This window comes from Telopea speciosissima, chromosome 9 (assembly GCF_018873765.1).
Source record: "Telopea speciosissima isolate NSW1024214 ecotype Mountain lineage chromosome 9, Tspe_v1, whole genome shotgun sequence".
Taxonomy (NCBI): Eukaryota; Viridiplantae; Streptophyta; class Magnoliopsida; order Proteales; family Proteaceae; genus Telopea; species Telopea speciosissima.
The window spans coordinates 15,312,734-15,438,707 of NC_057924.1; the positions used below are offsets into that span (position 1 = coordinate 15,312,734).

At 39.0% G+C, this 125,974-nt stretch overlaps 5 protein-coding genes across 10 annotated transcripts; all 5 read left to right on the top strand.

Annotated features, from left to right (window-relative positions):
- The first annotated feature begins 953 nt into the window (after nucleotides 1–953).
- On the top strand, nucleotides 954–11,757 carry LOC122640208 (protein SMG7L). 4 transcript variants are annotated; one of them, XM_043833360.1, is made up of 6 exons: nucleotides 954–1,031; nucleotides 2,867–2,936; nucleotides 3,055–3,657; nucleotides 3,809–3,931; nucleotides 4,030–4,241; nucleotides 9,406–11,757. In XM_043833360.1, the coding sequence occupies exons 2-6, from the start codon at nucleotides 2,871–2,873 to the stop codon at nucleotides 11,495–11,497; spliced, it is 3,096 nt and encodes a 1,031-aa protein (XP_043689295.1). In that variant the 5' UTR covers nucleotides 954–1,031; nucleotides 2,867–2,870; the 3' UTR covers nucleotides 11,498–11,757. The 4 variants fall into 4 exon arrangements, with proteins under 4 accessions (XP_043689295.1, XP_043689296.1, XP_043689297.1 ...); XM_043833361.1 differs by having other exon boundaries at nucleotides 979–1,036; XM_043833362.1 differs by lacking the exon at nucleotides 954–1,031 and adding an exon at nucleotides 1,195–1,540.
- Nucleotides 11,758–20,943: 9,186 nt separating this feature from the next.
- LOC122640146 lies at nucleotides 20,944–26,304 on the top strand. The gene is made up of 2 exons (XM_043833299.1): nucleotides 20,944–21,248; nucleotides 26,155–26,304. Exons 1-2 carry the CDS (start codon nucleotides 21,010–21,012, stop codon nucleotides 26,252–26,254), a joined length of 339 nt encoding a protein of 112 aa, XP_043689234.1. The 5' UTR covers nucleotides 20,944–21,009; the 3' UTR covers nucleotides 26,255–26,304.
- Nucleotides 26,305–38,381: 12,077 nt separating this feature from the next.
- LOC122640145 (transmembrane E3 ubiquitin-protein ligase FLY2-like) lies at nucleotides 38,382–76,989 on the top strand. 3 transcript variants are annotated; one of them, XM_043833295.1, is made up of 15 exons: nucleotides 38,383–38,857; nucleotides 41,436–41,508; nucleotides 43,255–43,382; nucleotides 45,950–46,065; nucleotides 57,723–57,783; nucleotides 58,862–58,928; nucleotides 59,026–59,103; nucleotides 62,364–62,521; nucleotides 62,618–62,677; nucleotides 62,994–63,087; nucleotides 67,508–67,675; nucleotides 74,589–74,917; nucleotides 76,123–76,239; nucleotides 76,379–76,545; nucleotides 76,723–76,989. In XM_043833295.1, the coding sequence occupies exons 1-14, from the start codon at nucleotides 38,654–38,656 to the stop codon at nucleotides 76,478–76,480; spliced, it is 1,755 nt and encodes a 584-aa protein (XP_043689230.1). In that variant the 5' UTR covers nucleotides 38,383–38,653; the 3' UTR covers nucleotides 76,481–76,545; nucleotides 76,723–76,989. The 3 variants fall into 3 exon arrangements, with proteins under 3 accessions (XP_043689232.1, XP_043689230.1, XP_043689231.1); XM_043833296.1 differs by having other exon boundaries at nucleotides 58,883–58,928; XM_043833297.1 differs by lacking the exons at nucleotides 76,123–76,239; nucleotides 76,379–76,545; nucleotides 76,723–76,989 and adding an exon at nucleotides 75,128–75,492 and having other exon boundaries at nucleotides 38,382–38,857; nucleotides 74,589–74,953.
- A 7,766-nt stretch (nucleotides 76,990–84,755) lies between these two features.
- Nucleotides 84,756–118,463, top strand: LOC122638670 (transcriptional corepressor LEUNIG_HOMOLOG-like). The gene is made up of 17 exons (XM_043831521.1): nucleotides 84,756–84,851; nucleotides 84,959–85,056; nucleotides 85,407–85,516; nucleotides 85,620–85,873; nucleotides 85,983–86,031; nucleotides 86,116–86,218; nucleotides 87,194–87,243; nucleotides 87,378–87,698; nucleotides 88,120–88,341; nucleotides 88,539–88,757; nucleotides 88,875–89,022; nucleotides 106,791–106,900; nucleotides 107,009–107,158; nucleotides 115,747–115,902; nucleotides 117,228–117,344; nucleotides 117,465–117,665; nucleotides 118,113–118,463. Exons 1-17 carry the CDS (start codon nucleotides 84,820–84,822, stop codon nucleotides 118,257–118,259), a joined length of 2,487 nt encoding a protein of 828 aa, XP_043687456.1. The 5' UTR covers nucleotides 84,756–84,819; the 3' UTR covers nucleotides 118,260–118,463.
- Nucleotides 118,464–124,290: 5,827 nt separating this feature from the next.
- LOC122641004 (leucine-rich repeat extensin-like protein 4) lies at nucleotides 124,291–125,723 on the top strand. The gene has a single exon (XM_043834316.1). It carries the CDS (start codon nucleotides 124,504–124,506, stop codon nucleotides 125,701–125,703), a length of 1,200 nt encoding a protein of 399 aa, XP_043690251.1. The 5' UTR covers nucleotides 124,291–124,503; the 3' UTR covers nucleotides 125,704–125,723.
- Nucleotides 125,724–125,974: the final 251 nt, after the last annotated feature.

Genomic DNA, 125,974 nt, shown 5'->3' on the forward strand with positions numbered 1-125,974 from the left:
AGATGAAGTGTTATACTTCACTATGTATAGTGACGCCTAGAATGAACTTTTCTTCGCCTAGGCACATGGCGGAGCAAAATGACTACACTGCCCCCTTGCACATTCTTCCATTGGATCCTATGAATGCAAGAGCCATCCTCATGGACAAAGAACATTTCCCCTTTAATTATTTAGAAAGAAGGTTGTTAAGCTATGTGGCACCAATGTAGACACATGATGGCCTAAACTAGTAGACTCTTATAGTCCCAGTCCCGTGAAATGAAAAATCCATCCCTTTTCAATCCCCACACAATGCAAAGGGCTACGCAGCCTGGCAGCGATCCTCCAACCATTTCCGGTGAGTTATAAAGATGAAAATGACAAGATCAGGCTAACCACTACGAGAACAACTTGTCAAAGACGCGAGCCCCCAATTTTGATACAACAAAGTCCGCTTTGACACGTATGTTTAAAATGGTAGACGTCGATAGCTGAATTAATTAAACACACTCCATTAACCTGTTCATACGCGGCAAACCTTGGCGAGTAATGGTCCCACAAATGGGCCTTTCCGATTACTACAGCTGGAATGGAATTAATACTAAGGGGCCCACAGCTCGATTAGTCAATACCAACCTCAACCTCAACGATCTCTATCGGTATATCTATCTCATTCTTAGAACTGCCACTAACCTGTCGTCCATAGAGTGGACCGTCAGATATCAAGTCAGCAACTTAAAACGGTAGATTAAGAAAGTATTAGATCAAAATGGGATTATAGCTTGGAATACAAGCGAAAGGAACCGTTCACGTCAGAGTCCAACGTGTCACTTATAACAGTCGTCAGAATCGTCTTCAGTCTTTCTCCTTATCTTCCATCACTTTACTTTGTCTGTTTCACAACAAAAGCCACTGAGGTGGCCATGGCCCCCAATCTGTATTTATTACCGCTGCCTTCCTTCTTTCCTCTTTTCTCTTTCACTACTCTGAATCGTTTCCACATGGTTGTTGACAATTGACTACTAACGAGGAGGAGGCTTCGTTTGCCTTGTGTAAGGTCTTCTTAGTCTTCTTTGTTCTTGACCAAACGTGGTTTTGTATAATTTTTTGGGTAGTTTTCTTTGATTTGAATTATCCTGAATTTTTTTCTTCAATGGCTGCTCCTGCTTTTCTCTTATCTTTTTTTTTCTCTGTGTCTATCTATGCTACTTAATTTTGCTGGGTTCTTTGATTAACGATCATTTTCGTTTCCTTGCTTATTGGGTTCTCTGAATTTTAGTCCTGCACTGGGGAAGATTATGGCTCTTTGCTGAATCCGGAAATTGATGTTCCCTGTTTTTGGCATTCTGGTTTCTAAGTCCTTGGCGGGTTTTGATGGTGATTACATTTTAGAATTTTGCTATTCTGCTCCTGTGTTAGAATTTTACTTTGCATCAGAGGGGAACTATATGCGGATTTTTGCTTGAAGGGTTTGTCGAGTTGAGTGCTTCTGGATCTCTTGTCAAAGTATTTTATGGTTGTTTGCTCACTGTTGCACCGATTTAAGACTTCTTACTTTCAGGTTAGTTTAGTGAAATTGCTGACATGGATTGAACTCTCAACACTCTCTTCTTAATTGCCAAAGCTGCTCAAATTTCAACCTTTGCAACTCAAGCTGATCTGCTTAATAATCAAGTAGCATTGATATAAGATAATCCTGCATCCCCTGCATCGCTTCAATAAGTCATTTAATAATAATCAGATAGAAAAGCTTGTAGGAAAAAATTGTTTGAAAAAGAAGAGGAAATTGGAAGAGTAAGAATTAATGTATTGATAGAAGGTCAATGGCTGGGGCAAAGTACAGAGTTGTGGCCTCTGTTAACCCAATGCAGTAATATAACTTAAAAAAGGTTGTCCGTGAGAGTGATTTGGAAGTCAATCACACGCAATAGGCTACAATTTCCATTTTAAACCTCATTTCTGCTTTAGAAGTGTTTACTAAATCATTCACTGATAAACAACGGTTGCCAATAAGGAAATTCTGCTCTACTCCTTGTTTTGGAATGGGTAAGGTAGGTATGCATTTGTTGTGGGCAAACTCTATGGCTGTGTTGAGCATGGGCATGGGGCAGATAATTGAAATACAGTCAAGGAAATCCATCTTTGTACTTTCTTTAATGGTTTACTGTAGTTTTTTTTTTTTTTTTGATGAGATGGTTTACTGTAGTTGTTCCCTGTCCATTGTTTCCTATCATGTATCTTATGTAATTTGGAGAATATGCAATGTAAACACTATGTGACTATGTCCCCATGAGAAGGGTGCGTTTTTTGTTCTCAAATTGTATTTTTCCAAACCAAAATGTTATGTCCAGGAATTAATCTATTTTGCAGTTGCAATTCATTATCATTTCTTTAACTCATGGTAGAAAAGTGCAAGAGGTTGCATAATTTTTTATTGACGACTTGGTTATGGTTTGTAGAGTTTTTAACTTGTGGCGGAAATCACAAAGTCATGCAAACTTGTCAAGTTTTTAGTTCCTATATTTTTTGTGGAAAAGAAAGTACCCACTGTCAGTGTGTACTTCCCTCTCACAGTCTCTTTCCTCATTAAATATGCGGCCTTTTTTTTTTTTTTCCTCTCTCTCCTCATTAAATATATTGCTTTGCAACCAACTATTGGCTTGGTGTGTATGATGCCAATATAAGTGGGCAGCGTGTAGATCCCTGTCCCATTTTTCTTTTTCTGTTGAATGACATCAACTAACATTTGGTGTTTCCAATAGGTTGCTACCTTGTGCCATGGATGAACTGGTTCTCTTTGGGGCTTAACATTCTTTTCCCTTGAAGAGTGGGTGGTTTTCTTGATCTTTGGGTTCAAAGCTACTAGCTGTATGTCTGGTTTACGCAGTCCAATGATGCTCAGTGATGCTACGAGTCCTATCAGTGGCCATAGCCACACAAGAAGTTTTCTTGTTGAGGTGATTCCAGAAGTTGAATTTGTGCTTCATTTTTTGTCCTGTTGTACAAAAGAGCTGTGCGCTGTTCTGTATAAAAATATTATGGTAATTTATCTGATCTTGAAATTGTTTATTGCAGGCTATTAATGCAGAAAAGAAACTGTGGACCCAAATCCTTTCAAAGGGTATGCTGCAAACGTATGTTCAAGAATTATACCGTAAAATCCGTTCTAACTATGAGAAGATCATCTTGAGTGACCATGAACTGGCAGAGCTTCAAGACATAGAATATTCTCTGTGGAGGCTTCACTATAAATGTATTGATGAATTTCGTAACAGAATACAACAAACTTCTGCTAATCCAGAAAATAAAAATCTGGTGATGCCACAAACTTTGACTATTGTGCAGCACAATACTGATAATCTTGTAGAAGGATTTAGATCATTCCTTTCGGAAGCTAGTGAATTTTACCAAGAGTTAATCACAAAAATCAGAAGAAGTTATGGGCTTCCAGAAGAACTATTCTTCAAGGATGAATTCTTTTCAAGTTCTATTGAGTCAACAATAATGCACAGATGCGAATTTTCATGCCACCGTTGTCTAATTTATCTAGGAGATCTTGCTCGCTACGGAGAAATTTATGCGAAGCCTACCAGTGAGAAGTGTAACTGGTCTGTTGCAGCTACTCACTACCTAAATGCATCAATGATTTGGCCAGACAGTGGAAATCCCCACAATCAGGTGCTCATATGTGAATTATTTTTTCATCTAAATCACAAGTTGATGAACATTTTTGGCCTTCACTGCACTTTGAATCTCTATTTACTTGTTTTTTTTCCTCCAATTTACTTCTATGGCGGGGCGTCATATGTATGCAACATGTCATTCACAGTTGGCTGTGTTGGCAATATACATTGGTGATGAATTCCTTGCTTTGTACCATTGTATAAGAAGTCTGGCTGTTAAAAATCCTTTTCCTGATGCCTGGGATAACCTTAATCTACTGTTTGAGAAGGTAATTTCTTCTTGATTGCCATTAAGAGCTGCCTTGTTCATTGAAAGTTATTCTTTTATTGATATTTAAAGTTTCAATTATCCTTTAAAATCTTACAGAATAGGTCATCTAATTTGCCCTCTCTATCTACGGAGGCCACTTTTGATTTCAACGCACCATCTGAGAGAACCATTGCACAAACCAAAACACAATCTAATGATAGTTTTTCAACTAGAAACATGTGCAAAATCACTGAAGATGTTGGTTCTGTGGAGACTAGTTTATGGCCTCTCATTGTTTGGACGATAAGCAACTTCTATACAAAATCAAGGTAATTGTTGCGGAAGAATGTCTATTTGACTTTTGGGTTAAATCTTCTGAAATTTTGATGCATATAGTGATGTCTTGTTCTACTTTTACATTTGTATTATGCTTTGCATATTTGGTATGGGTAATAAAATTTTCTTTATTTTCATCTTTTGATTAACTATAACTCTTTGTGCCTATCAGGGGAAAAAAATCTTTGTTGTTTGTTTGTTAGTTGATCTGATCTTTCATGTTCTTGTCAAAACCTTGCCATGTATGCCTCTTAATATTTTGCCCTTGTTCTTCTCCAACATAATTGATACAATTCATGTAGTGTACACAAACATTGAAATTTAAGATTAGAAATGCCATAGCCCTAACAAATACCCTTAGAAATGCCATTGTGACCAAGTGGTCATGGGTTTGAGTCTGGAAACAGCCTCTCTGCGAAAGCAGGGGTAAGGCTGCGTACATTATGACCCTCCATATGCTCAATACTGTGGATATAGACCCAACACGAATATAACTCTACCCAAGGCTTATTTCCACTAAAAGATGCTCAATGCTGTGTTTTATCTGCATCACAGAGCTTTATCCAATTCTTTAGGTTCAGCTAGTGGCTCTTATTCAGCCATTAAACTCTATAGGGTAATGACTATTGTTTCACAATTCAGCAGCTTGTTGATGCTATATGGATCCATGTTCTTTTTGGCCTTGCCTATTCTTTTGTAGCCTTTTTGAAGTTCATAACAACGATCCTTCTCAATAGTGCAGTAATTTGGCTTTCATTGCACATGACCAAAACCACTCAGTCAACTTTCCCTTGTTCTTGTTACTTATGCTGCTATCCCTTCGCTTCCTTCATTTCCAATTTATTCCCTACTCATCCATCTTGACTTCCTCATCTCAGCCATGCTACTTATAAGGATATATTTTTTTATTGATTTCCCCACATTTTATTATTCCATATGACTATAGATTGCGTTATGTTCATTTTAACAAATAACTTGTTGAAATTATTTATCCACTCGTGTCCCCCTTTGGATAGTCCGCCGTGCTAGAGCTCCTGTTTGATATACATATTGTTTCCTCCCTTTCTTACAAGGTCGGCCTTTTAGAGGAAGCGGTTCCAACATGGTATCAGAGCAGGCAGGGGTCACGGTATCGTGTCCCCCTGAGAGCGGGCAGGTGTTGAAATTATTTATCCACCTGTGTCCCCCTTTGGATAGTCCGTCGTGCTAGAGCTTCTGTTTGATATACATATTGTTTCCTCCCTTTCCTACAAGGTCGGCCTTATAGAGGAAGCGGTTCCAACATAACCCCTTCAATTTAATGGTATTCATTGGTCAAGCAACTACAGAAGTAGCTATTCATTTTATCCTACTACAACAACAAACTCAGCCTTATCCCAACTTAATGGGGTCGGCTACATGGATCCAAACAAAACAAAGTAGGGGAAACTGAGTTTTAACCAAAAAGGGGAAGAAGAGGTGGGAAAGGAGAGATGGGGACACAGATGAAAAATGGAAAAATGACAAATGGAAGATGGAAAATTAATAAAAGAAAAAAGAATGAAAGGTGAAAGATGAAATATAGTAAGAGGAAAGAGGCACAACCCATCACGTCAGAAGAATCTCAGCTAAATGGGGTCTGCTACATGGATCCTTCCCCTCCAATAGGCTCTATCCGAGGTCATACTTGGTACAAGACCTAGGCTAAGCATGTCCTTCCTCACAACTTCTCCTATGGTCATTTTAGGCCTGCCCCTAGCTCTTTTAGCTCCTTCAATCGGAATCATATCACTCCTTATTGGGGCACCCATAGGCCTCCGTTGAATATGACCACACCACCTTAAACGACTCCCTCTGATCTTGTCATTAATCGGGGCAACCCCCAAGTCCGCTCTAATATGTTCATTCCGTAAATTATCCTTTCTTGTTTTTCCACACATCCATCTTAACATCCTCATCTCTGCTACGCATAGCTTACCAATATAACACTTCTTAACTGCCCAACATTCTGCCCCATACATCATAGCTGGTCGTACAACAGTCCTATAGAGCTTTTCTTTAAGCTTTACAGGAATATGTCGGTCACACTGCACTTTGGATGCACCTCTCCACTTCATCCATCCCACTTTAATTCTTTGTGAAACATCATCCTCTATGTCACCTTCTTTATATATGATTGACCCCTGATATCTAAAATAGTCACTTTGCAGTATCAATCTTTCCCCAATTCGCACCTTATCATTATCCATCATAGTGTGACTAAAATTACACATCATATACTCCGTCTTCGTTCTACTGATATTAAAGCCTCTTGTTTCCAAGTTTGACCTCCAAAGCTCTAACTTAGAGTTAATCCCTTCTTTTGTCTTATCTACCAAAACACTATCATCGGCAAAGAGCATACACCACGAGACCTCGTCTTGAATGCTCTTGGTTAGATCGTCTATGATAAGCGCAAATAGATAAGGGCTTAAGGCTGATCCCTAATGTAACCCAATCATAATTGGGAATTCCTTGCCCTAACCTCCCACAGATCTCACACTAGTCACCACGCCCTCATACATATCTTTAATTACATCCACATACTTACTTAATACCCCTGTCCTCACTAGAACATGTCGGATTAAATCTTTAGGGACTTGTTCATAGGCTTTTTCCAAGTCAATAAAGTCCATATGGAGATCCTTCTTACTGTCTCTATATCTTTCCATGAGCCTCCTCAATAAGTAGATAGCTTCTGTCGTGGATCTACCTGACATAAAGCCAAATTGGTTCACCGAGATATGATTCTCTCTTTTCAAATGAGCTTTAATAACCTTCTCCCAAAGTTTTATAGTATGACTCATTAGCTTTATGCTTCTATAATTATTGCAGCTTTGGATATCACCCTTATTTTTGTAGATCGGGACTACAATGCTTCTCCTCCATTCATCTGGCATCTTCCTTATGTTCATAATCGTGTTAAACAGATTGGTTAACCAATAAGCCCCACAATCTCCAAGGGTTTTCGACACTATTGGAATCTCATCCGGGCCTGGAGTCTTGCCTGTTTTTATCTTTCTTAAGACTACTTTAACTTTTGCCACGCCAACCTTTCTTACATATCTATGACGTGGTATCATGTTGAATAATTTAATCGTCCGGGTCATGTCCACTCGACCTATCTACATTTAGTAGGTCACAAATATACTCATCCCATCTGTTCACAATGTCCTCCCTCATCCATTACCAACACCCTTCCATCATCACCCTTAATACATCTCACCTCATCGAAATCTCTACTCTAGCTTTCTGTCATCTTAGCTATCTTATATGGGAGATAGTTCTCTGTCTGAGAGTGTGGCCTACGCCCTACGCCAGCACTCCCATGAGTCTATCTCTCTCCTCCCCATATGAAAAGACACCTCTGCCCCCTTGTTTTGAGGAGAGATAGACACATGGGAGTGCTAGCGTAGGCCATACTCCCGGACAGAAAACTACTTCCCATCTTATTTTTAGTTTTTTTCCCCTTCTTTAGTGTTTAGGTTGATATAAAGATCCTCATACTTCTTCACCCTAGCCATCACCACAATCCTCCTAACTTCATTTCTGGCATCATTATATCTCTTTTTATCCTCTGTTTCTTTAGTCCTTTGCCATGTCTTAAAACAATCTTTCTTGGTCTTAATGGCTGCTTGGACCTCATCGTTCCACTACCAAGTCTCCCTAGGGGCCTGACGACTACCCTTCCCTTCCCCTAGCACCTCTTTGGCAGTCCTCTTAATACAAGTCATCATCTCGTTCCACATCGCATTGGTGTCTCCCTCAAAGTTCCACTTTCCTTGTTTGACCACATTATCAGAAAATGTCCTATATATTCATTTTATCCTCCAAGCTTTAATTCTATAGACTATAGTTAACATCTTTAAATTCTGGCTCCTTATGTATGATGAACCTATATAATTAAATTGGTTTTTTCGAAGGAGGTTGTTGGGTTTTTTATTTTTTATTTTAAGGTGGAGTGGTTCCCTGGGCTGTGTTCACAAATGGTTTTGGCAAATGGATTGCCTTTTAGCTCGTTTTTCATATGATCAAACTCTCAGTGCAGCTTTTGCCTCTTTTATATCTTCCCTTCTGTTGTTAGGTCTAGTTGCTTGGGTGGGTTTTTGTTCAATATCTCTTCTTGGGTGCTTTATGTACCTGGTTGTGAGGTTAGGTGGGATGTCCCCTCTGTATCTTTCCATTTTCCTTTTGCTTATAAAATTTAATGGGCTGCCCAGTGTCCTGGAATTATGGGGTTTAAAAGGAAAATGAAATTGATTTTCCTATTATATCTCCTTTTAATTTTTGGTGGTCTTTTCTTTTCTGTTAATTGTTCATCAATTTTAACTAATCCTCATTTCTGCTCCTATTTTTTACTAAAAAAAATGCACTTCAGAAGTTCAGATATTTAGTCTGGGACATACATCCAAAAGACCTACTAGACATTTCTGGGTTCTTTTGTCATTATGCCAGCTAGTTTCAATCTCCGACCAACAACAAAACTAGCAAGTAGATCATAGAATGCAGTTTTTTTGGGTGGGGGAGAGTAAGTAATGCTACATTTGTTTATTTATGCAAGGACAAAGATAAAGCGCAAGAATGGCAGCCTTTTTATGTTTAAGTATGTTCTTTTGAGCAACATAGTTTTGTAGCTGGCCAGAAATGCACAATGTCTCTTACCAAGCATCAATATGGAGATTGTGATGCCTACATGGGCTAGAGGACTAGAACCTGTTAGCACCATGCCTCAGTGAAAATATGACTTTAGTCTTGCTGTGGTCTTTAGAGCAATCAATAATTTTGTTGGCATTGCAATATTAGGAATAAATTCAGGGTTTTCAGTAATCCTTAAAAATTATATTTTACCAACTTATAGCCATATGCCGGAACTAATTTATGAAGATATAAGTATAATTGCGAACTGGGGAGATATAATCTTTCACCCATCATATACTTGGTTCTTCAACTCAAGACAGGGTTGCTGAAAAAGATGAGGTGCATGTGAGTTTCATAAGATTTTTCTTGCAGCTTAGGCATAGATTGGTGATGTCTGGCCAATTCCAAATTTTATTGATTACAAGAGGGCTATTTCATTCATGTTCAATGTATATGTCTATTGGAGTTCTAATTTTTCATCCATATTTTCTTGATGTACAGTGTGGATGAATTTTCTTGCACTTTTGGCTCTACCATAAGAGAACTGGATATTTTGTTGTCACTCAATGACTTGAGGTTAATGACTGCATTGGAGTCCTACCAGCATATGGATGCATCTAGGACAGGTCCTTTCCGAGCACTACAACTTGTGTCTATTCTCATCTTCACCATCCATACCCTACATGAAAGCCCAAATACACAGATGCTAAAACATGTGGAGGATACACAGCAGCCTGTCTTGTTGCAGCTGGCATTGGTTTCTACATTCATATGCATGGGTCGTATTGCAGATAGATGTGTAATGAGTGATCATGTTAGTCATAGTCCTCTCCTGTCAGCTTTATTAGTATTTGCAGAGTGGTTGCCGAACATGGTAGAATTAGCGGAAATGTACGAGGCTGATGAAAAATATGCAAATGCAATAATTTATTTTTTTAGTGCTTTTGTAGACCTCCTGAACAAGTTTGATGATAAAGGGGGTGAAAATGAGACTCTAGTTTCTACTGCCCTGTGGGAAGATCATGAGTTACAGGGTTTTGCACCGATAGGCCAGGCCCATACACTGTTAAAATTTTCAACTCAAGAAAGATGCAGTTTTGATGATGGTTATGAATGTCAAAATCGTATTCATCGTATATGTCTTGCTGCTATGAAGCTTGTAAATAGATCAAATGGCTCTCGGAAGTGGATCTTTTATGAGAAAGAAGGAAGAAGATTTTGTACAACCGAGTCAGAGAAACTCCCAGAGGTGAGACAATCAGAAGAAGTGGAGCCCAGGTCTGATCCCAATGTAGAAGAGTTGCAGCAGCAGCAACAGCTTAAGCATGGTACGCTTCTTCATGGAGTCACTAATGAAAGTGAAGCGCAGATTAGTGAGGGTGATGGAAGTAACCTTGATGTGCATGGAGATATTCCTCCTGTGGAAGACGAAGAAGTTATTCTCTTCAAGCCAATCACAAGATATAATTCAGCTCCACTCTACGTTCTTGAGGCTCCAAGCTGTGACACCGTATCATCTAGTCAATGCTTGCGTCGTGGCTCATCATCAGTTGCACAAAACCATTATGGTAGTGAAGCATCCGGTTCCCTACCAAATATTGCTAGTTCAAGCTGCGATATGACATACAGGCAAAAGGAGACTCTTACAGAGGATTTATTGAAGTGTACATTTCCGGAAACCTGCATAGCTGCTGGGCCTCCCTCCCTCAGTGCATGGGTCCTTAACAGAGAAAATTTAGGCATTGCAGGAAAAAAAGGAACAAATGATATGGGTAATTGTGCCTCAGGTTGCAGTGATGATGTTGCTTCTGCACACTTCTCCCGTCTCTCCATCAGTGGGACTAGAGTAACTCAGCAAGATATACGAGCAACTTCTCCCACTTCAGTGTCTCAAAATATGTATGCTCACATTTCTGAAGGCAATTCTGTCATTGCTCCTGGGTATGCCTCTGCAACTACTTGTTACTCTCCATTTTCCTACTCAGCTCCCGTGCCTTCTGCGCCACTTTTACCAGAAGATGCCACCTGGTTTCACGATGATTCGTCCAACTATGCTGAAATTAAGGACTCAGAGAGCATGAAAATGCCAAACCTTCTCAATGCACCACAAGTAAATAGCCACTCAAATTGGACTGGAACTCAGGGTCCATCTATTATAGGCCCTGGTGTTGCTGACTACACTTTTGGATATAAACCAGTCGCAAGCAGAACGGATTCCACTCTACAACTTCATCAGTACAGAGGCAACATTAATCTTGATCTCACCGGTGACAATACTGAGCCAAATCAGTTTTATACACCAACTGCCCTTGGAAAGTTTCATGATCATGATATTTCCAGGTTAGGCAACTATGATCAATGGAGAAACCCTCTGGCTGATAGTTCCAGGAAATACTTGGGGGGTTCACCGTTGTACCCAGGATTGTCTCCAGTGCACGGTGGTGAAGAACAAGTGAGGGACAAACTTTCTCATGGCTACCGAAGACCAAGTCCATTTGTATATGGTACTGCTGTGGACCTAAGATCTGAGCCACATCTGCTGCTTCAATATCTCAAAGAGAGAGAGTGGCGCATGGAAGGAAGCCCCAACTGAAGGGCCTATTTAAGCCTTGAAGCCATACTTGACCTGTTGATGCAACAGAATAAACAACTGGATGTTTTTCTTGCATCCTTGCCCATCTTGTAAAGCATTGTAAATGACTAATGAAATGTTCAAACACTACGGATGGCTGAGTTCATGTATTGACAAAAGATGGAGAAAAGTATTTTTCTTTTCTGGGGAAGGTGAGGGTGGGAAGTGGAATGCTGTAGTCTTATTCCTTTATTATACATTAATGACTCAGTGGTTCCAGAGAAAGCCATGGAAAGCAATTGGATGCCTGGATTGACTGGACCCATTTCGTTTGACAGAATTTGCTCTTCCAATTTTGAACATTATTGCCTCACTTATGTTATATTTTAAGTTATTGACTTTCTTGCAAGGATCATCTGTATCACTCAACCCTTTATCATCCTATCAAGCTTCATTTTACCTATAAGGGGGTTGATTTGTTCCATCCCAACCATTTGGATGTATGAAAGATCTTTAGATTGGTCACATGTCAAATTTTAGGGTTCTAAAATGTCATAAATCCAACTTCTTTATATTTCTAGTAGGATAAAATTGTTTTTGGTTTGGATTGAAACTTGAAACCAAAATTTGGGCCCCACCTGAATTGCTTACTAAGTATTGCTTATAGAGGGTGGATACAGGTTTATATAGGGTGAATGTGATATAGAGGATCTGAACATGTTGGAATCATGGAATGTTGGATTGTTGTACATGAAGCATCAATTACTGGGCCTTACGATGAACAATTAGAAGAGAGGGAACGTAGGAAACAGTAACTTTGAGGAAAATTTTCTATTGGGTGTATCTTGTTGTAACCGAAGTGGTGAATTGAGAAGTTGTAACCATCTTTTGGTTGTCCATTATCTTACACTTATAAATTCTTTTCAAAATTGTTTGAAAGTGATTTACCATTATGCATATCTTAAGAGCTGTCATTGTCTTGTACCCTTTTCGAATGCACAGATGAAATAGCAAGAATTTCCCCTCATTGAAAGAAAATTGTATTCTATTAAAATGGCAAAAATTAACAACTTTTTTTTTCACCTACCTTGTTCTTAACAAGATTTTCCATTTCTATAAGCCACATATACTTGGCATATGTTATCTGAATTCCCCTTTGAGGACTTTCTCTTCTATCATCTCCAATAAAGCAAACTCTTACCTGTCCTCCCCTCTTCTTGTTAGCATACTCACTTATTTTTTTTAATGAACCTTTAGCATACCCACTTTATTCTTGGTAGCTGGTGAAAAGAAATAGAAATCTACTATTTCTTCTTAAATGGATGGCAATCTAATGTACCTTATGGCCTAATATGTATTGGATTTACCCTCTTTTTTAGTCCTTCGAGTTTGAATCCTTTAAAACACATGCTGATAACCAAAATAGCCTTTGTTCTTTTCCCTTACACTTGAGGCTTTGATTGATTTGCTAAGAATGCAAAGAATATGAGGATTTCAAGTGCAAAACTGTCGTCTAAATTTTTTTTCATGATGTTAATTAACGGACTGTTGTCTAAAAACGCCTATTTTCGGTGATGGTAAGTAAAAAACTGTCATCTAAAATAGATTATTTGCGACAGGAAGAAACAGACCGTTTTGTGTACGATACACATTTAAAGTGGATTAGAAATCATTGTCAAAAAAAAACCAAGACTACGGAAGTATTACTATCATCACAAATAGATTTTGCTTGACAGAAGCATTTTTTCCGTCGCTTTAGATGACGGAATGGCGACGGGTGAAACTACCATCGCCTTTATATTTAACGACAGAAATGTATTTTCGGCAAAGGTATAACTATCGCCGAGAATTGGATTTCTTGGAGTGTAAGGATGTTTCGAATCCTCATACTTGAAACCTATAACGGGAAGAAGAATGTTGCCCAGTAATTTGTGGGTCCTAGACCCTAATCTATGTGGTGATTCTTTTTTTCCCCCAGTCTACCCTCTTGCGATGTGAGAGATTACTACCATAAGGCACTAGATTGAGCAGTCCCGAGCTTCTCAACACAGAGGGTGCAATTCGAATTTTTCGATCCATTGTGCCTACAACAAGATTGGTATTAAAAGAAAAATGACACGACTAGGGAGGGGAAAACAAGTTTTGACCTGAAACCAGACATAAATATACAATCGCATAACCACAATAAAAGAGGATACACTTTATTATGACGATACTCAAATCTCATTTATTCCGATGCTTAACATTGATTTATTTCCCTTTGCGGGAAAGAGAGAAGAGAAAAAGGAGTAAAAGAAGGAAACGTGAGGGATTGAGAGATAGAGATATGTGCTAATTATGATTGACTAGAAGGTTAAGCTAAAAAGCAAAAAGTTGATAGTACCATAAGAGGCTAAAGCATCTTCATATCTTTCTTAGTTGTTAATAAAAGAAAGAAGAGAGGACATGGTCTCTTTATCATCTGTTGTTCCCTAGGGTTTTGATACTGAGAGAAGACCAGCGTCGTCGCAATGAGTTTCATTGATTGCTGATCCAATAGCGTGGTGACGAAACCCTTGCTCGCTCTCTCTTAGATTCTCTCCAATGATGCATTCCAGTGCGGGAACAGCCGCCGTTTACTAGTTTTGTCTCACGAAAATCGAAGCATTTCTTGGGGTTTTGTTGATTCTATCATCGGACGGGTTCCTGGTTTCTCGAACGAAACCCCTTCTCCGTCGCTTGTGCATGTTTTTCTCCACCGTTTTTGGTGTGCCATTTCTCCGCCATTTGTGCGTGTCTTTTCTCTGCCGTTTGTGTGTGTAATTCTTCTCTTCTTTGTCCACCATGATCCTTGGAACCGTCAGCGACGATGCCGACAATGCCGACAATGATGACGATGCATCCACCGTTCTGTTCAAGAATCATCACCGCCCCGTCTTTTCCATTTTCCTTGTTTGTCTGTTTGCAGGTGATGCTGTCCCTGATGTTGGTGGCACTGAGTTTATAATTAACTCAAAAGCTCCAGCCACCGCTCAACTTTCACCATACCTCTCCAATCACTGGACGAATCTCCACTCACCGATCCAGTGCATCCTTGCAGATTTGTTCGAAAGTAGGTTGGGGCAGTGTTTCAGATGGTTTTTTTGCTATCTATCGAAGCTCCACTCGTCGATCCAGCAGACCTTTGCCGATCTAGCAAGTCTGTTTGAAAGTAGACTATGACAGCGTGTCGGTACGCTTGGGAAGTTTGGTGTTGGTCTGTTTGGCATGTATGGGCCCTCCTCTATTGGCACGTATGTGCATGCACTTATCTTTAGTTGTATCTGGAGCTTTCTCTCTAGGGATATGGTTGTAGTCCATCCCTTACTCTGGATGACCCAGTCAATGGCATGTGAGACCGGGTCAATCTCCACTCCTTGGTTTTAGATATCGTATATCCATACCTTATGTGTATCATGCTCTCTATCTGTCTTATGTATTTTGTTTTCCTTTGTTTGGCGTTGGGCACCCATTAATGAATAGCCTTCTTTTCTATCAAAAAAAAAAAAAAAAAAAAACATTTATTTCCCTTTGCTGCAGTGTTTCCTCTTTAACCATTTTCTCTGCTTGGATCCTCTGATTCTCCAACTAAATGTGATGCATCGATTGTTTCTCCAAAACAATTGTTGTCCTATTACCACTCCAATTATTAACCAGAGCAATATCCAACTATGACAAATTTCCAATCAAGCAAACAAGATGAATCTTCTTCTTGTTGTAATGTCAAGATTGGAGGTAATCTGCATCTGTGATTCCACACTTCCCTGACAATGGAAAACCACATAATATTGTGTCACCTTCATACGAGGTTTTCAAAAATGTGTCAAATTGATTGTCTCGCGGTATATTCCTTGTGAAGTTATTATGAGATAGATTCAAGGTTGAAAGGAATGTCAAACTTGTCAGTTGGTTCGGGTTCGTCCTAAGAGATTGTTTCTTGAAAGATCCAATGCCTCAAGTTGTCTTAGATTTCCCAACGAAGATGGAATTTGACCCGTGAGGCTATTTCCTGACAAGTTGAGCAACATAAGTGATTTTAGGTCACCCATTGCATCTGGAATCCCTCCATTGAATTTGTTGTTGGATAAATCTACAGTGGTGAAAGTGGTGACGATACTTTCCATCTCCAAGTATATTCCCTTGTGCACAATAGCAATTGTGTCTCGATATTAATAGCCTAAAGAAATTCGAAAACTGAGATAATTCAATTGGGAATTGTCTTCATCATTCATCGTCGCTTTGCAATGAAGAATATATTGCAATGGCAAGTTCCCTATACTAGCATTGCCAAAGATATAAAAAATATGTAGGTTTGGAAAGGGAGAATCAACATGGGAGAATTGTCCAATGGGACCCCCAAAGTGGTTAGTTCTCATGGTAAGAACATGCAATTCAAAGAAATTTCCCAACCAATATGGGAGGGTATCAGTCACCATGTTGTCCCCAATATCTAACACCTCCAATTTCTCGTAGTTAGCCAATGATCTTGGAACTTGTCATTGAAGCATGTTTTTATTGAGTTTAAGTGAATACAGGCGACATCCACTTCTGAATGTAGGAGGAATAGGACCATGTAATTTGTCGCTCTCTAAATCTAGTACCCCCAAATTGCTACTACCAAGGCATGTTGGGATGGTGGCACTCAATTGGTTATTGGACAATTTCAAATATTCCAGATTACTTGCATTGCAGATTGAGAAAAGGATTTTCCCAATCAAATTATTGTCTGGAATTAAAAAGAATGTGGCTTGATTGGAGAGAAGGGACGTGAGATTTCCTCAGATAGTAGATTCAAACTCATTGTTAGATTTATTGAATGTTGGCAGAAAGCATGGTGGGGTTGTTGTTGAGAGATCACACTCTTATATTTTGTTTGAGTGAAGATCAAGAATTTGAATGAAAAAGGAGGAGTGATTAGGTAATGGCAATTCTAGATCTGTCAACAAATTGTTAGAAAGGTTTAGTTGGAACCAATATTCCTTTTGCCATATCCATTTGGGTATTGCACCTTCAATTCTATTTTTGAAAAGGTCTAGGTCAAACAATTGGTTTAGGTTCCTAAGGAAATCTGGGAATTTACTAATATTGCAAGATCTCATCTCCAATCCCTCAATTCGATTGTTGACAAAGTTATCACCACTACGATTGATGGACAAACAACTATCATACGAAATGTCATATGTGACTCCACTGAATTTGTTATCTGACAAGAGTAGCCAATGCAATGATGGGAGAAAAAACAAAAGAATGTATTGACCCTCGGAGAAAATTGTTGTCCAAAAATAGATCTTAAGATTGGAAAAGTTGTGCCTAAATGGATCGGCACTCATGTATGCACCTAGGCCATTCTGGCGCGTTTCGAAGGTGAAACAGCCGAAGAATCACCATAGCACTTTCTAGACTAAGATCAGGCTTCACCAATAACACCGATAACATGGGTATGTAGAATGTGAGAGTAGCTTTCCATCTTCCTTCTTTGACACCATTGATGCTCTCCACGCACTGAGAGACTTCTGCAAGAATTTGATAGCTCACAATCGTTCTTGGATTAGAGGGTAGAGGCAGGGATAGGGGGTGGGACCGACGACAAGGGTGGGGGCGGAGTTGCAAGAAAGGGGTTGTAGGAGGAGGAGGAAGAAGAAAGAAGCGGCAAAGTTGCCTTTTGCATTTTAAAACTAATATCTCACTAACACTGTCAGCCTTCATGGTGTGGATGTAGTTGTTCAAATAACGGGGGGTTTCTTGTAATTGGACCAAACTACAAAGGAGGTGTTACTCTTATATTTTTTTTTATGACTATGGGCTCATAGCCTCATATTTAATCCAAGATTCTCTTGTTATTACCATATTGTCCCACAATGAAAAACGTAAAAGGTTGGGCATTGGGCTACTCATTGAATAAGTTATACTTGAAAATAGGTTTGACAACATCGAAAACCCATGTTAGAAAAAATATTGGGCTAATAAATAAGGAAAGAACCTATGTATATTGTTTTGAATTCTAAGACTTCTTTTTACATAATGGGTGAAGTTGTTTGTAACCAAGTTGGTTACAACAGACTTTGTAACCTCTCTTTATTAACCCTTGTCCATAAGAGAGTATAGTGTTTTAGGATGGGATTTTTTTTTGTAATTGGACTTAAAAGTTTGGTGCCACTCCCAAGAATTAGATTCCATCTTAAAAATGGAAACATGGGTTAGTTATTTAACTTCCCACTATTAATTGCTAAAGACCAACTTTTTTTCTTTTTCCTTCCACCTAATCTCTTGAGCAGCTGAACCAAGTGATTTTGAGATGAATCTGCAATAAGCATAATGGAACTCCAAACGCAGTCATCGTTAACCTTAGCGTCTCAGATAAACCCCAAAAACACTCAAATTTGCCATTGTTTTTCTTCTGCAAATTTCACGGATAAAATCCTACAAAGCAAGGGAACTTTTTATTTCTTCTCATTGTTTAATCCGATATGCTCTGTTCTAAATAACTAGTCGATTTTTCTATACTTCTATAAGAGTCAATTAGGAAGATTTTTCCAATAGTTTTTTGTCTGGCATTGTTGAATTTCAACGCCAATTACCCCCCCCAAAGTGTCATCCAAATCAAAAGGAAGGAACTCTACTGCACAATAGATTTGAAGAGGATGAGGGAGCCTAGCCCCGTTGGGTCGTTGTGGAGGGCTAGATCCTAATTAGAACAAAAAAAACCAAAAAAGCAATTCGGACTCAATTTTCAATCACACAAAACTCTTGTGGTCAAATCCATAAATATGTGAATTCCTGTTAAAATTCTAGAACTCACCAATCAAAAAAATTAAAAGGAAGATATTTATCTTTCAGTGGAAACCATTGGTGGAAAATCACTTCTTGACTTGAAGTCAAGTAAAGAAGAAAACAAAAACTTGGTCAATAGTCTTGAGACCTGCCACAAGTTTTAAAAGTAACAAGATTCCATCAAGTTTTTGTTTTCTTGTGAAATATCTTTCTTATAAATATATAAAGCTCAGTACAAATTGCAATACGATTGCATAATTCTTCAATCATCTCTCTTTTGTGGTATCAGAGCCAGTCCTTTTATCACTACTTAATCACCCTCTTTTTTTTTTTTTTTTTTTCCATGGCTTCCACCGCACACAGCTCTCCCTTCCCCATTACTAATCTTTCAAATTTGGTTGTCGTCAAACTCGACGACATGAACTATCTACTTTGCGGGAGCAACTTGAATCCATCTTCATCAGCTGCGACCTCATGGGTCATGTTTACAGCCCCACCGAAACACCTTCTCCTCTTATTTCTATTACTTCCAAACCACCTGCAACTACTACCGCTACTACCACACCAAACCCAGAATATCATACTTGGAGAAAGACTGATCATTTCGTCCGAGCTTGCATCAATGCAACCCTTCAGGAATCTCTTTCCTCCCACATTCTTGGTCTCAAATCTGCCAAGGAGGTTTGGGATGTTCTTGTGGAGCTCTTTCAACAACAATTAATGGCTCGAAAGACATACACGCGTAATGAACTTCACACCATCACCAAGGGCTCCTACACTATCACTGACTACCTGAACAAAATCACATCATTGGTTGACTCCCTTGCTGCAATCAACGAACGTGTCAAAGACTCTGACTTGGTGAATGGTTACATGAAACCGTGTAGTGTCTTAACCCATTACCTACAAATAAGCCATTAAACACTCTCATTGGGTCACTGCCATGACTGAAGAGTACAATGCTCTTCTCGCAAACAAAACCTGGATTTTGGTTCCCTCTACGTCGACAATGAACATCGTAGGGTGCAAATAGGTTTATCGAATTAAAACCAAGAGAACCAAGAGTGATGGTTCCATCCAACGATACAAAGCACGCCTTGTTGCTAAAGGTTTTCACCAACAACTGGTCATTGACTTTATTGATACTTTCAGTCCAATTATAAAGCAGGCAACAATCTGTGTCATTCTTACTATTGCCATCTCAAACTCTTGGCGGGTGCATCAACTTGATGTGAAAACACATTCCTACATGGCACGTTGCACGAAGAGGTATATATGCAACAATCACTAGGTTTTGAGTATTTTCAAAAACCAGGGGGTGATTTGAGTTTCGTTTGAAAACCAGGGGGTGACGTGTAATTTACCCTTCTTTTTATTATATCCTTTCTTTAAGAGGATATGGGCAGTAGGGGTATTGGGTTTAAGAACTGAATTCCTCCAAGGTAAAAACATCTTAGACCTTCTACATACTTTGTTAGTGAACCAGACACACTTAATCTCAAATACCTCTACTTTCATGACTGTATTCCCCATGTTACTCACCTTTGATACTATTAGACATTCTTGAGTATACACCATGATCATCCAACCGTAATTTGTGATGGCAGCTTCTTGAAAATTGCTTCATAGGTTGGTTGGGTTTTTGTTTTAGTTCACAACAAGAATCTGATTGTGCTTTTATGGATTTTGGTTATGCACGGACTGCATAAGAGGCAGAAGCTCCGGGAATCCTCAGGAGATGCACAAAGCATAATCTTTAGGGATCGAAAAGTTATATATCTGGACTGATTGTGAAGACATGGTGACTTGGGCAGCTTAGATTACTTCTCAATGGCTATGGGAAATGTATAGTTTTTTGTTTGACATCGAAATTATATTTAAGACTCTTAAGGATGTACGTATTATTAAAAATGATAGGTGTTGTATTGATCCAGCTCATCGGTTAGCGGTTAGAGCTCGAATCACTAGAGTTAATTCTAACCACTTGGACATTGTAGTTTTCTTGCTTTACTAATATAACTTTTCTTCATTTAAAAAGGGAAAAGGAGCATCGTTTTTTGGGTGGGATGCATGGGCCTTGCCGCGCGTGCCAACCAATGAGAGCACATTTAGTGGCACAAAAGGGGGGCGGAATTTCTGCCATACATGGGGGAATGACAGTCATTTCGGCTCTTGTTGTGCGAGGGCGTGGCCCCTACATTCTCCCTAAAAAAAGGGGGGGGAGAGATAAATATGCTAGCGGTATACGGTATGCTAGCACAATATGTGTTTATCTCTCTCTTCTCTCCTTTGAATTACTCCCTCACCCCTCAAAGAAGGAACAAGAGATATATACATATAGGATGTTGGCATACGATATACCATTAGCATACCCAGCTTTTTACTAAAAAGAAAATCTTTCCCCTTACTTTTTTTGTTTGGTAACAATCTTTCCCCTTACTTACAAGTTACAACTACTGAACTACATGGAGTGTTTCATCAAAAAAACAAAATAAAACTACATGGAGTGGTCTGTTTGCCTTGAGATTATATTTCTTATGGGAAAGTGTTTTCTGTCCGGCAGCGTGGCCCCTGTGTATGTGTGCAGGAAGCATATGCAGAAACATCAAAGTCAAGCAGTAAACCCTAACACCCAAAACGACCAACCTTGAAGCGAAGTATCTCCCCTTTCCTCTCTGCTTTGTTTGTGATTCGAATTCGAGATTGCACCGTAGCACTATCCAGATCTCGGGTGGTAAACGGAAATGGACAAGTCACAGAACCAGAGAGAAGATATATCATCTGGACAAGCAGTTCTACTTGGGGCTTTGGCTTCTGGTGTTAATGTTCAAACATGGGCTGTGCTTAAATTCACGTTTCTGATCCTTGGAGTTTGCCTTGTTGCCATGTTAGGTTTAGCCTTTTCGTCCAGTGATTCCACCATGATCTTTCATGTTCTTTTACTCGTGCTTCTAGCTGGGGTGCTATTCTTTCTCCTTAGCGGGTACTTATTTCTCAGCTCCACTGTTGATTATATGTTGCAATATATCGATTTCCTGAATTACTTTTGTTCCGTGTTGAATTGAGTTTCGGCTCAAGCTATAAAATAATTATTCGGAATGATGTACTGTTGCTATTTGAATTAATCATTGCAATTTATTTGGTGTTTCCATTTAGGAGGAGGGTCTTTCCTTCTGTCTATGATTAATTTTTTAAGATTCTAGACAATGGCTTCAAAAAATTGCATGAGTAGTGATCGAACATAAAATTTTCAAAGTCCATATAAATCAAGAACACATGCTACAAGCATAAACTAGTTATAGACTGCCAGACTGGAACTTGAATATTTATGCGCCACAAAGTTCTATCTACCAGATCAAAACAAAAATGATCAATTTCTACATTATGTTATTACAATCCTATTGGGTACCAGAACAATAAATGGATTTGGGATTGGATCTGTTTTCCATGAATGAAACAAAGATAGAATAATCAGGAAAATGAATAGAAAGAGAACTCAATTTCTCTGTAAGTTGTTTTTCAACCTCCAAGCATTCAACAACTCGGGGACCTTTACCTTGCTCAGTTTCATAGCCCCTTACTTGGCCGTCATGTATTTGTACTCTCTTCCAATTTTTATTCAGACCTCTTTATTTTCTTATGTATTCAGAATTTCATAGAAGATGGTGCTCTTAATCCAAGATAATAGCTGGAATAGGACACTTTTGGATTATTGATGGTGGTGCTCTTAATCCTAGATAATAGCTTGAATAGGATACTTTTGGATTACTGATGGTTTATCCAACTCAGTAAAACTGCAGCATTCATCTGTAAGGATGTAATATGAACACAATGATTGAAAACAATTTGTTCTCAAGGTCCATCAGTTTCACGAAAGAGTAAACCAATAATGTGGGTTTCATAAAATGTTCTCATCTGCAAAATTGAATCTCAAATGAGGGAACAATTTCCTTGGTTGAAGTAACAAATAAAAAAAAACCCCACAAATTTGTAACCTGTTGAAGCAGCAATGATCTTAATGTGCTAATCTTCAAGAAATCATGTGACAATCAATTGAAAGAAACCTCAGCAGCTTATAGCACTTTTAAACTCAATTAGGATTTGGAATCAAGAACCGATGGAGGGGGGTGGGGGAAAGGGATGGCTATCTCAGCTTGAGCAGCTCACCCAACCTATCTCAAGATTTTCTCAAAGGCTAAAGCCAATATTTCATTAATCAAATTCGTGTAAAATGCTGGCCTCCCTTGCAAACTTATATAAAAATAGACTTAGAAACTAAAAGAGAAAGGCCTAATCGTATCATTAACTAATAAGATAACCTAAATTGACTAAGAAAGTGAAATAATAAAGAAAACAGACTCAAAATAGGACTCTAACTAAACTAATGAAGTAAATCCCGTTTTCCTACTTTCTACCCCTATTTTAGGTTCATTAAATTGGCCAATTACAACATAAACCCGTGGGATCAAAGTCCCAATACATATATGACCCAACCCAAAGCTTATTTCCACTAAAATAAGCCCTAAGTGACTTATTACATCAAGTTCTTTAAGGTGCACTTTATCTCTAAGGATTTCATAAATAGGAGAATGAAGGCTATATACATGTGAGCCATTAAAGTTCCTATTTGAGAAAGTTTTTGCTGGTGGTTAAGTTGTCTCTTATTTTGGTGCATCTGTTTGTGGTTTTTGCTTCTACCTCAAATTCAGATGCTTAGAGCTTAGTCTCTGCCTTGCAGTGCATGGAGTGCTTTTACTTTATATGGTGTGGAGAGCCATACGTTTTAATTGAAAAAGATAGAATGAATCATATTTTACTTATCTAAAAGAAAAAAGTGTCGTCAAAATCTTGGTTAGTCTAAGCATCAGAGAATCATGAATGGGTAATACTTAAAAGTATGGCTGGAGGGAAAATGGGAAAGTAAGAGAATCTGCTCTGTTTCACCACCCTGGGGGACTCTTAAGGGGGATTACTGAAAGATAGACTGTCCATTCATAAGAAGAGGTATGGAGCTTTATCGGACTCAACTTTCAAGAATCAAACAAGCGAAGCAATCAAATGATTAAGCCTTGTGAGGTTTTGGGGGTCCTCCCTCAGCCAATCGAAGATTAGGCAAGATTCTATCCTCCGTCCGGGCCCCACAGGGACAGGCATATTCTGGAGCATCTAGTGAACTTGACTTCATAATTCATTTTGTTGGGGTTCAGATAGAGGTATATAATGTTTGTCTGAATTCTGTCCCAAATTGTACAAGATATAAATGGTCATGTGCCCTTGCCTTGTAGCACGAGGCATCTATTTCTACATTTTCATTAGATGTATAACTCATTCACATAAATGTTAACTGAGTGTTGATTCTGAGTTCTGATTGGTGACATTAATCCCAGAGTATGGGCGTGGGTGATGTAGACACTAGACAAGCACCACAGACAGTACTCTTAGGCTTAAAAAGAACCAGGCCCATGGTTCTTCAACTAGACCTTTTGGTTCAGGCCAGACCAAACCCATGGTCTGGGTGTTACTGGTTCACTAAAATCTAGGTCGTGGGGCTCTTTTTTGTAGTATTACTACTAGCTACTAGCTAGCCTAGTTACTAATTTGGTTATTTAGTAGTAATAGTTATTTTCTAATAAGTTGTTTCTATTTGTTTGTTACTTGATGTACAATGATCCACTGCTTCTTAAGTGGACCTTCTTTATTAGTTTCTATTTTTGGTTTCCTTTTGAAGGAAGTAGACCTCTATATATTGTAAGGGCCTCAGAGCTCTTCCCCATGATTTGAATGCTTGGCTTTTGTACCTTAGTTGCTGTGAGAACAGTTGAGTAGTGAGATGCCCTTGTGCTTAATGAGATACTGACTAAGGCCATAGGTGAGAGGCCTTGGTCATATCCCTTTCTTATTCCCCTTGTTTCTATTGTATTTTTATGCAACCCTAGGTCTGTTTGAAGCTGTCCGAGATCAAACTGAAGTTTGGCAATTCCCTGCTGTTCCATGGAGTTGCAGTACTGTTGCAGTGAGCTAAGACCAAGTGAAGACCATGCTACCTCCTTCCATATCTTTTCATGCCTATGATCCTATCTTCCAATCCAACCATCAGTTTGATGTGATATTTGGAGGGATGTATCTAGCCATCAATCCCTACCTATGGTTCAATTTGGGGTTGATCTGACCCAGCAGTTAGTTAGATGTTGGTTGTTGCTAAATCTGTATCCTCATTTTCTATTTTTATTCCTCCTATTACAGACTTTGATCCAACCCTTGGTGCAACAGTAAGGTTGCTCCATTGTGAACAAGTGGTCATGGGTTTGAGTCTGGAAACAGCTTCCTTGCGAAAGCAGGGGTAAGGCTGCGTACATTATGACCCTCCCCAAACCCCGCAGTGGCGGGGGCCTCTTGCACTGGGTACGCCCCCTTTTTTTAAAAAAAACTTTGGGGTACTATTTGTCTACCCTAACTGTCTATTCGATCAGGATTTGGGCTTGAGCTGAGCCCTGGTTCATTAGCCATCGGTTCCCTTTTTGTGCTGGAATTTATATACTACAGTCCTACTTGTGGGTTGGGTTGAATACTTGCTATTTTAGTAAGTCTAGCCCCATTAGTGCATGTTTATTGGTTTGATATGAACATGAATAAACTACATCTGCCGCAGCTTTCTTTCTCTGGATTACATCAATAGTTCTTGGTTACATGATTTTGATGCTTAATTGAATTCTTCTGGTACTACCATAGTGCCAGTTGGAAGTATATGTTGACATAGGTTATCATGCCTGCACATGTTGTCATGTTTGCGTTATTCCTTCAAACTGCATTGACACATATTTTAAGATATTATGAGTAAACATTCTTTTGCATTTTCATATCGTTATTCGTTAATTGTTAACTCTTCTTCATACCTTCTCGCCCCTTTCGAATTTACATTTCCTGGCTATTAGAACTGAGCAAGGCACAATTTCCATCATAAGTTTTACATTTAAGTATTTGAAAATTGAAATGGTAATCTTGGATAAGTGGAGAGTCCAAGACAAGTCAAGCTCTATGGGCATGTGTTGGATTGTTTTAGGGAGTCGCTCAGTTAATGACAATGTACAGTGAGATTGTATCATTTTGATCATTGATCAGAATTACATTTGTGAATGAAGAGTTGTTGCATGATTCTACAATAAGAAACATTTGAAACTGTCAACATAGCCCAACAATTAGTAAAACATGTTACTCTTGAACAGTTGAACGGTAATTATTATTCTGCTATCCGTAGTTGGAACTACAAATGTACGCTGAACTTGTAGATTATTTTGTGTGCTCAAATAAAACAAAATTTCAGCTTCTAGCATTTCCAAGTGTATCGACAATGAGATTCTTGCAAATCTGACTTCAAATACGAATAACCAGTGGCTGATTACTACTTTCTAGTGCCCAACAATTTGATGTATCTTCTGTTAGCCTAACTTGATGCATGACTTCTGCTAAATTTTATTATGTAATTATCGCAAGAGCTGTTGTAGGACTACAGATCAGACTAAGAGGTCTATTTTCATCCTCTCATTGTATTTCAAGGGTGACCTAATTTATGGCAAGATGATTTTTGTGATGCTCACCTTTTGCACCCTAGGTACTAAGATATGTTGTTAAGCTATTAAAAGTGATTGCACGTATCTTTTCTGTGGTGCTTGTAAGTTTCAAAACGTGATGATGTTTTTTTGAGATGTTGACATACTTGCAGTTCCATGGCGCCCTTTCAGATGTTTCTGTAATGTGGTACATTTGGGAGTGGTCTTGTTTTGCTTTAAAAACCTTATATTTACCTGATTGAACCAGAACTGTCACTTTAATTGCATGGGTATTTTCATTGTGGAAGCTTCCTTGCACATCGTTGATATGTGCCTTTGCAGTTTTCTTGCAGAGACAGGTCTTGTAACTATTGAACAACAAATACAGGAGATGGGTATGGATCCAAAAGATCAAAATGAACAAAACAAGAAGAGAAGTTGATGCTGATGTTCTGCAGTTGCATAAATAGTATTTAAAACTAGAAGCATCAACGAAGTATCCGAAAAGGCCTCGAGGGGCTATTTTACCAAGGCAAAGAAGAGGTAGACGAAGAAGAAGAAGAAAAAGGAAGAAATAATGCTAAAAAACAGTCAAACAAGAACAATCATTTCTACATGGTTGAAGTAATCTTCAGAAAACTGGCTGCGTTCTTCATCCAACCTTCCCTTCCTTCTCCTTTGGTTTTCCCTTCTTGGGCTTCACGAAGCAAAAGCAAGAGCAGCACGGTAACTGGACCAAGAACTTCATTGCCTTGGTTTTGGTTATGCTGATTGCTAAATGTTCAGAAAGCAAGCATGTATAGACTAGTGTAGCCTTGATTTTTTCCTTTTTTTAAATTTTATCACTCACCCATTGGATTCTGTTCTTATCACTTTCAGAAAAGAAGAGGCCTAATCTCTCCAGCTGTATGAGGTAGGGGTGGTTGGATTCTTAATTGTATTCATTGTTATGTATGCTTTTTCTTTTGTGGGTCACCTTGATCACTAATGTAAAAAGACAGTTCCTCTTCATTTAATTTTCCAACAATTATGTGAGTTGGCAAGCAATTAGGGTACAGAGATGTAAAATTCCACTGTTGGTTGTTTGCTAATCTTATCCTCGGCCCAATCAAATTGAAATCAGTGGAGGAAACTTATCATGAACCTGGAATGTCCAATTGAAAGAGACAATCTTAGGCTGCGTTTGGTATGCATTCTAAGTTGATTTTGCATTAGAATGCATTCTCTGAGAATGCAAAATCGACCTAGAATGCTTTCCAAGAATGCATACCAAACACAGCATAATTAGATTATCTAAAATTCCTGGTTGAGATACTTGGTAACTGGATGTAATAAAGTTGAAAAATTAATGACTATCTGAGGAGGAAAATATTGATTCTTTGATCTTTGATAATTAGCATTTAGTTATAGCATCTCTGGATAATTCCTCGATGAACAACTATTCTAATAATTATTCTTCTACTTTATTGGTAGTGCGTTTTATCCTTTTATTCTGTTACTTGTGGTTTAAGGCGGAGAAAACCATGTATTTTTCAAAAATGCCTTGCACCTCAACCGTTGGAGGTGCTGGCTACTTTTGTCCCCTGAATTGACCTAGAGTTTCATCTCCATCTGGTTTTATTTATATTAGCTTATACTATCAAACAATTGATGGAGGTTTCATCATTTTTTTAATGGAGGTTCTAGATGACAGGAATTCAAATTTAAAATCATGGCAAAAGAAAATCTGAAATTATCAAAATAATTGTCGTTGAGAAAATGTTGAAAGAAAAAGGTTTTTGAGCTAACAGGGTAGAATTTATTTTTATTATTTTATTATTTTATTTTTATTTTATTTTATTTTTTGGTCTATCCTACTCAAGGGCCAAAAGGCCAACTATAAGCTAAGGGGAAGGCTAAGACAAGCCCACAATCTACAACTAAGCGGGGAGGGGGGGAGTGGGAGAAAGGTGCCTTTTTTTGGCATAATATGCAATCCAGGAGAATCGAACCCTTGACCTCCTGGGGGGCATGCACCAACTTGCAATGGCTCCAGCCAACCGAGCTAGAGGTTGTTTGCAACAGGGTAGAATGGAATCTCCTACACACCCCTCACGCCAACACCTTATTGTTCCATCCATCATGGAAAAAAAATCCTTTGTAGTGCCTTAATCCTGGGGTGCCTTGCCATTTGAGCTTGAGAGCTCGACACGTGAAAGATTTCATTCTACGCTCAAACAATTTTTTCCCTTAATTTAAATAAGGGAAAGGATTCTCTGAAGCAAAGATGTAGGGTACTTCAACACACATTTCCATTATTTATTTAAAAAGAGAAAAACAATAGAAAATACGAATATGCGTAGGCTTAGGGCATGCCTTAGAATGAAAGAGCCATTTCCTTTTAAATAATAGAAAAACTAAACATAACAATGATTTTGAATTTCATATGCTACTTTAGACACTATGATCCTTAGTTTCCTTTCAGCTATCACAAATTATGTATCTATCAATAAGCAGTTGTTGAGCTCACTGTTAGCAAAAATGCGTTTAAAACTCCATTTTAAACACGTTCCCGTTTTTTATCATTTTAAACACGTTTTGCCATATGCTTCCCAAACATATGATAAAAAATGGCAAACGACAAGCATTCCCGTTTTAAACGCGTTTAAAACACGTTCCCCTTTTTTTGGCGTTTTGTAAGACCTTTGACTTAATTGACCATATCTCTCTCTCCTGAACTCTAATTGGCTTGATTTTTTCACCGACGTAAAGATGACTCGAAGGGCTACATTTTTCATGATATCACCTTCAACTCAAAGTCAGTGCATAGATACTGGAAATAGAAGCATGGATTTCAAATAAAAATTCCTCAATTTATATGAGAATAGTGACGTTTTTTTGGTTCCCTTTTTTTGAAATATAAACGTTTAAAATCCGTACCGTCCGTTTTCCGCTTTTTACAGTTCTCTGTTCTTTTGACCGTTTTATTTGACCGTTTGTTTGCAATTTTTTACCGTTTAAAACCCGTACCGTAAAACTCCGTTTTATTACCGTTCCTATTTTTGCTAACTATGGTCGAGCTCTCAGACAATATTGTACAGAATTTACTCCTTTTGATCTGCTATATTTCTCTTTTCCCATAAAAAAAAAAAACAATGATTTCGAATTTCATATGCTACTATAACATGTAGTGTTATGAGGGTGGGCCTTGGTGCAACAGTAAAGGTTGCTCCATTGTGATCAAGTGTTCGAGTCGGTGAAAACAGAGATAAGGCTACGTATACTATGATCCCCCAAGACCCCTTAGTGACGGGAGCCTTATGCATTGAGTACACCCTTTTTACTATAACCACGTAATGCTATAACCAAAGGGGTGGGTTTGGCTTGATTGTCTGTGTAGATGGGTGGATGAACCTTGAACCCTACCATATTGGTAGGGGAAAATTTCTACTTTATTTTATAGCTGTCTTTTTTGGAATTTTTTGAGAAATAGGGAATCATGCGTGGGTCTGCATGGGCAATGAATGAGGTTTTGCTATATTCTAACGTTGATCATTATTATTTTATTTTATTTTTTTAAATTAAGAAACCTTAAATGCTAGAGTTTTTTTCTTTTCTTCGTTTATTATACTAAACCCCACATTGGGGTCTAGACCATAGTTGACAAAAATGGAAACGGTAATGGTACGGGTTTTAGACGGTAAAAAATTACAAATAGATGGTCAAATAAAACGGTAAAAAAAAAAATCAGAGAACGGTAAAAAATGGAAAACGAATGGTACAGGTTTTAAACCTTTATATTTAAAAAAAAAAGAGAACAAAAAAGGCGATACTATTCTCATATAAATTGAGGAATTTTATTTGAAACACATGCTTTTAATTTCGGTGTCCGTGCATTAACTTTGAGTTGAAGGTAAAATCATGAAAAATGTAGCCCTTTGAGTCATCTTTCCGTCGGTGAAAGAATTAGGCCGATCAGAATTATGTGTGTGAGAGAGAAAGAGAGAAAGAGAGAAAGAGAGAGATGGTCGGTTAAATAAGTCATTGTTCAACAATTCCAAGGTCTTAAAAAAATTTCAAAAAAACGAGAATGTGTTTTAAACGTGTTTAAAACGAAATGCTTGTTGTTTGCCATTTTTTCTTGTATATTTGAGAAACATACAACAAAACGTATTTAAAACGATAAAAAATGAGAACATATTTAAAACGGAATTTTAAATGCGTTTTTGCTAACATAGGTCCAGACTTCCACCGTGGCAGACAAGAACCCACAAGAGGCCAGCAAGGGGGTTCATTGGCCACACTTATTATTACAACTATTGCATTACTATTTTTTCTATTTAAAGTAAGGGTGGGGAAGGGGAATATTTTTATCTGCTGCTGTAACTGCAGCGCTGCTGTGCGCATCGTGTGACGTAGCAGTGGCCATGTGTGCACAATGGGCCCCACTGTGCACACATGGCCGCTGCTGCGCTGCATGATGCGCACAACAGCGCTCCAGTTACAACAGCGGATAAAGGTCCGGGGAAGAGAGTTGAACTTGCAATTTTCCATGGACTTACGCTAAACCCAACTGTCGAGCTGCTTGCTAGTGGGCTAGAAGCTCATCCCTTAAATGCTACAGGGGTTGTTGACAATAGATGGGCAAAATTTTGATGCAATTAATTAGGCTGTGTTGTTCAATGCGAAAATGACTGTGTGATGAACTACACTATAGCACTTATGCGGTGCTTCCAAGTCCGACTTTGAGATAAGTCCAGTTTCACATGGAATAGAGTTGTTGTTGAATTTTTATCACCTACGGTTCCTCTGCCCGGTACGATTCCCTAGTGCCTCTAATAAAAGGGGGGTGGACCCCACCCGAGCACCACCCGGGCAGTGTGTTCGGTTAGGGGGTGGAATGGTCATTTCAACCCCCTATGAGAGGAATCGCATAACCATACCGATCAGCGAACCTCAGGGGATAGGTGTGAATTGGTCGAATTGAGCCGTGCTAGTGTCGATTTCAATATGAATCGGCCTATTCTCGATCTGATTCATCGATTTTTCGAAACCCTGCTGACTGTGTACCCAACTATCAAGTTTCAGTTTCATGCTAGATGGGGATTGGATTAAATGAATCCCACGATTAAGATTGGAATCGGCCGTAGTCAATGCCGATTCTAGCTGATTCGATCCAGTGATATTAGGGTTTTTTGGTTGATTACTTTCAATTCTTTGCAGAATATGGCCGATTCTTCCCAATTCAAATTGAATCGGTGACAATCGATTCCGGTCTCAATTTCGAATGATGAGTCCATGACTGCCACGTTGCAAAATAAAGGTCAAAAAGTGGTTTTTTTTTTTTTTTAAATTCAAAACTAGAGCCAATGTTACCTTTTTCTTCATTGGTTCCTCCTAAACTTCACTATGCCTAGTGAAGTTTAATGGCGAAACCCCCCGGGTTAATGGTACTATGATAGGATACAGGCAACAAGACAGCGTATGTGAAGAGTAATTACTGAAAAAGAAAAAGAGAGATAGAGAATTTGAGTTTGAAGCTTTAATTTCGGCTAACAAATTAAATTTTAAAGATAATCTTGTTCTATTATCAGCCTTTGAAAATATAGGTCATGCTCTGTTTGGTTGGAACGGAAATAAAGGATAATATTTGCATTTCTTATAAAATATGTTTCACTTTTTAAAGAAATATGTGCATTTCTCTTGAAATCAATTGTAAAAAAATAAAATAAAATAATGATTTAACCTGCAAAATACATTTTTTACTTCCTATGAAAATTATTTCACTTAACAACTAAACGGAGTCTCAATGAATGGTTAAAAATGGAATGAAGAAATAAAAGAAGAAAGACAAAACAAGAATGGAAGGAATGATAGAATGAACATGGTGGAAATTCACGTACCTCACCCATATAAATGTGGGCCTTAATTAAATTTTGGATCGGTGCTCTCTATGGGGGAGAGTGGCCCTGCACACTGGCCGGGGGGGGGGGGGGGAATGAGAACACATGTGTTGACATCATGGGGGCAGGATTTTCGCCTTTCATGAGGAGTAGGATGGTCATTTTCCTCCTCTATGTGTCTTGGCATGGGTGGTATACTCCCATAGAGAACTTTCTTCCTTAAGTTTATATTATTTAGAATCCACATGAAAGTGGGATGGGTGATATGGAGAATTCGAAGCATTCCAACTTTCCAAGCCCCACAAGTTCATAGTGCTACCATATCTCTATGGCCATGTTTGTTTGGCAAGAAATAAATAACAAAGAAGAAAACAATGTGCTTCCAAGTTATATGTTTTCGTGTCTTGTCGTGTAAGCAATGTGCTTCCAAGTTGTTTATTTGTTAATGAAAGAAAAAAGAATAAATATTCTTCTTTTAAATTTAAAATCACCTAGAAAATAGTGAAATTTTCTTTCTTTCTTCTCACAAATTCTATTTTCAAAGCTATAAAATTTTACAAGAAATTCCTTTCTATTTATTTCTTGCCCAACAAACACAGCTTTAAAATGAAAAGAGTGATATCTCGCTTCATTGTTTCAGATAACTTAAGCTTTCGGGGCCATCCAATGAACTTGATCTTCGCTCTCATAGGTCAAGCTTTCTGGAATGTAAAGGCTCAAATCACTTCCCAAGTGGTTCAAGTTAATTTACTGAGTAATGCAAGGTCAAACAATATCTATCGATTTTTTTCTACATTCAAAGTAATTCGATAGTGACCAAGTTAAAATTTAACAAAAAATTTTAGAAACAATTAAAAGATCCTAACAAATGGAATCCAAGTCATGTTAGAACCTGTTGGGGTACGATGTCTTGTATGCTATCGCTTGCATATGTGCTTATGTAGGGTTTTCATTATATATTTGGTGCGAGATGATAGAGATTTAATGTGGTTTACACACCAATATGATGTGCTACGTCCACGGGCTGAAGATGATTACAATGGAAATCCAAGAATACACAAAAGTCGCACAAGAACTCTCACCCAAAAACCCTAATTCAAAAATCATCAAATCTCATTTGTTTTACTTGCTTACACGACAAGACACTAAACATACAAATACTCCTTTCAAGTCAGGTTGATCAATGTCGTACCCTATCCTAACCCTCCGCCACCATCATAGACTGTTATACAAGGCAAATACTGTAAGACTAATCTGTAACACAGTAAATAGAAAAATACCTGTTATCAATACCGAGACACGAACCAAAGAGGAGAACTCCAAACAGCAGAAACAGGAACAAGCACGAACAAGGTGAGTTGAGTCGTATTTAACAGATACTTTCCTTAAGGTTTTAGATGCCCCCACTTCTGCAACGAGGTTGACCGTGCACCTAACCCTCCAAAATGAAACAACTCCTAAACGTATAGATTGCAGAACCTGATACGAGTACTAAGGATACCAAACGATTGTATTATCACTCTGTTTATAGAAGATATAGTAAAGTAAAACTGTCTCTGGAATGAACAATTACAGAGACAGAAAACGAAATCTGTTGTATGTCTAATGACAAGTAAGATCTGGTATTTATAGTGTTGGAGTACCCTTTCATGAAGGAATATACCCATACGAATACAGGTGACCTACGTACAAGGGAGCAACTCTTGCAAGGGAGGTGTGATAGTATGTATTTCTCCCACGTATAGGGAGGGGGTGTATCTATTCATATACGTATACATCATATACGAATAGGCATGTATGGTTCAACCGTATAGATGAACCAGACCGAGTTTTAAAAATGAAAATTAAAACTCAAAAGTGCAAAACTTATACTATCTAAAAATAAGGTTTTGCCCACACCCACACTCCGACCTTGACCCCGACCTCGGCCACGGCCCGGCTCGACGCGATTCAAAAGCACCCCAAAGACCCCCCACACACCAGAGAGTAGGGTGACTACCTCTCCAAAGGGTTCACAACTTAAGGAACCAACCATATATATATATATATACCCCTCAAGCTACTCTCCCACAACCAATGTGGGACTATTCTTGAACTCAATATTGCCTCTTGCACACAAGAGTGCACAACAAATTCAAATTAAAAAATGAAAGGAAGTAAAAAAGGAAGGAATAAACAAAAGACACATTTTTGAAACTTTGACTCACATTTACTCTAAAAGTACTTTTTTTAAATAGTACATTGACTCAAAAAATGCATTTTGAAATAATAATACAACATAGACCTCAGAAAAAATCTCATTCGAGTCGCCACAAAAAATGTCAAAGTGAATCAATCTTCGAAATGGGTACAAGAATTTGGGACACACATAACACTATTGATAGTGAAGAAATCTCATCTTACTATGGACGTAGATAATCTTGTCAAATTAACCAAGTAAACTTTTATGTACATTGTATGATTGTTGTTTGCAATTTCTATTCTTTTCTGTATCATTTTAGGTTATCATTATTTCTCTATAAGAATCCACATTGACATTGATGCTTTTAGACTATAGTTCAATAGTTGATAACCTAAAAAACCCAACTGTTTTAGGTATGAGGAGAACCTAGAAAACCCTAAGAGCATCACACCATTATCCAACGTTTAATACACTGGTATGATTTATGGTTGAATACTATCAAATGCTTGGAAATTAAGTCACCTTTTTCCCCTTTCTGTCATGGGACATGAACAATCTCCTAAGTTGGACTTCCAAAGACATTGTAGATTAAAAAATTGAATCGGTTGGCATCCCATTTGGTTTGATTGAGACACTAGAACTGTATATCGATATAGATTTGTTGAGAAATTTCCAGTAAGAAATAGGCAAAAGACTAGAACATATGATTTATATTGCATTAATCATTCAAGTTGTTGATATTTGGTCTTGAGAAGATGGCTGAAATTATGGGAAAGATGAATAATAGAAATTTGAAAGCAGAAAGGGATTTCTCACCATAATGAAAAAAATAAAATAAATTGAAAATGCAGTTTTAGAAATTGATATTCATTATTTATTATAATTTTTAAGGAAAATTGTTTTGGGACAAAATGATCTCCTTGTCCCCCATGAAATGCCGAAATTCCGCTCCCTGAGATGTCAGTGACATGTTCTCTCATTGGTTGCCACACGCACATGGCTCTTGCGCTCCCCCACAGAGAACCTTCTCCCAATTATTAAATCATCTTAACTTACTTTTGCCAAACATTTATTTCTTTTATGGGAGAGGGTTGCGCATGCCGTCAGTTTTCGAAAAGTTAATGGCATAGACCAATCATAGGGCTGGACACAAGAGGACAAATGAGTCTTTTCAAAAAGGGGAGGAGAGAAGATGACACATGTTTGGCACCTTGGCGGCGTGCCCAGTCTTTTCCCTTCTTTTATGATTTCTTAAATGGTGTCGACTTGCTATTACATATTTCACAATAAAAATGAGAGATTGTGAGTAGTGCATGTGTCATCACCTTGGCGGCGTGCCCAACTTTTCCTTTCTTTTATAATTTCATATTTCACAATAAAAATGAGAGATTATTAGTAGTGCATGTGTCATCACCCTAGCGGTATGCCCAACCTTTTCCTTTCTTTTATAATGTCTTAAATGGTGTCAATTTGCTACTTCATATTTCACAATAGAAAAGAGAGATTGTTAGTGGTGTATGTATCATGAAGTAGATACTACCTCCATTGTAATAAAACATTAAATATAAAATAGTACATCTAATAATAATAATAATAATAGATAGATGGATAGATAAATTGTTAATTTCATATGAATAGTTTTAGTTAATAATGAGGAAAGTAATTTTATTCACAAAGTTATTAATTATCATATATTTTTATTACTAGGGAGTCTAAATTTGTGCTAATTTAACTTAAGGGCAAAAGATTGTTGTCTGGTCGCGTAGCCCCTGGATTAGCATGGGGGCCAATAAGAGTGCGCGCAAGGGCATCAACATGGATTAGATTTTTTATTTTAGGGGTAGGGGCGATAATGTCACATGCTCTTGTATCTCGGCGCAGGGGCCACACTACCAAACAATGTTTATTTCCCTTAATTATAAGATTATTAAGCTTCTACAAGGGAAAGAATTTTATATTCAAGAGCATGGCCCTCTGCGTTGGAGCACATACAGAAGCATCAATAGGGATGAGTTCCACCTTTCATAAGAGGGGGGGGGGGGGAAAGGTGATCATTCCATATCATTCCACCCCCATCTTGAGTCTGGGTGCAAGACCCACACTCCTAGATAGTGTCCTTCTTTCTCCCACTAACTAATTATATGTATTTTTATGGAGTTCACAAATTTCATGTAATTACTAATGTGGCCCTCCCAAACATTGAAAGACATGGAACCTATAGATATATGTCTAATTTAACATCTTAACTCAGTTGTATATCTTTCAACAAAAACTAAAATAGAAATTGATCTCCCTACTACATTCATCTTAATTTTTTATTGTATTTTTTTAGGCAAATATTGTTTACTATTCTACTATTTTTTAAACATGAGGTGAATTCCATTCAAGCTAAAGCTTAGGTTAAATGTCCTAATACATAAGTTCTCAAACTAACCATCATGGAACACTAGTCCCCTTTTTTTGTATTGTTAATTAGTTGCAAGTTTTATAATAATTGGTTTATAATATAATACAAAAGCTTGGAAGATGACTTCCATTTTTAAATGTTGATCTCTTAAAAATATTGTGGCATCTCAGTCTATAATATAATTGCTAGTCATGAAAGATGCTAATTCTATTATACGATTGAATTATTTATTTTTTCATACCAAATATGCCTAAATATGTTTTCTTGTCATGTATATTATAAAGAAAAGACAAACAACAAAGAATCCAAAATAAAATTTATAAATAATTGTTGCACTTTATTGATGATGATATAATTTGAACCTAACGATGCTTATCAAAATATATACCAATCCAACCTGAAACAAATGCTTAAAAGATTAGTACAATGCCAGCCTTGGTCACCAACTTAATTTTAAAATTGCATGCAAGCACTCCTCATAAGACTCAGATTACTTAAGCACCACTCATGTAAAATGTCTCATATACCATCCCTATTTTTAGTGTTTTTCCATAATGCCCCTCTAAGGCATGAAATTTTAAGAACTACATTTTTTTTTGTCAAATCATGAACTACATACATTCAGGTTGCTAGAGTGGAATAGGCCGATCCCGATCTTGGGTTTACCCAATTTGGGGGAGGTACTAGTGTATGGGACGATCTAGCCATTCGAATTGTACCGATTCATCGAATTTTTTGGCAACTTAACTCAGTACATGCACAACCCACAACCACTGTCATCTACTAAGAGGGGCAGGTGGGGTGCATGGGAAAGGGTGTGGAGGGGGAACACTGGGCTGTTGGGAGGGAATTCAAGAGCATAAGGGAAGGTATCACGGGTAACTTGGGAATTTAAAATAAGGAGAAAGAATGCTAAACGGTGATGTGCCTTAGTGTGTATCTACACCCAGACACAACCTAATGCAAAAAGACCGGTGCACCCCTGATCTTTTTTGCCTTTTCAGGGGGTGCCAACGATTGGTTAGCATTCCTTTTCCCTTTAAAATAATAGGGGAGAAGTAATTATGGAACTTGTATTTACCTTGGGAATCATAAAAGAAGTAATGGATAGGGACTTTGAGTAAATATAGTTTGAGTATAGGGGAGTGATAGTAATTTACTCATAGTAATTCAAAAGAAGATGCCAAAGATGAATTAAAAAGTCATAAATTACGGAAAATTATTCTCTCCAATTCCTTAAAGTGTGGTTGGCAGTGCTAGGTGGAGATGTCAACACCTGACAGTTGCTGCATCCAACAGTCCATATCAATGAGTTTGGATGGTTGGATGTGGTAGCTGTCAGGTGTTGACATCTCCACCTAACACTACCGTACTGCCACACCATAGGAATTGGAGAGGATAATAATCCATGAACTACTCCCATGGGGTACCTCAATTGACAAAGATCAACACCTCACAAGATATCCATGATGCTCTTATAGTCTTACATGTGTCTCGTTGCCCTCGTCGTGTGCCAGGATCTATGCAACCAGACAGGGATCTCTACCCCCCAACCCCCACCCCTCCAAACAAAAAAAAAAAAAAAAAAAAAAATAAAAAAAAAATTATCCAAACTGACCCACATTGCTATTCTCGGGTCAAAAGAAGCATGATTGGGTCTTGAAGCGGGCTCAAACCCTTCAGGCCTTGATCTTGCTATTTGAGTGCATGTCTTAGGGTCTCAGAGGCTCGACTGTTCAGTTTCAACTTTCAAGCGAGTTATTATACTAGACCGTTAGAGTGAATTTTTTTTTTCTTTGTTTTTTCAATTCTAATCTTTAAAGTTTAAATTACCTAACAATGTGGAACCCGGAGTAACCGTCACCCGAGAACCTCGCCCGTATTAGTATTACCCATTTTGCAGGGATATTCACTATTCATAAATGGTAGTCAAAAAAACAGATGGACTCATTTTACTATTGCCGCTGACCTTCATTTCTACCTTTCACCCAAAAATCCATGGCGACATCCATCCACCATTCCGACTTGCGAGAGAGAGAGAGATGAAAACCAGAGACTAGACCCCCATCAACCAAGAACATACCTGTATATCTAATCAATTTAACTGCCCCTTTGTCTTTTAATTTTTCTAAAGTTCTGCTCTGTGGTTCAGCTAATAGCTGGTGGGGGTGTTCCTTGTTCCGGCTTAGTTGTTTTGGTTTAATCGTTCGTTGAGCTCTCCCTTTCTGTTGTCGATCTTGTGTCGTTGGTTGCTACTTCCTATGGTTGACTCCACTTGAAGCAACCGCTTTCTTCTTCAATTCTTCTCTTTTTCATGGGTTTCATTCCGTTCTGTTCGATTCTTCCTGAAGATCAGCTAATTAAGCGGTTATGTTTGGCGGAAATACGGATTTGAATTTTGAAGGTGATACTAAAATGATCAGGAGAGAAAATTCAGATTATATGCAGCTCAAGAGAGAGAAAAGGGTTTCGTTCTTCGATGCCTTACTGGGGCTCTGGGTTGTTTTTGCTTTATTTAGGCCGGTCAATGCCCTGAGACCTCTAAGGGAGAAGTCCCGTTCTTGGGGTGACGAGGTTGGCTTTCCAGTCTTCTTATCCTTCTTTGTGCTTAATTTGGAAATGTTTTGATGCTTATGCTCTTACCAATTCTGGACATCCCCCATTTTTTTGAACTAAGATAAGATTTCATTTTGTATTATTGAATCCTGAAAAAGTGTTATCTTGGTTGTTTGACAACACAGAGCGGTTTCTCTTATATTTTTAGTTTTGGGTATGTAAGGTGTTAGTCTGTGCAAAAAGATGTTATCTTTTCCCGGTGATGTGGACCTAGAGTCAGTGCACTACCATGATTTGTTAAAAACAGAAAGCTGTACTTATTGTTCGAGATATGGAGCAGTTTGTTTCAAATTTGTTTGTTTCTCTTATGAGGAAGTAAGTGTATGAGAGTTGTTTGCTGTGATTAGTCATAGAAAGTTTTTTGGTTTACTGGTCCATTCGGAAAGTTTAGGATGAAAATACATAATCTAGGAAGAAAGAGAATTTTCAAAGGAAGCTGAGAAATAAATGGTGGATAATTTCATGAATTTTGTCTTATCAATGTCAGAGTGTGATGTTAGCTATTATTAGGGGTCTATAAATGAAAAGTCACACATTAGTAGTATTTGACCCTTTTGAAATCTCACTTACAAAGTTAAACAGCATAATGTAATGCCAGGTACCAAAAATTTTACTGACTGATGATTTACAATACAGTTTGTGGTATTGTAACTGGAACTTATAATATATAAGAGACAAAGAGCCAATTGCATGTGTTGTCCAAAAGGAGCTCCTTTCACCCACATAAGGTTTAGCATTAGGCTTGTTCTGAATATGAAAAAGATTTGCATCTTATAGCTATTTGTGACAGATAAGCTTAGATTGCAGACACCTATAGGAGTCCAGAGGCAACTTCAGACTGGTGAGAGTATTGAGACAGAATATGATATTTCAATCTATCTCTGAACTTGTCATTGACTGTCAACATGGTTACACCGTCACCTCCAGCTACAGTGTCAATTTTTTTCTTGTTGTAGAATTGATCCTGTGGAATTTTAAGGCCTTGACTTCCGCATTCAGGTACAAGTGGGATGAGATTATTTTTAGTTAGGACGATGTTTAAACCTTTCGTCTCTTTTTTTTAGTTTGTTTTTCCCCCTCTGATAAAATATTACCTCATCAAAAGAAGAAAGACAGCCTTTGAGGATACAAGTAGCTTAGGAACAGAAGAATAGCTGACAGAATGTCTAGTCCCCACCTTCCTGTACCTCTGGTCCTCTAATTGTATACTAAATGAAAATCCATTTCTAGACTTCAAAAAGGACAAAATGGTAAGACATTTCTTTTCTAGATGACTTCCTTGTTAAGCCCATTTGGCTGATTTTTTGGTATTCTGAATAGCTTTTTCTATTTTATCTTGAAGCGAATAGTTTTTCCACCTTCTTTAAAGAATTTATCTTATCCAGAAAGGGTGGGTTGTCTGCATTAGGATTGGTGTATATTCCATGTGTTCTTTAATGAACTTTACCCTATAAAAAGAGGGTGGATAATATGACTAATTATTAATTGGCAATTCTATTTTTTGAAAAGATGCCATAGTGTATGAAGGCAGTGGCAGGTTACTGAGCTTCTCTCTCAGATAAAGCTGATAACCCTGGTCCATCACTGATGTTTTTCGTTCTCATACGAAAGATCAGAAGTGAAATGGGTGCATTTTGATCAGACCTCTCACTACATGGTAGCACATGCTTCTAGCTTTGTAGTTCCATGGTTGGCAGCTAATCCTTTATCTCTATCTTTGCTGTACTTATAACAGTGTTGTGGGCTGCTAGGATTTTTGTTTCGTGGGCTACAAGATCTTCCCTATCTGTCTTGCTAAGTCCAGGTTTGGATTGTACAAATTATCCCCATGTGGGAGTTGTGTATAATCGCCCATTGGGTTCTTACTAAGGAAATGATCATATTTACTTTTGTCCCCCCCAAAAAAAAAGAAAAAGACTTCTCTATGCCGTGAACTCTTTTTTGTATTTGCCCTGGGGTAATATAGAGGGTGTGCTGATGGAGGTATATGCAGGTGCTCTGAAAGGATTTATTGACCAGCTCCATGAGCTTTCATAGTCCCTGTGTGGAATGCAAAATGGCATAGAGGCTGTAATGAGAAAGATAATGTATCAAAGCATTGGTCTTTGAGTCACCAAGAGGAAAATATTTCAAGAGTGAGAAAGGAAAGTTATGTATTATTATAAGTGTCTGATATTATAATATGTTTGTCATTCTATGCATACAAGGTTTCAAAGAACTACTGTCTAAGTAGTTCCATTTTAGTCTTTGTTTATGTTCTAATTATATCCTGAGTTATGATATTCATTTTTTCTTTTGCCTCCACTTGTCAAGGGAAAGTATACCAATTTTTGAAGTGTCTACTGTATTTTTCATTAATTTTTTTTTTATGGGGGGTGGTTATTATTATAACCAAGCATGGAACATATTTGTGAAATATTCAATCATAGAACATGCAAGTTGATCTAATAATATTTCATGGTTGGTTTTTTTATTGTTAAATTACTTGTCTGAAGCTGAAATTCATATATTTTGGCTCCATCCTTTGTGCTTGCAGTGGTTATTTATTAGAAGAGATGAAAATGATCTGGGCCCATATTCTAATTGGAATATCACAGGAACATACAAAGGTTTGCACATTTTCTTCTAGTTATGATTTTTATATTGCTTTTGTAGTCGATATTGGATAAGCTAGTATGCTGTCTTTTTAAGCAAAGGCTTTCAAATATGCATGCTTCTTTTCTTCCTGGGTTAGTCAAATGCCAGGCATTCATTTTAGAAAGGTGGCGTTGCTAATACATTTTTTAGTAATATGGTTTGTATTGTATGTTCATGTATGTAGATGCGAGACAGTTTTCATCATTCAGAGGAGGCATGTTTATAACTTCTTCATATTTTCTATGATTTTGGCCTTGATTGGTTCTCCCCCCCCCTCCCCCCAAAAAAAAAAAAAGAAAAAAAAAAGAAAAAAAAAGGGGGCATGGTAAATCACCAATTTGTGTGATCTACCTCATCATCCAAGACTCAATGTATGAATGTTGTGCAAATGCATTGTAGGCATGTTGGTATGATTCATTTATATTGTATTGGCTAAGTTTCACCTACTTCCACAATGAAACCAAAAATGAATGTGAACTTTCTACTTCATGGTTGAAAACCCACCAAAAGTTCCTTAGCATACTTTGAAAGTCTCTTAGCTGGGCTTGGCAAAGAAGGAAAAGACTGACCGTTGTCGAAGAGTTCTGAGAACGGATCCCGGAAGCCTATGGCTGAGAACTGTTACTGGAAGAGAGAAAACTTAATTGGGGCCTTGATTGGAGAGTCACCCCAGACATCCAATCCAACTCCACCTGGGTCAATATAGAATAAAGCAGGACCATCTATCTTTTTTTCTTTATACAAGAATATAATTGGCTTTCACTGCCTCCCTTAATACAGTACAACATGAATTTTGGGAGGTTTATTTTATATATAATTAGAGGATATGTATCGTACTACCTACCTGGCCTGGTAGTGTGCCTTCTGGTTTCGGTGAGTCTTATGTGAACTGGCTTCTTGAATCGATGGAATCTGCCCTCCTGCCCTTTCCTATTCTGCTAGCCCTTCCCAGTCAACTGCGGAAAACCTTCTCAACATTCCCGATTTTTAAGCCTATCTTGCTTGTTCAAGCCCTCTTATGTGTCTTTTAACTAGTTATGCTTTTGCATGCTCTTTAACTTGCCCTGATATGCCGTCCAATCCAACACATGCATTCATTCCACTTGGTAAATATTGCTTAGGTGGCTCTCTGCCCGCCTCTCTATTATTGATAGGTTCGCTAGGCTAAGTACTTCCATTGGCCAATACTTCTCTTGTTAGAGTAGCAAGTAAGTAACATAGTCGTAGTTGGCAAGGCTTGGGACCCTTTTAAATCTTTCTTTTGTTTACCAGTGACAAAATTCTGGAAATGGATGAGTGCCATAGATGTGCTATGCTAGGTTTGTTAACGTCCTTTTATCTGATTAACAGCTTTAATTCCTTAAAAGATGAAGCTAGATGCCCATAGAGGTCCTGTGACTCAATTGGTTCCTTGCTTTACACATTGGAATTTTTTCCTTTTCAAGTCAATCTCAACCCTGTTGTTTACCATGTATGAATGCTTTCCCTTTATATTTTCAGCTATTCCATCAGTGAACTGCTGATCTAATGATTGTTGGATAGACAGGAATGTGTCAAGCTTCAATCCCCTGTTACAGTTTTCATGCTGTGTTTTGATTTTTGATGTTTCCTGATCTTATGTGTGTGATTATTTCTAGGCAGGAAGGTTAAAGGTTTAGTCTCTAAAATTCATTAACATGGTATTTGTAATGTTTATCTGATTCCACTTGTTGGGGCAGGCACTTGGAGCTTCCTAGATTCCACCAAGAGCTCTTCCAGATTTCCAGATTTTGGAAAATCTAATGGAATTTCTATCTTTGAATTAGTCAGTACCCCAACAAAGATTGCTGGAGTCCATTATGTGCAGGTAAGGAGGATGTTTCATTTCATTGTTAAAGCATCATTCATATTCACCTATGTATAGATTAAAGTAGCTAAAGTTCATTTTCCATAGAATTGGTTGGATTGAGTAACTGTAGTTTCAATAGACTTCATCTTTTTCATCAATATATATATATATAAAATTGTATTGGTTGCTGTGAAGTAAACTTTCTAACGTACTTCTGGTAATGTTTGTTCATATAAGGGTTGGAGTAGTTCCCTCCAGTGCTTTGGTGTTTATAATGATAAATTTGTTCTTGTAGCATATCTTTGTTGCTTCTTTTTTTTTTTTTTTTTGTAAATTGAAGTGGCTTTGAATAGAGTGGAACAGTGACACTGGAATCGTGTAGCCAAACCCAAATTGAAGCATATCATTGTCTTGCTAAAAGCAAGTGGAGAAGATCATTTGTGGTGTATGGAACACTGAATAGTCTAAAGGACTTGCAATGACAATATCAAATACTTTTGATAAATTTGGTTTCCTGTTGACAATTAACACACCTGTTTGTTTTCCTGCTTTTCTTACTGGGTGAGATGATAGGTTATACATAAGAGAGCATTGTCTTGCTAAAAGCAAGTTGTTGCAGGAGCAATTCCTTGGACAGAGGTAAACCCGTTGGGGGACCCATATGAAGACGAACCGGGTTCGATCTGGTCTTTGGGCTAAAGTAGGATATTTTAATTTATTTATTTAGTAGGGTTTTATTAGTTGAGTTTATCAATTTTTTTTTTTTAAAGTTTTAATAGGCTATTTAGAGGTATAGTCTATTTAGGATTTTATTTCAGTTATGAGTCACATTAGAGTTGATATTAATTTCAGTTTTAGAGTTTAATTAGGAATCTTTAATTATTACCTTAAAATTAACCTTAACTCTAATGAGTCCCATTAGAGTTAAGGTTAATTTCAGTTTTAGAATTTAATTAGGAAGCTTTAATTATTACCTTTAAATACTCTTGTAATCGTCATTTAATTTCGGATTTTGAAGAATGAATTAATTCGTTTGGTTGAAACCCCTTGTGGTTTGACTGCTCGTGTGAGCCCTCTTCTTGGTTTTCTTCCCAGATCGATTAACGAAATAGACTACACCCAGAATTTAGGACTGTTTCACCCCCACTGTAAGATTCAGTTGCAGACTTTGAATCTTACCTGGTTCTTTGATCTATCGATTCGGTTGTTGCTAATCTCCATTGAATACGTAGTTGCGATACTCTCTCTAAATCCCCAACTCGATCCAACCTGTATTGGGGAGATTTCTTCTCCAAATCGTGTTTGGGTTTTCTGCCTCTGGTTAGTTCTAGAGGTTGAAGACAACAACTCCCAAAACCCTCTTCCATGATTCCCTTTCTTTTCTTTTTTACTGCTTAATTTCCAGTATTGCACTTCCTTTTCTTCACTATTCTAACTTGTCCTTAATTTAATTTAATTTAATTCCTGGTTTACGCCTTTCACTACTACATTGCATTCTATTCACTTGAGTTCCAGTTAATTACGATACTGCCATTCCATTATAACTTTCAGTTATTTACCATTTTGCCATTGCTCTTATAAAACTTCAAATATTTACTGTTCTGCCACTTGTGCTTATGATTTGAATTATCTAACACTTGGGGCCCGTAAGCAATCTGAGCCAGGTTTTCGAACCCCGGATCCGCATCACAAGTGGAGAAGATAATTTGCAGTGTATGGAACACTGAATAGTCTAAAGGACTTGCAATGACAATATCAGATACTTTTGATAAATTTGGTTTCCTGTTGACAATTAATGCATTGGTTTGTTTTCCTGTTTTCTTACTGGGTGAGATATCTTATCCAGGTTGTATGCTGTCCTATGTAATAAAAATTCATTTTAACTGTTCTTCTGATTGTTATCCATTTTCTGCTATGTAGAGGCCACTATCATGCTCATTAAGCTGCATTTGAAACTTCATAGTGATCAGTACTGATGGAGATCTTCAAATGAATGAGTGGTTAGACTTGAAAGGATAGAATCGGAAATGAATGGAAGTACCAATAGGTTACAAGATAAGGAAAAGTCGATTGTGATGGTGCTTTCATGTGTAATGAAGATGAACAAATGCACCAGTTAGAGGGTACAATGAAAGGGGGAAGGCTGTAGATGACTAGGGTTGACTTAGTGAGCAAAAAAAAACAGTAATACTTGTGAGATAACATCAGGTTTGATCTGAAATAGGGTGGAAATGGAGAATAAGATTTCTGTATCTCCATCCGATTGACAAGGCTTAGCGAGTTGGGTTGGGTTAACGGCCTGATCAATGTCGGATACTGCTAATGCGAACTGATACGACTGTGAAAAGATTCTCTAGTTTTCAGATTTTTCATGAATTGGAAGTTGGGATTTTATCAGCACCTGAAGGCCTACACAAAAATCAAGTATCAAAACATATGTGTTATCTTGCTCCACATAACTCATAATAAGTTTTAACTCTTTCCTAAATATAATGTGTCAACATGGATGCTTTTGCTAATCTTTCATGTTTATGGTCATTAATTGCTGGTTAAGATTCATTCGTTTTCCATGTTGTTTGCAACAGGGAGTGCTTATTTTCCAGGATGTGTTCGACGATGAGCGTGAAGGTGGAGCTGCTCAAATGAGGGTCGAAGGTGTATATATATGGCCTTTCAGACAACTTAGAATGGTAGTCAGTAGGTAAACTTCCTGTATACTACGCTTACATTTTGATCTTCTTGTACATGTCTATACTCCTACACATTCTTGTTGCATTTTCCAATCCTGTGCTATGCTTTCATGTTCTTATCTTTTAATTTGGCAGTGTTGCTGGTAGACACATGACATTAATTGTGTGTAAATGCGTAACTTTTTCTCAGCATTGTTGTTGGCACAAGGTGCCACATGAAAATAAAGTATAAATAACATTAGAAAATCAGATGTTTATCCCCATGAATGTCTTAACACTGAAGGTTTCTGGCCCTTCTCCCAGTACCTAAGTTAATGTTTTGCTGCCATATGAAATAAATAAATTGAGAAAAAACCCACCACACCGTAAGAATATAAAAGTATAACAAAATGGTGAAGACAATGCGATATTAATAATGATGCGAAATAATGATAACTTGTTGTCTGACATCTTTGCTAATGGACTTTCACCCTTGTGGTATCGAGGTCTTGATGCAGCATAAAAGGTAGGGTCCAATATTCAGCTACTAAGGTGTTTGTTTGATAAACAGATCAAACTTTGGGTTAGAGGTTTCAAATATGGAACAGATTGATATAATGGTCTATCGGAGTTGGATCCTCTGTTGATATCCTTCCTGTAATTGCTCTGGTGGGGCAAGGACAAGCATCTTAGGGTTCAATTTTTTAGTGCATTGGTTATTTTATTGGCACCAAATCCCCATGTTTTCATCATAAACCTACCCTTCTAGATGCTTTGAGGGCACTAGCAGGGATTTATAGGGAAGATCATCAATGGAGGATCAACAACTCAATACAAAAGAATGATTAATGATGCATTAGAAAGAGGATTGTTTTGGGTCTGTGACCTGTGCTGGGGAATAGTGATTCATGTCAAAGAACAAAAGATCGGAAGAAGTAGAAGGGTGAATTCATTCTTATGATGACTTGTTGCTTCTATAATTACTTGTGGGGTTTCGAAGAGAAAATTGTATGAATTTCTGACAAGAAGGGAGTATATAAATTTTATGTTATGTTGGATCACTACTTTTAGATTTGCTATTTGTGTCAAGGACTTCAAGGGGTGGATAGTTCTGAATTTGGTGATCAATGTTTTCGGACTATCATCCAAGAGAAATTCTGATGTTTTAAGTTTATGCTATTATGTTTTGGGTTTGGGTTATTTTTTTTTTCAAAAAGAAAAAGTTGAGAGCTACTACAGTTTTGAGAAATTCTTGTGGTAGTATTTTTTTGTTGGGTTTGGCCGAATGACAACTCCATGGGTAAAATTTGGCTATTCTAACCTGACTTTGTTTACCCTCCATTTACTCCCTGTAATACTTAAAGTCGGGGGGTAAAAGTTGTCATTTTTTTAAAGCTACAATGAACCAATCATCTTCTCCTTTCCTGATTCTTCTCCTCTGAACTGAAATATCAACTGTGAAATCGGTCATGTTCTCCATTTGCAACCTTTTTTTTCCAGCCACTTGAAGCCTTAAACCTCAAACTTGAACTTAAAATCTCCCCCCCTCTATGAATGGAGAACTTGGGGGGCAAAGTTGGGGTTGGAAATTGGAGGTTCTCCGCGGCATTGCTTAGGAGGGGGGGGGGGGGTGGGGGGATGTTGGAGAAGTAGAAGAAAGCAAGTGGAGGAGGTCGCTAATCGCAGGAAGGTAGTTGCAGAGGTAGTTGTTGATTTTCCCAGCTACCGTTGTTGTCGCCGTTGATATTTTCTGTCACCACTGACGCTCTTGTTGCTGTTGCTGAGAGATGAGTTAGGTGCAAACACACCATGGGGAATGGGTCACACTTCCCGTCACCATCCTGTCACCATCACTGTCACTTTTTCCATCACCGCTGTTCCTATCGTCATTGCCAAGACATTGGATGAGGGAAAAGATGAGAGGCAGTTGCAGATATGCTATAGGGAAAGGGGTCGTGTTCATGCATAGGGGGGATGAAGGGGATAAATGTGGAATTGCCTTCTTACCCTCTCACTTTTGAGATACTGTACAATGGGTAAGAGGGTAAAAAGGTCCAGTTAAGATCAATTTGACACCTTCTGAGGTGTCAACAAGAAAAAACCCTTTTTCTTATTAAGGGGAAAAAAAATAAGATATATGGGTGTGTTAAAGTGTGTATCGAGCACTAGGGTTGTAGGCTATCTCGATTAGAATAAAGGATTATTCTAATTGAGATACCTACCTCCTATGTGTCTCCCTTTATCTTTGTAATTAGTGTCAGTCCTAGTTGGTCTATGGTTAGTGGTTAGTCTAGTCCTAGTCCTAGTTATGTTTCCTATTGTAACTATGTTTCTAATTTGGTGATTCCTAGTAGGGTTAGGAATCTTGGTTGTATGCTGATTATATATATATAAAGGCTTGTGGGGGGGGGGGGGACTGCTAGTTCGGTCCATTATCTCTGGACAGTCCCCGTTTTTCTCCCTCTATCTCTTCTCTGCTCCATTCTCTCGGTTCTGTTATTTAGGGTTCTATTCTGCTACAGGGTGGATTGACCTGGGTACTTCCTACGTTTTTGTCAGCTGGTATCTTTAGCTCAAAAATGATTTCATTCATTCAAGTTCACTCTCGCTCTGGACTTGTACTTGAGGATGGTTACTCATGTAAGCATCTCAAACCCATACATTAATGATGTACGGTGGGTGAAATTTTTTATACCAAGTCATTGATTTACAATATATGGTTAAAGAATCTCCTCTTCTTAAAGAACTCAGGTACCCAAAAAATACTTGTTACAAAGATCCCAAAGGTGATGTATACATACTAATTTTATTACAAACCTAGAATGTATTTCATTGATATAGGGATTCACATATAGGTGCTTAATAAAAATACTGTACTTTATGTATGTGGCAGTTATATGTCCAGAATACCGTAGGGGTATTCTGGACCTTTCTTCTTTCTTAGTTATGTTTATTATTTTGGTTTTAGTCCCACATTGGTTTTGTAATCTTTTTTATTCATTCATTATGATTATAAATAGAAGTGCTTGGTGATCATATTGATTATCCAAGTATTAACCTAATTCAAATCTGCTTACATGGTATCAAAGCTTATTTCGAACTAGCGACACCACTTTTTCTCGTTTTTTTTAATTCTCCTTCTCTCTCGATCTTCTTCTCTTCTAGTTCTCTTCTTCTTCTTCTCCTTTGTTCTTCATTCCCATATAGGGCAGCACTGATGAGGGGATCATGCGATCCAGTTGCTGCCCCAATTACCTCATTAATGTTTCATAATTCTGTTCGATAGCCCTACATCAACACTGCTGCGATATTCTGCGATATTGGCTCTTCAGTTTTTTTTGGAGAATTGCTTCTACATCAGATACAAGGGCTCCTCTCCTCTCTTTGAAGACCACAAGCTGCTGCAGAATTGTTGTTTTACTGGTTCAGAACTTATCTCCCAAGATTGAAGGCCTCCTTGAGATCGATTCCTACATTATCAGGGTTTTTTTCAAAACCCTGACACCTATTGATCTTAGGGTTATTGCTGCCCACTGGACCTGATTTTTTGCAGGTGTTTTCCCCACTTATGAGGGCTCCTTCGACTGCTATTTGAGCTCCTGCAGATCTGTTTTGGTGGGTGAAGACCTTGAGATCGATTTCATAATTACAGGGTTTTCTCAAACCCTAATTCTATCGATATTGGGGCTGCTGCACCTGTTTTCTGGATCGAATTTTTTTCTACAGATGTGTTTATATTATTAAGGACTTCTCTACTTCAGTCTTTCAGCCACTTCAATACTGATTTTTTGCAGCCTAGGCTCCTCCATCGATTCCATCACTTTAGGGTTTTGTTCAAAACCCTAAAAAAACCTAATCGATCAAGGTTTCTTTTGGCTGCTGGTTCTTCCTTTTGGGGCTTTACTTGAAGTTGTTTGACCTTCTCTGCTGCCAGTATGGGTGACTCTACCAACTCTACGGCTACTTCTGTTCATGATGGCAATAACAAGACAGATTATCACAGCTGTCCACCTAACCCTATCCAACTGGATGGATCAAATTACCTTCTATGGTCCAGATCAGCCTCCTTTGCCATTGCTGGTCATGGCCTCACCGACCATATTGATGGCACTAGTGTTAAGCTCAGTGATAAAGGCCTTGCTCAGACTAAGTGGCTTGCCAATAATGGTGTTCTCATGTCCTACCTCATAGGCTCTATGACTTCAGCTTTACAGCATAATTTTCTTCTTTTGGATACTGCCGACCAGATTTGGGTTGCTTGCAAGGAGACCTACGGGCAGCTTGGCAATGATGCCCAGGTTTATGAAATTCGAAAGAAGGTCCTTCACACTGCTCAGGGAGACCTTTCTGTTTCGGACTACTATGCTACTCTCCGCAGCCTATGGCAACAGTTGGACCATTTCTCTGATTTTCACCCATCTACAGTTGATGACATTGCTTCTTATAAGAAACATATGGACAAGATCAGGGTCTATGATTTTCTGGTTGGTTTAAATATGGAGTATGACCCCATTCGTGTTCAAGTGTTGGGCCATCAACCTTTTCCCACACTTGAACACTCTTATGCATTGGTTTCTTCTGAGGAGAACCGAAGGCTGCCATGTTACATCCTCCCATTACTGACAGATCTACTCTCAAGGCTGCTGCCCCCATGATTCCTATACTTAGTAGCACTGCTTCTTTTGGTGATTCTACTACGGGGACTGTCGTTTGTGAGTACTATCACAAACCATATCACACCAAGGAGAAGTGCTGGAAACTTCATGGGAAACCAGTTGACTTTGAAGCAAAAAGAGCTGCCAAGACCAAGACCAAGACAAAGACCAAGGCCCATCAGACTGAGATTGTTACTACAGCCCCTACTATTGACACTGGTCTATCCCAGGATGATCTACAGCCATTCCTACGTATGCTGAGGTCTTCCGCTGCTGTTGCCTCTACTACATCAGCTCCTGCCAGTTCTTCCGCTCATTCAGGTTCACACTTTGCCCGGTCAGGTATTCCTTTTGGAGGTCATTGTGCTTCTGTAGCCTCCCATCCTTGGATCATAGATTCTGGGGTTACAGATCATATGACTGGTTCAGCTGATGGTTCCCTTTCATCTATTTCTAGAAAGGGAATCATGAACTGCACTTCCTCTCTTCCATTAACTTCTGTTTTGCACATTCCTAATTTTACTACTAACCTTCTTTCCATTAGTAGTATTACTCGTGATCTTAACTGCAAAGTTACTTTCTTTCCTTCTCATTGTGTGTTTCAGGATCTGGCCTCTGGGAAGACGATTGGATTGGGTAAAGTGCACGGTGGGTTGTACCTGCTTGATGATGGTCGCTTCTCTCCCCCACCATTACCTTCTCCACTACACCAGAACTCCATGGTCTCTTCTGAACTCTACTAGTGGCACTCTAGGTTAGGTCACCCCCTTTTAGGAATTTTAGCACATTTATTTCCCAGTTTGGTCACCCTACATATTAAGGATGACTTTTTTTATGAGGCGTGTGTTCTGGCCAAACAGACACGTTCAAATTATCCTATTTCAAATAAAAGAAGTTCTTCTTGTTTTGAGTTAGTGCATTCTGATGTTTGGGGCCCTAATCGTAAGCCCTCTATTTCTGGCCATCGGTGGTTTGTATCTTTCATTGATTGTCATTCTAGGAACACATGGGTCTATCTCTTGCACACCAAAAATCAAGTTTTTTCATGCTTTCAACACTTTCATAAAATGGTCCAAACTCAGTTCTAGGCTACTCTTAAAATATTGAGAAGTGATAATGGAACAGAGTATAAAGAATCACAATTTCAAAAATATTTGGCTGACCATGGAATCATTCATTAGACTAGTTGTGTTGATACCCCTGCCCAGAATGGTGTGGCAGAAAGGAAAAACCGCCACTTGTTAGAAATGGCCAGAGCATTAATGTTTGCGAGGAATGTCCCGTCTCAATATTGGGGGGATGCGGTTATCACGGCAGCCAATCTCAATAATAGGCTGCCATCTCGGGTACTTCACTCCCGTAGCCCCTCTGATGTTTTAATTGGTAATTCCTCCTTTATTGTGCCTCCCAAGGTGTTTGGTTGTGTGTGTTATGCTCGAGATACTAAATCTTCCAGCAAACTTGTTTGTATTTTCTTGGGTTATTCTCCAACCCAGAAAGGCTATAAATGTTACCATCCCCCTTCCCGCCGTACCATGGTTAGCATGGATGTTGTTTTCCATGAGTTCCTTTCTTATTATTCTTCGCCACTTCTTCAGGGGGAGAGTGCTGGTGAAGATGTGGCTTTCGAGATTCCTCTACCTGAGGAGCCTCTGGCTGCCTAGCCCTCTTTACCACCCACGGCTGCTGTCCAGCCCCTTTTGGATGCTTCCCATCCACCCTTAGATGCTGCCCATCCTACTTTGGAGACTTCCCAACAACCTTTGGCTGTTTCTCCCTCACCTAATGGGAATCCTTTACGGGAGACCATAGAAAATAGTGTTGTTAATATTCCTACTCGGGGAGCGAGACTCGATCCAGGAGAACTATTGGTGAATTTCGAAGAGAATTGACAACTCCAACATGATCACCTATACAAGGGGAAGATCCACAAGAGGGCAGTTGCATCCCACTATAGCACTAGTACCATCCAATCCGGCTCGGACACGATCCTACATCTCCTGGTAATCCATCTCCTTCCGACCTACATATTGCACTTCGCAAAGGTACTAGGACTTGCACTTTACATCCCATATCTCATTTAGTTTCATATAACTCTCTTTCTCCCTCTTTTCGTACATTTGTATCTTCTCTTTCCTCTGTTTCGGTTCCTAGAAATTGGCAGGAAGCATCTACAGATGGAAAGTGGAAGATAACAATGTTGGAAGAAATGAGAGCACTACACAAAAATAATACGTGGGATCTTGTGGCTCTTCCTCCAGGAAAAAAATCAGTGGGCTGTAGATGGGTCTTCGTAGTGAAACAGAAGGCTGATGGTTCGGTGGACCGGTATAAGACAGGTTTGGTTGCAAAGGGGTTTACTTAGACTTATGGAGTTGATTATCAGGAGACCTTTGCACTAGTGGCAAAGCTCAACACTGTCAGGGTGTTATTATCTTGTGTTGCAAATCTTGGGTGGGATCTTCAGCAGTTAGATGTCAAAAATGCCTTTCTCCATGGGGAGCTTGAGGAGGAGGTATATATGGACATTCCACTTGGTTTCTTTGATGACAAGACTAAGGGCAAGGTTTGTAAATTGAAGCGTGCCCTTTATGGCTTAGCGATCACCCAGGGCCTGGTTTGGTGATTTCATAAGGCTATGATTTCAGCAGTTACAAGCAAAGCAATGCTGATCACACTTTGTTTATTCGAAGACTTGATGACAAGGTTACTCTTCTCATAGTCTATGTGGATGATATTGTGATCTGGTAATGATGATCCGCAATCGGGATTTGAAAATTCTTCTTGGCCGTGAGTTTGAGGTCAAAGATCTTGGTCCGCTAAAATATTTTCTAGGGATAGAAGTTGCTCGATCTTCAAAGGGCATCTTTCTTTCTCAAAGAAAATATGTCCTTGATCTATTGACGAGACAGGGCTACTTGGCTGTCATCCTTCGGATACTCCTATGGAAGCTACTACAAAACTTAGGGAGAAAGAGGGTGAGCCGGTTGACAAGGGTGCCTATCGGTTAGTAGACAAACTAATCTACCTTTCCCACACACACCCCGACATTGCAGTTGCTGTGAGTTTGGTGAGTTAGTTCATGCATGATCCATATTCCTCTCATATGGATGCGGTCCGTCGAAGCCTATACTGATGCCGATTGGGCTGGTTCTTCTGACAGGAAATCTATCTCTGGCTACTGTTCCTTTGTGGGTGGAAACCTTGTCACATGGCGGAGCAAAAAGCGAATGTTGTGGCAAGGTCTAGTCTTGAAGCCGAGTTCTGCGCAATGGCACAAGGAATTTGTGAACTCGTGGCTTAGAGGATTATTGCAGGATATTGGTGTTGCTGTCCATCTTCCAATGATGCTTTATTGTGACAATAAAGCAGCCATTAGCATTGCTCATAACCCTGTCCAGCATGATCGTACTAAACATGTGAAGGTTGACCGACATTTCATCAAGGAGAAGCTTGAAGCTGGCCTCGTTTGTGTTCCCTTTGTGAAGTCTACTGATCAGCTAGCTGATGTGTTCACTAAGGGATTGAGTAGCAAGCTGTTTCATCCTATCTAGTCAAGTTGGGCATGCATGATATATATATGCTCCAACTTGAGGGGGAGTGTTAGTTATATGTCCAGAATACCGTAGGGGTATTCTGGATCTTTCTTCTTTCTTAGTTATGTTTATTATTTTGGTTTTAGTCCCACATTGGTTTTGTAATCTTTTTTATTCATTCATTATGATTATAAATAGAAGTGCTTGGTGATCACATTGATTATCCAAGTATTAACCTAATTCAAATCTGCTTACAGTATGCAATATAGAAAATGTTGACACTTTGACTTAACTGACTCTAAAAAGGCACTAGACTAGTTATTAATAACAACTCCAACTGTGGACACATTGATTTGCCAAACTGGGCAGTATTTACAGCATTGCCATTGATAATGAAGAAATCTGATTTTCTTATAAATCTGTTGTTATTTCGATAGGTCAATTTAGCTGCAGTGGTGCACCACTTGGATAAATCCCCTGGGCTGTCGCAACTCGAAGGAGACCACATGGGTGTAGGCGCAGTATACAAAAGAGGCCAAAATTTTCCTAGGTTGGAATTTACAATTCTCTCCCTGCCTGTCCTTGGCTGCATGCTTGATGAATGTCAAGATTGGAAAGGATATAATCAGAGGCAAATGGTTTTGTGGGAACTTAAAAGTAACACCTGAGGGTAATTAGAGGATGGAAAGTTGATTAAGATCGTTCAATTATCTGCAATCAGTACAAATGGTTGCAGCAGTAAGGAGTAATATGTTGCAAGTGGAAGGCTTTAAAAGAAGGGGCAGGGGAAGGGCTTGGGTTGAAATAATGGAAATGATGTGAGGGTTTATGAGGGAATCTGGGAATAAGCCTGTTTCTGAAGATTCTCCAGTCTCTACGCTCATTAAACTGGATGTGTTTGAATGTCTGTTGTTGCTTCATATACAGTCTGTATTTCTTGAGGGAGTTAAATACCATGAAAGATCATAGACACAGCATTATTGAATCTATGTTCTCTGAGAGTTGATATTCTGTAGTTCTTGAATTGCTCTGTACATGTTTTTCTGTTAGGGACCATGATGCAAATAAGTCACCTAAAGGGCTTATTTTATTGGAAACATGGTTCAAGAACTTGGTGGTTGAAACCAGTAATGATATGTCGGTTTCCCAAGAAACTGAGACGAAACTTGGTAGTTGGTACAAGTCAGGCTTCGATTGGTTTCAACCATATTTCGCACATTTCGATAGTAGTTTTGACCTAAAAATACCAAGTTTTGACCGGCCTAGTTTCGACCAGTTTTGACAGCACATGACATGTCGAGTTTTATCCAAAAATACCTGGTTTCAGTCAAAACCTGGGAAATCTTGGTTTCCTGGCTGGTCGAAACTAGCCTCGACGCCGAGATTTAGAACTTTGACTGGAAAGAAGCCTTGGATTGGGTTATGTAGGTGTTGTGCCTTTTATCCCATTGGTTTTCTTTGTAATGGGCCACTTTAATGGACTTAAAATATGGGTAGAAAGTAGGAAAACGGGATTTAGTTCATCAGTTTAGTTAGAGTCTTGTTTTGAGTCAGTCTCTTTCATTATTTTAGTATCCTAGTCAGTTTATGTTACCTTATTAGTTAAGGATTGGGTTAGACCTTTCCTTTTTAGTGTTTGAGTATGTTTTTGAGTCTTTTATATAAGTTTGTAAGGGGCTACAGCCTTATACACGAATTTGATTAATGAGATTGAGGGTAAAAAACATAGCTTTGTGTTTCACTCTGTGAGAGAATATGGTGAGAAGCCGTGGGTGAGAGACCCGAGTGTGTGAGAGACTACCCTATCTTCTTCTTCCCTTTTTTGATTTCTTGTCTTTTATTTTATTGTTCTGAAATTTCTTGCAAATCCGAGAACTGATTGAGGTATTTACTGTTGTTAGATGTGAAGTTTATGGTCCTCTTGTGGACTGGTTATCACTTGTGACTTGGCCTTACATAGCCTTACATAATTTGGTATTAGAGCCATGGAGGGATGGCAGATGGAGTCAAAGGTTGTTGAATTATACTTCCCATTGAAGGATGATCGTGCAAGTTTGATTCGACATCCCTACCAAACTCGTGGATGGTTTTTTTTTTTCAAGCAGGGGAGAATTGATGCAAATAAGTCACCTAAGGGCTTATTTTATTGGAAATAAGCCTTGGGTTGGATTATGTAGGTGTTGGGCCTTTGATCCCATTTGGTTCTTTTGTAATGGGCCACTTTAATGGACCTAAAATATGGGTAGAAAGTAGGAAAACGGGATTTATTTCATCAATTTTGTCAGAGTCCTGTTTTGAGTCAGTTTATGTTACCTTATTAATTAAGGATTGGGTTAGGTCTTTCCTTTTTAGTGTTTGAGTCTGTTTTTGAGTCTTTTATATAAGTTTGTAAGGGGCTACAGCCTTGTACACGAATTCAATTAATGAGATTGAGGAAAAAAACATAGCTTTGTGCTTTACTCTGTGAGAGAGTATGGTGAGATGCCATTGGTGAGAGGCCGTGGGTGAAAGACCCTAGTCTGAGAGAGACTACCCTATCTTCTTCTTCCCTTATTTGATTTCTTGTTTTATATTTTATTATTCTGAATTTCCTGCAAATCTGAGAACTGATAGATGTATTTACTGTTGTTGGACCTGAAGTTTGCGATCTTCTTGTTGACTGGTTATCACTTGTGACTGGTCTACATTAGACTCCCTGTCTCAATTTTTTTTCCTGGTGGTGATTAATCTTAACCTTAAAAACATCTTACTTTCATAAACCTAAAGAAATATGACCGTTCTCTGTTTGCGTTAATTTAATAGAAAAAAAAGGTAAAGGAAATAAGTAGAGGTATTGATTTAACTGAAGAAGTGTATGATCTATCTCACCATCCCAAGTAGTTAGGATAAGCTTTTGTGGAGTCGACCTTGTCCTCTGGTACATGCATGGCTTGTGCGTGCTTACCTATCTTGAGGAGAGAAGAAAATATAGATAAATTAGAGGATTTTTAGGGAATGAGATGGCATAATTAGGAGGTCTCCTAGCCTCTTTCTTAATAGAGAATTTTTAGGGGATTCAATACTTAATTTGTAATTGCTAATAAATAGAGCTGGTTGTATAGCCGTTACACAACCTACCACTCATAACTCCTTCCATATCTAAATAACTAACCCACTAACACTGATAGTTACCGTAACCAACTCACGCACAACACTACCTCTTAAAATGACCATATATATCACCATAATACATGTAAATAACCCATACAAAGCCATGCAAGCCATGACCTCTCATGTATACGTCATGCATACATAAGCATGTAACATCCTCCCTTGTGTTATGAAATTTTTGCTAATGGTAGATGCAGCTTAAATATGCTGATCTTGTTACATCATGAAAAGCATTTGATTGTCCAGGTTCTTGTGTTTGATATGTAACTTAGTTCACTTTACTGCTACTTATCTACTTCTTAATCTTGTTAAACTTAAGCTTTTTGGTTCCATTCTTTTCTTTTGTAGTGGAAAAGAAGGAGAGCTGGGGCAAGAAGAAGATTATTTTTTGGCTACTCCATATCACTTGGTAATCAGTCAATAGTTTCATTTCATGCATTTTTTTCCTGGCCTTATATTTTTCACGTTACATTTATAACTAAATATAAGTCTGTTAACTGGTCCTCATATCTAATAATGCATTATATATGCCTGTTGGGAGTCGGGTACATGTGAAATGAACTATGGTTATATTTGTTGTTTCAAAGGAGTCCATATTGTTTCACATCAATGGAAACAAAGGATCCAGGTAGTATAAAAAGTTCTTGAGTATTGATGAGTTTCTGTATTGCTTGCTACCTATTGTTCTTCATACAGGATAGCTGTTCTTATGGTTAACTTGCTTTGGTTCTACAGGCATCATCCTCTTTAATTATATGAAACCTTAAGATTCCGCTAATACATGTTGTGTAAGAGTTCGAAATTTTTAGAGTTTCAAACAAACAAAATCTTCTCTTTTCCTGTTTAGTAAAGTTCTATTAATAATTTTTTTGAAAATCTTTCATTTTATGAAAAATTATTAAAAGGAAAACTTTTAATGTTTTCAGTTAACATTGTAGTCGGAGATGGAGAAATAGCTAGAAAATTGTTGAATACAACATTTTGATACACAGTATTGTGGTTAGACTCAAGGATTTTATTAGAATGGGACTTGGTGAAGTTAGCAGTCCTTCAATTAGAAAAGTCAGTAAACAATAATTCACTCAAAAAAATTCATTCAACAATAGAAGTGTGAAATGAGTTTTAAAATAGTGGGTATTATATATATGTGGTATCAATATATATGACCTTAGTTATATATGTGGTATCAATATATATGACCCACAACTAAGGTCGGATATCCCTTGCCCGCCTAAACCACCTAATAATTCCTGACCTGCTTAATAAATGAGTAGGTTTCAGCTAGTAACTTCTCACCCTGCGATCAATCTGGTCCAACCTGACAGTTTATTTATAATCAAATAGCTTACCAGGAACTTACCTAAACAGGTTTGTTTCAGGTGGGGGGTGAACAAAAGAATGTTATTATCATCTTGCATCTGTAATTAATATTCTTTGCGTACATGGATTTGAGATTCACTTGTTATGTATCTTATTGCTTTGAACAGCTGGGAGTTTTCTCATCTCAGGTGTTTCAAAAGTCTCCTATTGATAAAACTTGGCGAAGGAAAAACTGTAATTTTTTTAACCTATTCCTTGATGAACAATTCTGAACGATACATTCTTCTTGGAATCATGTTTTAGTGATTTTTTTAATTCTTTCTTATTGCAGCAGCTATATACGATCTGGAGAAACGTTGTAATTTAGAAATTGCAGCTCAAATTACACGTGTATCGTCGGGCCAAAGTGGTATTTCAGTTCATTTAGCTATGGTTTATCTGTTCTGTTTCCATCAGTTGTCAATGAATTCTTTGCCTCCTCTTAACTGCATATAACAACAATTTCTCTGGCTGATGCATTGTTAGAAACACTCGCATAAGTTACATTTTGCAGTTTTATGCTTTTTTGGACACCCAGAAAGACATCTGCAAACTATATATCGCCGTAACTAAAATGATAACAATACAACAGCCAAGTCAAAATTTATACCTCGGTACTCGTTCTAATCTGATGAGACACTTAGTTCGAGCACTATGGATGCAATACGGACTTTAATGCAATCAATCTCTTGATGTTTTGTGTGCAAAATGCTTTTTTAAGTTAAGAGTGGACCTTGCAGAATTATGTAGGGGTGTCAACCGGTTGGTCTCGGTCGGGCTTTGATCGGTCCAATCAATTTGTGACCTCAGCCCGTGAATGCCCGATTAAGAAGTCGGGCTTCAAAACTCTGCACCATGGCCGACTGGTTGACAGTCGGTTGGTTACCGGGCTTAATCGGGCGTGGAAGAAAAAACAAAAAAGAAAAAGAGGCCGTAGCGATAGGGTATTGTTGAGATCGGTGTGAAACAGATGGGAAGGGAAGAGCCCACAGCTTTATTACCAAACTCGCCAATGACGAGAGAGAGAGAGAGAGAGATCGTCTGCAACTTAAGTTTCACAAAAACCGAACACGAGGAAGACCGAAGAGATGGAGTGTTTTCACATCTTTTTGTAGACTGGAATTCGATTGGAGGAAGGCCGACGCCTATTGTGTGAGGCAATGAGCCATGAGGGAGGGCGGCTCAGGGCAGTGTCAAATCCTCGCCTCGCAGAGTTGCAGCGGGAGGTTGGAACGGAGAGGAAGACGAAGGCAGAAAGTAGAATGTAAGTTAAAATAATGGGAGGGAAGAGTTAATGTTGTCAGTCACAATTGGGAAGAGAGCTGTCGGCCATGGGTTGGGATTTTTCAATTATAAAGCACACGAGTTGGGAACTAAATATAATAGAGAGAGAGAGAGATAAAAGAGATGGAGACGGCTTGGGAACTTGGGATTCAGGAATTAAGGGATGTAAACAGCCATACGTTATGAATAGTAAGGGTCGGGATTCGGAAATCAGAAGATGTAAGCGTTACTTTATAGATGGTAAGTTATAAAATAACGATATTTTATATAAACTTTATCTTTGCCATAGCTTTCGGTCGGTACAGTCGGGCTACCATCATGGACCGGGAACGACCGAATATTATTCGGTCGGTTTTGAGACCGGCATGTTTATTATTCGGTCCGGTTGGTTTCGGGATGTGATCAGTCGGGATGGGTCGGTTCTATCGTTGCGGGCCTGAAATTGACACCCCTAGAATTATGTATCTTATGCTTGCTCATTCTTGTTATGTGATTTGTCATTTGTTTGGGTTGGGTGTGGAACACTTAGTTGAAAGAAAATTGACATGGTCTTTGTTTTCCGTTTTCCTCTTAATGGAAGACCAGATCTGTAAAAATTAACTAGAACTAATCTCACAACAGGATCTCAAGAACACAGTCAAATCACTCAAAGTCAACCTTCTCAGATGAAGGACAAACTCTAGGATTCAATCACAAACAATTGGGTTAGACACCCTTCAGAAGATTAGAGAGAGATAATGGATAGTTCAGTGTAATTGAAGAATTTCAAATCTGAAATCAAATTTCCAGCGAATAGGAGAATTGAAATTAAATCAAATCAGTAGGTCAAAATCCTCCAAAACTCAGGACGAGTTTCACTCCTTGATTGCTTAACCTATGGTCAACAGAATCCAATGGTGGGATTGAGATTACTCAATCAAACTTCAGATCTGAAATCACAAAAGTAAGAACTTAGGAGATTTATAAGTAGAAACAAATCTGAGAATCAGATCAGCACAAAACCGGGGTCGAGTGGCTGTCTTGGATAACCTATAATATTCCAAAGTTTTGGATCAATCTGATTAGCAGAACAGGTTCAGGTGCATAAACATTATATTCTGGAAATTTAAAGTAAAACAGAGTAACCGCAGGCTACAAAATCACCCTATTCTGATGCAATGTGACAAGTACAGATCAATGGAATATATTATTAGATAGAAAAGTGATTGAACCTATTAAGAGCAGAAGGAAAACAGCCTAGCAGTAGTATAGCAATCGATTAAAGTTCAGAACAGAACCTGGTTGGCGGTAAAACAGAGGACAGAAGGAAGAAAAGAGAAGAATAACCTATCTCATGTCTTGGTATCTCACCCCCCACTGTGTCTCATAGATCCCATGCCAAAGGCAACTCTTTCTTATTCAATAATCAAATCGTGCTTAGCTAATGAGCCATACGATGTATTTATAGAAAATAAGAACTCCTATTCTGATTAGGAGTACTCTATGTAACTTAAACTGAAATAAAACAGAAATTAAATAAACTATTCCTAATTGAACTAGGAAAGAAAATAAAGCAACTACTAAGCTAATTACAGCCCCTATGAGCTGAATTGTCCAGTCTTTGGCTGCCTGCTTCAAACCCCATGGACCTGATCCTTTTTTCTTGCTTGCTGGTTCCTGCGGCTGTATTTAAATCCTGTGACTTATCTACATCACCTCTTTTCCTCTATTTTCACTTCAAATGTATTGTTGTATTTTGTTGACACAATCTCAGAATGCATATAAGTGTGAACTTCTTGTAAAATTAGGTCTATACAATGTGCTGAGCCAGCTTGAACCCACCCTGGACCAGCCCACAAGCTGACTGACCTGGGCCTAGGTTTCAGCAGGCTTACTTTAGTGAGGCCTCTAGTGAAGTTTTAGCAGGCTTCAGAGTTCAGACAATACCTTGTGCAGCTCAGCTTAATGGAATAATTTGAGCTTAACCTGTATTGACTGTTGACTGTGGGCTGACATTACATGCATCGATAAGTGTGATGACCAAAATGTCTTCATAACCTTAAGATTATTGTGTGATGGTTATGGTGCATCTCTTATGTACTTTGTTTCCTTTTTCCAGATGTTTCATCTCTTTCTTGTTTTCAGATACTTATATACTTTTCTATGAGATTTGTAATGTTTTTTAATCTAATGGATTTGAACAGCAATAAATCAAATACATGCACAATCTCTTCATTCCATATATCAGGCATATCCTTAATGAACATTGCAATGTTATGAATTATGGAGCATATGATTCTCATCTCATTGTTTTTTATGGCATATTCTTGTTCTAAAGATATACTGATTTGCTGTTCCTTATTGTAGATGGAGATCATGATCGTTATCAGTTGCAGGGATTAATAGAGAGCCAAACTTCTGATGATGAGGGAGAGTGCTTCTCATCCATAGTATTAAATGCTACTTCTGTCAACATTGAGGTCTACTACAACAAAGCAGTCAACTATACCTTGATGGTCACCTTCGTATCCTTTATAAGTCATTACTCTGATTTTTTCTTTGCCACCTTTATTTCTTTTTACCAATTTTTTTTGGGTGGAATCCTTAGCATTTCCCTTCAGGTCTCTTTCCTTCAAGTTCTTCTGTTAATTCGACAAATGGAACATAGCAACACCCAATCTGTAAGATTCTCTCACAATCGTTGAAGACTTTCTCAAAATATATATACATACATATGTTGATAAAAATTGTTATGTCCCCTTCCTAATAGCTTAAGCTTTTGGGATAAGCGGTTGTAACATGCTATTAGAGCTAGGAGGTCGGGTCTTCGATCCATGCACATAGCCCTATGTGTGTGGGCCTGCACGTGTGGGGGGTGTTGATATACATTGTTGTGTGCCCTTCTTAATTGCTTAAGCTTTTGGGATAACGGTTGTAACAACGTACATAAATCCCGGTTCACAGAAGAAGTCTAATGATGATGCCATTCTTTTTCAGGGAGCAGCTAAAGTTTCAATTTTAATGATTGGGCAACAGGCCATCATGGATGCTTATCTTTGTCTTTTACATCTAACTGCAGGAATATTAGTTGGTAAGTTGTGTAAATCATCATTACAAGTATATTAGCTAATGTAATAAAACTTTGACAGGAATCCAGGCCAAACAATTTTTTTTTTGACAGGAATCCAGGCAATTTGAACCTTGTGATCTAGGCGCTGTTTGATAACACTCCAGCGGAGTGTTTCCACTGTTCTTTCGTTTTTGTGTTCCTGTGGAATGAACTGGGCATTTGGAACAAGAATAAAACAGAAACAAGAAACAAAAATGAAATGGTTCTATTGTTTCGGTAACACTTTGAAAGAAACAAATAATGCAACCCCCGATTCAAACCTCATCTTCCTCTCTCTCCATCTCTCTCTTCACTCTCTTTGCTTCTCTCCCATCTCTCTATCTCTTTCCAATCTCTCTACATCTCTCTGCTATGTGCTTTTTATTGGAAAACAACGGTGACCTAAAATCTTTCTCTTCTATCTCTCTGCATCTCTTCCATCTCTCTCACACACAAAGGACTGCTCTGTGTAACAGTGTATCGAAAAATGGAGATGAACAGATAGGTTTGTGCCAGATTGGGTGGAAATTATCTTTGTTACCCCTCCCCCTCCCAAAAAAAAAAAAAACTTGGATCTTTTTCTGCCATTTGGTACGATCAACTGGTGAGTCAATCGTTACCCTTGCAATGCAGCTTGAATGCCCTTGTGAAGTACGATGATACACCGTGTCACTACTTTCCATTCTGTGTTTCCTCTTGGGATCGTAGTATCCTGGGGGACGGTGGTGGGGGGGGGGGGGGAGTTGGGGGAGGGGCTGGCCCGGTTGATATTTTGGTTTTGGCTGACCTTGGTTGAAAAGTGAAAAGTGAAAAACTACGATTTTCCTCTTTTTTATTTTTCAAGCCTACACTGAGATTCACAAGCATGAAGATTGTCAATTGGGTCTATTGAAAAAGTCCCTTACTGAAGTTTTGATGACAGCTTCGGTTCTTAATTTTCAACTACTTCCACCTTCCCAATGCGCAAGACTCGTATCACCAAATACAGTTTTGCTTTCCCAACTGCAACCCACAAGTTCTACTTGAAATCTAAGGCTCCTGAGATGTTTCGTGTGAAGCCCCTTGCTATTCCTGAACAAGGTCTTCAGGGAGCTTTTTCAGGAGTTATTGATCTAATCTGAGTCTCACCCTCCACATGGCAGTTTCCACTCTTCAGTAATATCCTCATAGTCATAGTGGGTTTTCTGATTCTCGTCTCTAGTATATCGCTTTCAGGAATTGGGGCTGCATTCTTGCTGGGTACTTTGACATGGCGGGCTTTTGCCGCCTAGTATTTTCTCATAGCAATGTATTTTGTCATTATAAGTGAATATTATATCTGGGTTTTTTTAGTTGGGTACAAAGAAGTAGCTACAAGGGGCATTCAAGCTGGCATTGCTATGTATTATTTTTCCTGGGCAACAATTGACTCAGCCTGAGATGCCTGTTTGCTATATCTGGTGCCCCCTCCCCAGGCGGGTCTTGAGCATGGATTTGATCATCCCTCTGTTTTGTACTATGTTATTTTTTTGTTTTGTTGACCTGGGTTGGCTATTAATTTTTTATGGAACGGGACTTTTTGTTATTATTTTTTTTAATCTTCTTTTCACCGTGCAGCTTGTCTTGTTTTCAGAATTCAATTCTTAATCTGGTTTTATCTTGTGTATCCCTTCTATTTGATTGATTAATGTCTTCCCTTCAACCAAAAAAAAAAAAAAAAAAGATTAATGTCTTCCCTATTTGATTCAGTTCTTAACAGAATTGTTTCAGTTATTGTGCATGTTAGAGTGTATAGCGTGAGGTGCTGGTCCATGGACATGCATGGACCAGTGTACCATGGGATATTTCTTGTCTAATAGCTTAGATGTCTTTATCTATTATTTCCTTTATTGTTTCCTTTTGTAATTATGCTTTAGGGTTAGTTAGTTGTTTGTTTTCATTGTAACTAAACTTCTATTCTTAGTAGGATTGATACTAAGAGTATGTAATCGGAATACTTTAAATATTTGACTGGTGCGATGGAAGGAATATCTCTCTCTCACTTCATCTTCTCCTTCGCTGGTTTGCTGGTTTACTCTCTCTCTCTCTTCTCACTTCATCTTCTCCTTCTCTGGTTTGCTAGTTTACTACGCTCTGTTATTAATCGAATGCCTTCCAAACGAGTTTTTTTGTTGGTTTCTTTTCTGCTTCAGAAACACTTCTTTCAACATGTTGCCAAATACGTTTTTATCCTCCAGAAGTGGTCCCCAAGAACAGAAATAAAAAAAAATCCAGCTCAGAAACATTCCCGCTGTTGTCTGACCGTATGGTACAAATGGTCTGGGACCTGATGTTGATGCAATTAACAATTATAAGAGAACAAAATGAAAAACGAGTCGTAAGTTGTTTTGACCAGATAATCTGGTCTGATCTTCTGCTTAACAGTTTATGAATTGGTCAAATGGTTCATCAATCATGGAGTTTTATGATCTAAGACCATGTTGTTTAGGCCCAAGTGTTGGCAACCCAAATAGTTTGACCACTATGTCTAACAGTCAATGTCATGATTTACTTGAGGAATGTCCTATGGTATCAGCAAAGTTTTACAATTTATGTATGAAATGTTTCTCTCCAATAAAAAGTTCATTTTTTTGCTTCATATTTGTTCAACCTTGCTACGGGGTCATTGTTCAGTTTTTGGACACAATGAGGTAGTGTTGGGTTGGATGCTGAAATCATCACTTTCTCCCTAATAAGTAATAACTATCTTTGTGACAATAATGACTGGATATTATTTAATATGTTTGATAAAGCGTCCGGAGTGTTGTATCACAAAACATAAGGTGGGCAGGTGGCAAAGATGATGTTTGGTAAAGATGTAAAGTTACTTGAATTAGAAAGGAATCACCTCTTTTGTATACAGAAAATATAATGAGTTAATAATTCAAGAAAGGCATGCCAACTAGTAGTTTTTATTTACTCTTTTTTTTTTTATAAGCTAGAACTTTGCCTCTCCCAGACGCTGCAGTAGGGGAGCCTCATGCACTGGGATGCTCTTTTTCATAAGCTAGAACTTTTAATGATGAAAAGGCCACTTTGCCTTGAGGGGCCCAAAAGCTAACCCTTGAAAAAAGCAGGAAACTACACCCAAAAGGGGAAAAATAAGTTTTTCCAGTCATGTGTGATGTAGGAGACAGACAGACCTGATGATACTTCACGAAATGATCCCAAAAAACATCATTTCCTTAGCTCTGGCAGTCACCTCTGATAGCTGGTTCAGCATAATTTTGAAAGCTTTGTTCTTTTCCATACATAGACTCCATAGTCCATCCGATTGGTGCATGCATCATAGACCATGTCTTCTTCCCTCTTCTTTACAGTCTTGACTCATCCAACTCCATAACATTTGGGTAAGGCTGTGTACATTTGCCCCTCCCAGATCCTGCAGTAGTGGGAGTCTCGTGCACTGGGACGCTCTTTCTTTTCATTGCTTCCATTGCAAGCATAATTTCAGCACTTATTTTGTCCTTTGGCAATTATTGTGAATAGGGTGTCTGGAAGTTTGGGTTTCCTTCATTACATTCACCAAGACAGGGGATGGTGAAAGGATGCGGGGTCTGAAGACTCCACTGAATACTCCCCATTCTCTGAGCCTTCCAAAGATCTAAGATGCATGGTAGGGTGAGTTTTGGCAATCTGATCACAATCTTCTTTCTTCTCAATCATTTATGGGGAAGTTTCTGCCATCCAAAGGGTGTAGTTAATTCCAGTGATTGAGATCATCATCTTCTTCTGATACTTGACTCTGTAGATCTATTATGTGGTATACATTGAATGTCGGTTTCATTCCTTACCACAGATATGTCTCCACACATATTTAGGTAGTCATACTTGAGGACTCCTTGAGTACCGAAGCCTGCATTAGGACCCAGGTTTTAAGCATCCTTCCGTATCTGCCAATACTAACCGATATGCATTGTATCTTTAAAGTACATATACGATATGGTGCTGAAACAATACCTAAAATAATTTGGTAATAGTACAAGTAAGAAACCTCATCCTTTATATATAATCTATAAAATGCATTTGTCTCATTGTACTTTGTTCTCCTTTTTATACATGATGTATTTTACTTATTACTTATTTATAGTGTTTTATGTTCAAAACTATATTTTGCATATATACTAAGCATTTCGGTATGCTTCTTGACCATTTCTATATGTATCTTTAGCATATCTTGCTTCTCTCCGATACGATACGATATGTCTCTTAAAATCACCCTTACGATACGATACCCGATACAGATACTCTACACCTTGAGTATGACCGTGTACTAATAATCTCCTGGTTTCTTGCCTCATATTTATGATTTGTTTGACTAGTCCTATTATCTGCATGATGGTCTACTTACATTAATTGAAAAAATTCCAATGGTTGCATGCAGAATCCCTGTTTAATGCTTTTGCCACAGCTGCCTTCTTCAAGTTTGTTGTCTTTTCTATTTTTGAGATGAGATATCTTCTTGCAATATGGAAGGCCAGTAGACCTTTGAGTAATGGAGAAGGTTGGGAGACAGTGAGACGAGAGCTTTCCGTTCTTTACAGTCGCTTCTGTAAGTAGTTTTTCTGAATGTAATTTATTCCATTCAATACTGAGATTTTATTTGTGGTTTGTAGTGTAGGTTTATCTTTGAGGTAATCACTCTCCTCCACCCCCCCCCCCCCCAAAAAAAAAAAAAAGAGGTTCAAAAGTCCCAAACAGATTACATGCACGAAAGTTTAGTTGAACATGTTTAAATGTGCAACCTTTTATATAGGGTACAATAATTATGTTTCTGCTATAGGTAATCATCTAAGTGCAGCTGTAATAATGTTTCAGTTCGATTTTAGGCTGAGAAGGTAAGTAAGAGTGAAGGAAGAAGTTGGAGGAGGAAGAAGATGGCAAGAGAAGAGAGAAGAGAATATTTTAGGTTGTAATCGATTGTGTTGGAGAGACTTCTCCATACACCTATATTACTTCAAACATAATAAAGAGAGTTACATCCACCTCCCTAGGGAGGTATAAGAGAAATAAAGAAGAAACAACAGAATTACATAATAAGGCAACTAGTAATGGGACTAGTTCCTAAACTACCCCTATTACATGACTTCTAACATTCCCCCTCAAGATGGAGAATATATATCATGCATTCCCAGCCTGCTTAGGAGAGAACTAAACTGAGGAGAGCCAAGAGCCTTGGTGAAGATATCTGCCAACTGATCACCAGACTTCACAAACGGAGTACAAATACATCCAAAGTCTATCTTCTCCTTGATGAAATGCCTATCAACCTCAATGTGCTTAGTCCGGTCATGTTGAACAGGATTGTGAGCAATACTGATGGCAACCTTGTTGTCACAGTACAGCCTCATGGGTCCTTCAGTGTCAAATCCCAGTTCCTGAACAAGTCTTTTTAGCCAGATGAGTTCACACACTCCATGTGCCATAGCTCTAAATTCTGCCTCGACACTAGATCTGGCTACAACATGTTGTTTCTTACTCCTCCATATGACTAAGTTACCTCCCACAAAGGTACAATAGCCGGAGGTAGATCTCCTGTCTGTAATGGAACCAGCCCAATCGGCATTTGTGAAACCTTCCACTCTCAAGTGGTTGTGCCTTGCATACAACAGTCCTTTCCCTGGAGAGTACTTCAAATACCTTAGAATGCGATACACAACATCCAAATGGCCACTCTTGGGAGCATGCATGAATTGGCTGACAACTCCCACTGCATAAGAGATATCTGGCCGAGTCATAGAGAGATAGATAAGCTTCCCCACTAGCCTTTGATACTTCCCCGCATCAACAAGAGAAGGACCACAGTCCTCTCCTAGTTTGTGATTCTGCTCAATAGGAGAGCTTGCTGGTTTGCAGCCTAACATCCCTGTCTCTGTCAACAAGTCAAGAATAAACCTCCTCTGACATATGTTGATTCCTTTCTTGGTCCTTGATATTTCTATTCCTAAGAAGTACTTGAAGGGACCTAGATCTTTGATCTCAAATTGCTGTGCCAAGTAGCTCGTTAATGTACCTATCTCAGTTGTATCATCTCCTGTGATCACGATATCATCAACATAGACAATGAGAGCTGTAATAGTATCATTACTCCGCTTGGTAAAGAGAGTGTGATCAGCTTGGCTCTGGGAATATCCATTCTTCAGAATAGCCTGTCGGAAGCGCTCAAACCATGCCTTTGGTGACTGTTTGAGACCATATAGAACCTTCTTAAGGAGGCACACTTTCCCTTCAGCTGAAGGCATCTTGAAGCCTGGTGGAGTTTGCATGTACACTTCCTCTTCCAAGTCGCCATGAAGGAAGGCATTCTTCACATCCAACTGATATAAAGGCCAATCTTTATTGGCAGCCAAAGATAAAAGAACTCTTATTGAGTTATGCTTGGCCACAGGGGCAAATGTCTCCTGGTAGTCAATTCCATAGGCTTGATTGTACCTCTTGGCCACTAGCCTTGCTTTGTATCTCTCAATACTGCTATCAGGTTTATACTTGATCGTGTAGACCCATCTGCATCCAACTGGGACACATCCCTTGGGAAGGTCCACAAGTTGCCAAGTACCATTCTTCTCAAGTGCCATCATTTCCTTAGACATGGCTTGTCTCCACTTTGGGTCAGACATAGCATCAATGACATTCTTGGGAATGGAAGCAGTAGAGAGAGCAGTAATAAAGGCAAGACCTGTAGGAGAGATTGCATCATAGGAAACAAACTGGGATATAGGATTAGTACAAGTTCTTTTCCCTTTCCTAATAGCAGTAGGAAGGTCCAAATCAGATGGAGGAGAAGGAATGCCACCTGATTGAGAAGAATGAATCTCAAGATGTGGATCTGGATCTGAAGAGGACTCTTGGTAGGTCTTCTTTCTTGTATTATGCAAGCCTTCACCTTTTTTGTATGTAATGTGGTAATCCTTCTCCTTACTAGAACCACTTTCAACAACCAAATCTGTATTCCCCCCTGGTTGATCATCAACCTCAACCACATCTACAGTCCTGTGTTTTCCAATGTCAAGCATAAAAGGAGATGTAGGTAGAGGAGAAAGGAAGAAATCATCAGTAGCCTGTTCACACCCACAATTCTCCCCCTGAAGAGGATGCTGAGAAGGGACAAAGAAAGGGACAGACTCAAGAAAGGTAACATCCTTGGAAATGATACATCGACGGGAAGAAGGGTGATAACACTTGTACCCCTTGGTAGTAGAAGAGTACCCAAGGAAGAGATACTTGAGAGCTTTGGGGTCAAGTTTCGTGCGAGCAGATTTGTTAACATGCACATAACAAACACAGCCAAAGACTCTAGGGGGAAGAGAAAAAACAGAGGACTTGGGAGATAAGATGTCCAAGGGAGATTTGAAATTAAGAAGCTTGGTAGGCATGCGATTGATGAGAAAGGAGGCAGTGAGAAGGGCCACAGACCAAAAGGTCTTGGGGACATGCATTCCAAACAAGAGACTATGGGTGACCTCTAATAGGTGGCGATTTTTCCTCTCAGCAACCCCATTTTGTTGGGGCGTGTCAACACACGCTAGCTGATGGATAATGCCATGAGTAGTAAAGAAGGTTTGAAGGCCACCAAACATGTACTCTCCCCTTTATCAGATTGGGCAATTTTGATGCGAGTCTTAAATTGAGTAAGAATCATTTGATAAAAATTCTGAAAGGCATCACAAACATCACTCTTATGCTTCAGAAGAACAGTCCATGTGGCACGTGAAAAATCATCAACAAATGACACAATGTAATGATAGCAAAATAAAGAAGTAGTAGGGGAAGGACCCCAAACATCAGTATGCACAATATGAAAAGGAGCAACAGTTTTATTACCATGATGAGGATATGAAGATCGACAATGTTTGGCAAACATACATGGTTCACATTGAAAAACATGAGAAGAGGCAATAAAAGAAAATACGTGAGGCAATTGTTTCCTCATTACAACAAAAGATGGATGGCCAAGACAATGATGCCATAACATAACAGAATCCACAAAACTACTATCATTACGGCTACACATATAGGAATGAGCTGTGGGTAAAAAAGATAGAGGCCTTGCTCCTCACGTCCACTACCAATAATCCTCTTCGTCACCAAATCCTGAAAAAGACAGTGAGAAGGAAAAAATGTGACACAACAGTTGAGAGATTTAGTCAGATGACTCACAAATAAAAGATTCAGTGTAAGGTTAGGGACACGAAGAACAGAAGTGAGGGAAATAAATGATGTCACAGGGATATTACCCCCACCAGATATGGAGGAAAGGGAGCCGTCAGCTACCCTAACCTTATCCTTACCAGAGCAAATGGTATAGGAATTATAATAATGAGACGTACCAGTCATGTGGTCTGTGGCACCAGAGTCAATGACCCAAGACTGGGCGGCAGTAGAGGCTGAGGTGGAGACCTGTAAAGCTGAGGATGATGAGGAGCCATCCACACTAGATGTAGAAGATGTGCTCAACTGTGACAACCCTGCGAACCACTGCATCCATAAAGGTAGAGTCATCCTGTGGGGCATCAGCCTCAGTCGTCGCAGAATGAGCTCGAGCTCCCCCTCTACGGCCACCACGACGATGTGTAGCAGGAGGGCGACCATGGAGAGACCAACACCTATCCTTGGTGTGTCAAGTGCGTCCACAATGATCACATATAAATCTGTCTCGCCCAACTCCATTGGCACCAACTGTCTCCACAGCACTGGCTTCCTCACGGTTAGGCCCTTGGCCTCTACCACCTCCACGGATCTCCCGAAAAGAATTGGAATTGAGGGCTGACCTCTCATGAGATGATGCTGGTGGTGGTGCCATAGTAAGCCGTCGGGTCTCCTCACTCTGCAAGTAACTATAGACTTCACTAAGAGAGGGAAGAGGAGACCGGCCTAACAGCTGGAGTCTACCTGGCTCATAGTCAGGGTTTAGACCACCAAGTAAAGAGAAGACATGCTCCTTTTCAAGAGTCAGATACACCTTTGCTTCATCCTCTGGGTTGGTCAAATGAAGGTCCTTGTAGTGGTCATACTCCTCTACAAGACTAAGAAACGCACTGTAGTACTCAGAAATAGTGTTGTCACCCTGCTTCAATGAGTGAATTTTTTGATGGAGCTGATAGACCTTGGCAGTGTCACCTACTCTGTCAAAGGCTACAGAGACACTATCCCAAATAGCTTTGGCAGTTTCTTTCCTTATAAACCTTCTCCCAATCTCGGGCTTCATGGAGAAGATCAACCATGTCATAACTGTAGAATTTTCAGTCTCCCATTTATCAAAAGTAGGTGAACCAGCTGCTGGAGCCTTGATAGTACCTGTGATATATCCAAGTTTTCCCCTACTCCTAAGGGAAAGTCTCACAGAATGTGACCAATCCAAGTAATTAGTACCATCAAGCTTCACAAAAGAAATTTGTTGGTGAGTACTCTTATAAGCCAACTGAGGAACAACAGTAGTTGGCTGTGAATCAGCAGTACCAGCATAGATGTATCCGAATCAGGCATGATGGCAGGGAAATGACACTTGACAATAAACAAAAACACCAAAGACAAGTGGGGAGTACACACTCAACCCAAACAGGCAAGAAATCCAATAAACAAACTAGGATAGCACACTGCCGAAGCAGTCCCAGCAGCAAATCCTTAAGAAGACTTAAATCAAGCACTTCTAGTGCATTTCAACATCATTCCAGCAGGTAATCCCTGATAACACTGTACCACAAAGCTTGCAAGGAGTAGCATCAACTTCAAACAAGAGGAAACGCCTCACAAAGGCTGTGCATACACATTTCTCAACCAAGAGAGCATCAAACTGCAGCTTAAATGTAAGAAAAACAGAGGCTATACACTCTCGGCTTTACCTTGGCAGTACATAGGATCCCACTAAAAAGAGTTCTGCTCATATGGCTTCTTCAATCAGCAAGGGAGGACATAGTCATCATTATAGGTGTCCTAGGGCGATGCTAGTGGACCAAACCAAGACACGAACACAAGCCGAGAGAAGAGAAGAAAGAACCTGCAACCTGAACCTGGCGGAACTGCTGGCAGCAGCTGGGTGAGACCCAGATCTTCAAGGGAGCTTCAAAACAGCTCAAGTAGGGCCTTCAATCATCTAAAGAGGCTAGAATGAGCCTATTCCATACTCTTTAAGTAAAGCTTTACATAGGAATCTCCTCTTTGGAATCCTTGGGCGCAAAGGATTTCAAAGAGAAGAGAAAGAATGGGAACAGGGACTGAACACGACTCTCAAACCTTGAGCCTGCTCTGATACCAAGTTAGATTTTAGGCTGAGAAGGTAAGTAAGAGAGAAGGAAGAAGTTGGGGGAGGAAGAAGATGGCAAGAGAAGAGAGAAGAGAGAAGAGAATATTTTAGGGTGTAATCGATTGTGTTGGAGAGACTTCTCCATACACCTATATTACTTCAAACATAATAAAGAGAATTGCATCCACCTCCCTAGGGAGGTATAAGAGAAATAAAGTAGAAACAACAGAATTACATAATAAGGCAACTAGTAATGGGACTAGTTCCTAAACCACCCCTATTACATGACTTCTACCAGTTTCCTCTTCATGGTAATTTGTGTAACTTGTTTTTCTGTAGCCTGTAGGCAATCACTGTCCCCCCACCCCACGATGCTAATCCTATGAGGGCAATGCCATTCCTATAAACAATCACCTACTGCAGATGAACCCTTTTTTTTTTTAAATAAAAAAAAAATGAATTACCCAGTTGCGTAGAAATCTGTGTCGGTGTCCAAAACAGGTGGATATGGCCAGAACATGACAAATAAGTTTGTCCTTGTTAAGTAGGTTACCAGTGTCTATACCTGTGTGCCATGTCGCATTGTGTGTTCTTCTGATGAGCCGCAGTGTTATGTTTGTCATACTTTATAATGGCCAAACATGCTTCACCCAATGGGTGATATCAGTCTTTTTTGTTGATCCCTGCAGGATGCTGCAATCTTTTTTGGTATCCATTTAAAATAAGCTTTGAATGCCTGAAAATAGGTTCATTGCAGATAGCTGTTAAAATAATTGAGTCTAATTTTTCTATCAAATTTGTTAGGATCATCATATTCATGTTATCTGGTTCTCATTTCCTGATTGTTGTATCCGGACTTCTCAGTGTTTTGTACCTGATTGTTCTCTCTACAGTGCGATACTCCATCAGTGTGAATCTGCCCAGAAAATTTTTTGATAAAAAACTTCCATGCTTGGGCAATTAATGCTTTTTGGCCAACCCATAGTTTTTTTATTTTTTTATTTCAAGTTAGTGACAATAAATTTTTTTATACATTTCAAAGAAAAGACATAATTCCATGATGACCTTCTTTTTCCAAAAAGGACAAAGCTAATTTCAGTGTGTTTGTTTATTTCCTTGTCAAAGATGACTATCATTATGTAACAGACTTTGATATGGTCTTAAGATGTGATGGCCGGGATGTCTGTTGAATCTTCATATTTAACAGTAATACCTTTATTTGCAGATGGGATTCTTCTAGGAGGAATTTTAGCCATGTATGAGTTTCATAATTATCTACGGCCGATTCTTCTACTTCTATACTCCTTTTGGATACCTCAAATCATCACTAATGTTGTCCGTGATTCGAGGAAACCATTACATCCTCATTACATAGTAGGCGTGACAGTCACACGGCTTGCAATTCCATTATATGTCTTCGGTTGCCCAAATAACTTCATGCGAATTGAACATGACAAGAACTGGTGCATATGTTTGGGGTTATTCATGGGACTTCAAGCATCAATTCTTCTTTCCCAACACTATCTCGGATCTCGGTGGTTCATTCCCCGTCAGGTTTGAATTATCTCACATTATTATCTTCATGCAATGGTTAAGTTGTGCTATTGCAACCTGTTGGTTGCTGGTTCAAATCTTGGAAAAAGCCTCTCCTGTGAAGCAGGGGCTAAGGCTGAGTGCATTTTCCCCTCCCAAACCCTGCAGTAGTGGGAGCCTCGTGCATTGGGACGCTCTTTTGAATTAAAAAAAAAATTATCTTCATGCAAGATTGTGTCCTTTCTTGCTGTCAGTATACTTAATATATCGGTCTCTTTAATGGACATCATCACTAACTCTTCAATGTTACTTATATATATCAACAGCATGCTATTATTTTGAATTATACCAGCCAATGTTGTTAAAACGTGTAGTTGATCTGGGAAAGTGGCATGGCCAGTTGACTTTGAAATTGCCTGATAAACTGTTTTAATTCAACTGCTACCAAACGACCTGCTGGTTCAAGACATGTTTGATATGGGGAGGAATGTTAAGGTCAATTTCTCTGGGTTTGGAATGTGATTTCTGTCGGATTTAAGTGTCCTGCAATTGATCTTACTTTTGAGTATCTGGAAGGGAAGGAGCCAACTTTGTAAGCCAGCCCCCAAAAATAAAAATATGATTATACAATTAAATTTTTTTGTGTTCATGTATGCAAGATTTTTGCATACAATTGAGTGGTGGTAGAGTCTACAGCATGTATATTGTAATTGTGTGTATGAAGCAAAATGCATGCATACAATTAGCATAAATACCAATTTAAAAGGCATATTATCATATCCGTTTTAAAAGGTGGTTGCCTGGTTTCCTGGACACATGCCTTGAAACCATACTGCCTCTGTTAATTGTTATAAGACGCCTTTGCTTTTATGGCTAGTACCCCTCAGGTAGAATGTGTGACTGGGCCTTGTAAATTGTTATAAGACACCTTCGCTTTTATGGCTAGCATCCCTCAGGTAGAATGTATGATTAAAGATTCTTTGCCCTCCCATGGTTGTTACTCATCAGAATCAGGGTCCACAATTAGTTAGATGATGAAAACAAGTTTCCTTGTTCAAGGAGGTCATCACTGCATTATATGACCAGCATGCTGTTTAGTTGTCAAGCCACTGTGCAATGTTCCCACTAGAAGCTATATGAATTGTTACTATCTCTCCGCCACTCTGTTTGTATGCAAAATGAACTGTGATCATTGTTTACACTAACTTTGCTTTGATGGCTGGCAGATTTTACCTGAGAAATATAGCTATTATAGAAGATTTGATCAGGATACAACTCATGCTACTGACTGTGTCATTTGCATGACTGCCATTGATCTTACACAACGGCCCAATGACTGCATGGTATTTGTTGAGATCTTCATGGATATTTTCTTTCACATTCTTGTCAGATCTCTCTTTTTTTATTTTTTGTTTCTTTCCCCAAATATGTGGTGACTATTTTTGGACCCATGAACTCACTCAGATACACATCCTCCCACAGGTTACACCATGTGACCATTTCTTCCACTCTGGTTGTTTACAAAGGTGGATGGATATAAAGATGGAATGCCCCACTTGCCGGCGTCCCCTGCCACCCGCTTAGATCCTCCTGCCCTGTTTGTATATTCTTAGAATCAACTAACACTGCCCACTCTGAACACTGTTGCGGTAATGATTGATTTGTGCATGAATTTATTCTTAGTCTTTTATTTTTGTACACACCATTGCCAATCTCTCCTCCCCCTCCCACTCCCCCCCCCCCCCCACCCCACCCCCAAAAATAAAAAATAAAAAAAATCCTGATCTTGAGCTGCTAGTGACTAACTGCCAATATTTGCATTTCAGGTAGGCAAATAACACCAAATTCTGCATGATCACTTCCACACAAGATATCTTAGATAATTCTGAATTCAAACTTTTGGAGGCTTATTGGGCCTGTTTATGTTTGTCATAATCTTGGTATGAACAGTATGTTGTATATACTGTTCAGGTAAAATTTTGTCATTTACATAACAGGGATGAGTCCTTCCCAATTCTGTATTTAATTCTCGTTGGGTTAGGAACCCCCTGAATGTGTTCTTTGTTCTAATTAAATTGCGAAATTTTTAGAAATGAACTGTCTATGAAATAGACTTGAAGAAAATATTGCCTCTGCTGTAGTGAAAGTTGTTCATGAGATACAGAAAATGTATCCTGTGTTGTGGACACCTTTTGCCATAATTTAAGGGATTGGACCAGAATCATCTGACCCTAATTCTGATTATGCTTGATTTCCAAGCCCCTCGTTTGAACTTATTTCTTGTAGTAAGATCTGTAAGTCTTTTGAATAAAAACTCCAAAAATCAGAAATCTATGAAAATCATTGCTTCTTAATCTCGAATCCAACTTCAAGGGTTATAATTTATCCTTGGGCCAATTCCTACTGATCTAATCCCGATTTGAATTTGGAATGGTGGAGTCCATAGGTCTGATTCCGAGTTTTTAAACTCTTATTTATCATAGCAGTTGTTGATATGCATACTGATTAAAGTGGCTCTTTTTGACTCTCTTAATGCACCAACATTTGCATAATCATGCTACTTGATGTAGAGCATGATTCCATCGGTTCGAAAAGCTAAATGTGTTGGAAGTGTGTCCATCAAATTAATTAATAAATAATTTATTTATGTTTATGATTGAATGTTATTTATGAGCTTTGGTTGTCTATAGGTTTTAACCTAAAAGTGTTCATGGCTAGAGACAAAATTGGGTATTTTGTTTATACCGTCGTCACAATGTGTTGTTAGGGATATTTATTTTGAAACACAAGTGTGGGTGTACATACGTGTATACATTGAACTGGATCACATGCGAATCTTGAATGGTTTACTAATAAATGTTTGTGAAATAAAATTCTCTTCAGTAGCTTACGATTAGTTCCCTGACTTGAGAGGTCCTTATCGTTACACGTAGACATTTATGAGTCTTTAATGGATTAGCGGTTGATCTTTCTCTGATGAAATCGGTGCATTGGATTCATAGTGTTTGACTATTAATGAAATAGATGTTCGACAAGGAATCAATGTACCTGAGATCGAATATCAAATGAGTATTTGTACATGGTTGGACGAAATCCAGATAGGTGATACGTTTTGTAAAGAGTTTACAAAAGGTTTTAAAAAATATTATTTAGTATTAGTATTTAGTTTATAAACATTTTGGAATTGTTTTAATGTCCAATCAACTGTTGATTCTTTTTGTACATGGAATTACTTTATTTATTTCTATGTCCTAAAATCTATTACTTGATATTGTTAAGTGGTGGGATGTAAGCGTAATTAATACTTTTTTGGGGGACATAATAGTAAAACATGGGTGTCAGTGAGAACATGCGTAGAGGCACCAACATGAATAGGATTTTTTATTTCACAGGATAAGTTGGTAATTTTGCGTGTTCCTGTTTTTGGGTTCAGGATCCACACGACTACGCAATTTCTTTTTCCCTTTTAACAAGTATGGGGTATACATAGCACATATATGGGAGAGAATTGAGAGAATTGAGTTACTAATTCATAGTTTCCAATAAGTAAAAGGTGTGGGATGCCGCCATTGCATGCATCCTTAGTTCCTTATCTCCTCTCTCATCTCTTCTCAGTCTACTTCTCTTGCTCTCTCTTCTTCTTGTGATAGTATTCGGTTTTTTGAAACCTTATTGTGCCGAGTAGCAATGGTTTTGCAACCCAAGGACATTGAAGGAGATGGTTTCCTCATTGCATGTTACAAGGATCTCTTACATTGCTTTGTAGGCATTGCACTTGTGGTGACATTCCCATTGTGAGACACTAGAAAGCATATCTAATTGTGTTAGAGAAAATCCACCTTGATGGCTTCATATGGTAAAAAAAATATGTTTTTGAAGTATCAAACGAATTAAGTGACTCCATAAGCCCAACAAATTTTGACTATTCCATTACCTGTACTCGCCACAATTAACAGTTTTATTTGGCTCCCTACGGAAAATGGCAGGTTTTTCATTTGCTTCAGCTTATCGTCTTGCTCTTGAGAGGGAGTCCCGTCATCCCAATGTGATGCGATTTAAACTCTAGCACATCCCTATGGCTCTCAAAGTCAAGATATTTCTCTGGGAACTACTTTTGGGTCGGCTTCCAATAGCTGGCCTTAACATTGAGGTTTAAATGTACCTCACTCTTGTATGGTGTGCTCAAGCGGGGGGGGGGGGGGAGGTTTCCTTTAACCCAATGACCTGTTTCTTCGATGCTATAGGGCGTATTCCCCATGGGGAAGGACCCACATGCAAGATTTTGCCTTCACTAGCGACATCAGGAATGGTGTGAGTCAAACCATCTCAAATTCATCTAGAGAAAACAAGTGCCTAAGAATTGCGAGGATCTAAAGCATGTTGTGACACATATAGACAATTATCGCCCCCAGTACTTGGGGCGGTCAAGTGCACATCATGCGATTGGGGCACCGCCCATGTGTATACAGTGAACCCCATCGTGCACGCATGGATGATGCCAACCGCATGATGACACTTGACCACGATAAAGATCACTTCATATATGGGCTACATCTCAAGATTTATGTTAATCCTCAAGGTTTTCATCAATAAATTTTTTTGACAAAAAAAATGGAAGAAAAACCATGACAAGAGTTACTACATAAAGTTGGTGGCTGATGTGAACGTGTGGTCTTTTTATGAGTGATTGATTAATTCCATTGTTTCATCTTTACTTTATTCTTGAATAATTTTGTGGCGGTGATGGTGTGAAGTCTGCTGTGAACGGACCAAACAATGTTGTTCAAAGTCAATAAAATTTAAATGCATTGCTCTACTTATAATGAAACCTTTCACATTTAATAAGAATCGTTATCCCCTCCAATTCGCTGCCCCCTTCAATTCTTCCAATTACTCACATGGGGGCAGAAATGATCACCCTACCCTTGCCTAAGGTGGGGTCCACTCCTCTTTATTTGAATAATTGGAGGTGCCCACGAATTGCAGGTGATAATTAGTGTCCGTTAACCGGGATACGGTTTTGGTACTAAGAATATTGAGTTTGAAACAGACATGGAGAATTTGGAATGGATTTCTTGTTTAAAAGGACTGGCCCATGGCCCATGGGCCCAGTTGGACTGGAGGACTACGTGAATGATGAAGGAAGGTATTCTTATACGAGAGATTCTTTCATTGATTCCGTCAAATAGGAGACACTTATTTAATGCCAGTTGTGCATGAAATTTTTTGCCAATAATTAATGTGAACAAGTTTTGTGGGTGCATGAATTGGCAACGGAATCGATCTCCATCGATTTTGATTTAGTCACAATTGATCGTGAATCAATTAATATGAAGTTGAAAACATGGTTTTAGATATCAACATCATCGATAGGTATCGATACCAATATTGGTATCGGTATCAGTCCGTATTGGCTGTATTGGATTTGTCAATACGGTCGATACCGAACACCTAAGGGTGTATTTGGTTGCGTAAATCCAGATGGTAATTTCGTGGAATCGTGATTCTCAATTATTAAAATTGTTTGGTTGTATAATTCCACAGAGTTAAGAGAACCACCTGATTCCACTTTTTGTTCTAAAGTTGCTGTATTCCTAAGTTCACGTTAAGAGGAGAACTCACATATGGATCACCTGATTCCAAAGTACATTTAAATTTCATGATTCAACCTAATAGCAACATTTTTAATAATTAATAATTTATAAAAAATAAAACACTAATATTTAATGAAAATAAAATACTAATATTTAATTAAATAAAACACTAATAGTTAACAAAATAAAATCTTATATTTTATTAAAATACCCTTTTTTAGTTAAATATTATTTTTATATTTTTTAAATAAAACACTAATAATCAATTAAATAAAAAACTTATATTTAATTTTAAAAAACTAATCTTTAATTAAAAACTAATAATTAATTAAAAACTAAAATTTATGAAAAAACTAATATTTAATTAAAAACTAATAGTTAATTAAAAACTAATATTTAATTTAAAATTTTAATATTTAATTTAAAAACTAATATTTTATCAAGTGACAAACTTATGGTAACCAAACAGTTTTTTCAGATGTTTACCAAAAACAAAATAACAGTTTTTTCAGATAGATTCATGCTGAATCCAACTAACGGATTCAGGGTAACCAAATAGTTTCTCAAGAAGATTCACGTCAAGAGATGTAGACTGAGAAGCATTAGATTTACGCAATCAAACACACCCTGAAACCATGGTTGAGAACTCTCAGTGCTACCAAGTTGTAAGATAACTCTCGAATATAATAGGTGGGAAAAAAATCAAACTTACATCTTTATAGAGGATAAGAGGATCCTTACAATTCTTTTAAGAGTAAGAGGACTATGCTTGATCAAGAATCCTACAAACTCAAGATCAAAGCAATGAAACAATTACAACAATTAAAATAAATGTTGGATATTCTCCTTGTGAATGTGCAATAGGATATGAAAATAGATACACAAATGAAAGATTCTTTATTGCTTCCGTGATGATGTATGCTGGAGCATTTTGAAGGCTTGAATACTTAACTTGACTTGATGAAAAACTTGACTTGAAAGCTTAAACTCAAGGGCATAAAGTGTTTATAAAGTGACTTGATTGCTCAATAAAGTATTCTCAATTAACTTAGTTGATAGTCAAAAAATTGTACAAACTTCGACTTATTAGGGTCTATTTATAGCCAAATTGGTTCATAAAACGGTTCTATTTTTTGTCAACCGGTTGATCGGTTAACTAGCCGTTTGGGAACCACATCGATACTGGTCGGATTTTTTTGACCTGTTGCCAACCGGCTTGATTAGGCAGTCACTGACACTAACCGGTTGAACCTGTTGGTGAAAACTCCCCTATTTTGTCATGTTCTAGTCTTCTTGAGCCATTTTTACCTAAGGTCCTTCCATACATTTTGGTCAATATCATGGATCCTTGGGCATCTCCTAAGGTCTATCTAGGCTAGAAATAAATGTATAAATGTGTATGCTATGCAAGAGATGCAAGTGTCCTAATCTAGACTACATGCACACCAGCATCTTCACAACTTTGTCTTCATTTTTTGTTCTTCATCCTTCTTTAAACTTTACTTGATTTCAATTCTTGGTTTTCTTCAATCTTCTATTTCCTTCATAATGGTGATGTTTCGTCTTTTGTTTCTCTAAATTGAATCACTATAAGACATCAAACTTGAAAGATTGTTAAATATTCTCAAGTGTTTGTTATCATCAAAACCCAGTCTTAGCCAACTTAGAAGACTAGGATTCCCATGTGAGCATTTCCCCAATAGCTTAATAATTAAATGTTTCATAATAAATCCTAGTTTATGTTGGGCATCATGTAAGTGTGTGTGTGTGTGTGTGTGTGTTTGTTTGTGTACATACATATTTGTTATCAAAGACGTTTTAACCCGTGAAAATGTTGTCAGACAATAGAAAAAAAAACACTTATGTCATTGAAACAGTTTCATAGAACAAAAGTGTTACCAAATGTAGCCCTTGCCAATCTTGTTTTAGTTTTTTTGTTCCCTTACACCATGGAAATTGTTTCACGCGCTTCTTCTCCTGACATTGCTCTCAATCAGCTATGTCTCATGCAGTTCCATCCACATATACAACTATTTTATTTATATCCACATGCATTTTTTAACAAATAATTGGAGGCTATGTTTGTATCAAAGTAGAATGGCTCGAAGTAAAGTATGTGAAATATTTACTTCTCCAACATTATTTTATGGAGAAGTGTTCTCTGCCTGGGAGCGTGGCTTCTACACACGTATGGGGCCAATAGGAGAGTGTGTGAGGGCATCAAGTGAAGCGTCATTTGTTCATTTCATGGGATGGCGGGACAGTCATTCCACCCCCATGTGTCTGGACACAAAGCGTACACTCTCGGACAAAGTTCTTTTTATCTTATTTTATAGATTTTGAATATAAACAAGTAGAACCCGCCGTACAAATTGTGTTCAATCTTCTTACTTCCTATGGAACATACTCTATCATTTGATATTTCTTTTATGTTTTTATTCATTTATAGTTGAAATAGATGAAACCTAAATTGAACTGATGATCCATTTATACACATAGCTGATTTGCCAACCGATTTGTAATCGGATAATAGTGCATCTCCTTCAAATTTACTCCATTTACATTCTTAAGAGCAACACAAGAGCTAGGATGAAAAAATGGTAGTGTACAGATTTCAAACTTGAGTATGATTTTTTTGTTTTTTTGATAGAAAAACTTGTGTATGATTGCTGCAAGAAGACTTTGATGCCCACAAACTTTTTTCGTTTTTTGGAAAGATCCTATCAAGGTCCTATACGCCACTAGGGGGTGACATCCCAACTCAAGAAAAGACAACTAGGGGTGTGAAAAGGGGGGGGGGGGGGAGGGGAGTCAAACGTGCAACCTCTCTTTAGACTTGGACCAATATTGAGATACGTACATGCCTTCAAACTTGATGGCCATCCTTCCGATTAGTAAGAAAAACATTGAGATACGTATACTCCTTGGAGCTTTAGAACTTGCAAATTGTAACCACAATCCTTGAGATTTTTGCTTGGAAAAAATTATACAATAAGCCCTTGCCCGAAAATATATCAGCACGCCCTATGTTTTTCTGCCATGTAGAAGGGTGATTTAAAAACTCTAACCTTTAAATATTTAAGAAATGATGTAGATTGATAACATGTCAAATTTCAAACTCAGATTCAATGTATCTTTTCAAATATGGGTATACCTTCCCTTGAGTGTCCGCCATACCCCTCCTCTTAGAAAAGTAGACCTTAAAAAAGAATGGTTCATAGGCTTTGGTTCAAATGAAATGTGCCAAAATTTTCCGAATGTTGGACTGGGCTGGGCTGGGCTGGGCTTTGAAGAGGCCCATATTCTGATAAATCATGAATTGATGGCTGTCTCATTAAGATGGGTTTATAAAAAAGGAAAAAAAAGTCTCATTATTCATTAAGATGGGGATGGACCGGGATGCTGAATTCGTCCAAGTGTCATAAAATTGAGCTGGCGTTTCAAACCCACAATTGACAACTGGATAAGTGGTCCCTTTGGGGCCCACTTCTTCCGCGTTGGCACCGAATCCCCATTCCATGTGTACCTTTCACGGCTCGCTCAGTCTACAGTCTATAGACCCTAGACGTCTAGACTATCTGGACTCTCTCAACTCTACTCTGGAGGTGAGAGAGTCTCACTGGATCGAACGAGAGAGAGAGAGAGAGAGAGAGAGGGGGTTGGTTTTTTTCTTTACTCCAACCCTTCCCTGGTTAAAGTAAAGGCGGTAATATAAAAGAGGTCCAGAGTCGAAACTCTTCACAGAGAAAGAGAGAGAGAGAGAGAGAAAGCAGGAGGGAACAGGGGAGTATTTAAAGGGAGAGAATGAATAAAACCATTATTGTGGGTTTTCTTTTTTAAAATACTCTTTCTTGGTTTTTCCATTTTGCATGGCTTCTTCTTCTCTGTCGCCTTCGCTTCTGCTTCGCTACATGGACGACGACGAACTACTGCAACACACCTCTTTCTGAAACTCATTTCTCTTTATCCTCTGCATCTCTCTTTTCCTCTACCGTTCGTTCGCTCGCTTGCTTTCGGTACTTTCTCTTTTCCCGCTTTTTCCATGGTCTTCACGATGATTGTCGTGTTGAGCTCTGTCTCGTTCAGCTCCATTTCTTGTTTGATCTTTGGGGAATTGTTTGTTAACTTAGTTTTATGAGTTCATCTGTTCGTTTTCTTGACTGATTCTTATCTTTATATTTTAGGTATAATCTGGTTTTGGTTTTTCTACATCTATGTCACGCCATGTTTTAGTTCTCTCGTTCGCTGATTTATTTCATCCCTCCCCTTCTTTAGTCTAATACTGTGAAGTGATGAGGTTTTAGTCGTTTGCAGGAACTGGAGCTGATCATGGACGATCTTAAGTGGGACGCAGATAAGATGTGGGAACTTGTGCCTTTGTTGCTTTACTTCTTCATCGTTGTTCTTGTTCTTCTTTTTTCTTTGGATGAATCTTCTTATTTGGCGATTTGGTTGGTTTTTTATGCAGGCTCAATCTCTACATTCATGATTATATGATGAAAAAGAAGCTGCACAAGGCTGCCCAGATATTCAGGAATGAGGCAAAAATTACCTCCCCAACAGTAGGTAATGTCTTCTTCACCTTATGCTCTGTCTCCTGACCCTTTACCTCCTCTTTTCCAGGCAGTGATTGAATTTATGGATTGTTTTACCTCCTCTTTTCCAGGCAGTGATTGAATTTATGGATTGTGACGAGTAATTTAGCTGTAACTTTATGTCTGTCAGGTTGTATGTGAATGGATTCATAGTTTCTCTCGCTGTCATTTTAATCTCTGCCCCTTCTTATGAACCTGATATATCAACTTGACCTTGTTCAGAAAGAAATATTTCAGTCAGTTGAAGGGAACACTCCGTTGAATTGACACATTGTTGTAGATTGTTGATTTGTAACGAGGACTTTGGGGTTATCTTTTCAGTGATTGATTGTCCTGGAGGTTTCTTATTGGATTGGTGGTCAATATTCTACGACAAGTATTCCTATAGAGAGCAGCAGGCCAAGGAACTAAGTCATGGAAATGCTCTCAAGGTGTGGTTTGAATCAGGTTCCAAAATTTGTTCACATGTTGTTGACCCTCTGTTAGTATCATTTTCCTAAAATCTCCAGTTTCTATCTTCTTACCATGTTTCAGGGTGAACAAATTATGGATGTTAATCAAGAAAGCATCCGTCCTTGGCTCCAGCAATATGAGATGAATCAGCGAAGACTTGGACAGCTTCCTACGGAAATTGGCTTCGCAAACATGCCAGCGACTGGCATGTTGGCTGCCCAAATATATGAGGAGCAGCGTCTCGGACATCCTTTCTCTAAAACTTTGCCACCTGATATCCGGGTTGCCAATTGTGGAAAAATGACTTCATGCAAATCAATGGTTCCAAATCTTGGGTATTCCCAGCATCTTTCTATACTTAAATTGGGTGGATTGCTCATATTCTAAAAGTGAATAGTTTTATTTTTAATTTTTTTTTTATAAATATATATTTTGATTTTACAGCAATGTACATCAACAAGCTTGTGCAGAGACTCAACAGTGTTCTATGAGAGTATGTGTTTAGCTAGTCTTGCTGACAAGGGCCAGCTCCATGTTTTTGGGATTACTATTTGATTGAAGGCTGCTCCTTGTGCAGGGTGGCAGACAAGGTGTTCGGTTGAGCAGCTCACATCCCTCGGAGCCGACACTCTATGGTGTTCCAAAAGCCATGATTCCCATATCTGGGCCTTCTGAAGCTGGTTTGTCTATATTCTGGTTGAAGCCCTTTTGTTTTTCATTTACAGATTGTATCTTCTCCCTTCTTAATTGGTTGCACAAAGTATTAGTTCTGCTTCTAAATTATTATCTTATCATTTACATTTCTTGCTTAATGTACTCTATCACATTGAGATCATGATGGTAACTACCGAGGTCTATGATGTCTTTAACCCTTTTCATGTTCAAGATCCGACTTTGTCGATTTGGGATTCTATTGCAGTTTTTTAGTATTTCCTACAGTATCAGCATGTTAAAATCTGATTATTAGGCGCACACTATGTTGGTTTCACATTAGTGTACAAGAGAGAAGTACATGGGGGTGGTGTTTGACATGGCACCTTGATGCAATTTAAAAATCCAAATTATGGATCTCAGATGCAAGCAGGTCCAATGATCAAATATGTGATCAGATCTAGATAAAGAAAACAACTGTCTTGTTAAGGGAAGAAATTAGATCGATGGAAGGAGAAGGAAGAGAGATTGATCTTCTTGGGAGGAAGAAGAGAGAAGAAAAGAACAGAAAAGAAGTGAAGAAATTAGGTTTGGGATACCAATCTCGAATGCACTGCTGTAAAGTTTGACTAATGTTTTTTTTTTGGTGCCAGCTGCCGATCTGATGCACCAACCTTCCACCTTTTCTGGGCTTGGGACTGGCAGAAAAACGCTAGCGGAGTTCTCTGGAAAATTACATTTCATAGAGCATATATTCATGAGATACAGAAAATTGTGTACTGTGTATAACTTTTCTGTATTATTCACTAACTATTCCTGTATTAGTCCATATTTTCCCTCTATGAGTAGAATATTTGATCACTTAACGCATCACCATGCGTCCGCTTATTTTGATTCCAATTGCAAGGAAAGTCACAGTTATTCTTAAGTTCTTAAAATTTTGATGCAAGGTCGTATTCTATTCTATTTGATGTTCAAAGAATCCCCTGGTCATCTTCTTGCAGAGTTAAACAAAGGAATCAGTTCAATTCCCTTGAGTGGCTGGCCTTTAGCTGTAAGTGGCTCAACCAGTTCCATTCTGTAAAAATTTAGTTTTGTTCCCTTCATGGTTTGTGATTCTTTTGTTCTGTGCGTGTGCACGAGTATGTCTTTTCCCGCCCTTTTTAATTATCTGTGATCTCTGCACAGGGGATTGACCAAATTCCCCCAGGTCTGGGGAAGCAAGTATTAAAGTCACATTTGCAGACACCAATCCAACAGCAGTTTCAGATGTTGACAGCTAAACGTCAGCAAGAGCTCATTGTTCAGTCACTCACACATACACCACCGAACCTGATGCCATCTCTTTCAGGGACCTCTGCTGATTTGGATCTGCGAAGGTTGTTGCTTCTAAAGGGTGGCTTAAACGTGAAAGATGAACAGATGAGTGGTAGTGTTGATTCTCAACAAATCATTTATTCTTCAACTGGTGCAGTCTCAAAAATAGGTGGTGAAGTACCAAAAGACGAGGTGCATGTCAATTTTAGAAAGTTCTTACTTTTTAAAATTGTGACCTGTTGCTGATACTCTGATAGAAGACAAACAAGGGGCATACATGCACACACACGGGGACACACATACAGACACATGTATACCAATACATTCACACATAACACATACATTCATTGACACTTGTAACTTGTACATGCGTCATGTATAAACAGATAAAAGCACACGTAACAAATCCGGGTAGGGGAAATTGTTGTTAATTGTATGAAAGAACTTGAAAACTTCTTGTAACTACAAATTTGTTTACTGTGGGAAAACATTTATTCCTGTAATGGTTGGAGTTTTGTTGCAACTTGTTTTCTTTTCTTTTCATCATCAGGCTACATTTTGCATATTATGCTTTTCATTACCTAATAACAGGCAACTAATGGCTATGACTCAGATGATGTTCCAAATGAGGCAAATTACGGATCGGCAGCGACAGCAGTATCAGCTACAGCAACAAGAGTTATCAAAGGTTGATAGCTTGTCTCACAATCCTAATTGTATTATTCATTTTGTCTGCTTGAGATGTATCATTTACAGAGCCTTTTCTAGTGGGCATCTATACATTGCTGCAGGTTATTTATATTTTGTTCTTGTTAAATTTTTCCTTGATGCGATGGTAAGATTGCTCCTTTGTGACCAAGTGGTCACGGGTTCAAGTCTGGAAACAGCCTCTGCAAAAGAAGGGGCAAGGCTGTGTACATTATGACCCTCCCCAGACACCGCAGTGGTGGAAGCCTCATGCACTGGGGCACCCTCTTTTTTTTTTTTTTTTTTTTTTTTTTTTTTTTTTTTTTTTAAATATGTCCTTGATATATGCATGTCCTGAATCAGGGAGTACGAAAAAGGAAGGAATTGTCTTATTCTGTGGCTGCAAGTGGTACCATGGCAGGAGATACTCCTGGGACTTACGCAGAATCTCTGATGTGTGATAAAATATCTACTCCTATTGCTTTATCACAAAACTATAGGACTTCGGGAACGGTAGTTGCGCATGGTTGTGATAGAACTGGATTGGCCGAAACTTCAGGAAAGGTGGTATTATTGTGTTTCTTAAAGTTTTTATGTGATTACGAAGAATTTCCATTCAGTTTGTTTGTGTAGTATCCATATTATCTTGACCATCACATTATATGAAAACTCCAAAATTAGGATGGTAGGCATGATGTGGCTGAGGGGTCATCAGATGCGAATGTGGAGTCCTTCTTGTCCCATGATACTGACATTGATGATCTGAGGGGTACCCCATTCAGCACTTTGTTGCAGAGTTCTACTGGAAATAACAGGATTGCCTCAAAAGGTGATTTTCTTAACGTTTTGGAAAAATGAAAGGTTTTGCTATGTCATTGTTGGGTTTATGCATTGGATCTAGTGTATGGTATACTCACTAGGAAATTGTAGCAGTAAAATGTTCTTATCCAATGTCCACTAGTAGTAAATTTTTAGTGTCTGAAATTTCAATTTTGGTATTTAATGCAGTTACGGTGCAGTATTAGGGTTTGTTTTGAATTTTTGATAGTACTTGGTTATGAGGTTTTGTTTTAACCATTTTTATTTGTAATAGACTCAATTATAGGTCCCAAATTTTATTCATAGGGGGGTACTCGAGATTAGTGTCTAATTTTTAAGTTAAGAGATACTTATTAGCTAGATAGAGTTATGTTAGAGTCTACTTAATTAATTTAGTATAACAGAGTGATTAGGAGTCCTTTTACGAGTTAGTGTTAGTGTTAGTGGTTGTTTTACTCTGTTAGACTATATCTAAGTGTTAAAAGTGTTAGAAGCCTACTAGCTTTCTACTTTTTAAGTTTTTTTTTTTTTGTATAAAGATGTAAACCCCCATCAGATTACACAGTTGAATAAGAGTTTATTTGTGAAAGTGTGTAAGCTGTGACTGAAATCTTTCCCTTACTCCTCTCTTCTGGTTTCTTTAAGTTACTGTTCACGGGTACTGTTCACAGTCCCTGAACAGAAAATATCTCTTCCTCTTCTTCTTCTTCTTCTATGTTTCTTCTCCTATCAGTCTACTCACGTGGTGACCTGTAGAACCAACAAGTCAGACTCCATTGTTTGGTAATCTCTGCTATAAGTTCCAGATCTGAAAATAAACTGATTTTATATTCTGTTCTGTTTTCCTGAATCCGGAATTCTACTCTTCTGTTCTGTTATTACTTCTTTTCTGACCAGATCTGGAATCTGTTATCAGTCCTACTTTCTAGATTAGTTCAGATCTGTTTTCCACCTATCCTTGGGGCTTGCGAGTGGTGTGAAATCCAAGAGTTGGATATTAGACTGCATCAATATTGCACCCTGGGAAGCTATATCCCAGAAAAAAGTACTAAAAAGTTTAGAAATAATGAAAAAATCTAAGAACAGATGGAAGATATGAGTTTAAATGTAAAAGTTCTCATTTAAATTCCATAGAATGTTGAAATACACATGGTACATGCTTTGGACTAGGAAAATTTTTTAAATAGTTTTATGTATAGCTAATAAGTGAAAAAAAATGGATTTTTTTTAAGGGTTTTTTACAATTACCACCCCAAAATCTTTACTATCTACTATTACCCCCCCCCCCCCCCCCCCCAAAAACAACTTTCAAACAACTGTTACCCCCCTCTGATACATACTAACCACTAACTGACCCCCACCGTTACATTTCCGTAACAGTGGGGGTTAGTCGTGACAGTGTGCAGTTGTCACAAATTTTCTAGGACCAAAATGCCCTTTTGGGGTGGTAATTGTAAAAAAAAAAAAAAAAAAAAAAAAAAAAAAAAAAAAAACCCATCACTGTCCTCCACCTCCTCCTCCTTCTCCTTCTTCTTCTTCCTCCTCTAAATTACAAACTATTAAATTCGGTTAACAAAGTTGGAATAGATTTGCAAAAATTCATCTAGAAATAGATTTGAAAAATCTTTCAAACCCTACACTAGCAATCCCTCAATAGTGTTTTTCGCCTCCAGTTTCGATTGCATCTCAAATTTCGACCAAAATCTACCTCTTCGTTCCTACTTGCACATATGAAAATCGGCCTCGTTAGAAACTGCATCTTCTATCAGCGCTTCTCTAAAACGCTCATCTTACATCCAAAATGGCATGATGTGGTTGACTGTCGAAGCTGAATCAGTGGTAAGTAAAAGAACAGTCACTCCTCCAACTCTACTTCCTCTTCCATGGCCATTATTAATCACCCCTTTTCTCTATTATCCCTGATGTTGTTAACATGGTGGCGTCTTCTAATGTTGGTGGGAGTGTGGGACGAGAAAATGATAAGAGAGAGGAGCTAGGGCATCCATCCAATCCATCCATCCATCTATCCATCCCTTAGGATTTCTACCCCTCTCCCCCAATTCCATCGATCAGTCCATCAAATCTGGGCATCCTAACCTAACCTCCGTCAAAGCCCTAATCGAACTATTCCAGCACCCAAACCTCCTAACCCGCCTCTTCCTCTGTTTCATTAGGGACATGAACCCTAGGGTGGTCACCGTCGCGGAAAGGGAGGTGACGGTGAAAATCTTGCCTTGGTTAAAACCTGAAAGTGAAGATTTTAATGTTGCGATTGGGAATCAGCCATGATTTGAGGATGAAGAGAATAGTTTGTAATTTTGCAGAGGAGGAAGAAGAAGAAGGAGAAGGAGGAGGAGGAGGAGGAGGAGGAAGAGGACGGTGATCGGTTTTTTTTTTTTTTTTTTTTTTTTTTATTTTTATAACAATTACCACCCCAAAAGGGCATTTTGGTCCTAGAAAATTTGTGACAACGGCACACAGTCATGACTAACCCCCACCGTTACGGAAATGTAACGGTGGGGGTCAGTTAGTGGTTCGTATATATCAGAGGGGGGTAACAGTTGTTTGAAAGTTTTTTTTGGGGGGGGGGGTAATAGCAGATAGTAAAGATTTTGGGGTGGTAATTGTAAAAAACCTTTTTTTTTAAATATAAGAAAAAAGAAGGTAATTCGATCACTTTGACAGAATATGTTTACAGCTACAGATTTCTCAACTCATTCCCTTCACATAAATACATCATCTAGAAAAAAACAATAATCCATTGCAAAAACTGCTACTGATCCCAAAATTGGCTGCTTCCAAAACTCCTACAGATCCCAAATTGTTTTGATAGATTGCCATGCATTTTTAGATTCAGCTAGCCAATTCTCCATATGTTTGCAAAAGTAACCAATTTCCTGCTTTTCAGTTGAAATTAAAATCAGACCTATTAGTACGTACCATCTTCGCCCCTTGTGATTATGCCCATTTAAAACCAGAAGCCGAGATTTTATTGTCTAGTTAGGATTGGCACTCCATGTATCAAGAAAGAAGTGAACTAAGGTCTCATTCATCTTTCTTGCTTAAATAATATTGGCTAGCTAACTTGCATCCACTTGTCTTGAACTGATTCATGGTGAGTTATCTATGAAAGTAAAATATCCATGCAATGCGGGGTTTTTTATTGGGTGATGATTGGACAAGGATTCAGTTCCATATATCATTGTTGTTCTTTTAGGTGTCTGATGAAATCTTCGCTTTAGTTTTGATGGATGCATCTATTGCACAACACTCTGGAAGCTCCAGTTCACTTCGTCCAACCCACGCTAAATTATGAGCAAAATCTTCTTCATTCTGCCCCTCTTTATTTGTGATCAAATTTCTCTACATTTTGTGAGGTGCTTTTGAGATTCCATTATTTAGATTGAAAATTCTAAAATAGAACTGTGAATAGCGGATCGAACTGAGAGGGGGGGTGAATCAGTTCCCTTAATTTTGACGTTTTTTGCAAACCACACAGTCGCTTATAGTCTCACCTTGCACCACCAGAATGTGGCTAGGTCTACCAAGACTGTAAACCCACTCTACAAAACAGGGATTAGTCTCCAACAAATAATAGTAGACAAATTGACAAGTTACACGTGGTTCATCTCACAGTGTGTGAAGGCTACGTCCATGGAGCAATACCCCTTGGGGTTTCGTATATGCCCAATACTCAACTCCAATACAATTAGCCGCTCCTACGGCCAGGATACCCCTTACCTTGTTTTAACCTCTCACCTCAGTGAGGGTAAGGACTTCAATCCCAATACAAAAATGGCCTCAGCCTTACAATCAATCAACCCAATTAACAGATTCAATCACAAACCCAACCCATAACAAATTACATTTTAGGTTCTACCCAATACATTCAAGAATAAAGAAATAAACCTAGAATAGAGAAGCAAATGTTTGTGAACACGTTTACCTTCTCAAAGGCAAACTCCCAACTCCAAACAAATGCTATGAGATCTTCAATAGAACGTATCAAACACTCGGATCCATCGCCAACAACCAAACCGATGTTTTTTGTTGATTTCCTTCGCGCCTATGCTCTCGAATCACACCGGAATGGTAGAAGACGACTTCTTCTCGATTTCCTTCTTCTCTAGGGCTCCAGAGATGCATTTTCGGTCCTCTCACGAGAATATATATATTATTCCACAATCATATGCTGATGACCGCCACTGCCAAATCCTTGTTGCCAACAATGACAACACTGCACTGCTGCCACTACAAGCACAAAGAGCACTAACAAGAACAGAAGTGAGGAAAGAACTAACTACGAGTGAGATCTGTACCTTTTTAAGAAATAAAATGTTCATAAGAATACATCTCTTTTTGCAAATAATTAGAATTGAGTAATAATGTATATGCCACTATTAAGCAGGGAGCCACTCAAAGATATCATAAAACCATGAAAGGAATATTGCCTGCAACAAAAATAGGTCTGACCAGTCCTTGCTTGGTAAGGTCATCCGCAGTCTTACTGGAAACGTTGACTTCCATATGTCAAGCTTGTCGAAGGAGAGCTAAGAATATGGCTGCATTGAACCAGTCACATGAAAGGAATGTCTCTAACCATGATTTGACAAAAGACCCTAGAATGAGCCATTCTAAGACCAAAAGTGGGAGCCAATTGTGACAAAAGAACCTAGAAAGGGTCGTCCGTATAGCTAGACTACATTAGTCTGACCATTAGTGAAGTATGTATATTTATAATATAAACCTTGCATAATTACAAGTAATGACAACAACCCAAATGGCAATTAATTAAGGACAATACGTATGAAGAATTACAAATAACCCTATGACTGGAAAAGTATCATTACAACACATCCCAACACCATATTCTCAACACTCCCCTTCAAGCTGGAGCATATATATCCTAGGCTCTAGCTTGGAGCAACATGGACAGACAAACTAGCAGAATCCAACTTGAATATGTATAAGTTATAATCCTAGACGCCAGTAGTCAGCATCAACACCTTCCTGTCGCAATACAATCATGAGCACATCAGCCAACAACGAGCAAAATAAGGGGCTAAGAAAAGCAGCAATGACAACATCATAAGCCCTTCTCAAGGAAGGGAAGTAAGTAATCTTCACAAAGATGACAGATAAAAGAGCAACATAGGTTGCTGTGAACCACGGATAAAAAAGTAGCATAGGTTGCTGCGAACCACAAATAACAGCTTAAGGTAGCTGCAAACCACAACAACAGCATAAGGTTGTTGGGAACCGCATAACACAACATAAGGTTGCTGAAACCACAATAGCACAACATAAGGTTGCTGGGAACTACAATAACACACAAAAGGTTGCTGTGAACCATAATAACAGCATATGTTTCTGCTGCAAACCACGGATAAGGAGCAACATAAGTACCGTCTTCGCTAGAAAACATGTTGGTGATGATACAAGCAGATGAAACGAACAGAATAGAAGATGACATGAGCAAATAATAATCTTCAAATTATCTTTAAATAAGCAGATGACACAATGTTGATGATAGGAGCAGATAATTATCATAATTTTTAAATATCTCAGATAATGTCCAATCTCCCCCTCATGTGTAGCACTACACGTGGACGAACAATGAGTGCAGGGGGGACAACAAAGAATAATCCATCATCATATTGTAGAAACAACCACCACCCACAGCAAATAAACTAGATAACCAAGACATCCACAGTATATATGCATTCGGCCGACCAAAATTAGATCTTTGAGGTTTCCCTTGTAGGTACATAATTCCCAGATTTGACCATAGACATCAATGTCGGAGAAAGAATTAGCCCAGGTCGACATTTGGTGAGTTACTAAATAAAATAATAGCCAAGATGAACAACATAATGGCAAATCTGTAATTAAATCATGCAATCCACAGTTCGAAACCTTGCCTTGGAATCACTTATGGGCCCACCCAAGAGAGGTAAAACCTAATTAAAATGAAGTAGTTGCAATATGGTAATTACCCATAATGTTCAAAGTGCCCTTGGGTAGATAAAAGGGAAAGAATGAGATTACAAATAAATGAGGAGGGGCAAACTTGGAATGACAGTAATATGAGGACAAGTAGGTTTAGGACAAAAAGGGTTATCTTGGGAAAAGGGAGCTTATGGTGATATATAAAATTACTTCCCCAAGTCTCGTTCGTCCTCCTACTGTAAGAGAAGAAAACCAGCAGTTGTACTCAACCTCCTTCGAGTGAGAGAATCAGAGAACTCATTCCACAGGAACTTGATGGACTTGGAATTTTAGAGGGAGTCATAAACTGGCAGATCTACTGATTCTACCGAACAAGCACTCAAGATCACAGAATGAGGTATCGGTATCGGCTGGATCGGGTATCATTGTTGGATCAAGGGTAAAATTGTAAAAAAAACACCAATTTTTAATGAAAAGTAGGTAAAACCGACCGATCCGGGCCGAAACGAGCTGATCCGGATTGGTATCATATCAGTATTGGTGGAGACCGATACCCCAATCCCTGCTCAAGACAGTTGGCAGAAAATTCAATAAAATTTTGCAAATACTGTTAGGCGATAGTTCAGGAACCAGCCTGATTTGCTGGTTTGGTTCTCAAAGTGGAAGGGGCTTTCAGGTCTGAGTTTCAGGGGTTTGGTCTGCCCATTAATGAGTAACCTAAACGCCAAATATCAAGGTTAACAGAAAAGAAAGAAGGGAGATTGAAAACTACTCCGTGTTGCAGCCCACATTAACGCCAGAACAGGAAAGGGATAACGAGAAACAAAAACAGAAGAAGGATGGACAGAGGATGGGAGAAGCAAGGAATTGAAGAATACAGGAAAGAGGATGGTACCTGCAATTTAATGGAAGTGGGAGGAATCACCAAAGAGGAATAAAGCAGTGAAGAACAAATGTACCACCAGAAACAGGGAAAAGATCTGAGAACAGTATGCGATGAACGAGATCTTCTCCAAATAGCAGCCAGATCTCAAGGTGGAATATGATTAACCAAAACAGAGTATGTTGTAAGCCCAAAACAAGAGTGCTGCAGGTGAGAAAACATCAGTAGCAGTACCGCAAGTGAGGGACCAACAGTAGCAGCAATATAACGCAGACTGCAGACCATCAAACACCTTCTGCAAGTGAGATATCAGTAGTAGCAGCAATAAAGAACAAACAGAAGATCATCAAACATCATTCCTTTAGTCGAGAGATCTCTTCCTTGTCGCTGCCCTTGACCACAATAGACGATAAGAATAGCAATCTTGGTTCCAGTTCTCTTGATAAAAAGGGTATGGTCAGCATTGCTTTGAGTGTAACCAAATGAGACCATCGCACTATGAAATCTGCTGAACCAAGCCCGTGGGGACTGCTTCAAACCATACATGGCACACTTCAGTTTGCATAACATCCCATGATTATCCTGAGTGGCAAAACCAGGAGGAATGTCAAGATAAACTTCTTCCTCTAATTCCCCATGTAGGAAAGGATTTTTTACATCTAATTGTTGCAACTCCCATCCAAGGTTAAATGCACAGGACAATATAACAAGTATTGTGTTCATCTTTGCAACATGGGCGAACGTTTCTTGGTGATCAAGGCCATAGGTTTGTGTGAACCTTCTATCAACCAGCCGGGCCTTGTACCTATCAATAGTTCCATCCAAAGTTTGCTTAACAACAACCACCCATTTGTAGCTAACTATTTTCTTCTGCGGGGGAAGGACTAAATCCCAAGTGCCATTTTTTTCCAGAGCATGCATTTCTTCCAACATGGCTGCCTTCCACTTTGGATCATGAAGAGCTTGCTGTCAATTTTTAGGAAGTGAAACAGAGGACAAAGAGGAAACAAAGGCATGGTATGAAGGGAAAGAGACTCATACGAAACAACCTGAGAGATAGGATTTTGTGTACAAGTTCGAACCCCTTAACGAACAGCAATAGGTAAGTCCAAAGAAGGGTCAGAAACAATTGGTAAAGGTGAAGGAGAACTACTTGGAGATGGTTGATCCAATATAGGAGGAGCCGACGGATCTGGGGCAGCTACAGTGGTGTCTCTTTGCGTTCCACGTGCCCGACGATATGTGTGAACAATGGGAGGAACAATAACAACAAGTGCAGGTGGTGTCTCCCCCTGGACAAGAGGGCTAGGATCAACACTAGAAGGTGGTGTAGGAATGACAGGGATGGGCATTTCAAACATATCAGGCATATCGGCACCGGCCAAATCACCCCCATTATGAGATGCTGGAGAAAATTATGGGACAACTTCATTAAAGACCACATCCATAGTCATGAACATCCAACGAGTGGGAGGGTGGTAACATCGGTAGCCCTTTTGGGTGGGGGAATAACCAACAAAAATGCACTTCAAGCCTTGATGCTCCAATTTACCAGGGTATTGGTGATTTCAAGCATAACAGGCACAACCAAATACCTTTGGTGGAATAATGAAGCTATTGGTGCCTTGGAAGAACTTTCACGGGTGAGCTGAAATTAACACACGAGTAGGCATGCGGTTGATCAAGTATGCAGCGGTAAAAAAGCCTCACTCCAAAATTGGGGAGGAACATTCATTTCAAACATCAGGGTGCGAGCCACTTCTAGTAAATGTCTGTTCTTGCGTTCATACACCGCATTCTGAGCCGGTGTATCAACACAACTGTTCTGATGGAGAATGCCATAAGATGCAAGATAAGCCTGAAATGCCCCATCAATATACTCCGTATCATTATTATTACGGAGAATTTTAATTTGGGCATTAAATTGGGTACGCACAAAGTTATGAAAGGACTGAAAACAATGGAAAACATCACTTTTATGGTGTAATAAATAAATCCAAGTGCACCGAGTATGACAATCAATAAAAGAAACAAACCACTTATAACCAGAAATTGAAGAACATTAAGCAGGGCCTCACACATCAGAATGAATTAACGTAAAAGGAGAAGTACTCCTAGTATTTAAACTAGAACAAGAAGAACATGTTTGCTTGGCTAAAATGTAAGCATCACAAAAAACATCCTTGGGATTACACTTCTAAAATAAATTAGAAAAAGCTTTAACTAAAGTACCCATAGGAGGGTGTCCTAAACGTCTATACCAAAGTAATTAGTCAAGAGGGGTAGCAGGATCAGCAACAGTAGGATGAGCATGACTGAGAGGAGGGGCAACAACATCAAGCAAATAGAGACCACTGTACGCTTTACTAGAGGCAATTGTTTCCCCATTACTGGATCCTGGAATAGACAGTGAGAATGAAAAAAAGTCACTTTACAATTGAGGTTGGAAGTGAGACGACTAATAGAAAGGAGATTTGTAGTAAATTTTGGGACATGCAAAACAGAATTTATTGTCGAAGCAGGAGAGCATGTGATGGACCCCTTCCCAGAAATTGAGGAAAGAAAGCCATCAGCAATGCACACTTTGTCCTTACCAGAACAAGGGGAATATTTAGAGAAAAAACTGGCATTAACGGTCATATGGTTTGAGGTACCAGAGTCGAGAATCCATGATTTAGAAATAGTAGATGCACAAATACCAGCAAAAGAAATACCTGGGGTGGCAGAATCTGAAGGTATCAAGGTGGAAGAAGAGGCGCAGAATTGGAAGGGACGGTAGAGTCATCCACTTCCACTACTGGGGCATCTACTACCGCTGCCACTTTGGCTCATAAAGGTACACCTGCCGCTTTCTTTTCCACTTCCACACCTTGGATCATTGATTCAGGGGCTTCCACTCATATGACTGGTAAGTCATCAATTTTTTGTACTATTTCATCTAAGTCTTATACCCCTCCTGTTATTGTGGCCAATGGTTCCTCTACACTTGTGACTGGTCATGGTACTGTTTGTCTTAATTCTCATATTTCCCTTTCTTCCATTTTTGTTCCCTAATTTCCCTTGAGCCTTCTTTCTGTTAGCCAACTTATAAAAAATCGGAATTGCTCCGTGACCTTTTTCCCTTCTTACTGTGTTTTTTAGGATCTTCACACGAGGAAGACGATTTGTGGAAGGTGTAAAAAAGATGGGCTATATTATCTGAGTGGTGCTGCCCCTTCTGCTTCAGCTGCGGCTATAGTCACCTTTTTGTTGGCATTGTAGGCTAGGCCATTTATTTTTGTCTAGGTTAAAGATTGTTTTTCCTCAATTTAAGACTTCAAATAAATTAGAGTGTGAGGGCTGCGAGTTGGTAAGCATCATTGTGCTATTTATCTCTCTCGTCCTTTGCCCCATAGTACTTCTTTATTTTCATTAGTGCATTCAGATGTGTGGGGTCCTTGTCGGGTAAGTAATAGACATGGTTTTCGGTATTTTGGCACTTTTGTGGATGATTATTCCAGGACTACTTGGTTGCACCTCTTAAAGGATAGATCAGAATTTTTAACTGTGTTTCCATATTTTTGCAATGAAATAAAGACTCAGTTTAATGCTTCTATAAAGTTTTTCGGTTTGATAATGCTTTGGAATTTGTTCAATCTGAGATATCCTCTTTTTGGGTTACTAATGGCATAATTCATCAAACTAGTTGCTCCTATACTCTTCAACAAAATGGGGCAGCGGAACAAAAAAATAGGCACTTACTTGAAGTTGCCCGGGTCCTCATGTTGCATATGCAGGTGCCTAAATATTTTTGGTGTGATGCAGTTTTTACTGCTTGTTTTTTGATTAACCGAATGCCCTTGTCTATTCTTCGTGACAAGTCTCCGTTTTCTATTTTGTTTCTGGGTGTTTCGAGTTTTAACTTACCACCTCGTGTTTTTGGGTGTATTTGTTTTGTTCATAATCACCATTTCCATGGTGATAAATTGGACCCTCGGTCAACTAAGTATATCTTCTTGGGTTACTTTAGGACCCAGAAGGGATATAGGTGCTATGACCCTCTTACTAGAAGACAGTTCGTCAGAGCTGATGTCACCTTCTTTAAAGGTACCTCCTACTTTTCGGATCAGCCTACCGCGTCCAGTGACCCATTAGCTGTGTTTGATCCTCCTCCCATTCCCGCCATTGTTCCTTTGTCTCCTCCTCCACTTCAGTTGTACCAACATAAGAGGCACTTTGGGCAGCTCCATTCAGATCAGACTGGCCCTTCTGCTTCGCTTCCTGTACCTTCCTCAACCTCTGGTGGACATCTGATCTTATCTGCTCTTCCCGACATACCAACTGATCCGGATCCTGATGACTTACCAATTGTCACTTGGAAAGGTTAACGTTCATGTACTCAAAAGTCTTTAGTTACCTATTCAATTGAGAAATTTGTCTCCGTGTCCCATCTTCCATCCTGTCCTCATAGTCTTGCTACTTCCTTTTCTTCTTATACTGTGCCTCACACTCACACTGAAGCTCTTACTATCCCTGCTTGAAAAAATGCCATGGATATGGAAATGGATGCCTTATTGACTCGACATACATGGGAGTTGGTGGATTTACCTCCTGGTAAAGATCTGGTCAAATGTTGGTGGGTGTGCACTATTAAGTATCATTCTGATGGATCTGTTGAGAGGCTTAAAGCCCGTCTGGTTGCTAAGGGGTACACCCAGACTTAAGGTGTTGACTATTTTGAGACCTCTCCTGTGGCTAGACTGCATTCTGTTTGTCTAATTATTTCTCTTGCTGTGAATTTTGATTGGCCTTTGTACCAGTTGGACATAAAAAAAATGCTTTCCTTTATGGTGACCTGCTTGAAGAGGTTTATATGGAGCAACCTCCAGGGTATGTTGCTCAGGGGGAGAATAGTAGACGTGTGTGTAGGCTACACAAGGCTATTTATGGGCTGAAATAGTCCCCCCGAGCATGGTTCGAGAAGTTTAGTTCTGTTGTGACTATTTTTGGGTTTACCCAGTGCTTCTAAGACAATTCTGATTTTATTCGTCGCCAAGGAGAGAAATTGGTTGTTTTGGTGGTTTATGTTGATGATATTATTCTGTCAGGGAATGATGAGAATGGGATCGAGGAGGTGAAAAGTTACTTACAACAGCATTTTCAAACTAAAGACTTGGGCCAGCTTCACTACTTCCTTGGGATTGAGGTTATCCAAAGTAAAAAGGGAATCAACCTGTCGCACAGGAAATATGTTTTAGATCTCCTGACCGAAACTGGTATGCTTGTTGCAAATCCAGTAGACATTTCTATGAATCCTAATCACAAGTTTGGCTCTGATGATGGTGAGGGTCTTAAGGATGTTCATGCCTACAAAAGCTTGATTGGAAAGCTGTTATATTTGACAGTCACTAGGCCAGACATATCCTACGTTGTTGGGGTTCTCAGCCAATTTATGCAATCCCCATGTAAGTCTCACTGGGATGCAGCAGTTCAGGTTCTTCGATATTTGAAGGGAGCCCCTGGGAAGGTACTGATTTATCATCCAAATAGACATGGAACTTGTTGCTTATTCTGATGCCGATTGGGCAGGTTCGGCTAGTGACCATTGGTCTACTACAGGGTATTATACCCTTGTTGGAGGGAACCTGGTTACGTGGCGAAGCAAGAAATAGACCACTGTTGCCAGGTCCAGTGCTGAAGCACAGTATAGAACTATGACTCATACTACTGCCGAGTTGATGCGGATTAGATCTCTCCTTTTTGAAATGGGGTTTCCAGTTCCAACCCCGATGAAGATGTTTTGTGACAACTAGGCAGCCATCTATATTGCTAGTAACCCGGTCTTTCATGAGAGGACCAAGCATATAGAGGTGGATTGTCACTTTGTTCGCAGCGCCGTCTTGAAGAAGCTTGTTGAGAGTCCTTTTGTCTCTTCATCTGATCAGATTGCTGATGTGTTCACCAAGTCCCTGTTTGCTCTTGGGTTTCGGTCGTGTTGTAACAAGCTGAGCATGGGTGATATATATGCTCCAACTTGAGGGGGAGTGTTGAGATATGTAGTTATAGGGGTTAAATTGTCTTTGTTCTTATGTTTATATCTTCTCTCAACTGAGTCGTGTTGTAAGGGCATACTTGTCCTTTTGTTTTGTTTTAGATTCTATTATAAATATATGAGGAGCAGACCTGCGGCAGTCATTCAATTCTGTCCGTAGGTTCTCTCCCCTCTTGGGACGTGCTAGTTCTTCTTTCTCCTCTCTTCTTTCCCTCTATGCTCTAATTTGATTACAAGAATCTGGTTTACTAACAACATTAAAGCCCCTAGGGCAACACAAGATAAACCCTATGGACAATTATACCCTTGAACCCCATATTACAACAGTTAGAAAACGGGATGAATTATGAGTTAGAAATAGAACTATCAATAGGTAGGTTTCAGGGAATAAGATTTTGCAGCTTGGGTCACCTATGGAAGGGATTTACCCCAGAACCAATGCAGTGGTTGTTAGGGAGTTCAACCAAATCCCTTGCGTCTTGGTTGGTTCAACAGTAGCAAGGTTTGAACATAATAAGAAGTAGCAAGGAATAAAAAGAAGAGGGAAGACACCGGAAAAGGATCGATGGAGTTTGATCCAAAAAATTGATGGGCTGCAGATATAGGAAAGACGTGAAAGGAAGGGAACAACCATGCTGGTACAGCATTGCAGGAACCCTAGATTTAAATTTTTTTTTTTTCCAACTAGGATTTAATAGCTTTTTTTTTTCTCTTCATAGCTCTGATACCATGTGATGAAACCTGTTCTTAACAACATGCTTTGTGAAGAAGAGAGAGAGAATCCTAGACCACTATCGGACTTAGAATTGTGTCTATCGTGGTCTAGTCACATAATATATATTATGTTTAGGAAATCTACTAAGAGTCTAATTACAAATAAAGATAGGTAACTTAAAGTAACTAATACTAACTCAATGGAGGATGCTGTACAAGTAGCCTATCAGGTAGAGGACAGTCTGAAGAGGCCTTAGTATCGGAGGAGCTTCCCCACACCTTGTCTGAACGTGACAGTACAAGCAAGCAACCTCCTCCACCGAAGAAGTCCTTCAGCAAGCCATAGGTTAATGGTTCCTCTATGGCACTTTCAATGCCAAACAACCCTGACTCTCCTCCTCGTGGTTGTGGTTTGACAGACTTTGTGTGATAGCAAAGGTTGTAATTTAGTGCTTTACGTGCAAGGGATACAGGCATGTCTCTGCTCAGAGTCTCAATTGTGTGGTAGCCCATATTGACGGAGATTCGTTTGTACCTCTTGCTTCGGAAGAGCAACAGAATCCCGAGACAATTTATTTGGAGGCAGAGCGTGAGCCTCGTGAAAACATCGGTGAAAACAGTAATGAGGAACATAACCCTTGTTATGTTCTTCGTCCACTTTTGGCCACTCACAAAGTTTCTGAGGAAGAAGATTGGTGCGACAACAGTATTTTCCAGACATGAGTGAAGTGCAACGACCAACTATGTAGCATGGTGATTGACGGAGGTAGTTGCACTTATGTCATCTCTCAAGATGTCATTTATAAGCTTGGGTTGAAGACGGAAGGTCGCATGGGTTAACAACACCAATTTCAAAGTTACTGATAAGTGTTTGCTCATACTTTATTGGTGGGTTCATGGATATGGTGCAGTGTAATGTCTTATCGTTGGAATATGTAATCCAGAATACCATGGGGGTATTTTGGTCTTTTTGAGATAGTTTTATTCTTCTTATGTTATTAAGTATAAGTGGGCTATGTGGGTTTTAGTCCCACATTGCCTAGTTTAGTCTCTTTGTAATTTCCCCTCTATTATAAATAGAGGGGCTTACTTATCAATGAACATAACACATTATTTTCTCTCATTCTCTCTTTCTAACCCATGATTCTGTCAACATGGTATCAGAGCTGATCTGATCTCGGTCAGAAAAAGAGAAAAACCATACTCCATCTCTCCAATCGACCTCTCCTTCTTCTCTCTCTCTCTCTCTCTCTCGGCTTCTCTTTCTCTGGTTTTCTTCTTCTTCTCCTTGTAAGGGGGCAACACTAATGAGGTAAAATCCCTAACCAATGATTTAGTTGCTGCCCTCCTCCATTCTATCTACTTTTTTTTATAGTAAAATACTGCTGGAATCATCTTTGCGATTTAGGGTTTTCCAAAATTTTTTGGAGATCGACTTCCTATTACTATTGAAGGCTGACCTTCCACCATTGGAGCTCCCTATGCACCCTTCTCCAGCCCCTTTCTACCCTATTCCATTATCCTCATTCCCTATTTCCTTTTTCTCCAAGCTTTAATTAATTCCAGCCACCATACCCTAATCGATCTCAACTTGTCAGGGTTTTGAAACCCTGACTCCAATCGATTTTGGTGTTTCCTTTATCAGATGTAGCTGATCTTTTGGGGGTGATTCCCTATTACTACAAGCCCTACTCGACCTAAGTTTGGACCCTTTCTGATGGCTGGATTTGTTTCTACAGTAAAAATTCCTTAACTTGCTAATTTGGTTACTTGCCAAAAACCCTGACTTTCGGGTTTCAGTTTTTGCTAATTTTTGGAGGGCTAATTACTCCCACTTCAAGGACCAATCGACCTCAATATTGCACCTATCCAAGTTTTTTGAAGACCCCTACCCCAATCGATCTCTTCTTTTCAGGGTTTTCCAAAACCCTGATAAAAATCGATTTGGGCTAGAAATGTTTGTTGCTGTTCGAGTGCTTTGGAGGGGGTTCTAACATTAAAAGAGAACTCTCCTTGATCAGTTCAAGGCTTGAAGAAGGTCCTTTATGTTGGTGTAGTGTTGTAATGCTGCCCTGCTTTACTTCTGCGATTTTTTGGAGTCTCTCCCCTTTGAAGATCAGGTCTCACTCTTACTGGAGATTGATTGTTCACCTTGGAGGTTCCATTCTAGCAACCTTGGTCAGCATCTATTACATGTCTACATCAGCAATTACAGCCCCCTTTCCCTAAATCGATCTTAGGAATATGTAATGTCTTATTGTTGGAATATGCAATCCAAAATACCGTGGGGGTATTCTGGTCTTTTTGGGACAGTTTTATTCTTCTTATGTTATTAAGTGTAAGTGGGCTATGTGGGTTTTAGTCCCACATCACCTAGTTTAGTCTCTTTGTAATTTCCCCTCTATTATAAATAGAGGGGCTTACCTATCAATGAACATAACACATTATTTTCTCTCATTCTCTCTTTCTAACCCACGATTCTGTCAACACTTATCTTTGAAGGTGTGTCACATTATTCTTACGTAACCTTGGCTATTTGATAAGAAAGCACAACATTGTTGGTATGCGAATACCTACTCTTTCAAGCACAATGGCAAAGAAATGAAGCTTCTTCCTGCAAAGGACCTTAAATTAAGCTTGAGAAGGTAGCTGGTTCGTTTCTCCTCCAGTGAGTTGGGTTGGACGACATCCTTGGTCCTCATGTGAACATGATTAAGTTGAGTTCTTTTTAGAGGGGGGGGAGAATTGATTCAGCGGCATTATCTTGGTTGGCCCGGCACGACCTGTTCTGGAAACCCATACCCAAACGGAACCAGCCAAACTTGTTTTTTTAGTCTAATAAAGGTGGTAGTGACTTATTAGGTCATTTGGGGTTAATAATGTAATTTTCATCTTATTTCATTGAGTGCTAGCTACATGGGAGATTGGCTTTGAGTTGTTTATTGTTAGTTTTCTAGTTAGAATTAGTTTCTATTTTGTGTTGAGAGTTCTTATACATACTATGTACCTAGTGATGGAATTAGAATGGAATGAAATTGATTTTGAGTTGGCTACTGCTTATCGTGAGGATTGAAGGTTGGTTTGACTGTGGTTTCTTCTTTTTGATCTGTTCCCGACCTCAGCTGCACTCTTCCTTCCCCTTCCTTTTATTTTTCTCCTTGATTCTTATCATTATTCTATTCATCTTCTCACCTTGTATTTTCTTTTCCCTTTATTTGCTGGACTTCACCGTACGGGTCCCTGTTCTAATGGAACCAGCAGTTTCCTATAGAGACTTTAAACTCTCTCATCCCTCTTCCTTTCTAGGATTTTGGGTGATAGTATCTTGGGCCTAAACGAATTAAAACCCAGAGCCTTACCTTTTGTGAGATCCCAATCGAAGACCAAATCTGATCTCTGACTTTCTGCCAGTACAGATTTCAAACTTCAAAATCTCTCTCTTTATTTGCTGCTTGGGTTGGCCTTTGGTTGCATTCAAGAGATGATTGAGGTGGGAAGATTTCCCTGAAATAGCACATCAATCAGATCTTTCTTGGAGTTCTTATATTCGAAACCTGCATAGGTTTCTGCTGGTTCCCGGTCGAGAGGTTGAAGACAACCTCTTGTACATATTATCTAAAGCCATCTTATTATAATTTCCGTAAATACCCTTCCTCTTATTCCTAATCCTACTTCTATCCTTATTTTATATTATTGTCAAGGCTACCCTTAACCTTTAATTTATAATTCCTACCATCTCCCTTCCTTGTTCATATACCTTATTGCCCCTCTAATATTCTGTTTATTTACAAATCTACCACTCCCCTTTAATACTTGGATTTTGTTGATTGGGTGGGCCCATAAGTGATCAGAACCAATCCCATAAAGAAGTCAACTCAAGTAAGCTTTTCCCAACAATGAGAGGGGGTGGGGAAGGTAAGTTACAAGTGTTATACACATGTTCTTGTTAATAAATGTGTAGTTCTGAAAATGCTACATTGTAAATTTATAACTGACTGTTGAGGGAGGATGCAATATTCATGTGGTAGGAGGGTTAGTTTGGCATAAAACACATACACACACACACACATACATACATACATATATATATATATATATATATATATATATATATATATATATATATATATATATATATGTATATATATACTATTTTATAATTTTTTATATGTAAAGAAAAAAAAATTCTCATTTCTTGCAGGCTTTTCTTTTGGAGAAGTCTGTTCCCTAAGTTCAAGTAAAAGCAAAGTCTTCTGTTGCCATTTCTCATCTGATGGGAAGTTGTTAGCCAGTGCTGGGCATGACAAGAAGGTGGTTGGATCTCATCCAGTTTTGCTTTTTTATTGTGCCTTCTGTCTTCACTTAGTACACAAGGGATTATTTTTTTTTGCATAGGCTGATTGCTCATTCCATTGGCAGGTAGTAGTTTGGAACTTAGATACCTTTGATTTCAAGAGTTCTTCGGAGGACCATTCCCTTCTGATTACAGATGTTCGATTTAGACAAAGTTCAAGTATCTTGGCAACGTCTTCTTTTGATAAAACAGTACAGATTTGGGATACAAATGATGTAAGTATTTTCTTTTCCCTCATTCACATTGATGCATTTTCTATGTGCTTCTTAGGTTTGTGATTTTTATTTAATGGTTATTGAATTGTTCCTGAACATTACCGATGTTCTAACTCTATTTATTATTGAAAACTTTAATTTCTTCTACCAAGTGTAAGAATGCTTTATTATTATAAATTTCTAATTATTTTTAAAATTTGTTAGGTGCCTATTTACATGTTTTCTCCTTTAAACACTCTTCTGCCTATCATTTCAGCTATGAAAACAGTAGATGCATGTAGTTCTTTATGGTTAAATCCTCTGAGTGCCATTGTAGCCGACCCCATTGATTAGACTATCATAATGAAAGTAAAGCTGTAAACCAGTATGCTGACATAAGAATATTCGAAGAAAGGATCTCCCTTATCTTTTTCTTCCCCCCCCCCCCCCTCACCCCACCCCTCCCCACCCCACATTTTTTAAAGATAACAACGTCCTTTATGAAGTGTATTACAATGTACTCTCTTATTTATACTCTAGGTCCTAAATAATGGTCCATTGCCTTTGGAAGTTGAACTGATAATAATAAGTTCCTTTGGGATCTGGGGGAGAGCAAGAAGGCTCATCTGATGAATTAGGAAATGGATCTAAAGAGGTCGTGGTATGGGAGACTAAAGGCTTACTTGCCACATGGTTGTGTATGTTCTCAGTGGAGACTGGACTAAGGTCTCTGATATGGGGAGGGGATCCTCTTCTCATGCCCATTCTTACGATGGATTTAGGGCTCGAGATTGAATAGGTCGGTTTTGATCCAAGTTGACTTGGCAATCCTCCTCCAGCACTTGGTTGTAACAGGCCTGGGAAATCCCTGTGTCCAAACTTGGCTGGTCCCGACCAAAACTCAGCTGAGTTGACCTGATCAGAACCTAGCATTAAACCCTTGATTCCTACCCATGTTTTGCTTATGCCTTTAAAAGTCTTGAAAAGGCATATATATGGGTAGGCCTGAAAATACATGACAATTGGTGTTAATAGCTAATGTAAGACTAGAACTAGAGTAGGTCTAATCCCAGGCAGGATCAAATAGAAGATCTCCAAAGAACAAGAAAGAGAGCAATAGGATCCCAAAGAGAACAATGGGATCTCAAAATTGGTTGGAGAATGATGGTGAGATCTCAAAAGATAACCAAAAGAAATAATCCCACCAAATTAATAACCTGTTGAAGCAGCAATGATCTTGATGTGGTAATCTTCAAGAAATCGATGTGACAATCAGTTTAAATAAATTCCAGCAACTTGTCGCACTCTTGAGATCGAATTGAACAAAGTTAGGGTTTGGATTCAAGAACCAATGGAAGGAGATGAGGGAAGGGAATGGGCATCTCACCTATCCTATCTCAGGATTTCAACATTGCATAAGCAACTTTTCTATTCATTCAAATTCGTGTACAATGCTGGCCTCCCTTACAAACTTATATAGAAGACTCAAAAGTAGACTTAGACACTAAAAAGGAAAGGCCTAACCCTATCCTTAACTAAAAAGGTAATCTAAATTGAGTTGGAAAGTGAAATAATAAAGAAAGTAGACTCAAAACAGGACTCTTACTAAACTAATGAAGTAAATCCCGTTTTCCTACTTTCTATTTGAAATAAAATAAGAAGAAAGAAGAAGAGAGGAAGAAGAAGAGGGGAGAAATAGAAGAGAATTGCTACAACAGGTTGGGAGTCACAGCTGTGAACTTGACTGCCCCCAAAACCATCAATATATAATAAATTAATCACTAGACACTAGGGTAATCCAAAAAGACCAAACCACCCCTGAAGGAGAAGTCGTGAATTAGCTCTAACGCTAATTCACGACTCCCTCCCCCTTATTACGACAACTTCTAACACTCCCCCTCAAGCTGGAGCATATATGTTAATCATGCCCAGCTTGTTACAAATATAATCTACTCTCACACTCCCCAAAGACTTTGTAAATAAATCAGCAAGTTGCTCCCTAGTTCGAACATGACGAGGAGAGATAATCCCTTGTTGCAGCTTTTTATGAACAAAATGACAGTCAACCTCAATGTGTTTTGTTCTCTCATGAAACACAGGATTGGTAGAGATATGAATGGTAGCCTGATTGTCACACCATAGTAACATAGGAGAATCATCATCAAACCCAAGTTCTACCATCAGTTGTTTAACCCACATCAGTTCATAAGTGCCATGTGCCATGTGCCATAGCACGATACTCTGATTCTGTACTGGACCGAGCTACAACGGTCTGTTTCTTGCTCTTCCATGAAACAAGATTTCGTCCAACAAACACACAGTAGCCTGAAGTGGATCTTCGATCAACTGGAGATCCTGCCCAGTCAGCATCAATAAAGCCTTCAACCCTCCCATGACCATGATCAGAACACAAAAGACCACGGCCTGGAGCTTTCTTGATATAGCGCAAAACTCTTATAACTGCATCCTAATGAGACATCCGAGGAGAGGACATAAACTGACTCAGTACACTAACAGGAAAAGAGATGTCAGGCCTAGTCACAGTCAAATAGTTGAGTTTCCCTACCAGCCTTTGATACTTCTCTGGATCATCAAGGATGTCACCACCATCAGCCACTAGTTTCAAATTAGGATCCATAGGAGTATCCAAAGGTTTAGACCCCAGTAACCCTGTCTCTGAAAGCAAGTCAAGTACATACTTTCGCTGTGAGAGCGAAATTCCTTTCCGTGATTGGGCTACCTTAATACCCAAGAAATATTTCAGACGTCCCAGATCCTTAGTCTGAAATTGCTGTCCCAAATGTGTCTTCAAGCTCTCAATACATGAAGAATCATCTCCTGTGATAACAATGTCATCTACATACACTACCAAAAATATCCTCCCTGCATCAGAACACCGGAAGAACACCGAATGATCACTCTCAGACCGAGTCAGTCTAAACTGCAACACAACTTCAGTAAACCAGCCAAGCCATGCCCGTGGTGACTGTTTCAGCCCATACAACGATTTCTTCAGCCGACACACCTTACCAGACTCCCCCTGAGCAACAAAACCAGGAGGTTGCTTCATATACACCTCCTCATGGAGATCACCATGCAAGAAAGCATTCTTGACATCCAACTAATACAAAGGCCAATGATGTGTAGCAGCCAAAGAGAGAAATATGCGAACCGAAGTAAGTTTCGCAACAGAAGAAAAAGTATCTAGATAATCTATACCATAGACCTGGGCATAGCCTTTAGCAACAAGACGGGCCTTCAACCTAGCCACAGACCCATCAGGATTAACTTTCACCACAAAGATCCACCGGCAGCCAACTGAGGTCTTACCAGAGGGTAAAGAAACAAGGTCCCATGCCTGATTTTCCTGCAGCGCAGATAATTCCTCAATCATAGCAACCCTCCACCCAGGGTCAGACAAGGCTTCGACAACAGACTTAGGAATAAGATGACTCTCAATAGTGGATAGACAAGCAACAAAATTAGAGGACAAACCAGAATAGGACACAAAGTTAGAGATAGGATGTTGGGTACAACTCCGAACACCCTTACGAAAAGCAATAGGAACATCCAAATCAGAAGTAACAGGAGCTGGAGGTGAAGGGGAAGTACCTATTGGAGGATCCGGATCTGGAGGCGAAGAAGACGTGGTAGAGGTAGCGAACCGTTTGCTATATGTGTCAAAGGCTGAAATACGAGGTGTTGGCTCGTCAGAAGAGCGACAATGAAACACAGTAGGTGGCTTAGCTGGAGGTGGCGCTGCTGGCAAAGGATCCTGCAAAAGAGAAGATTGCGCGACAACATAGAGGGGCAAATCATTGTCCAAATCTGAAGAAGGCAGCAAAGACTCAACAAATGGAGTGGACTCAAAGAATTTGACATCAGCAGTAACAAAGTATTTCTTCAAATCAAAAGAGTAGCAACGATAACCCTTTTGACTTTTAGAATACCCCACAAAAAGACATTTAAGAGCCCTGGGATCCAATTTAGAGCGACCAGGACGATGATCCCTAATAAAACAAACACTCCCAAAAACCTGTGGAGGTAAAGCAAACAAAGGCTGCGAAGGAAACAATAAAGAATATGGAATACTCCCACACAAAACCAAAGAGGGTAGACGATTAATAAGATAACAGGCTGTCAAAACAGCATCAGCCCAAAAGGTTTTAGCCACTGTCATCTCAAACAAAAGAGAGCGAGTAACCTCCATTAAATGCCTGATTTTCCTTTCGGCCACACCATTTTGTTGTGGTGTGTCCGCACAAGAGGACTAATGAATAATGCCATGCTGAACCATAAATGAAGAAAAAGGAGCAGAAAAGTGTTCTTTAGCATTATCACTACGAAGAACTTTTAACAAAGTGTGAAACTGATTCTGAATTTCAAGAACAAAAGCACAAAAAATGGAGAATAACTCAGAACGATTCTTCATTAAATAAATCCAGGTAACTCTGGAATAATCATCAACAAATGTAGCAAAGTAACGAAAGCCTAACTAAGAAACAACCGGACAAGGGCCCCAAACATCAGAATGAACAAGTGCAAAAAGGTGGGCAGCCTGTTTATTGACTCTAGGGGGATAACTTACACGGTGAAGTTTCCCTAACTGACATGACTCACAATTAAGACTAGGTAAGGACTTAAAACGACTATCTAAAATTTTCAAACTCTCCAATGAAGGATGACCCAAACGACAATGAATCTGATGAGGAAGCGCCACACTCGAACATGCCACAGTTGATGTGTCTTCAAGCAGATACAGCCCCCCAGATTCCCGGCCTCTACCAATCGTCTTCTTTGACTTGAGATCCTAAAATACACAATAGCCAGGGAAAAAAGTGACAGAACAATTATGAGCTTTGGTAAACTTGTGAATAGATAACAAATTAAATGGAAACTTAGGTAAATAAGAAACAGATGATAAGGACAAAGATGAGGTAGCATGCACAATGCCTGTACCCCGAACCTGAGCTAAAGACCCATCAGCTAACACTACATTGGAAGAAGACTCACGAAATGAGGAAAAAATACCTGGAACCCCAGTCATGTGATCCGAAGCACCTGAATCAATGATCCAGGGACGAGAAGTGGAGGAGAGGCATGCAGTAGCATTACCTGTCTGAACCAGAGTGGCAGCGGAGAACTGAGATGACTGGGAATTCTGAAACTGAGTAAAGCGCTCATAATCTTCATCAGACATTGTCACAGTCTTACCCTCGGACTTGGAAGAAGAGGAAACAACCGACTCACTGTTGGCCGAGTTGGCAAATTGAAGTGGCTTACCATGTAGTTTCCAACAAAAGCACTGAATGTGGCCAAGCTTGCCACAATGATGACAGGTCCGCACCTGTCCAGAAGTCTCGGAAGCACCAGTCGTGGGGGCTTTATTAGTACCAGTCCCACGACCCCTACCACCACCACCACTATTACCCGACCCTCCTGTAGGACCACGGTTTGGTGGAAAAGAAGCAAGAGCAGAATTTTCAGCAGCAGTGGTCTCTTGGCTGCTCTCACGGGAAGCATGTAAAACTAGAGAAAAAGTTTCAGAAAGAGTGGTGACCTTATCCCCTCCAAGAATTTGAGACCTCGCCGACTCAAACTCCGTACGAAGTCCACCCAAAAATACCATAACAGCAAGTTGTTCTCGCTGATTTTGCATTGCCAGTGCATCCGATGAGATAGGAAGGACTGAACTGAGCTCCTCATACAAACGTTTGAAGTCAGCAAAATATTGGGTAACATTGAGATTCTTTTGATCCACTTTATAGAACGCCTGTGACAAATCATATATACGAGACAGGTTATCTTGTCTAGAGTATAGGACATTCAAATATTCCCATAGTTCCTTAACTGTATCAATATGAGTCACCAAATCTGCAATCTGATTTTCCATTGAATTTAACATCTGGCTCAAAATCCTTGCATCAACAGTGTCCCATGTGGTATCTCCATCAGGTTTTGGTTTAGTTAAATGATCCTGTTGATCACGGCCAATCAAAGCTAATTGAACAACCTTCTTCCATTGCTGGAAATTTGATATGCCTTCTAATTTGCGATCAGTAATACGATGAGAAGCTGAGATTTCACCCACGGTAGTCTTGGTTTCAACCATTCTCACAAACCACAGGGACAGCCAACAAATAGCTCACCAATTAAAATAAAAATCGTGACTCTCCTCCAAAAAACATAAACCAACTCACCATAGAAAATCACTGCTCAATATTCTTCATCAAAACCACAAACAAATCAGACCTAGTTCTTCATATAAACACGAACTAGTCTCTAGACACACATCAAAAACAGCATAGGGTGCTGTACCCCTTCCAACGAGAGCCTGAAAAGACCTACAAACCAATCAACTTGTCGAAGCAGATTACAGCCACTGTAGAGCCTCGATCAAACAGAGAATGACTGATATTTGTAAGTGTAAACCAGTCCCTATCGATCCAGCTCTGATACCATGAAATAAAATAAGAAGAAAGAAGAAGAGAGGAAGAAGAAGAGGGGAGAAATAGAAGTGAATTGCTGCAACAGGTTGGGAGTCACAGCCGTGAACTTGACTGCCCCCAAAACCACCAATATATAATAAATTAATCACTAGACACTAGGGTAACCCAAAAAGACCAAACCACCCCTGAAGGAGAAGTCGTGAATTAGCTCTAACGCTAATTCACGACTCCCTCCCCCTTATTACGACAACTTCTAACACTATCCATATTTTAGGCCCATTAAATTGGCCAATTACAAAGTAAACCCATGGGATCAAAGTCCCAATACATATATTACCATAGGCGACGCCTAGGCGTCCAGGCGTCTTGATCGCGTAGTTGGTGTCACCTTGATTTTGGACCCTGTCCAACGCTTTGGGTTGCCTAGACATCGGGACAACTATGTATATGACCCCAACCCAAATCTTAATTTCAAAAAAATAATCTCTTAGGTGACTTATCTACATCAATAGCCTACCCCTATATATTTCATTTCATCAGCAGGAAAAGGGCATGAACAGACGATCCTCTTACCACTGATGTGTATGTCTTAGTCCAGTACGGGTTTCGCCAAATGATGGGCATTCCTACTCAGTAGATGGGGTTCTTTATAGTTTCCTTGGGAAGGGTTATTGCCTATTTCCTTCCCTCCACCTTATTTACAATGACACAGGAGGTGGAGTGGGTTAAGATAGGTTTTAGAAATATTGTTCGGTGTAATGGGGTCATTCCTTTGAGCTAAATGATTTCTTATCTACACCTAATATTCGATAAAAAGGACATCTCTGTCTAATCCTTTGTCATCTTATCATATTCCACAGTCTATTAGCAATTGAATTTCAGGTTTATAGATTTTGAAATCCATAGTGTTAGTGACCTATGTTGGCTCCTTATAGGAAGATTTGCTCGTTTGCACCTCCATCCAGATGTATGTTTAATTTTCTATGCATGCCAAGAACGGATGATGGCTCTTTCTCGAAATAGTTGCCTAGAATATTCTCTTTCCACTCAAAAGCAGCACATTGTATTAGAAGATCAATCATAGGAAAATTAACACTTGCGTATGTACGAGTTTCAAAGACGGTGCCCTGGGAGGTGTTCCGTCCCTCACATTTGTTTCGTTTCCAAGTTGGATGGGCATGTGTAACCAATTATTGTTTCATTGTCCAGCTGCATGCCATAGCCCTTCTCCTGATGAAAGAGAGGGCATCTGAGCATGGCCAAGGCCTTCATAATCAGATTAGTCATCAGTTCATCTCGTTCTAAAGAGCCCAAGTGGTGCTGACTACAGTAATATCCCCGCTGCTGCAGCCTTTGGCTTCAGCTGTTCCATCAGCCATGCTGTAAAAATCAGTTTCAACTCCAAGGGAGCAACTCTGCAATGGATAGTTGCCTCCAAATGCTTCTTTCACACATAGCATGTACTTGCTTTTAGGGGTTTTACATATTCTATCATACAATACTGGCAGGTTACATGCTACAACTCCTCAATCACCTTTTTGCTGTTCCTTTTTTTGGTTCTCTCATATGTTTATGGGAATGTCTATCTCAACTTTGATGGTGTTCCTTTAGGATTGTGAGCCTTGTTGAATGGGCTGTATTTTCAAGATGGTGAGAGAACGACTCTAGATACACAGTTGGGGGGGGGAGGGGCCTGTGGGTGAGGGGATCTTCTTGTATGCGTTATGAGGGTTTTGGCCTCCACTGTGAATACCTGGTTCCACTCTCCCAGAAAAATCTGCAAATGCATCGAGGTTTGGTTAGAACTTTTTTTTTGTTTTATAGTTGGGAGGGGAGGGGAGGGGAGGGGGGGGGGGGAGGTTCCATCACTTTGTATCAGGTTTTAATCTGCATTGACAGATCGCTTCTTAACTGATGAAACGATCAAACATTTGGAACTACTTGGTTCCATCTTCTGGGTGTCTGACTGTGGATGGATATGCTTGTGTTTGTATCTGTGTTTTACTTTCTTTTTGTCTCTTCTTGTCCTCTGTTGTTGGATGTGCTTGTATTTGTTGTATCTGTGTTTTACCTTTTTTTAGTCTCTTCTTGTCCTCTGTTGTACTTTTATGTTGTTGAGGGCATATGTTGATGATGTGTTTTCTATGTATGGTTCTTCAGTTTAGCCATTCATTATGCAAGCTTATTGGACATAGTGAACAAGTGATGTCCTTGGATTTCCACCCCCAAAAAACGGACCTTCTTTGCTCATGTGATCGTAACAATGAGATCTGGCTCTGGAATGTGAATCGTCGTCAATGCACACGCATCTCCAAGGTCAGCTTCAATATTTTAGATCTGTTGTTGCAATCAGAATGGTTCTTGTGTGGAACACCTGAAAATTTCCTTTTCTTTTTTATATATTTAAACGCCAAGAAACTCATTACATCAGTGTAGGATCCTTCAGAACTTGAGAATAATATGAAGAAGGCTGCTGATATTCTTTCCTAGTAGCACCTCGCTATTCCATCATGTTGTACAAATTAGATAATTTTTTGAAAACTGTACTCATTTGACAGTCTTCTTTCTTTCTCTTTCCCACTCCCACTTTTGGGGGGGGGGTGTTGAATCTATACCTAAAATCAAGGTATGGTGAGGCTAGCACTTGCTTTGTTTGGTTTGAAGATTTCCTACATTTCTGGTAACGTACTTCTGAGTTCTTATCTAAGATTTTCAGAAAATGACATTGATATTGGAAAGGCACATATGGCTTCATTTTCCTGGAATCCAAGAAATGGATATTGATATGTGTATACTACATCCAATATGCCGGTACCACTGCTCTTTTACCTTTGTTAAGCTCTACTTATATCCTGTCAAACTCAGTGAATGAAGCATTTATGTAGTGTTTTTTTGGTAAAATTTGTCAACAGTATGCCATATATACACTTTTCTAGATAGAACAAATAAGGGAATTGAACGGACTTTAGAGAATAACGACTAGTATTGTTTGTAATGAGAACTTAATACAACTATTTGGTGTCTGGTGTCAGTATTGGTATCATATCTCGTCAACAGGATTACACCTAGCATGTTGAAATTTCTGGGCATCGTACCCATTCCATTTAGCCTTTGAACAATTCCATAACATACAAATTGGAAACCTATCTAGTCAGCATAAAATTCTACTAGTGGTGGCAAGGACCCTTTTCTCTGATGTTTCATCCACACTCATTTGTGTCCCACCCCCCCAACCAAAAAAAAAAAAACAAAACGAGAAGCTACCCCATTTTTATCCAAACCATCTCTACCTCTTTCTTCTTACTTTCATCTTTCGTTTTTCATTTCTCATCTCATTTTCCATCCCTTTTTTCCCATCCCTTCATTCCTCTTTTCTTTGTTTAGACCTCAGTTTTCCCTACTTTGTTTTGTTTGGATCCATGTAGCTGACCCCATTAAGTTGGGAAAAGGCTGAGTTTGTTGTAGTTGGTTGTATCTGTCCTCCGTAGTGTCAAAAGTCAGATTTTTCCAGGATTAAAGGAACATATATACGGATGGATTTTTTGGATAAAAAGTACATGTGTTTCCTCTGCCAAACAATAGCCATTCTGTTGTGAGAATGATCTTCTGTTTCCTCACCTTAACCCCTGTGAACATATCAGGGTGGTATGGCACAAGTCAGATTCCAACCACAAGTCGGTCAACTTCTAGCTGCTGCTTCTGGGAATACCATAAACATACATGATGTTGAGACTGGCAGTGTACGGTTCAACTTGAAGGTGTGTTTTTTTTTTTTTTTTTTGATATACGTACAGAGTACTGATAGTACTGCAGTTGTGTGTATCCATCTGCATGAAAATTTTTATATGAACTTACTGGAAAGAGCACATCCCTTTTAGGGGCACATCAAGGAAGTACAATCAATCTGCTGGGACACAAGTGGGAAGTATATCGCTTCTGTTAGTGAAGACCGCATTCGTGTCTGGTCAGCTTTATCAGGTGGAGAATTTGCATATGAACTGTGTTCCAGTGATAACAAGTTCCAATCCTGCATCTTCCATCCACGATATTCCCTACTTCTGGTTATTGGAGGTTACCAGGTATGCCATTTTTTAAGATCCATATCCTGTTGCTTTGAAATTCTATTTATTGCCACATTGTCTGTAGCTTTGATGTTTAACGTAAATCACTTCCCTGAGTTTCTAAGATTAGTAGTTGATCAGTTAAGTGCTGTATTTATCATTAGTTCAGCTTCAACCAACAACCATGTTGGAGGACTGACCATTTCTATATTGTTTAGAATAATTGGTGTTTTACATGTTTTTCTACAATAAATCCATTGTTATTTGCAATTCTCAAGTCTTGCAGAGGTAGTTGTTTAGGTCCTCTTTTTTTTTTTTTTTTTTTTTTTGGGGGGGGGGGGGGGGGAGGAATGGGATGGGGGACTAAGAACTAATTTGCAGCATTGGCATCATTTTCAGTGGACATGTTTTTTTCATGTTATCTTCTAATTGTCTGGTGAGATCTAATGGTGCTATTTGCTGCAGTCCCTCGAATTATGGAATCCAATGTCAACTTGTAAAACAAAGACATTTCCAGCACATGATGGGTTAATTACTGCATTAACAAACTCGCCTAGTACTGAAATGGTCGCCTCAGCCAGTCATGACGGTTATGTGAAGTTATGGAAATGAGAGTTTGTTTCCTTTTTGTGTATAGTAGGCATTTCAGCAGCATTGGTATTTGAAAGGAGGTATCGTAAATTTGTTTTCAAGCCAAGTATTCCCGGAGTACACCATGCATCAGGCCCATCAGGGAAGGAAAACATCGGGTGGCAAATTTTGTAATTGAGAAATTTAGCCAAACTGTCTTCCTGACAGTATCTTCTACTACAACAGCTCACAAGAATATCTATTGTCGATAATGAATGAGAGCAAAATTTCAAACTGAGGCCTCATTAATCTGGAATTTAGTCAGACATCATGACTAGTAGAATTGGGTTAATCAGTGGAGGGAATAGAATATGTTCATATGCCATCCTGGATCACATTCTAATAGACACTCAATTTGTAGTTACTTACATGAAATGCTACATTTGAAAACAGGACTCAGAAGGATCGATACATGTAAATATTTGAAAAGAAAATTACATAATTGGGTGTTGCAGGTTCTTTTCATTGATGGCTGCATTTTGTAAATGGATTAAAATTGTCGAGTGTCATATCTATAGTTTAAAGCAGTTATTTGGAAAATGTCAATGTAGTTGATCTACTAAAATGACTAGTTTTGCCTCTTTGGCTAATGGATTGAAATTGTCAGTGTCCTTATGTTTTTTTATTTTTATTTTATTATTGTTGGAGGCCACCCGATGTTCCAGATTATACCGGAACATGGTTTCCCGGGATCACAAGCCATTGGTCTTTAGTCTGAAACAATTTTGGTTTTCCTCATTTCAATTGCAGACCATCAACAATAGTTTGGTAATATTCCTCATTCTATGTGATATTTGCTTTCACTTGAAAGATTAATGTTGAACAACAATCTTTCTTTTTGGAGAGTTTCCATCATCCCTTCAGAATTCTAAGTTCTTTTATAGTCTAGATCTTAAACAGAATAGATTTTCTGGTAAGTTACCAGCATGGATAGGAGAAAGCCTATACTGTCTTTATTGTTGCTGAATTACAATCAAATCTCTTCAATGGAAGCATTCCTGGGCTGTTGTCATCTTTCCTACGTCAGCATCTTAAGTCTTTCTTTCCCAACAATCTGTCAGGATTCATCCCTTGGTGTCTGGGCAATATGAGTGGTTTCATTGGCACAGGTCCGAGTCCGGTAGTTCATCGTATGTGCATGACCAGCGCATGGTGCTTGCTGCAAAAGGAAGGGAACTAAGATATCATAGCGACATTCCTGAACTGGTAAAGACCATCGGCCTTTCAATTAGCATCATCAGGACAGATTCTTGAAGAGCTAACTAGCCTCTTAGGATTGTGGACCCTGAGTTTATCAAATGAAGGTCGGCAACTTATCCTCCCCACCCCCCCCCCCCCTTCAACTTGGGACACTCAACCCAAGTGTGGGGACTCATTCAACCAACATGAGAGGATTCACTCAATTCTAATACTGAACTTGAGGTTCACAGAACATAGAGTTCAAAAGCCATGTTCCACGCACACATATAATGTCACCAAATAAGTGAATTAAGTTGTAACCTTACTTTTTTGGCCATCGTATTTCTAAAAGTTGTTTTAGTCAGGGGTAACAAAGGGTTTTCAAAATACATTCAAAATGATTTATCAAAGTGATTTATCATTATGTCATTTTCAAAAGTTATCTTGCCAAAAAAAAAAACAAATTGAAAAATTGGTAGTCCATGAGGAATGACAAAATTACCCCCTACATTAAATAACTTTTGAGAATAAGAAGGGGCAAAAAATTAAGGTTACAACAAGATTTTCCTTATATATATATAAGAGCATTAATTGGTCGCATGGTTTCTATGCCTAGACACAGGACCGCGTGAAATTACCACTCAACCCCCAGTGAACTAAAAAATCTCATTCAGTCAAATGCTCCCGCATGCACACTTATTGGCCCCTATGCTGGTGTAGGCACTACACGACCAGATAGTGATCTCTTGCTCATATATACTTGTTGTCACCAAAAGTAGGCGAACTTACTAACAAGTTATAACCTTACTTTTTTGCCTCTTGTCTTATTTTCAAAAGTTATTTAATGCACATTTATGGGGGTAAAAAGGGGTTTTCAAAAAATTGAAAGTCATTTGGTTCCTACGCCTAGACACAAGGAGCATCTAGCCGTTGGGCTGTGCCACATACAACCCCACCCTTGGATGCCCCCTAGGCGTGCCCTGGGCGTTGACCTCCCTGGAGAGGAGCCCGATCCAAGAAGGTGGGTTGCACCACCATCCCCCCCCCCCCTTCTCTCTCTCTCTCTCTCAGATGAATTCATCTTCTGAACTCGATTTTCCCTTCCATCGAACAAGATAATGAGTGTATTTGGCATGTCAAGTAGTGATAGACTTGAATCAAGCACATCTACCACTTTTATTGCGTTGCGTATTGGTGAAATCCCCAAGTTTTTAGGTGTTATCATTGAAGTGTTGGGATCACCATAATAGGGGGAGAGATCAATGATGTCACATATAGGACTAATAGCCATGCCTTCGGATAACTCAATATGATAAAATTTGGTTATATTTTCTTGAAAATGTGGGACTAATCTTCTTGTATTTGAACTTATTGAAGGGGCCGCTTGGAAATCTTTCTTTTCACAAATATGTTATAATTAAGTCATCCTCCTGATTATCAAATTTGGGGTGCTTCGAGGAAAAGCTCCTTTTCTGTTAAAAGTGTATCATTTGTTGTCCAACCAATGGCTATCCGAGATGGCGGACCGTCTAACTATGGCAAGGGGACACCCTTGACATCATGTGTCAAACAAATTTGGAACTACTTTACTACCCTGAATTTGTTGAATCTATTCTGAAGAATCTGTGCAAATGGTATTGCAACCTCCAAAGCTCTCAATCATAGACAATTAGCGATTGAGTCTCTTTGCCAATGCTGTGAGACTGTAACAGAGACAAGTGACCACATTTTTCTCCATTGTCCTTTTACTCAATCAGTTTGGTTAGGCTGCAGTCTCTTTTTCATTGTTCCTAACCTTGATGAATACCCAATGTATCGGTGGATCCAAGATTAGAAAGCTTTCCTCCAGCATGGCAAGAGATTCTATAAAGAGTCCTCTTCCCCATGTGCTTTCATTTGTTGGTACTTATAGATAGCCTAGAACGACTTGATTTTCGATCGACATTAGTGAGCTCCTTTGGAAGTTATCGAACAGCTCAGAAATCCTAGAGAGATTTTTTGGGGGAGTCTTCTTTGTCTACCTATACATTAAGATCACAAGAATCGACGATTTCATCATCATAGGAGCCCCCTCCCCATTCTTCCTTCAAGTTGAACTGTGATGCATTAGTTCAACCATACCTGAGAAAAAGTGAAGAGGTTTGGGTTTTATCATCAAGAATTCCCAAGGTCAATGCATCACTGCAGTCTCTAAGCCGTGCCTATGTGTGATGTTCTACTTAATGAACCATTGGCGGTTAGGCAAGGAATGTTAGAAGTTATCTCAGAGGGAATTGATAATTTGATCGTCGAGAGTGATAACAAAAAAGTAATCTTAGCCTTGCAATCGGCTTCCCCTTTAGTAATTTGGCCAATTTTAGAAGATATCATATATCTTCATAGCTGTTTTGGGTCTTGTACTTTTCAGTTTATTCTAGGAGCAGTAATTCTATCGCAGATGCTCTTGCTAAGAAGCCCTTGTCCTTAGTAAGGAGAACAATTTGGCCTTTATCCGATCCCTATCTCTTTGAGGATGGGAGTGTATCTCACTCTTTCAAATAGATTGGATTTTTACCAAAACAAAAGTCACCCTCCTCAAATTCCATTATTATAAACGAACATTGGTGGCTTCTGTATAACGATCATCTGCTCTTTGGAGTTGGGTTCATACTTACTCTTGGATCTTCTGAATGTGATATACAAGCTCGTCCGCTTAAATTTAAGGGGCCACTTGGAAATCTTTCTTTTCACAATGGAGTGTAGATCTTGTGCCCAGCCATGTTATGAAATGAAATGACCACCCCGTCCCATTAAAGGCAAAAATCTCACCTCTGTTGATGCTTTCTCGCATGCTCTCATTGGTCCCCGCAATGGCACATGGGCCACGTTCCTGAACTGAAAACTCTTTTCCCTTAGAAGATATATGCTCCAGTTTTTACAAGGGGAAAAAAAGAATACTTCTGAAAAATGTCAAATTTTAAGAACATTCACACTTGTAATGATTCTTACTAGTGTAATTTCTGAAAAAAAGGAAAAAGAAATGAAGCCTTTCATGAGTTCATCATACTTGGAGTTGGTAAAATCTTCTGGTGGGTACATCTTATCTTAATCGCAGATTCTTTGAACCATTTCATCTGACTTTCGATTTCCAACGAGAGGTTTTGTCTCAATTAGTCAAACGAAGGTGACAATAAATCGACTCTCGTGGAGAATTTGAAGTTTTTTCAGGTGATCGATGGCTGAGAACTTATAAGGAATAAGCCATTTTATTCTCTACACATGAAACTAACAATGAAGGCGACCACCTTCAATGGAATCTGCAACTTTTCTATGATTTTGATAGTTAGAAAATATTTCATATCCCTTCATACTAAAGTAATGACTCTCTTCACAGCTCTTACTGCTTCTCTCCACTTTTAAACAACCCCGACAATAACACAAAACATGGAGGGAGGGAAGTCCTTGTAATGCGCATCGCCTTCCCTTCTCACCAACCTATACTCATCCAAAGTTTAAATTTTTTGCAATAATTTTTCAATGTAAATCTGTGTTTACGTTTGTATCGATCAAATCTTCAACAATCTTTTCGTAAAGTGGAGGTAAAGTTGCGTACATTATGATCCTCCCCATATGTGTCTTCATGCCGGTAGAGATTAGATTCCATACATATCATTGATGATAAAAAAACAAAAGTAGAATGAAGGCTAAAACCTCTTCATCCAATTGTAAAGGGAAACACTAGTGCACGAGGCTCCCACCATTGCTGGGTATGGGAAGGATCATAATGTACACAACTTTACCTCCGCTTTACGGAGAGATTGTTGAAGGTTTGATCGATACAAACGTAAACAAAGATTTACAAGGAAAAATTATTGATTTCAGTGATTTTTTATTCATGGGAGTAGATTAGGAGTGAAATTCCACTTAGTAATTCTGATTTGATTCCATGCTCCCATGAATCAAACCAGCCCCAACTATGATATGGGAGAACTTGTTAAGGTTATGGGTCTTTTACTCAAATTGGTAGAACATTTAAAACATGAGCATGTCTCAAGCATATTCCAAGGGGATGAAAGTTCAAATCTATCAAGACCCTTATGATTCAACCATTCATAGCCAAGTCACTTGAAATAGTCATGTAGATGTAAGTGCAAATGAAAAATAATATATTATACACAATGGAAGCAACAATGAATCTTATCGCTGAATAACACTTGTAGGAAAATGATTGAAAATCATCATCCTATGTGTTACTGTGGCCATAGGAAGATTCTACTTATGATGTTTTTATAATAAAAAAATGGATACTGGCATTTTTACAAATAGTAGGGAGGTTAAAAACTTGATGAATGATATTTTTCTTATTAAAATAGCATTTTCGTAAGGCCAAATGTGTTCTCTGTGCCGGAGGCGCGGGCTATGCCCAGACACATGGGGTGGGCGAAATGACCACTCAGCCCCCTTAAATGGCATGTCCATGTATCTGGGCCCAGGCTGCACTGCGGCACACAGAACATCAGCCCTTTTCATAATTATCAATGTAGGAATTAGAATGATTCTATCAATTGCATACCAAGCACTGATTCTGTTCTCAGTCTATTCTTGAATCAATTTCAGAAATGTTTACCACACAAAATCATAATCTCAAAAATCATGGAATGGAAGAAAAAACAAATCAAATCTACCCAAAATCAAAGAATTGAGAGAAGAATTGTTACCAATCAGGACCTTAGTTAAAGGATTGATTGAGTGGGTCATTGATAAATTAAAATCCATTCTTGGGTATTGTGGTAATTTGACTAAACCGAAAATATGGATTGTTATTGATATGTAGCAATCCGGACTCTGGATGGAGACTATGAAGACCTTTCTTTTTCTCTCTATCTACATGTTTGTTGCTATGTAGACATGGGAGGCTCCACAGCTGGGACCCAACAAATGGTCTATAAATCTAAGAGATTTCCTAATCTAAAGGTACAAGGCCATGAAATTGAACAACTAAGGAGAGGTTGCCTACAACACTTCAAGCTCAAAATCCTTCTATAACCACCTTAGGTACTTAGCAGCAATGGCATCATCTTCTTTATTCTCCTCCATCACTGCAACTTCATTAATCCTCCTATTATTACAATTATCTTGCCTATTCGATACACTCCTCGCTAAACCAAAACTAACCAACTCCCTCACTTTTCACCGCCACCACCACCTCCACCACCACTCAACAGACCCACTTCACCAAGCTTATATAGCTCTCCAAGCATGGAAGCTTGTAATCTACTCTGATCCCAACAACCTCACCTCCAACTGGGTTGGGCCATTGGTATGTAACTACACAAGTGTATACTGTGCACCCTCTCCCAATGACCCCCTTGTCCAAGTTGTTGCTGGCATCGATCTCAACCATGGTGATATTGCAGGCATCCTTCCAGACGAACTCGGTCTTCTTTCTGACCTCGCACTCCTGCACCTCAACAGTAACCGCTTCTGTGGAATTCTCCCATCAACATTAGCCAACCTTACTCTGCTCTATGAGTTAGACCTCAGCAATAACAGATTTGTTGGCCGTTTCCCCCTGGTGGTACTCTCCCTCCCTTCTCTGGTGTACCTTGATCTCCGCTACAATGAGTTTGAGGGACCAGTGCCTTCTGAACTTTTCAATAAAGCCCTTGATGCGATATTCGTCAATAACAACCGTTTGAGCTCAGTAATCCCTTCCAATTTATCGGGGAGTACAGCATCTGTGATAGTGTTTGCCAACAACAACTTAGGGGGATGCCTTCCATCTAACATAGACAAGTTGGCAAATACTCTGGAGGAGCTGCTATTGATCAACACCAATTTGTCAGGGTGTATGCCTCCAGAGGTAGGCCTCCTCTACAAACTAAGAGTATTGGATGTGAGTTTTAACAATTTAGTTGGTCCCATACCTTACAGCCTCGCAGGATTGGCACATGTGGAGCAACTTAATTTGGCCCATAACATGATGACTGGTACTGTACCAGCAGGTGTTTGTGTATTACCCAGTTTGAAAAACTTCACCTTCTCCTATAACTTCTTCTGTGAAGAGGAGGGGCCTTGCCAGAATCTGACATCCAGAGGAATTGTATATGATGACCGCCGTAACTGCATACCAGAGAAACCATTCCAGAGGAGCAAGAAAGCCTGTGACGCAGTTCTCGATCATCCTGTTGACTGCTATGAATATCACTGTGCTGGTCGTACTACTGCTGCTGCAACACCTTTGCTCTCACCTCCTGGCCACTTTTAGTCCTGTAGCTTGTGTGTCCAAATAGATAGATTTGTACTGCACCATAAAAAGATAGATTTGTAAGAAATATTTGCATGTATGATACTGACTATTTGCTAATAAATTAAGTACCCAAGAAGGTTGTGGTAAGAAGCCTCAAGGCTCCCCAGTGAAGTAATGCTGAAATTGGCTAGGTCCTCAAAGAAGAGGAGGCTTTGTCCCCTGCTTTATAGGTATGACATGGCCTAGGAATCAAGCCAATTAGATGATCCCGGATCACTTTTCAACTTTT

Bases quoted from the DNA above. Each gene is read 5' to 3' on its own strand.
- LOC122640208 (XM_043833359.1), top strand. From the start codon at position 2,850: ATGTCTGGTTTACGCAGTCCAATGATGCTCAGTGATGCTACGAGTCCT. The intron at 3,658-3,808 runs GTGCTCATATGT...TGTCATTCACAG, and splicing joins GTGGAAATCCCCACAATCAG to TTGGCTGTGTTGGCAATATA. The intron at 3,932-4,029 runs GTAATTTCTTCT...AAAATCTTACAG, and splicing joins TTAATCTACTGTTTGAGAAG to AATAGGTCATCTAATTTGCC.
- LOC122640146 (XM_043833299.1), top strand. From the start codon at position 21,010: ATGGACAAGTCACAGAACCAGAGAGAAGATATATCATCTGGACAAGCA. The intron at 21,249-26,154 runs GTACTTATTTCT...GTGCCTTTGCAG, and splicing joins CTATTCTTTCTCCTTAGCGG to TTTTCTTGCAGAGACAGGTC.
- LOC122640145 (XM_043833295.1), top strand. From the start codon at position 38,654: ATGTTTGGCGGAAATACGGATTTGAATTTTGAAGGTGATACTAAAATG. The intron at 38,858-41,435 runs GTTGGCTTTCCA...TTGTGCTTGCAG, and splicing joins CCCGTTCTTGGGGTGACGAG to TGGTTATTTATTAGAAGAGA. The intron at 43,383-45,949 runs GTAAGGAGGATG...TGTTTGCAACAG, and splicing joins CTGGAGTCCATTATGTGCAG to GGAGTGCTTATTTTCCAGGA.
- LOC122638670 (XM_043831521.1), top strand. From the start codon at position 84,820: ATGGACGATCTTAAGTGGGACGCAGATAAGAT. The intron at 107,159-115,746 runs GTAAGTATTTTC...ATGGTTCTTCAG, and splicing joins AGATTTGGGATACAAATGAT to TTTAGCCATTCATTATGCAA. The intron at 117,345-117,464 runs GTGTGTTTTTTT...CATCCCTTTTAG, and splicing joins GTGTACGGTTCAACTTGAAG to GGGCACATCAAGGAAGTACA.
- LOC122641004 (XM_043834316.1), top strand. From the start codon at position 124,504: ATGGCATCATCTTCTTTATTCTCCTCCATCACTGCAACTTCATTAATC.